Source organism: Marmota monax, unplaced genomic scaffold (genome assembly GCF_021218885.2).
Source record: "Marmota monax isolate L192 unplaced genomic scaffold, Marmota_monax_Labrador192_F-V1.1 WCK01_AAM20220418_F8-fsc00026, whole genome shotgun sequence".
NCBI lineage: Eukaryota > Metazoa > Chordata > Mammalia > Rodentia > Sciuridae > Marmota > Marmota monax.
In genome coordinates this window covers 18,610,140-18,754,318 of record NW_026693108.1, presented here as the reverse complement: position 1 = coordinate 18,754,318, position 144,179 = coordinate 18,610,140, and the positions used below count along the sequence as shown (strand labels likewise).

The 144,179-nt window shown below is 35.3% G+C and overlaps 1 long non-coding RNA gene across 1 annotated transcript; it reads left to right on the top strand.

Annotated features, from left to right (window-relative positions):
* Window positions 1-51,166: 51,166 nt before the first annotated feature.
* On the top strand, window positions 51,167-140,162 carry LOC131424575 (uncharacterized). Its single transcript, XR_009227856.1, has 3 exons — window positions 51,167-51,377; window positions 130,787-132,432; window positions 139,353-140,162. It is a non-coding gene; the product is annotated as an uncharacterized LOC131424575 (long non-coding RNA).
* Window positions 140,163-144,179: the final 4,017 nt, after the last annotated feature.

Here is a 144,179-nt window from a genome sequence, read left to right as displayed (position 1 = left end):
CAAGTATGTTTGAATAGCAAATAGCCTTGGAAGATAGACATATTGTCCCTTCCTCTGGAGCAAAAATCAGGTTTTCTTACTGCCCATAAAAAAAAAAAAGATTCAAAATCCAAATTGAGAGTTTCTCTTTTGTAACAATAATCATTGGGGAGACAATGAACACCTGGCCCTCCTTGTGTCACCCTGTGGGTCAGTGGCTTAAAGAATTGGAGTAAATGCTTATGTGCTGACTACTATTCTTCTGCAGGGAATAAAATTCTTTGTCTCCAGCATGAGTTTCATAGCTTCTGCCAGCACATGACTTCAGCAGGTTGATTGATTAGCTTGCAAGTAGGTAAAATCTCTGACTATAGTTCTTGACACAATTCAGCTGTAAACCTTCCTTATTTTGTTGTCAACTCTATGCCACAAGTAAGAAAGCCTAATTTACTTAGCGAGATACTATTTAACTAAGTTAATAATAGAAATGGAACCTAATAAATTCATACTATAATTTCCTGCTTGCCAAACTGCTTTAGTATCACTTCACAAAAGTTTTTCATAGAACATATTAGTTAATAAAAATGTGTAAATACAAAACATTAAAAACTGAAAAAAGGATATCAATGACATTATAAATCAGTGAAATTATACATATGCTTCTAATGTTTCAATATTTTCTACACTACTGGATTAATTTCTTAATTGCACACTTGAAAATCAAACATACAGTTTTTCTAAAGATCAAGAATATACATTCCAGCCTAAAATCTAGGAAAAAGATAATATTTTTTAAATAATAATTATCCTCATAATGGTACAAATTTAAAAGTTTGTCTAATGAGTATTAAAAATGACAGAATAAAATTACTATAATTTATGTTTTGCAAATTTAAAAAAGCATCATTTTGGTAAGTTGAAATCTTAAGGGATAGTCTTAAGAACAGGTATCAGTGCAGGCACAGCCTACTCATTTGAAGATTGCTGGTTGAGGTACTTAACCATGACATGTACTTAGCAAAGCAGTCATTATTAAATCCAGTTTCTGAGTTGAATCAATAGCCATTGATAAAATGCCTTCAAAAGAACATGTATCATTTTGTGCAATTTTGAAAGTGCTACTTTTGATAATGTAACAGTGTCCTTAACCTTTTTGGAGGAAAAACTAAGTGCATTATTGTCCCTATAATAACAGGAATGGCAATTATTAAATTGTACTTCTAGAACACCAAACCTATTTTTTTCCATTGACACCTCAATATCAACACAATTACTTTGCTTTAGAGAAAATAAAAGGTGACTGTATCAGAGCCTAAACACAGCTAATCTCTGGTAAGGGATTTTTATTTTAGGACTTAAAATTAAGGACTCTAGTTTGGAGCATTTTTAAGAACTCAAGAAATTTTATACACACACATTCATGGATGCTTATTTGTATGATTGGCATATTCACTGGCTAATATATACTGATAATTAAAGATATAAATTACATGGAGAAACACAGCCACAATGGAAGACATTAGGCTTCATATTAAAAAAATTACATGTAACCAATACCTTTCTAAGTTCTCCAATAAGTGTAGAATGAAATAAATAAAAATGATTTTTAAATTCTTGATTGTGTAATAATAGTAATATCACATTTTGTCCTTACTATGTTTTGAATATAATTACAAATTCAATATTATGTATGTTATTATTTTTGTTCTCATCTATGAATTTATGTGCCATGATAGAGATACAAAAATATGAATTTTTCTAAATAATTTAAAATTTTGTGATTTCTGGACTGAAGGTGTTGTGTAATAGCAGAAAACATATATCAAGAAATTTCAATTTTGTCAATCTGTTAATCCCATCATGTATGAATACATGAAAATGTGTGTTCATATGCATGATTGTGACATTGAATATACAAAATCAGCTAGGAAAGGACCTAGAAAATACTAGCCTGAGTTTTATTACAGAAAATTTAACACAAATTATGCTAATGACTCACATAATGTTAATCTTTTCTTTCTCGTGTTATTTTCCATGCTTGAGCACGTTTGGCCTAAATACACAGACACTTGATTTGACTCCTTTGTAGTTTAGATGTCCTAATAGATTTTTTTCTTTATCTCATTTGCCCAAATTTAGTAAAAAGCAAAATGCAGCTGAATTTAATATGAGGTCATATAAAATTAATTGATAAATCAACTATAAACAGCAAAGTTTTACTCAGTTTAACTATTTTTAATTTGAAATTAAATTTATTCAAATAAAACTACCTGTTTGACTAAGAATGTTTCACTCAGTAACTAAGCTAGGAGAGAAAGAACTAGTTGGTTTACTGAGTATAATATGATATTACATTTTTAAATGCACCATGGTACAGTGTTTATATGTTTAGTATGAGGCTTGAGAATTAAACAGATATAAGTGGACCTGAACCCCAGCTCTGCCACTCATTACCTGTCAGTTGGAAGTGACTTAGCTTCTCTGAGATTTGGGGGGAAATAAACGATTTAAAATCAATACTGCTCCTAGGCCCTTCTACCATTAGGAAGTTGTCAGGCTGGGAGTAAGAGGCATCATTCATATTAAAGGGGAAATAAATTTCTAAACTGCTTCGCTCAACTTACTCAGCTGAGAGAGAAGGGGTGAAAGAAGACAAACCTTTCACAATTTTTGCCAGTTCCCTGATGCGCCCAGGTGAGACTTGGGCTGATGACTGTGTCTGCCACAAGAACATAAATACAGTTTTGGAATATGCAAGCAATAGTCCAGATCTTAGCCAGAGGTAGAAAGTTAAATGGTGCTGACTGATAATACAGGTCTTTGGATGTCATAAAGAAGCTGTGATGGAGAGTACTCCCAAGATAACAGGAGACTGAACAGAGTTAAGGGATGAAGCAGCAGCTTGGGAAAAGAAAATTTTGAAGTGTCTGGAGCCTACAAAATAAGATGTTCCATTAAAAAAAAAAACAAACTTGACATCATCAAAACTCTTTTGGAAGTAGAGATGACTAATAGTACTTTATAAATTGATGTCCCAGTTTTCCTGCAATGTAAATCTCCCCTAAAACCAAGGTTGATGCACTGTGTGAAAGTAATCTGCAACTATTGCTTTCCTGACACTTCCCCAGCCCATGTCCAGTTGCAAGCACATGTGTGAAGGACAGTTCTGAAAAAATACAGACATATCTTCTGGAGCCCTTCTGCATGCTTGTACCCACCTCCCTGGGGAATTCTACCCCAGAGCCTTCTCAAATATCACTGGAGCTCATTCATTCTAATATAATCCAACCTGGAACACAGGTGAACATGCAGAGCCACATCAACCTTTAATTAATCACTGTGGGCAGGGCATAGCAAATAGATGGTGGTTCAACCACCTTGAAGGTGGGCCACTCTGGGAAGCATTCTGCATGCTCTGGGCATGGAAATTTTACTGCTCATAGCAACAACATCAGCAGGAATTTTTTTTAATGTGGGTTTTTTTGTTGTTGTTGTTTTGTTTTCTTTTTGTCTCCTCCACCTTACTATTTCCCCCTCCTCATTCTTGCTTCCCAGGAACATCTCCCCAGAAGTCCACCCAAGTTCTGATCATCCATGACTCTCCTCCTTGGTTTGGAGTCTCACACAGGATGCCTTGTGCAAATGGTTTTATAGGGCAAGCAAGGGCAAGGAGGCTGCATTCAATAACAGAGCCAGCATAGAGCTGAGAGGGCCAGCAGGTGGGTAAAAAATCAAGGCCATTCAGAAACAGTCTTCAAGTTGGGATCTCAAAGAGCATCGACATCCCCGTGTGAAGTATGACAGGAGGCTAGAACCACTCCCCTCCCCTTTGTTTCTAGTCAATTTTATTTTTATCTCAAATGTCAGGACAATTTTAATTAATGCATATTTAAACGGTAGGTACACAATCAATAAAAGAAAGTTAATTTATTAAAGATGATAAGATAGTAAGAATTTAACATTGAGCCAGTTTATTATTGTCCATATCTTCAGTTTCAAACTTAGCTGTGATGACTCTCCAAATGACTCTCCAAACTTCAGTTTCCATTGATACCAGGTATAATTTTAATGAGGTATTTACCAATAAGGCAGGTAATGCATTTTGAATCTCAGGGACATTGGGTGAGTTGGTGACAAAGTGGCTTTTAAACTTGATTTCATGAGACTCCCATTCTTTCAGCCAAAGGATTACCTCTGGACACCTTGAATTCTACATTCTCCTCTATTTGGAATATTCTTCATTGTTATCTGTTTCTTTCTGTTTTTTCTTTCCACAATATTTCTTTATTTTGTTTTTCAGGTCTGCATTGAAGACTATATGGTCCATGAAATCACCTTCAACCATACTGTAAATTTCATGGTAATCATTCTTTCTTATCTTTTCATATGCTTATTTATATATTTTTTAATTCATCCCTTATCACAGAATGACATCTATGCTTCATTCTTTTTTTACTTATACATTAGAGATTTCTGCAGAGTTGAAGCCTATATTTGAATAATTTCTCAGTCCCCTTCAGCATATGGAGTATATTTTTATTACCCAGAGTGTTGCAATAAGGCTTCTCATTGACGTCCAAATTTTCCTATGCCCCATTCCATAACCACTAATGTTAAATACTACCTGTGACCACCCATCCTATTTTGAAGCCTAATCCTGACTCTTTTATCTTAAACAAATACCTACCTGTCATCAACATTTGCTTTCTTATAGATTTTCTTATCTCCTCTTATTCACAGGGTACATGTCCACCCACTTCAGCATAAGCCTGTTGTGTAGGAGTAAGTAGCATCCCAATTTATTCTCAAAAATTTCCAGGATTGGAGGATAAATTACAGGCTTCTAATTTATACATCTTGCAATATTTTTTTGCTTTTGCTTCTTATCCATGCTTTACCTATTCTGAGACTGCATTGAATATCATATATCCACTATTTCAGAATATGTAATATTTATAAAGTGAAGGAAATTGTCATGTAAAATGATGTAATGTAATCAGTTTGCTCTGGGCATAGAGAAAGACTTTCTTGTGACCAACATTATAAATGTCTGAGCAGTATGAAGTCTGAAACCAAAATGGGAGAGTAGAGAGATTGCATTTGGCTCAGCTACAAAAACATCATTTCAGGAAGAAAAATCCAATTCAATTTTCAGAATGACTGGTTAAACCAATCCATGACAGGTCTATATAATCAATATCTACTGCCACTTACCTTGGCAGTGTTCCTAGAGAGATCATTTTCCAAAATTGTCCTCTTCTCAGCCACTTTCCATTGTGTTTTATGTAAATTATTTTGGCTTGACTACTGTATTCTTTTTTCTTTCTTTTCTTTTCCTTTTTTTTAATTCTACTACAATAAAGAATTTAACCAATGTATTGCATTATGTATGAAAGAATAGGTATTTTTAATCCCTATATGCATTTCACTTCATTGTGTAGTGAGTTTTATTCTAAGTTACCAGAGATGGGTCAAAATGTTTTCCCATTGTCAAAATCTCTTGTAGATAATTCTTAACCCACAGCTAAAAAACAAGTATTTCTATCTGTAATATACCCAACTTTTCCAAATTGGCATGCAACTTTCTGCCTTGTAACATACAGGAGCAACTCTACATGTCTCCCTTGAAGGTATTAGTGTTTCTGAGTTCCGCAAAGTCTCTGGCAACAGATACAGCAACTGGGTAAAGAATTGTTGGTACCCAAAATATGTGTCTGACAAAAGCACTTTGTCACAGTTTAAGCGCCCAATTAATTTGGCCTGATTAAAAGAAGTGGATCAGGAACCACTTACTTACCCTCTTAAATACCCCCTTGTATCCTCAACAGCTTCTCATTATCATAATAACAAATTCTAAACCTAGAAATGTGAATGACAAGTTCTGGCGTGGTCTGGTTGATGGCCACCTCTCCAACCACATCTCACCCACTACCCATCATTCAACACGTTCCAGTCACACTGGCCTCCTTTCTGTTACTGAAATTACCATCCAATCCCTTCCCTTCTCTGCCTACAGCAAGTCTCTCATTTCTTCATGTAACAAATAGGCTTATCATTCTTATCCTCCAGTTCTCAGCCTGGGCATCACTAGGGGAGGAACTTCCCCTGGTTGTACTACAGAAGTGTTTTTCCAGGGATGGTTGACTTCACTGCCTCCATAGCTCTTTTAACAGTTGATCTTCTTTTTTGTTGTTGATGTTTTATTAAACTGATTGTTTCTGTCTAACCATTAAATATCAAAGTGTCTTTTTCTTTTTACCTTAGCATCCCCAGTGCCTTGCACATAATAGGTGATCAATGAATATCTGTTGTATGAATGACATCTCTAAGCAAGACCAATGTAGGCAATGTCTCCATGTTATCATTTGCTTGCCTCTACTTTTGTGAGCAAAGAGTGCTCTCCAGCTATCTTTCAATTCCCACTACATCACCATATCTCAACCTTGGCTACTAAGAGCACAGAATTAAATCAACTAACCTGTAATCCATGGGGGAGGAGAAAGGAAGGAAGAGAACTCTGGAGTGAAGAAACTAGGTGATATTGTCTAATCCTCATGGGAACTGGACTTCCAGGTATAGAGAACAAAACTATTTAGTAGGAGAAAAAGACTTTAATTCTGATAAGCACTCCGTAGATTATCCCTGGATAACAGTAAAAAGAAACCAAGATCTGTCACCCAAAAGTAATGTTGTATGTGCTATACTATTAGCTGCAGAATAACATGAAATATATTTAATAATTTTGATGCTCTCATCATGGGAGGTAACTCTTCAAACACCTCACATAGATGTCTCATATATAATCCTTAGCAAAATGTTCAAGTTAAATGAAGCAAGACAGGAACTGAGAAGCCTCCATTAATGTCCCATATCTCTCTTTTCTCCATCAGAGCCTATTTTTTTCTTTTTTTAATTTGTTCTTTTTAGATATACTTGATAATAGAGTATATTTTTACATATAATACATACATGGAGTATAACTTATTCAATTAGGATCCCATTCTTGTGGTTGCACGAGATATGAAGTTTCACTGGTAGTATATGTTCATATGAACATAGAAAAGTTATGTCAGATTCATTCTACTTTCTTTCCTATGGCCTATGTCATTGATACCCTTTAGCAAAGATTGATACTGGGTAGATCTCTGATAAGAATTGGATTTAACCATCCAATTATGCCTATTTTTAAGCAATGTCTCAGAATTCCAAAGGGGTTAAAATACTCAGGCCCAAGAATTGAATAGCAGAAGAGAGGGCAAGATGAAGATTCTGCTGAATATTTTCTAATTTCATCCTGGTGCAAAGAAGTCAAAATGTACCAAAGTTAACTGTTGCATAATTCCAACTGTAGTTGTCTGAATAGTGGTCCCCCAGAAAGATGTCCATGCCATAATCCTCATGACTTGTCTCAGTTGATTATGGTTATCACAGAAAAATGCCAAAGACTGAGTGATTTGACCAACAGAAATTGTTTTTTCTCGTGATTCTAAAGCTGGAAGTCTAAAAGAAAGTGCCAGAAGGTTAATTTCTTGGTGAAGACTCTCTTTCTTGTAGATGGTGACTTCTGAATATGTCCTTACATGGGCAAATAGATGGAGGAGAGAGGAGTGAGAGGGGAAGACCTCACAAAGACCCCATCAAATACCAGCACATTGGGAGTTAGGGCTTCAAGTTATGAATTGGAGATGAGCACAACTCAATCCATAACACCAGTGGATATGAACTCATTTAGAAAAAGGATCCTTGTAGATGGTTAGGTAAAGAGGAGCCATCTTCTGAATAATCCAGATGGGCCTTAAATCCAGTGACAGGTGACTTTATAAGAAAAAGGCAGAGGGAGGTTAGACAGAGAAGAAGCCAAGTGAACACAGTGGAGAGACTGAAGTTCTCCATCCAAGCAAAGCAACACCTGAAGCCAACAAATGCTAGCTGAACCAAAAATCAATGCTTCCTCTGAGCCACCAGAGGCTATGTAGGCTTTGATTTTGGACTTTTGATTCTGGTGTCCAGAACAGTAAGACAATGAATTGCAAAATTACTAATGCCCAAGTTCTATCCCAAACCAATTAAATCAGTAGCTTCTGAAAGTGAAGTCCTGGCACTGCTCCCATTAAAAGCCCCTGAGGTAATAACCCAGCCACTGGGTTGGGCCTGAGTAGTTCTATATTACAGAGTTATCCCTTCCAGACACTTTCCCATTTTATTGAGGATTTTTTCATGCTGAAAGTCCAGAAACATTCTTGACCTTCAACAAAAATATAAGGCCTACTTATCAGATATTTATATACTAGAAACTATATTGGAAGCTAGGAGTAGTGGTAATGTATGTTGAGGACTACTGGATCCTTTAAAATCCTTTTATACTTCTATTATGAATGGAAAATAATTTTAAAAAAATATATTTGAAGAATTGACTGATGGGCAGTAGGGAACAGTGGAGCATTTCTATATCTTTGGTTGATATGAAAAGTAATAATTCTAAATGAGCCTGTAGAGTAACATAAAAAGGGTGTTTTCTGTCTTTTATGTTATATTTTATATACTTTTTTCCTTCCTATCCTCCTTCTGATCAATAGTGAATAAATCTAGCTGTACTAAGTGAAATAAAAAAGTAAAATAATCGTAACCTTACAGGGAAATAGAGACAGTTCATCTAACCCCAATCCTTCCTTTTTAACCTGCCATCAGAAGAAAATGCATAAGGTCACCTCTTCATCTCTATTTCTTAAGAAAAGAATTAGTCATACATATTGTTAAATTGGCTTCATCCCCAAAGAATAAATGAGAGATGAACTGCATTGAACAAAGGTACATCACTACACTCAGAAAGCCATTTGCTTGCAACAGGAAATCAATGTAAAGCAGTCTTACAACATTGCATGACATTAAATGTCTATAATCACTTTATTCTACTTAAGTTGTATAGATGTGTTCAGCCGGCATTCTCCTTCTATAATCTCTCCCTAGGAAAACTCATCTGCTATCACAACCACAGGGATCACTTAGAAACTAATAGCTCTCAAATCCCAGGCTCTATCCCTGGCATCCCTTCTAAGCTTCAGAGGCCACAGGGTGCAGTAGCTAAATATGAATATGTAGGTTCTGGATTCTGAATATCTATGTGCAATTCCCAGGCACCACTCAGAATTTTTTTTATCTCAAATAAGCCTCATTTTCATTAAGTTGAAAAAACAAATGCATGCAGCCCAGTGCCTAGTAATAAGTACTTGATAGATATTTTATTTACTTAATTGTTATTATTAGGCTTATCCACACTGATGCCCCAGGAATACCTCAAAGGTATAACTGTCCAAAGCTAAGTTCATTATTTTCTTCAAATACTCGCTTCATCTCCATGAAGCTGTTCCTTCAACACCATCATCTTACCAATTATGTGACCCTTGGGGAGACACATTTATTCCTCCTTCTCCCTAAATTCTTTTCACTAATTTTTCAGTTTTATTGAGGTATAATTGACAAATAAAATTGCATATATTTAAAGTGTACAATGTGATGATTTGATACACATATATGTTGTGAAACGACATAATCTAGTTAATTAACCTATCCATCACCTCTCATAGCTACATTTCCTTTTTTATTTTGTCGTTATTGGAATTTTTGATAATGCTTAATGTCTACACTCCTAGAAAATTGCAGTATTGTTAATTATAGTTGTCATGCTGTGTTAGATCCTCAGAACGATAAGTGAAAGTTTGTACCCTGCGACCAACATCTCTCCATTTTCCCTACCATCAAACTCCTGGCAATGACCATTCTGTTGTTTCTGTGAGTTTGGCCTTTTCTTCTTCCTTTGTTTTTTACTAGCCTAAAAATGTCACACACACACACACACACACACACACACACACACACCACAAAATGGAATATTATTCCATCATAAAAAAGAAGGAAATGTGTCCATTTGTGATAACATGGATGAATTGGGAAAGCATTATGCTACATGGAATCAACCAAACAGCGACAGGCAAACACTGCATGGTCCCACTTTGACTTTTAGTTGCCCCATCCTATTGCTCTGCTTCTGCAGTAACTCAATAATGCTTCTTCATCTGCCCCACCGACATGCCTGGATTCAGGTCATCATCTCTTTGATATTGCAACTTCCCTGTAACTGGTCTTTGGGGCTTTGATCTTATAACCTCTCAGTGCTATCTAATTTCTTCCAGGAACACAGACCTGAACTGGAAATGACTCTCCAACACACTCAAGTGCCTCACTTAATATGTCATTCAAAGACTTTTAAAACTGAACTCCAACCACCCCATTCATAATTTGCTTTAAAAAGATTTCCAAATTTCTATCTGAATCCATCTCCAACTTTTGGGACATAATTTTATTTTTAAAAAGACTTTATTTTTCTTATTTACGTATGACAGCGGAATGTATTACAATTCTTATTACATATATTGAGCACAATTTTTCATATCTCTGGTTGTATACATAGTATATTAATACCAATTCATGTCTTCACATCTGTACTTTGGATAATAATGGTCATCACATTCCACCATCATTAATAACCCCATGCCCCCTCCTGTCCTCTCCAACCCCTCTGCCCTACCTAGAGTTCATCTATTCCTCCCATGCTCCCTTTCCCCATCCCACTATGAATCAGCCTCCTTATATCAGAGAAAACATTCAGCATTTGGTTTGGGGGGAATGGCTAAATTCATTTAGCATTATCTTCTCTAACTCCATCCATTTACCTGCAAATGCCATGATTTTATTCTCTTTTATTGATGAGTAATATTCCATTGTGTATATATGCCACATTTTTTAAATCCATTTATCTATTGAAGGGCATCTAGGTTGGTTCCACAGTTTGCTATTGTTAATTGTGCTGCTGTAAACATTGATGTGGCTGTGTCCCTGTTGTATGCCATTTTTAAGTCTTTTGAGTATAGACCAAGGAGAGGGATAACTAGGTCAAATGGTGGTTCCATTCCCAATTTTGGGACATGATTTTATAAATGAGAAATGCCAACCAAGAACCTGAAATTCAAATTGAGCCTAAAAGGCCACTGTGAGTCATACTAGCACATCTCTCTTTCATCACTCTCTCCAAAATGTCTTGTCTTTTATCCCACTACCTTCCTTTTCTTGAACACCAACACACTTGGTATTCCCTTTGCTTCCTCTGCTGTATTTTTCCAGTTTACCTCGTGGACACTGCTCATCCTTCCACTCTAGGCTTAAATAGTATCCTCTCCTTGAATGTTTTTTGTCTCTTTGGCAGATTTCTCCTTGTGTCTGAACTCAGAACCTGAAGATTGTACTGAAGTTCTAAGGGCAATGTTTACACTCAGGATGAACACCTAAACTGCAAATTGCAGCATCAAGGTAAATATGAGAGGAAGGGTCTCAAAAAGAAACAATTATGGCAAATAAGCATAGCATATGGCAGAATTGATTGCAGAGAGAGGTATAACACACCTGAGTAGAAACGACAATTTCAAATCAGATAAATATTGAACAGTGTACATGTGTGAAGACTGAGCCTGCAGAAATCATCTAATCCTGCATGTGATACTAAAATACGGACAGGATAAATTTGATGTTGATTTCTAGTAACACACTCTTATCATTTAACTTTTTTAATTAATTGTGTTGTTATCTCAGTTGATCCTCCTAATAAAAGAAAATTTGCATTTCTGTTAGATACAATGGTAACACCAGTGTAGTCGGAAATCTCTCCTGTGCTTCTCTAGCCAAGTCAGGTGGTCTAGCTCAGGGCTATATTCTAGAGGAGCTGCATCATTTTCTAATTCACATCAAGGTTAGCTGCAGATTTTATAGTTCTATAAAAACTCAAGTGTCTATATCATTTTATCACATAATACCTGACATTGAGAGGAAATATTCATTCAGGCATGCATGCTTATATGTATGGAACAAATACTGATGAGACACTCCTTATGTTCTACTGTTCTTCTAATGTTGGTGACAGAACTAAAAGAAAAGCAAATAAATCTCTGTTCTTATGGAGCTTACATTCTAATGGGAAAAAAACAGACTCTCAATTAGATAAGTAAGTAAAACATGAACTAACCAGAAAACATAAACAAAACCAACAGAAGAAACAATAAAGAGATGTATAAAGAGACACACATGATAAGGAAAAATAGTTAAGTTGGTAAAGGGGATAAAAAGAATGGGATTTTAGAGTATGGCTAGGGAAAGCCTACAATAAAAAGAGCATTTAGGTAAAGACCTAAAGGAAACAAGGAATGAGTTACCCAGTTAGCTGAGGAAAGAGGGATTCCGGCAGAAAGTAGAATACATGCAAAGTCCTGAGGAAAGTCATGCCTGATGAATTGGACACTCAGGCATCAGAAGTATATAGCACATACAACATGCAAGATAAAGCTGTAATAATTTTACATAGAAAATTAATTTAGTCCTCAGAGCACCCCTCAGATATAGGGCCTTTTCTTATTCCCATTTCACGAATTTGTATACTGAGGCATTGTAGTCAGATAACTTGTTCAAGATTGTACAACTAGATAGTGGAACACTTAAACCTAGTCATTCGTCCCCAGAGATGATGCTTATATTCATTCTCCTGTAGTGTATCTTTAAAAATAAGCAATTTTAATCATCAATGAGCATAGAGTAGGACTACATCTGTATTTACGAAGTAGAAAGGAGAAATTATTTTAATAATCTATTGAAGTTGGTAAACTCAAAGGGACAGCTCAAGAAATCTATATCAAAGTCAATACCCATCCACCTAATCCCACGTAAAAAGCATTTCCACTTGAAGAGTGCTATGCTTAGATATAGTTTAAGATTGTCCCTCAAGACTTCAACTGCTGAAATTTATTCCCTGTATTAATAAGCTTTTTGTTACTTTGACAAAATTACCTGGGAAAATCAACTTAGAATAAGAAAGCATTATTTTGGTTCATGGTTTTAGTCTATAATTGGCTGGCTCTAAAGCGGAAGCATCATGGCACAAGAGCATGTGGTGGACCAAAACTTAGTTCACCCCATGGCAGCCTTGAAATTGAGAGGGAGGAGGAACCTGGGGACTAGATACAGTTCCCAAAGGCATGCCCCCAAAGACTCATTCCCTTCACCTATTTCCACTTCCAAAAGCATCTAATACTCCCAGAAGTCCATTCAGCTAATAATGCGTTAATCCACTAACAAGGTCAAGGCCTTCATTTTCCAATAACTTGTCAAAAACCCTACCACTGGACTTTGCTTCTTGAGAAACAAGCCTTCAACATATAAGCTTTGATGTGGGGGTGGGGGCGGGGGCATTCCTGATCCAAACAATGACAGTTCCCATTGCAACACGTTAATAGATTGGAAAATTAATCTAGGATGTTTAGAGGTAGAATCTTTGGGAGGTGATTAGGATTAGAAATGATTGTTAGGGTACATTCCCAATAATTGAATCCAAGTGGCTGTATCATAGAGAGAGACCAGGAAAAAAAAAAACATAGACACATATAATCCTTGTCAGTTAACATGTATGCCCTGAACTACCCGGGACTCTACTTGTAAAAAGGCCATCACCAAATGTGGTCCCTGAAACTGGTACCTCCTGAACTGTGAGCCAAAAACAAAAAACTCTTTCCTTTATGAATTACCAGTCTGTGGTGTTGTATTATTAGCAATAGAAAATAATTAATGCCTGCAGCTCAAGGTTTTCTCATGCATGCAAGCATTTAAGTGCTGTACAATTTTAAAAGGAGCAACCACAACAAAGCACTCAAATTCAATCATCATGATTCTAAGAAATAGCTAAATTAATTGCCTACTTTGGAAAAATTAGACAGGTAAATAGTAGAATCATTAACAGCAGATTCTATAACCAGATTTTCAGAGTATAAATCACATTATCATCATTTATTAGCTGTGATATATAAACAAGCCACTTAAATTCTCCCAATTTGAGAGATTTCCTCTGAGAAATATGGATAGTAATAGTATCCATATTGTAGGATTTCTATGTAGATGAATTGACCTAAGAATTCATATAGCAACATGATAGTTATGCTATATTTATTATTACTTGAGTGGCAGTATAGTATCAGTATCCCTTGTTATCAAGAAACTCTGATGATAGGCTATAAGGCTTATATATATCATATAATTCACCTTCCAGCTGTGTTTTGAGAAAGTCACTTGAGTCCTCATTTTCCTAGTTTCTCATCTGCAAAATGGGAACAATAATACTACCAACTTCATAGTGTAGTTGGAGATATTAAATGACTTAATATATGTAAAATGCTTAGAACAGTTCCTAACACACAGTGAGTTTTATATTTTTGATGATATTAACATTATAATTATGTGTCATTTAGATTTCTTAAGGAAGTTGTATTCTCTTCCATTTGATTCAAGAAAACATAAACATACTATAATTCTTTTTAATGTGATCAGGCATAAAAGCATTTAAATGTTGCTTTTGTCTCATTAGAATCCAACAAATTGAAAGCATGCACTAAGAGTTCAGATACTGTGCTAAATTATTTCCTGAAATCTAGGTTCATGCAAAAATTTTCCCTCCACTCGCTACTAACATAAAAATTCAGGTATAGACTTAGTTTTATTTTCCCCTCTACAATGACAATCATCTTACCAAGAGGATATTTTCAGTATTCACTCAAGTTTGACAGTAGAACCCTCGTAAACTATGAAGATCTATGACACGTGTAATGGTTTTTCTTATGAGAGTTTGGGGCCTCCATTTAACAACATACAAGGGAAAAGAAACTGAACCATAGCTGTAGTTAGCCATGCTGCTGACGATTAATATTTGCAAAGAACACGTTGTCTATATTGAGATTTCATCCCAGGGTCTCCACTTCTGCACGGCCGAGGCACTGCCATGGAGTGCCTCAGACACATAGTCTAGTATTTTTCAAAGAGATCATTACCTTTACCTTACCTCAAACCTCAGAAGAAGCTGCCAAAAAGCTAAATTGCTGTGTAATCAGTGTGGTTGGCACTCTTAGGAGAGTTGGCAAAATACAGCAAAAATTACAACAGATATCCACCCCCAGTACTACCTATAAAGGAAAGCAGATCTCTAAGCAGTTCTCTACCATGCTTTCCACGAGCCAGCAGGGAAACGGTCCATGCAAAAAGTACCCAATATGTATAACATACCTTGAAATGTCACTATAAGGCTATTACATTAAGGAATTCTGAATATGAAAATTCCACCTCATACTGCATAACAGTTTTAGTTACCATAATCATCTCATTATGAATATTTTAAACCAAAAGGTTATTACTACTATATGACTCCAAATCTGATGTGATTATTTTACCTCATTTTGAAAGTTTCAATAAAGACTAACATTTTCTATCTCCACAGATAACTTTTTAAATCTGAAATTAAACTATTTTAAGTTAAAAAGTGAAGCAGGAATTACCAGTTGACATTATCATTAAAAATAGTGTGGAAAATACATGATAAAGTGGATCAAAGTATAAAATAAATTTCTGGTATTTAAAAGAGAGGTTTATTATAACCAGGAGAGCACCATTTTAATAAGTTCATAACTTGTTTATGATCAACATTTTTAAATGGTTTACAATTCATATGCCCTTCTGGATCTCTTTACCAATTTTCTGCAAAATCTATTTAGAGCAACAGTATTCAATCTTCTTTATCTGTCAATACTTGAAGAATCTTAAAATTATGGATCCAAAGTGTGGATTATATACATAGAGAAAGATCATGCATACGATGATAGGCATTGATGATTCCTGTTATGAGAAAAAGATAACACTCCAGAAGCCATGAAATTTTCCTTCTTCTTTTCAATATTTTAAAAACATTACTATACTCTGAACTTTGTCAGATTATGGCTATGTGTTAACCCACTTTCCAATAATGCAAAAAAAAAATTACCTGAGATAAATTGATTTAAAAACATAAAATGTTGGTTTGGGGTCACAATTTTGGAGCTTTCTGTCCTTGATTGACCCTGTTGCATTGGACCTGTGATGAGGCAGCACATGTGGGTGGGAACAGGTGGCAGCATGGATGCTCCATTCACCTTAGGGCCAGAAATCGAAATAAAAAGAGCCACAGATCTACATCCCACAACCCCCTTCCTGGGTATACTTCAAATGGCCTAAAACCTCCCATTACGTCCCTTCTCTCCCAATAGTTCCAAACTGAGTACCAAGCCTTTAACCCAGGGGCTTCTGGAGAATGTTCCCAATCTCCATAAAAGCAAAGTCCAAAATGTGATGTGTCGAGCACAATTCATGACCAGGACTGAATCACTACAGCATCTCAGAAGTTCCAGAGGTTATAGACATTTGATACTTAATGTGTTTAGGGTTAGAGATTCACTGTGACAATGTTGTCACAGCAAAAGATATGAGGTTTTTAAGATCATTCTATAAAAACTGTTTACAGTCTTCTTTCATCCCCAGACAATTAGCAGCCCTGCATTTTAAAATAAAGGAGCACCAGAACACACCATTTCTGGAACCATAAAAAAAAAAATCCACCAGGATAACTCCAGTTTAGTTCATAGACAGAAACATTTATCTATTTATTTTTTAGAAAAATCTAAAAGTAAATCACTAGCTTTAATTGCAAGAATGAAATACATAAGGACGAGCTGAAAAGATAAAACGTTTTTAGTTTCTGCAGTGTTTTAAGAAATTGTGTAAGGACCCCTCCCAGAAAGCTACATATAAATTGGAATGTGAGATTTTTCTGCTCAGGAATCTTTCAAGTTATTAGAGGAACTGATATTGCCTACTTCACTTGAGATCCAATTTCAGGAGAGTCCAGGGTCAGGTCCCTTTCAGAAATGCTTGCCTGTCTTTAATTCTTATTCCCCCTCCTCCACTTTCCCTTCTGAGCCAATTGCTTAGACCATTGCCTCATTTCAGTCTGAAAACTGCTTTCACATCCATTCCTTCAATCTATCCCAGGATTCTGAGTCCTCTAGATTCTGCTTCTTGACATTTATAGAACTGGCCTTGGAGTTCAGGGAGCCTTTTTCTCTCAAGAGCCTGATCTTTATAAATGAAAGTCTGGCTGATGGTCAAGACTACTCTGTCATCTGCCCTTTATAAACATGGTGATTTTGAAAGTCAAAGTGATGCCTTCGCCATTCCTCATTCTATTACAACTGGACCTCCCTCCCATTCAATGAAGAGAACACTCTGAAGAAACCTGCATTAATCACATCAAGTGGAAAATACACCTGTGGTATGGAATGATCTGGGCCTCCCCGGTTCATGTGTTGAAGTCCTAAATGTCAGTGTAACTATCTTTGGATATAAGGGATATGGGAAGCAATGAGGGCCAAATGAAGCCACGAGGGTAGCGTTCTAATAGAAAAGGGTGTCTCTCCTCTTAACAGAAGACCAGACACGATTCGCTGCTCTCTTTGCATACATGCATAAAGGAAAGGCCATGCAAGGATGCAGGAAGGTGACTATCTGCAAGTCAGGAAGGGGGCCCTCACCAGAGAGCAAATGTGAGGGCACTTGCCTCTAAAACTAAAATATATATATTTCTTTTGATAAAGTTTCCATGTTTGTGGCAATTTGTTATGGCGACCCTAGCCAACAAATACAAGCTGATAAAATTTCACAAATAACAACGTATTGTAGTCAACATCAAAACCTTTTTTAGTATAAAGACCAGCTTTGTTTCTCCAGTTAAAACAGTATTGTCAAATCATGGATGAGAAAGCCTCAGGTATTTCATCTTGAATATGTCTATTAGATGGCTGCTGAAATAATTCCAGAAATTCAAAGTTAGAAATACTGAATGTTTTTACCCTAAGACATTATGACATTAACTAGCATTTGCAACTCAGAATTTAGTTGTTCAATGTATGCAAAGAGGAAAATAGGCTTAGTCCCTGCCATCGAAATGTTTGCAGTTTAATGAGAGAACAGACTTAACCAAATAGACACACAGTTCACAGAGGTTCAAGTGGGTTTGGTAATACCATGTCCTCTGAATTTACTGGTCCCAAGTGGATACATGAAGTCAAGTAGAAGAGTCACATGACAGCTGCATTTTTCAGGAAAGGCACAAAAATATAATTAATATTATCAGACTGCGTCAGAAATGTATTGAGATTATGTTTTTGTAATTAACATTATATTTGAGGATTAAAGGATGAGTAAGAAAAAGCCCAATAGAACTAAAGGATGAATTTATGAAGAAAAATTAAAAAGAGGAATGTCCATTGTTTGACCAAATAAAACTGAAAGGGAATGTGACAATACAAATGAACTCCAAGTGTTTTAAAAAGAAAGAAATTTCACCCTAAGCCAAAAGTAAGGAAATGACTATTTACATTTTAGAAAATGAGAATTAGATTTTTTTATTGAAGATCTGCTTTAAAAGAATTGCACGAGCTAAAAAATTGAGGTAAGAAATCCCCAGCACATTCTATTTGGTTACTAAAAAGGAGGTCACTGCAGGACTATGTGTCCACTCGTGGCTCTCACTACCCAAAGCACTTATGTTGGTAGGGACACCAGGAGAGTTTTCTAAAGATTCAGGAAAGATTTTATCAGAAAAAAAAGGAAAAGCAGGGTAAGTTAGAAAGAGAATTCTCAAGAATAACCCCTATGTATTCCTGCTCTGACCTGTCTACTTTGCTGAGAAAATTCAGGACAGACCAAAGTATTTCTTTCTGCTATGAGAATTAGTCTCTGGACCGTATAAATGATTGGGCCAGAAATATGATGATGCCCTTCTTTTTCATATAATTTGTACTGTCACATTCCCTTTCAGTTTTATTTGGTCAAACTATGGATATTCCTCCACTTAATTTTTGTTCATATATTCATCCTTTAGTTATATTGAGCTTTTTCTTACTCATTCTTGTTACTTGTTACAGGGAAAGTTTAAGACCTATGGATTTTAACAAAGCTCTAGAAATACAAGGAGTCTCAATATCCTTAGCATTCCCCAAATATAAAATAGATTTATCCAGAATTTAAAATATTTATTTAAAATATAATACATAATATTTTCAATTTTAAAAACATTGTGAGTCTGTAAACTATTGAAACAGTTAAGAAAATCAGTCTTCTAAAATTCCATGTAAGAAAATTCCATATAAGAAAAATCTCTAGGGTATAAAGAACTCAAAAAGCTAAGCACAAAAAAAAAAAAAAACAATAATTCAATAAATGGGCCAAGGACCTGAACAGACACTTCTCAGAAGATGATGTACAATCAATCAACAAATATATGAAAAAATGTTCATCATTGATAGCAATTAGAGAAATGCAAATCAAAACTACTCTAAGATTTCATCTCCTTCCAGTCAGAATGACAGCTATTATGAAGACAAACAACAATAAATGTTGGTGAGGACGTGGAGAAAAAGGTACACTCATACACTGCTGGTGGGACTACAAATTGGTATAGCCAATATGGAAAGCACTATGGAGATTTCTTGAAAATCGGGAATGGAACCACCATTTGACCCAGCTATCCCTCTCCTCAGTCTATACCTAAAAGATTTAAAAATAGCATAATACAAGGGCACAGCCACATCAATGTTTACAGCAACACGATTCACAATAGCTAAACTATGGAACCAACCTAGATTCCCTTCAATAGATGAATGGATAAAAAAAATGTGACATATATACACAATTGAATATTACTCAGCAATGAAAGAGAATAAAATCATGGCATTTGCTGGTAAATGGATGGAGTTAGAGAAGATAATGCTAAGTGAAGTTAGCCAATCCTAAAAAACCAAATGCTGAATGTTTTCTCTGATATAAGGAGGCTGATTCATAGTAGGGTAAGGAGGGGGAGGCGTGGGAGGAATAGACAAACTCTAAATAGGGCAGAGGAGTGGGAGGGGAAGGGAGGGATATGGGGTTAGAAATGATGGTGGAATGTGATATACATGAGTATCCAAAGTACATGTATGAAGACAGGAATTGGTGTGAATATACTTCGTATACAACCAGAGATATGAAAAAATGTGCTCTAATGTGTAATATGAATTGTAATGCATCCCACTGTAATATATAAATTAAAAAAATTTTAAAAAGAAAAATATAATAATAATAAATATTTGTCTTTTTTGTGGGGGGAGGGTGCTGGGGATTGAACCCAAGGCCTTGTGCATGTGAGGCAAGCACTCTACCAACTGAGCTATATCCTCAGTCAAATATTTGTCAACATTTCTTTAAATTATTTTCTAACATATATTTTAAGTAGCACTCAAATATGATTAACAGGACAGTGTCATGTTTGCTTCTTCCTTCAATGGGCTCATTTTTAAAGATGCTTCAAAAAGAAAAGAAAATGGATCTAGCTAGCCAAGCACATTACTCTTGCCCCAAGCTAACCCAGGGCCTAATGCATAAAGCATTCTATGCCCAAATGGTAAAATAGTCTACTTCTTAGCTATATTTATAAAAGAAGCCCTTGAGCTCATGAATTAATACATTTAAGCACACTATGTATTATTAGTGCCAAAGTTATTTCCTGGTATCTTGAAATACCAGACAAACAGCATCTTTGAACTCTAAGACACACCTTTCCATCTCCTACTAAAGTTTCTGTTGTAGCTGCATTTGTCAAAATGGGACATCCATGGATTCAAAAACTCTCTCATAACACTGCTCAGCCTCTTAAACAGGAAGACCACCCCAAAGAAGGCTTTGATCTAAAAGTAATGCTGTACTTTAAAAAATTGAAGACTAGGCAACAGCAGTGGTCAATATGAAAGTCTTTGATCCCTTTGAATGAGTCCCTTTGGGATATCCCAAAAAATAGTGAGAAAGATATATGCAAAAATTTAGATTCATAGGCTCTTCAAAGTCTACAATGTAATGATGTTCTTTTCCCCACTTCAAATTTTGAATTTGAGAATTCTTTTAGCTTAGTAAACTCATCTGAATTGCTAAACTAGAAAAAGTTATAATTCAGACAGCAAAATTTCCTCTACCACTGTTCATCATTTACTAGTTTTAAAACAAAAACACTCATTTTAACAAAGGATTACTGAAAATAAGCAACACCTCAGAAAATTCTAAATATTATAAGAAGTAATAGAAACCCAGAATTTTAAAAATGAGGCAAATCTTTCTGATAGATTTTTCTTTAAATGGTTCTAGGAATACATAGATTATTCTTGGCCATTTTTAACTAATAAAAAAAAGTGGTGGTTGAAAGTTTGGACTTTATAATGATTTTTAGGCTGTATTTCAAAAATTCACTGCCTTGAGTTCTACAGATAAAGGTTGGATTTTAATGAGAACTTAAAATATATATTGAATTCTTTTTAAAATAAGTGTGAGCATGCTCCCTCTATACGTATCTACTTCTCTACCCCTCCCACCTTTTCCAAAAGAAATCAGAGGCTATAGACCTGGGTTCAAATTCTGATTCTACTATTTACTAGCTCCTTGATTTGGGTAAGCTCATCCTTTTTCTTCTAGATTTTCCTATCTAGAAAGACAGATCATGGTAGAACATGTCTGAGAGTTGTCCACAGGGTCATACAAGATGCTAGAGAAAGCCAATAAAGCATAGTGCTTCAAAGAATAGGTCCTATAGCAATGGTACTCTACATGATATCACTGGGCCAGCTGTTATCAGCTTCACCTGGGAATTTGTTAGAAATGGAAATTCTTAGACTCCACTCCAAACCTAAGAGTGATCCAAGCCAACTGTGTTTTAACAAGCCACGATCTAGAGTTGAGAGTCACTGACTTAGACCTAGACATCTTGGGTTGTTTGAACCCTGCCTTGCCACTTAATAGCTTTATAACCATGGGATAGTTACTAGATTTCTATAATCCATGTCAAATATCTAAAGCATTCTGATAAATGTTAACTGCTACTAAAGCCCTGAGGATAGTATTAAATACATCTCAGGAAATGTGAGCCAGTTGCATGATAAATATCATTTTATCATCTTTTTTATTGTTGCAACATCTCATTATGAAACACAATCAGGTAATAACATTATGTCACTATGTTCATCTTCAAAGTAAGGAAAAATGGAATTGAAAGCTGGTGGCTACAAATATAAACTTATATATTTTTATAAGTAAGATTCTAGAAATGTCCAATATATACAATGTCCAATATATCCGTTTTATTTTTTTAGCTATAGATGGACACAATACCTTTATTTATTATTATGTGGTACTGGGGATCAAAACCAGTGCCTCACAAGTGCAAGACACATGCTCTACCACTGAGCCACAACCCTAGCCCCCAATATACATATTTTTAATGTCCAAACAACTGATACTTCCTGTCCCTGATACAATAGAACTTGTTGGAGGAAGACCTACTAAAAGTAAAATTGATTCACTATGATCATTCATGTGGTTTTAAAATCCAAAGATTAAAAAGATACGACTTTCCTTCTACTCTGCTGATTTTATTCCTTTTGTAGTCCAAATGTCCATGTATTGCCAGACTTGAGTACTAAGTATGACATGTTCATGTGGGTTTTTTTTTCATCTTCTATATCTTGAAAGGTTCAAAGAAAGGAAAATATGCCAAAATGAATTTGGCCTGACATTCAGTTCTTTAAGACTGTGATAAAAAGAAAAAAAAAAAAGAGAGAGAGAGCGATTGAGGATTAAGATACAGAGGATGGAGATGTTCATGCCGGGTGAGATGGACATGAATTCAACAGCAAGCATCTGCTTCTTTATTGCCCAAGGCCCTGAAACTTCACAGAAATATGATTATACCATCTGTAACCACGAGAAAGTCTTTCTAAGTATCTTAACTTGAAGTTTATTATATGTATTATGCTTTGCCATTATTATCTTTTCTTCTGTTATAATAATAGCTCATTAAAGTCCACAGAGCCTGGAGTTTTCTCTGCTGGAAGATTTTTGAATACTAAGTCTGGCTTGCTCTTCCTTAGATTTATTAAGCTACATTTTTTTTCCAAGACTTTGCCCATTTTATGTGAATTTTCAAAGGAGCTGTTCTCAAGTTTTCATAAAATCTTCCAATTATCTTTTTCCAACATCTGGAATAAGCCATTTTTTCTCACTCCTTCTATCAGTTATTTGTGACCTTCTATTTTATTCGTTTTCAAAAGTATCATTGATCAAACTTTGTTCAATTTGTGACCTTTTCAGAGAACCTTTGTGACCTTTGTCTTTGTTCAAAAAATTTATTGTTTTATTATAATGTAATTCTTTTATCACATTAATATTCTTTTTTGTATTTATTTCCCCTTTTATATAACTTTATTTCATTTATTTATTTTTATATAGTGCTGAGGATCAAACCCAGTGCCTCACATGTGCTAAACAAATGCTCTACCAATGAGCTACAACCCCAGGACGTAATTGGTGTTTAGCCCATTACTAATTGATTACTAAATGATTTTCAACTTAATTTCTAAGTAATGTTGGAACCATTTCCTAATAGTTTAAGACATCATGATTTTTGTATTATCATTTTCTTTGAAATATTTACTGTGCCTAAAAGGACTTATTCTCTTGGGTTTGTTTGTTTTTTTTTTTTTTTTGAGGTTTTAATTTCTAACAATATAAAAATTCTCATATTTCATTGCACATTGAGTTTGAAACTTGCAGTATGATCAAAATTCGTTACATAAACTTTTGAAAGTGAAAAGATGCTCTGAAAAGATGGAGCATTCTGTAATTACATGAAGTGAAGCACTGTATGTGTTCATTAGGTTGTATTTGTAAATCACATGCTAGAGATCTTCTGTTTTACCAATTTGGTCTGCTTTCTATCCATTACTAAGAGATACTCATTAAATTCTACTACTATATTTGTGGATTTGTAAGTGATCCCTCAATTCTGCCTGTTATATATATAATATATATAATATATATTATACATACAAACATATATATGTGTATATATAATTTTTTGAAATTATGTTTTGCTATATATACAAATTTAAATTATTTTGTTTATGGGAATTAAAACTATTAAATCAACCATTTTTATCTCCAGTAACACTGTGGACCTTAAACTCTATTTTGTCTGATATTGAAAGAAATGTGCAATTTTCTTTTGGATAGTACAAACCTGGCTGCCTTTTTCAACATTTTACCTTTATCTTTTATGTACCCTTATCTATAGCTTTATGGTTTAGATGTCTTATACATAATGTCCTTCATTCAGATGGTTTTACTTAACAATCCTTTTGATCCCTTTTGATCCTTTCATTCCTTCTTTGAATTAATGAAATATATATTTCATCCTTCCGTGTTTTCCCTCCAATAGTTTGGAAGTTATATATATTGTTTATTCCTTTTGTCAGTTTGCTTATAAATTATCACATGCATCTTTAATTTTTCTAATACTAATCAATTTTTTAAAATATGTCTTTCCCTGGAAAAAGCAAGTCTTTTATTTTATCTCCATTTATTTCCATCTCAACCTGTAGTCATTCATTGTTGCTGCATGTTTAAGTTATTATTTTAATAAATCATTCTTATTAATTTTGCAGTCAATAATCATTCCAATTTGCCCAAATATTGGTATTGATTATTTTATTTTTTATTGTTGTGCAACACCTCAATGGATAGAAATTTAATATATGGATAAATCAGGGTAGACTGTCAAAGATTAGCAACACTTTCAACCATGGACCAATTGCCTTCAGAAATAATGAGAAGGACATCTTCATTCTCCTGTAAGCTATTTCTCATTTGGTTACCAACTTGGATGGAAAAAAAGATATATGCTTCATAATATGCTTGGTTGGCATGTGTTTTTTTAAATGAGCTGCTCCTTTTGAAGATAACAAGATTTTTATAGATATGAAATATATGAACCCATCTTTTTGTCAGAATATGACTTAATTAGTATTGACACCAAAACAGCTATAACTCACATCATGTCTGACATATAGTAACATATCCGTGCATTTGCTCAATTAATTTTTATTGAGTATAGCTTCCATCATAAGGAGCTTCTTAGAAATTTTGTGAGATTAAATCAGATTTAGAATTTTAAAAAATAGACATTAAAGTGTAATTTCATGTCATGGCAATTATTATTTAAGACTAAAGAATGAAAAAGTATTATCGTCATGCTTGAATTTTGTAGGAAGCTATTTTGAATTCCTTAGATGTTTTTATGTTGTTAAAATATTTTTTGTTTTGAAAAGAAGAAAGTCAAAGCAAAGAAGCTCTAGTCAGAATATCTAAAAATGCTATAGGGTAAGTGAAATCTTCATATTAGTATTTAAAGATGCCATAGTTTTGTGCCTTACTGTCTCAGTATTAGTTTATGTTACAGAAGTAATATCAAGAGTGTTTTAAAAATGTCCCCCAAACTTACTGTTAAAGCATGTGGATCACTTCATAGAAGCTGGATAAATAGAAAACTCAATGAACAAAGGTTATCTAAACATAAATTCTACTGAAACCAACTGTAGGACCCAATTTCAAAGCATTCTATAACATAATTGAAGCAGTAATTACCTGACTTCAGGATGAACAGTTGGAGGTATTCATTTTTTCCCCAGCATATCACATAATTTTTACCTAAGAAAATAATCCCTTTACATTTCCAACAACAGTTTTGATTGATAGGAACAAGAAGCATTTGCACTATAATTTTTCAGTGCATTATAATAAAGTGAATGTTTTCTAAATGTCATAGTTTAAATTTCATGGGGCGTGAAATCTCCTTTGAAATGAAATTTAAAGCCTTTTTCAAATAAGAAGACTAATCTTACAGTCAAAAACACTTTATATTCCCAGACATTATTAACCTTGGAGTACTGCTTGTGAGATGATAATACTTTCTGACACATTAAGATTAAATTTGTCTTGATATAATTATGTTAAAGAATGCATTTAAAATAGATAAGATTGCAAGAGAAGTATGTACAATAGTAGGATTCCCATTTACTAATAATAAATTTAACTACTTATCATTTGTATGCTAATGTTAACATACTTGAGCAGATCTCTTCCAAAGAAAACTATTTTTAGATTAATCATGGTGCTTAATGTCAAAAATGGTAACACTGAAAATAATATAAAAAAAAGTGATGACATTAAATTTCTATACTACTTTTAAATATAAAATTCCTCAGCACCACAAAATAAAGCACATAATTATACTTATTTTTTATTGGTAAAGTGCAAAATCCTTTTCATATAATCAGCTATTTTGGTATGATCCAAAATGTTTTTAAAATGTGGTTTAAAAATACATTAGCTATTCTTTGAACAGTTTATTTTAACAATTTGTTTTTAATTCCAACTAGACATACATGAAAGTTTTTTTTTGCAAAAGAAATCATGGCGATTGGCCATTTTTCTCCCAGCTATTCCAGATACAAAAGGCAAAATGCAATCACATTTTCATCAGCTTTAAGCCTTTTAAAATATAATGACAATTTAAAGTGTTATGTACCTTTTACAATTTTTATTTCTTTGTAATAGACTAATAGTAATTTCCATTTTCATGATCTTAATGTTTTAAAATATGAGCGAAGATAACAAGTTAGACATTTAAAGAATCATAGACTATCTCATCAACCTCATGAGCAAGAAAACTCTCCCATGAGCAAGAAAGCTTAGACTGTTATAGGACAATAAATATTCCATGCTGATTGCTGATTTCTATCTCTTTCCTCAGGCTCCTTCACCCTAAATGCTCTTCTTAATGTCCCAACAACTACCACTTCTTCTGGGGTTTTGGCCCCACCTGGTGGCGGTTTGAGAATGGATGACCAGGTGCTCTTTCTCAGCAATCTCCAAGGAGGAGATTGCTTATATGTAAGCTTCCCTTAGTTTGCTTATATGTTAGTTTCTCTTTGCTTGATATATATCGTCCAAGCTCCAGTTAATTTCAGTACTGTAAATCTTCATTTTATCCTGGAATACAGTCCCTTTAAACTCCCTTTGTTTTTCCTCTCTCTCTCTCTCTGTGCCTAATAGCCTCTTAACCATTGATCTCATTATCAATCCTCCAACCTCTCCAACTTGCACTTGAGGAAAAATTGACATGGCTGATAAAACATAATATACATAATATATTATATATATATAATACAATATATAGTTATACATAATAATATATAGTTATACTTATATATTATAGGCATATTATATATGTATATATATGTTATATATGTATATATAACATGCCTATAATATATATAACTATATCATACATATATATTATATATAAACATAATATCACTAATGAGATAAAAAAAGAAAAACTACATAATACATTTTAAACCCTGCAAGAATCTAACAATTACCAACTCATTCCCAACAAAACTGCCTCTTCCAAAGAAATCAGTATGCCTCAACACCAAAACTCAAGATGCATAGTCACCTTCTTTTCTATCTTTTTCCCCATTTAATAGGCTCAATTTTTCATGTACATTAAGGGAAAATTTGTGTAGGATGTGTGTGTATGTGTGTGTGTGTGTTTATGTGTGTGTGAACTAGCTTTATTCTTTTACTTAATATTCAAAACATAACTTTTATTAGAAAATGGTCTCCAAGTGCCAGTAAACCAACTTAAATAACCTATGTTTAAATTGTATACTGCTTATATTAAAGCTTTTTATCTTTATTCTCAGTTTAATTTCTCCCAGTAATGGAACATTCTGTTTACTATGACAAGCACAAGGACACAAGTTGCAATCTTCAATGAAAACACATATGCTAATTTATTCCTCCCAAGGAGACACTTCTACATTTTTAATATGTATTAAAACACTGATTATTCCCAAGGGGATTAATACTACATCATAGACCACCTTCTTTTCAGGCCAGATAAGATCCATGAACTAGAGGTATTTGTAACCTTTAAAATAAGTTTATATAAATGGCAATTCCATTCAAGGCTGACATTATTACAATATCTCTTTAATCATTTGAAATGCAAAGAACATGTACAATTAAATTTTTGAAAAGATTTGGAAAAAACTTGATTTTAATATCTTCTAAATTTAATTGAGTGTTTTGAATTTTTTCTCTTAGAAATGCCTCATACTGCATTTTTCGTGATGGAATTTCAAATATAGTTCTCTGAAGATTGCCAAAACAACTAGAGATCATGAGCAGGCAAAGAGCCAATCCAGACACTTCCTCTCCTATTTAAGTTTTTGACACAGTGGGAAATATTTTACTAATCATAGGCACAGAACGTTCTGTGTTACAAGTTCTGTTCCAAAGAGTTATTCCTCAGCTAGGACAGAGATGTGAGATGTTTGTAGTTTGTGATGTTGCTTCAGCACTTTACAGTTTAAGAAGTGCTTTCATCTATGTTATTTTATTAAATTTATTTCTGAGTTCAGTTACTCTAATGAACTTGAATACATTAACAAAACCTTTTTTAATGTCAGTATCTAAATCTATAAATCAAGGCAATAAAAATGTTTTTATTTTCAAATAAATACAGACTTGCCCTCTGCTAAGAGCTATTTTTATTGTAGAGTGAGGTTGGTACTATTAATACATATCATCTCCAGTATTGACTGCTGAAGATATGATTATATTATACAAAAATCCTATAACATATTAAATTATAATATATTAAAATCTTCCAACACAAAGGAGTAAATATTCATGAGTCTGAAATTATTACTGTTTTTTTTAATTATGGAACCCTATGTTACATAGAGTTTCAGACAAAAGCCTTTATGTAGGAAGAATTATCATTATATCAAATAATATCTATTCAAAATTATTACACAATTATGTCTTTCTTCATTAACTGTATAGTTATGTAAAACCCATATGGAAGATGCCAATGGAGTACCACAATTTACTTAGAGTGCTATTTACAACTCTCGAAATAACCAGGACAAAGTTAACATTTGACACCATTTAAAAGCATGTCACAGAAACGCAGATGTTTGTCTTAAAATGATAAGCTGATTTTAAAAGTAGCAACATGTTATATGACTCAGATGGAACCCTGTAAATTATTATAGTCACCAGAATGCTGCAGAAAATGTACAAAGACAAGTTCCATTGACTAACTGTTCGAAAACACCTTTGAGACATGACCTACAGTGACATGTTTCCACCACATATTTGTCACATATGCTTTATGCTTAGCAAAATTTAAAAGTGAAATATGTCACTGGAGCATAAAGATTCTGAGTCAGACTTTCAAATTCTGAGCTGTTCAAGGTGAGCTGGTTTTATATCCCACAGTATCTCTCCTACAAAATCAAATCAAAACGTACTCTTTGACTATTCCTGCCTAACAAATGGTTAACAAGTCTTCTGGTAGAATTAGCATGTTGCTGACTTTTTAATCCTAACTAGTTCTTAATTATGAGAAATCAGAGAATTGATCAAATTCACCAATGCTGGTACCAGTCTTTCTACCCTCACCAGCAACCTCCCCAATATACTAAAAATATGTACATTGGATCTTTAGAGCAAATTTTCTTTCTTCATTTCTAGTAAAACCTAAAGAAAAAGGAAGGATTAATAGGGCTCTCATGTGAAGTTGCAGAATGTCTGTAACATATGTTCCTTATCTTATCAGAATAGAGAAGCTGTTCAAGGAAGGCTTAAGCTGTTCTGGCCTACAGTGTAAAAACCAAACAGGATGTCAAGAACACATCTCAAAATCTTCTGCTTAATATTGTGTCTATTTTAGGCTCCTGAAAATATACATACTAATTAATGGAACGAAGTAACAGATCTAGGAGATGTTTAAAAGCTTGTGACAGCCAAATGTGATTGGGACCTCATTAAGATTAAGATTATACATTGATGAGTTTAAGAAATGCTCTCATTGGCAATGGATACGATTTGATTTCTACTGGAAGTAACATACACTTCTAAGGAATTACTTGGGTAACATCTCTTTCCACAAAGTAATTACCTTCTGTGTTTTGACATGGATGACACTTGTTAATGGCAGTCTCAAGGTGTTACAAATGCATAAATCACTGTCAAACACTCTCAATTACATAATGTAGGGTATTTTTGTACCAACATCTCCATCATCAAAAAAGTACTTAACAAGTTACTCTGCTAAGAGAATTACATAAATTCCCTTTAGTAAGGAAGGGTTCCATACTGAAAATAATAAAGCAATTTTCAATGCACAGAGAAAAGATGTTAAAAAATGTTAAAGGATGAGTTTAGTGCATTCAAAACTGAGCATGACACATATTTGTTGATGAGGTGAAATTATGATAAATTCAGTGATAGAGGAAAGGTATATTTAGTCCCACAGATATCTAACTATGATATCTCAAGTGAATGCTATTTATACTTGGTTTACATTTGTATATTGACCTGGACTCCCAATGTATATGATCAGAAAAGAGAACAAATTATACAGTGCAAGTTGAAAAATGTGCATATTGAACTTCAAACGTACTATCATCATGAAGAGAAGATTAATTTCCTAATTACATTTTAATATGAGATGACATTTACAGAACACATACTGCTTATTGAAAAGGAAGACGCTTTAGAAATATGCTAATACCATCCAAATATGAGAATCACAATGAGATTTGGCTGTCATCATGCACACCCACACACATGACTGGAGAATTTGGATCTTGACCCTCCCCTTTTTCACAGAGACTTCATTGCACAGAATACGTGTTTACATTTCCTTTTAGAAAATTTTTTGCTCTGAATTCTAAAGCAATGTATCAGTGTGGTTTGTAGGAATAAGCAGGCAAATCTAGTGGATAACTATTTTCCATATAATTAGGCATCATTTTCTTCTCATATCTCAGAGGAAATAGGTTATCAGTATGATACTTTGTTATTTGGAATTGTATCCTGGCTTCGGAAACTTAATGAGCCTCGTATTATCTGATGAAATGTACCCACAAGTTTGATGGAGCACCAAAATCCCTGGGTGGGCAGAGAGTCTGCACCAGGCAGTCAGAGGTAGAAAACAGATGGAACAAGGGAAAACTTAAAACAGAGATAAAAGAATAGAAAGAAAAAAGAAGCTAAAAGTAGGAACTTAGAGGGGACAGGATAAAAGCAAAAGAAGCAAGGGAAATGTGTACTTTACACATCATGGAACATTTTCTTTTGTGCTTCAAGGGGGAAAAAAGAAGTTTTACAGTCTAGGCAGAGTATTCAGATGGAATGTGCATTGCTGTAAGAATACATACACACACACACACACACATACACAAATGCTTTCACAACAAAATTCTACAGGAAAAACAAATATCAGTGGCTACCACCATCCAAGTTCACACTGTGTGCCAGATACTAGAGGCAGAGTACAGACATGTTTCCTGTTTTCCAGTCTTAAAACTATAATGTAGTTATTTACGCTCATGTCACAGACAAGCCCAGAGAATCAGATGATATAAGTGATTTGCCCAAGGTGACAGTGGTCTTATGAACAAAAGCCCAAGTTGCCCACTCCCTCCACTACACCATTTTGATAGATTTATTTCCAATATTCAGCATTTTCGGTATTTCAGGTAAAGTAAGGCAGCATGTGCTTTTAGGCACAAATCCCCTGTGCAAGTATTTCTGATTGCTACCCAGTGCCTAATCTGCATAACACTGTAGGCTGCATTCTGAATAACTGCATTTCTTTTCCTCCCACCCTAGAGACTGAGCCCAGACATGTGCTCCTGACCAGTTTGTGCCATCACAGAATCTATAAACCACAATGATAGATACAGAGATGGTCGTGAGACCCAGCCCTATAGAACCAGTTATTTGACCTATTATTTTTCTTGTGTTTCTTTTTTGAAAAGTTTATTAGGGAAATGGAAGGGCAAAGACACCATAATTGACAAAAAACAAATTTTGAAATGATCCCTTCAAAACAAATAGAAACCCAGGCTTGACCTCCCCAAAAGGACAAGATACTGGCAGATTAGCAATCGTTTTCTCTGGCAACCCATCAAAAGTGGGGAGGATACAAACTATTTATAGGATTGATACAGAGGCCATTAGAAGGAAAGTCTGAGAACATAAAAAGGAAAGAGAAGGGTAAGACATTTCCAAGGAGACCCAGACTTTGGGCTGTGCTGCACATCTCAAATACTTTTGCGAATAGTTCTATAAACGTTACTGAAAAAGTAACATGCTTAGTATTGCTTCCAAGAATTTCCCTGGATTTCTTCTACATGCCACATCACAACCCCAGGTGAACATGGCAGAACCCAAAGACCACACATCTAAGAAAAAAGAGAAACAAGAAAAGACTCATTCATCTTTAAGGAGAGTAGAAGTTACTGGTGGAATCCAGAGCCCCTTCCACATAAGCCTGAGTTTTGTTAAGCAATGTCCCAGCAAAAGTATGTCACTCTTTAGGTGACCTTTATCACCAATCTTCAATGTAGCCTAGTCTCTATTTCCAGTTTGCAAGACTTGTACACCAAGACATGTTGAACAAGTTGAGAAAATTCATGTTTTTCCTTATGAGCAGGTGATCATGGCAATGTGCTCCCAAATTGCCCAGTCCTTGTGAAACTCTCACTGCCCTAGATTGTTTTGTCCCACCACAGTGGCCTCCTGAGGAAAAGCAACTAGCTCCCTATGAAAACTGGTGGAAGGATCTGTTGATTATGGAACTATCAGGCCTGAAGTTGCCCTTCACTGTATCTCCAGGGTCTAAGTGTTTGAGACACAACCAAGGAGATTTAGGCTATAGGCCCTAGAGGAGAGACAGAAAGAGAGAGGATCCCTACTTCCAAGCATCTCTAAGGCTAAGAGAACTTTCAGAAGAGCTCTTCCATGTCACTTAGCAGCTTCTCTACCTTACAGTGATGTTAGTCATGTAAAATACAATTAAATCCTGACATATGTAAGTGAACTCCTGACCCAGGAAAAAAATACATACAAATTTTTTATATAGCTAAGAAAAAATTCACTTAATTGTGTAGAAAATTGATTTATCTGCCTAGAATATAAGAGATATATTTCTTATAAATTACAAATTATAAAACCAGAGCAAGAAAGGAAAGGAGGAAGAAGAAAGGATGATTCAAATTATGCAAATAAGATAACATTATATGTGAATTCTGTTTTTAAAAGGTTATGAGGAAACATCTGCTGTCAATTTTAAATTTTTGATGGATAGAAATAGGATTAGATAGCCCTGACCCACAAAGTAGGAAAAAGAAAATGTACTCAAATCCGCCATTCTGCTTTGTTCCAGATGAGGGGAAGCTTGTTTAAAGGAATAGCAGAGATTGGCACTCCTCTCAAGCTTGAATTCTGCTCACACTTTTTCTTGGCCCTTAAGTCAATGAGGTCATCTTTGGCTGGATCTCGACATTGACATTGAAAAAGATCAGAAAACCACTTATCATTTAAGTTAGGAGAGGACTCTGTCTGTCTCTATTTGACCTTCCCACCCTGTTATCCACCCTCAGTGTCTACTTTTGAGGTAAATTCAAGGACATGTTGGAAAGGAGTTGAGAATCACTGACAAGGAGGAAGGATGATGATCTTTCCATTGGAACACCATGCACAGAAGAGTGAATCTCTAGTATAAAATATCAAAAAAAAAAAGGAGTAAATAGGGACCAGCTAATTATTCTGCTATATGCAAAGCATAAGGATGTTTCTTTAAAGACGATGTGTAAGCCAAAGAGATGAGAACTCTGGAAAGAAGGTGAGCTATCAAAATACCATGCAATGTAATTCCACCACTATAGTCCACTGATAAAATAAATTTGACAAATTTTTGGAGTATTATAATTAAAATTAGTGAGACACCATATTCCTATTATGTTTTGCCATATTTATTTTTATAAGTCTGGTTTGTTTTGATTATTTAGTGTAACATTTCACTACAATTTCATTTGGTATAACCAATTATATTTTTATGTACAAACAGATTAAAACCTACCCAGAATTTGAGCAGACAATGTTTTGTTTTAGGAAAAATACCAAGATTTGCAAATTGCTAAAAAGGAAAAAAAAACAAGCTGATCTTTCACAGAACATTTTTCTTTCTTACAAGCTTTCTTTTTATAGATTGTGAAGAAATTGAATTATTATCATGAATGAATATTGGTGAAGGAAACAGCTGTATCAATTTAATTTTCATTTTTGCCTTGTTGTTTCTGCTATGATGATCACCAGGATATTATGTTTTTAAGGGGAAATAAGAAAATTTTAAGAAGGTTCCCCCCTCCAAAAAAAGTACAAACTGTCAATAAACATATAGAACTATGCTAAACCTCACAAATGAAGGAATTCACGTTATAAGTAGGTGTTTCTTTCACTGAAACTTTAAGAGAACTTTAGTGAAATGAAACACATCTAAATGGAACAGGGAATAAATTATAAAATTCTCATTTACTCATATATATGTACATATATATATGAAAGAGAAAGAGAGGATATAAAGAGACAGGCATTCTGCATCCTTTGAGGGTAAATAAGAAATCCAAAGTAAGGAAATAGTTCTGTTCAAAGTGATTTTCAGAGATTTTTTGTAGAAAAGGATCCTGTAGGATGGGCAGAATTTGGAATTTCTGCCCAAATTCTTTGCGGGGGAGGTATTATATAGGTTCAGACTCACTTGAGGCTTCATTGCAAATTTTCTATCAGGTTCTTCAAATATAAGAAAGTATTCTTGGTTATTTTATAACATGCCTTTCCGTCACATTTTTATCCTCTCATTTATATGTCAGGGTATCTGAGGGAGTCCTTTAAAAGTCCTCTAGGAGGCAGGTTAAAAGAAGACTTAATCTGATACTGTACTGGAGGCTCACAGTTCTCTTTAAACTCAGTGCCTAGCTGTTCTAAGCCTCTCAGCACCATGGAGAGAGATACAGGTAGAACCTAGAAGCAGCAGAGAGCCCCCAGCCAGTGAGACTTGTGAATGATAAAAGTACACACACACTCAATACGTTCTCAACCACCACAAATCCATGCTTTTAAAGTATAATTTGTCAATGGAAGTTTTATTTTCCAAACACCAAGAGCACCAGAAGAAAACGTGATACAGGAGAAGAAAAAATAAGCACAGATAAAGCCATATATTATAGATAAAAATCTTCTAATGACCAGTGTATTGACAGTGGGATCATATGTGGGGAACAATTTACAGATTTAAATCACAGTTGTCATATTATTTCCTAATTTTGTGTCTAATTTAAAATTCTTATTTTCCCAAACATTTTTTGCACACCATTTTTTATCTTAAACAAGGGGGAGGGGGGAAATGCTCTGAATATACTCAATGGACAAAAATATTTTACTACAAACACTAAACCAAGCACTTAATTGATTGACAGCAACAAAAACAAAACTTTTCATCAAGGCACACTAGAGACCTTGGACCCTGTTGTTATAAATACCATTTATTATATAACAGCATTGGCTATTCATTTTCATGATGTCTGTAGCTACTTTCGTGCTGCAGTGGCAGACTTGAGTTTTTGCAAAAGATACCACCTAGTCCCAGAGTAAAAAAAAAAAAAAAAATTACTTCCTGGACCATTATAGAAAATGTTTACCAACCTCTGTGTCTTAGGAGGTCTCTCAAAACCTATATATTTATATTTTAGCTCTAACAAGTGGCAAGACTCATTCTCCCAAACAGAAAAAGTAAACAGGAAGTGAACAAATATTTGTAAATGAAAGAATTAACCTTCCTTCCTCCTCTTCTCTTTGATAGAAAGTGAGCATAATAATGGCCCTGAGCAAAGATGTAATGGAGTCCTTACTACAACAGTTTCTTCAAACTTTCATTTTGGAAACTAAAGGTACAGCCATAAAAATACATAATTTTTTCTAATTCCCAGAAGGCTCAAAAGAGTACCCATTTCAATTAGGGAAAGAGAAAAGTGGTTGATACCTTGCATAATAATAAGCTTGACTGGCCCTATGGAAAGGCTGGAGCCTTGAAAATATAAAGCATTTTGGAAAATATTCAGTTTCTCCTCAATATAGGTTTAGCCTACTATCTATTTTAATTAGTTTTATTCTTGGCATATTATGTGTAAATGTATCCAATAATTCTGATCTTTATTCTCTGAAAATGTGAGAACAGAAAAGACACACCAAAACTCATATAGATGGGAATGGCTAAGAACAGATCTGCAGAGCACCTATATGTTCAGGCTCAACTGCAAGGCTTAAAGAGGCATAACCCTCGTCCCTGGTCTGTTCTGTAGAACTGGAGTGGGAGTGGTAAAAGTGGAATCAGCATAGAAATTAAGGACATGCCTATGCTTTCTTAAGTAATTCTTCTTTAGAATCTGGAGAAAATCATATTTCATGCACATCATATTTCATGTATTCTCTTTTCTTTGTTCTTTAGAGCTAAGCTGTGAAAGACTTTTAAATTGAACAAAAAAGATTACTGGATTTCCTAGTCTATTTTCTGCTACTATAACAGAATACAAGAGACTTGGTAATTTATAAACAATAGAAATGTGTTTGGCTCATAGTTCTGGAGTCTGGCAAGTCCAACATTGAAGGAGTGCATCTGGTAAAAAGCCTTTGCATTATACAGTAGCATGGCAGAACACCAAGTGAGCATGTGCAAGATAGAAAGAGGAAAATTGGGCTAAACTCTTTCTTCACAGGACTCCACTCCTGAGATAAAGAGCTCACTTCAACAAAGGCATTACTTTATCCATGAGGGCAGAGCCTTCATAACATAGTCTCCTCTTAAAGATCCCAACTCTTAATACTGTTACAAGGGCAATTAAATTTCAACAATACATTCAAACCATAGCACTGGATATCTTCAATGAGAAAGTAAGTATTGTCTAGCACACTCTCCAGATCATCTAAATATATGTCATGGTACCTTTCATTGTCTGCAAACTATTTATAGCTCTGTGAATTGTAGATAACTCAAGTAATTCAAATAGCTTTTATACAGCAAAAAGACTTGATTTCCCTCTTGCCCCTTATTCCCGCCTTCCCATAAAGAAATAAAAATAAAGTTTTGCATGTATTTGTAAATTCATTTCTGCATTCATGATTAATCTTGAATCTTGATATGTGTGATACCATACAGTTCAGTATTAACAGTGAGGGATTTCATAAACCTGAGGGACTAAAGTATGTGGTTCTGGTTAGCAAACTGTTTAAAATAAGGACATGTATAATTTTTTTTCAAACTTTAATTCAAAATGGTGTTAATAAACAAAAGCCTTGGTGGTTAAAATAAAGAGCTTTAGTTATTGGGGAGTCAGTCAAATGGAACACCACTTTTGTTAACTCTGCTGGGTAATAGGGCACAACAGAAAACGGGAAAAGTATCTTTTTTTTTTTCTCAGCACAGACAAGAGCACAATATTTACTGCAAAGGAGAAATTCAATGTTCATTTGATTCCTGAATTTGAACAGAGAATATGAGTTCAATCCAAATAATTGAGGATGAAAAAATAAATATAAGCAACCAATATGTGGCCATGAAAAACCTCTATTTAGGCTATATAGAGAGCATTTAGAATTTATCCCAAGATGAGCAGACCCTAAAATCTGAGGAATATTAAAAAAAAGGAAAACAATTTCATCAACAAATACTACTCCCATATGGGATACCTGTATCTATTTTGTGGACTGTTTCATCAACTATTATAATCCCTTGTGAAAGGACAATGCAAAGATTTAGTTCTGCATCCATGTCCCAAGATCCCAAGATTGATTGCTGCATTGATTGACTTGAGGGGAGAAACTCAAAACCTGACAATGATGATAAAACTTTATTGCATCCTAGATTCGGAACAAAAAAATATATTAGGAAGGAGATTTGCAATCTATGGCCTATGAGCCAAACTCTGTACTGTTTGCTTTTGAAAGGAAAGTTTAATTGGAACACACTGACTTACATATTGCCATAGAGACTGTGTGGTCTGCTACAGAAAATATTGGCTGGTGTCCTTCCTCCAGACATTAAGTGGGAAACCTGCATTCATGAAACTGCTAAGCTAGTCAGAGTTTACAAAGGTAACTTTGTACCGATCTCCACCTCAGAACCAGATAACTGGCCTTTGAGGTAACTAACTCACCAATGATTTAATTCTGTTTCCAAGCTTATCCCATGAGGTGCCACCAAGTTTCCTTGCTCCTCTTCTACAGCAGATCATGTACTTCTTGCTGCATGCTGTTTTCTACTCAGCTCTATCCAGATGGAGGAAGAAGCTTGTTCTCAAACTCTTTCCAGGTGAATATACTGAGGTGCTAACTTGAGTTTTTCCTGCAAAAGACATAACTGTAGAAGTTGAAATGGACAGATAATCTGAAAACAGCACCTTTGAATTGAAACTACCCTTTCTATCACCTTTGTTCCACACTTTCTGATCCTGATATCATAGTTGAGCCTAAACTCCAGGGTAGACATTAAAGTCCCTCCATTGAATATTTAATTTCACAAGTAACATTTTTAAAAATCTTTCATTACATATACTACAATTTTTAATTTTCAAAATATTTTCCCCAGTGGTTTAAAAATATTTTCACCAGTGGTTTTTCACAATGGACTAAATTTTGAGTGGCATTGGCTCTGATACCTGAGAGTCACATCAGAGACTCTTGATCCGGTATGAAGGATCGAGGAGCTAAAAGGATACACTCATCGTGACACAGGGAAAAGGAACAGCTTGAGGGAGTCTAAAGCCTGGTGACAGTTGCAAAAAAGTAACATTGAATAAATGTACATGACTCAGTTTGTTTTTAACACAAAGCTGCAACATACAAAATTCCTTAGTGATTGTATTGCAGCTTGTATTTTACCATAACTTGTTCGTATGCATACTAGTCATGTCATAATATCAAACAATCTGGTTTTGATACAAAGATCAAAAAATATGTTTTTCACAGAATAAATACATTTCAGAAAGGACAGGTGGCCCTTCCACTTGATCTGGTGCCACTTTTCATCCTCCACCTTGCAATTAGGTCTTGCTTTTGCTTCTGGAAACGTCAGTAGGACCAGGACTTCTCTGTCCATGCTCCTCAGGAAACAGGGAGCCAACAACATTTGTCCAATCATTGAATGATTCTAATAAGTCCAATCAGATTTTTTGGACCAGTTACATGATTTAAGCCCTCTTTGCCTTATTCTCCTTCCACAACACTGTTATTTTTGACTTGTTCACAATTCCTTACCAAAGGGAAAACTTTAAACTCCAAAATTTAAAGAAAAAGATTCAAAACACAAACACATAGTTGGATAACAAATAATTATAAATTATGTTAATTCAATTGAGGACCATTCACAAAAATCAATAGCAGATTGCTCCACATTCTGAAGAATGGATAAAGAATGGGAAGTCAAGGGAAGATTGTATCAGGAGAGGTTCATGTCACCCTGACTCCCTTCAAAAACAAGCTTCTGCCTGGAGTCAGTCTTTTTTAATGAGGTGTTCAACATTGTCCATTGAATTTGTACCTTATAAAAAGTTAAGAAAATTGATGTTCAATGCCCCACCATGTATTTTAATATTGTTCTTGCTTTCCTCTGTTTTATTCTCTCCTTGTTATGGGCCAGGCTATATGGGCAATGACCAAACTGACTCCATTTTACCCTGAGACTCCATATCATGTATTAAATGCTTCTCCCGTGGGAAAGCCCCTGTGCTGTACCCATTAATAGTTACCTAGCTTAACATACTTGGCAACACAAAATAGCAATTCTTACACAATGTAAAATTGTTCTCCTTGCTTTCCTTTTTTCTTGGGCAATGTACCTTGTTAGAGATTGATTGTCTAGACATTAGTAACCATCTCTAACTTGTACTCAACTAGGATCATTTTGACCCACTTCCCTTCTACTTGCTTGCTGCTATGCCAATCTGGAAAGTCCTGTGGAAAATACCAATGTACCCATTGCATTGTCTCGCTAACTGCCCAATCCAGTTTCTGTACCTGCTTGCTTACAGCTCTGTCAACCCAGATATACTTTCCACCTTTAAATATCCTAAAATGCTCAGGCTTGGGGCTGTTCCTTGCAGAGACAGTTATGGGTCCTGTGGTAGGCAGTCGCCAGCAAGCTGACTAAATAAAGACTCTTCAATTTGGACAAAACTGGGACTTGGTGTGTTTTCTGAGCAACCTGCCCTACAAAATCCTGAAGTTTCTTTTCTTTTTTTTTTTTGGGGGGGGGGTAAGTAATTTAAGAGATAGCACTAACAAATGTGTACAGAATGTGGCATTTGCAGAATGGTAAGAACATTTTTACAAATCAGATAAAGCTATAGTTCAAGCTTACTTTGAAAAGCATCTGCTACAAAGTTTATTTTCTCCCTTCTCTGAGGTTGTTGATAGTCATTGATCATTATTTTGGTTGACAGATATCTTGCACTAACTTAGGTTTCTGTCATTACGTATTAGCATGCAGATTTCTTCTTAAAGTGAGCATCTGAATGCACTGTAGATATAACAAGGGAGATTGCAATTGTCAATGCATTTTTTGCTGCATATTAAAGATGTGTATTTCTTACCTATTGCAACAAAGGTCTACTTTTCAGATAATTGTAAAAACGATTGGCTTTGAGAAAATGCTTATATGCACAATTTCAGTTTTATTTGTTTCTAAAAGCAGCGTAAGCTAATCTAACCTTTTAGCAAACGTGGTTCTGACAAAATTTTTATGAAATAAATATGGGTCAGAAATCCCTACCCATCTCTTCTGCTTATTCAAAGAGGGGCTGAGCTGAGAAGTCAATGAGCTGTGAGGGACCAAGTGAAAGAGAAAAATCAAGTTAAAATCATGGAGAGTGGATTAGACCTGGCTCATGAATAAAGACTGAAAAGAGACCACTTTGCCCAGGACACTGAAAGAATGGACATGGTTTCAGATGAGAAACCTTGTTTTCAATGACAATTCCCCTATGACCTGACTATATTTATCCAGAACTTTATATTAAACCTCACTGTTGGTTTAAGGAAACTTAAGCAGGTTTCAGTTCCTTAAAAACAATGATTCCTGGCTATAATAGATATTTGTACCAGGACATAATAGAGAAATGTATAAATTTGCCTGTTGCTTTGAGAAGCTGGGAGAGAGAGAAAGCAGAAAGGGCCAGGAAACTCTCTGTAGCATACAGTAGGACTCACCTAATTAATTCATTTACTGTAATCTGGGGAGATCCAAATAAGCCACTGAAAATATTTGGTGAGATTTGGTAACAAAATGAAAGGTATATGCAGATCTTTATGACATTTAATTAGTTTTAGTAGAAAATGATTCACTTTGGTCCATGGTGACACTGATGCATGTGAACAGTAAAAAGTCAGGTGCCCACTGTAGAATAAAGGAATGTCAGGTTGTCATTAACAGAAGGAAAAGGGACCAAGAGGAAGAGCAACTCAATAAGGAGGTAATGAGGTGAGAAGGTTTGGCATTACATCCTATGAGACAAATGCCTTTTAAAGATTCTAGAATATTCAGAAGCTTAGGGAATCAGAATTAAAAGGGTCAGAGTCAGGAAAGGGGAATTTAAAGGACAAATCTGGATCACATTACAAAACCAACAAGGGTCTATAATACACCTTGCAACTCTGTATCATCCTCATCACATTTTAATTTTGTTGATCCATGTTTTTCTTCTCATAATTATTAAAAATAAATGTTTTTTTTAAATAATGAGGATTATTGGTGCTTTTTAAAAATAAAATTAGGGTTAGGGAGCCTATGTTCTATTCCACAGCATTCCAGAGAAAACAGCAAAGTCTTAGGGAAAATTAAATGACATAAAGTTGGGTGTATGGGAGAAAAATAAGGAGACAGGAATAGACCTCACAAGTAGTTCTGAGATGTTAGCAGGCAAGAAACTTCATTTTTCCCCACGACAGTGTACAAAATGTGCAAATAGACAGGAGGGCCTGAAGAAAGAAGTTGAAACTATAAGAGAATTATATCAAGGCAATTCAGAAGTTAGAGATGTGAGGCAAGAGCATTCATTATCTGCTAAAGTATGCTTTTGGACATCTATTCTCTACTTGGGACAATTCTAAATGCCTGACATCTGAGGACAACACCTGAATTTTTTGAAACTGCTCTTCAGTCTCCCTCTAAAGTGAAATTTGAAAGAAATACTTTTTATTTACCCTCTGATGATTCAAGTAAAATGATTACAGAGTATTCACATAGTTTCTTTGTACTAACAAAATCTATCTTCAAAAGTTTAGGGTTTTTTTTTCTCTCTCTCTTTTATTGAATAAAATAATCTCTCAGTTGATATTTTTTAAATTAGGTCAGAAGATAAGTCTTGCCAAAAAAAAAAAAAAAGGACTTTTATTTAGGCTTTGACATAATTCATTATATTTGCAACTATACATAAAAGGAAGAAAGATGAAACCCAAAGTTGTAAAAGCACTTTCATATAACTGTCAGGAAACACAAACACAGCTTCCATTTATCCGATGACACTGGAGAGAAGAGTTGTTCCCAAATGATGTGAGGTTAAATCTACAAAGGTGAGGTGAATTGTGAAAGGAAGCATTCAGCAGATGAAACCAATCAGCGCAGACAAGCAATCAAGAAAACATTGTCATTTCCTCCTCTCTGTAAAAGGTGTATGCTGTTGGGCTTTGGGGACAGAGGACCTTCATAATTGTATCAAATGTTTGCTTCACTTTGCCTGTCTGCACACCACTAAGCCACCACTTGACATAAATCTAGTTGTTGATTATTCTAAGCAATCTTGACTCAAATCTTCACTCCCCTTTGAACTTACTACAGTGTATTGTTATGGCCTGCTTACTGACCAGTCTCCCCGACCTGTCTGTAAACTTATCGAGGACATGGACTACATCTAAAATAGTGGTTCTCAAAGTGTGATTCTGGGAACCATAGCATTACATGGGAAATGAGTAAAAGTTAAAAATTCTTATGTCCCACCCCAGATCTACTGAATCAGAAACTGCAGAGGACTAGGGGTATAGATCGATGGCAGAGCCTTTGCCTTGCATGTGTGATTCCCAGCAATGCAAGAAAAGAAACTCTGGGATGGAACTCAGTACTCTGCTTTAAGGAATCCTCACATGGTCATTCAGATACTCATTAGTGATCATGAAACCCACTGACAATGATTCAAAATCAGGTATCAAACACAATACTTGACACAGTGTAGTACCTCACAGGAAAAATTAAGCTTATGGGGAAAACAGTATTTTAATGCTTTCAGCATATAGGTCAGTCCCCACCCCATTCTCTAGAGCCCAGCTATTATAGAGAAAAGTAAAATACTAACCCATTCTTATTATGAAACCTTGTTACTCCTTTCTAAAATATTTGCAATATTAAAAGGAAAATGCAATAAGAAATAGAAGAAAGAGCAATAAGGTTGTCTTATGCAGAACTCAACTACCATTTAGACCAGCAGCATCAGGGAAAGCTGCTGATTTAGGTAACAGCTCTTAGAACTCTCGTAAGACCATGAATTGCAGTGAGCCATTTTTTAGATTTTTCTACTTTCTTTCAATGTGGGCTCCTTCAGGGTAGATACTGCACTCATAAACCACAGAACTTAGAACTATACTTAGCAGGTAGTGGATATTCAATGTATATTTTAAATGAATGAATTAATTAACTCTATAGAAAATCAACAATCCATTTATGATTATATAGTAGTATAATTTGTAAACACATATTTCAGTAATAAATTCCATGCAGACTGGAAAACATTAAACCTATTGACATTAAATAATGCACATTGCCAACACATTCAGTCACACTTTGCTGAGAAAATACGATGTTCTTAGGTTCCAGTGATTTAAAAGTATCCCACTAATAGGATCATTATTCATAATTATGACCAACCATTCTCTTCAAGATGAACAACTACTTGGAAATAATAGGTCAAGAGTCATAGATAATATATATCAATAGAAGAATAATTTTATTGGCAAGTTCTTAGGGTATGGGTTAGTCAGTTTTCCATCACTATAACAAATATCTAAGATAATCAACATATGAAGAGAAAGATTTGTTCGGCTCACAGTTTTAGAGGTTCCTGTTGACTATATGGTAGAAGATAACTGAACTCATCATTTCCAATTATGGAGACAAAACTGTAAATATAAAAATAGAAGCTGATATTTGGCTACCTATTGGGTACATTGAGTGCTGTAATATTGAGCTCTCCCTAAAAGGTATTGGTAACCTGTAGGGTTATCACTATAAGGCAATATGGCAGAAGCTATAATACCTCAGATCCACACTGCAAGAGAGGAAGACACACAGACATCATGAAAAAACAAGGGAAGAAAGTACCTGAAACAAGCCAAGATACTACAACAATAGAATCCATAGATAGCTCAGTAGGTGAAAAGTCAGAGAAAGAGTTCAGAATATACATAGCTAAAATGATTTTGGAATTAAAGAATGACCTAAGTGAGGAGATACAGGCAAAAATTAACCACACCAACAAAGAGATAAGACAGCAAATACAGGTTGCAAGAGATACAGGTTCAATAAAGAGAGATTCTGGAAAAAACAAAAACAAAAACAGAAATCCTTGAAATGAAAGAAAAAATAAGCCAAATAAAAAACTCAATAGGAAGCATCACCAACAGACTAGATCACTTGTAAGACAGGACTTCAGACAAAGAAGACAAAATATACAATCTTGAAAATAAAGTTGACTCACAGTGAAGATGGTAAGAAACCATGAACAGAATATCCAAGAATTATGCAATACCATCAAAAGACCAAATTTAAGATTTATTGGGATAGAGGAATGTTCAGCGATTCAAACCAAAGGAATGCACAATCTCTTCGATGAAACAATATTAGAATATTTCCCAAGCATGAAGAATGAATTGGAATATCAAATACAAGAGGCCTAAAGGACACTAAATGTACAAAATTAAAACAGATTTATACCAAGACACATTATAATGAAAATGCCTAGCATACAGAATAAGGATAGAATTTTAAAGGCTACAAGAGAGAAAAATCAGATTACCTATAAGGAAAGACCAATTTGGATCTGAGCAAATTTTTCAACCCAGACGCTCAAAGCCAGGAGAACCTACAACAACATATACCAAGCTCTAAAAGATAATGAATGCCAACAAATAATCTTATATCCAGAAAAATTAAGCTTCAGATTTGATGATGAAATAAAAATCTTCCATGATAAACAAAAGCTAAAAGAATTTACAAGAAAGCCTGCACTACAGAACATTCTTGGCAAAATAGTCCATGAGGAGGAAATGAAAAACAACAATGAAAATCTGCAAAGGGAAGAACTACAATAAAGGAAAAGTCAACCAAAGGAGAAACCAAGTCAAGCTAAATACCAAAAATAAACAAAAATGACCAGAAATTCAAATTATGTCCCTCAACGTTAATGGACTAAACTCACTAATCAAAAGACATAGGCTGTAGATGGGATTAAAAAAAAAAAGACCCAACAATATGCTGCCTCACAGAAAAACACATCCACAGACTAAAGGTAAAAGGTTGGGATAAAATAGACCTTTCACATGGTCTGCATAAACAAGCAGGGATTTCCATCCTCATGTCAAATAATGTAGACTTCAAGCCAAAGTTAATCACAGGGACAAAGATGGACATTTCATACTGCTTAAGAGAATCATATATCAACAAGACATAACAGTTATAAATATATATGCTCCAAACAATGGAGTATCTATGTTCATCAATCAACTTAAGAGACACAATACAATAATTTAAGAGACACATACAATACAAAATCAATTTAAGAGACACAATACAATAATTCTGGGTGACTTTAACACACCTCTTTCACAACTGGATAGATCTTCCCAGCAAAAGCTAAACAAAGAAACTATAGAACTCAATAATACAATCAACAAGTTAGACTTAACTGATATATAGAATATATCATCCTTCAACGAGCAAAAGCAGCGCATGGATTCTTCTCTAAAATAGACCATATATTATGACACAAAGTAAAATGTAGTAAATTCAAAAAAGTAGAGATACTACCCTGCATTCTCTCACACCATACGGAATAAAATTAGAAATCAATGATAAAATAAAAAATAAAGCTACTCTAACACCTGGAAACTAAATACTATGCTAATGAATGAACAAGGAGTTGCAAAAGATATTAGGAAGAGATTAAAAATTCTTAGAGGTAAAGAAGAACACAGATAGAGTGTATCAAAATCTCTGAGACATTATGAAGGTAGTTAGTTCTAACAGGAAAGTTCAGTGCATGGATTTCATTCCCTCAAAGAAGAAAAAGTCAACGAATAAATAACCTAACATTGCATCTAAAAACCTTAGAAAAAGAAGAACAAATCAACCCCCAAAGCACTAGAAGATAGAAAATAATTAAAAGCAGAGCTGAAATCAATGAAGTTGAAACAAAAGAAACAATTGAAAAAATTGACAGAATAAAAAGTTGGTTATTTGAAAAAATGAATAAAATTGATAAATCATTGGCTATGCTAATGAAGAAAAGGAGAGAGAAAACTCAAATTACTAACATCCATGATGAAAAAGGAAATATTATGACAGACGCTACAGAAGATAATTAAAAATTATTTTGAAAATTTGCACTCCAATAAAATAGAAAATATCAAAGTCATCAACAAATTTCTAGAGGCATATGATATGCCCAAATTAAATCAGGATGTTATACACAATTTAAACAGATCAATTTCAAGCAAGGAAATAGAGGACGCCGTCAGAAGCCTACCAATCAAGAAAAGCCCAGGACTGGATGGATACATAGCTGAGTTCTACAAGAATTTTTAAAAAGAACTAACACTAATACTTCTATTTCATGAAATAGAAAACGAGGGAGCACTTCCAAACTTATTCTATGAGGCCAATATAACCCTGATTCTAAAACCAAACAAAAACTAGGCTAAATCTATGTAAAACAATGTTTTTCATTTTGATTATAAACATATATATCACTATTGATTCAATATTTTCCAGTTTTGTGTCTATGAATTTTCCTGTGTTCTTTAGGAAAAGGGTACCCGCAATAAGATCCTTAATGTCAAACCATTCCCCAATTTCTACTCCTATTTCTAATTATATTTCAAATTGATCCTGCAAATAAGTAGCCCCTTCTCTGAAGGACTTTAAAACATAAGAAAAGTCTGATTCCTTTTCCCAAGCCACTTTTCTTTTTCTGCCTGATAAAATTTCTTTAATTTTAAGTAACCTAACTTGTGAACCTACTCCCATTTTTACTGATAACCTCTTTTGATCCATTTCATGACTGTAGCTATTACCTATATGTTAATGATTCCCAATGAATACTTACTTCATCCCTCCCAAGCTCCAGACCCATATAAACCACTTAGCATTGGACATCTCAAGATAGTTTTCAAAGCACTTTAAGATCTATATCTCTAAATCTTAACTCATGATCTTCTTCCCCCAAGTGCTATTCCTGCTACTCAAATATTTCCATATGATTTCAAAGCAATATACTTAGACTACGTGTTTAGATATAACTACGTGCTTGATCATTCAGCCAAACAACTGACCAAATCTTGTATATATTAACTAATAATATCTCAAATCCATCTACTTGACTTGATCTCCATCACCACCACCCATTTCCAAGCTACTTTTATCTTCTCCCTGGACCACTAGAATACTCACTTCACTATGTTACTTCCTATGTGGCTGTGCTGAGATCCAGCATCTTGGCATCTATACTCACAAATCTGATCATGTTATTATCAAATATAACCTGTCCGTGGCCTCCTGTTGCTCTTAGATGAAGTTTGTATACCTTTATCACACCCTTTAAGGTCCTGCTTGAAGTCTGAACTATTTACAAGGCCTACCATAACTGATGTCTTCAGTTTTCATCTACCTCTCACTTTTCACTTTCTGTGTCTCAACCAAACTGGCCTTCACATTTCCAGCTAAGTCATTTGTTTTGTTTCATTCTAGGATCTTTACTTTCACTGTTTTTTCTGAGAACAATATATTTTCATATTTATTTCCCTTTAACTAGCTTCAACTTAAATATTAGTTTTTTGAAGTTGCTATGTCAGGCTCTATTTTTCCAAAGATGGCTACAGCACAGGAACATTTGGGGACTTTAAACATTTAGAACATTGCCCTTTAGCAATTGAGCAGTGGAGTTGATTTTCCTTCCACTTGGATCTAGCTGGCTTAGGACTGCTCCAAATAGTAGCGAATGGCAGAAGTAATGCTACATGACTTCTAGGGCTACGTCATAAAAGAGATGCAGCTTTTTTCTTTCTGACTATCTTGGAACACTCACCTTTGGGACCCAATTACAATGCTTAAAGTTAGTTGCAGAGCCCTTATGAGGAGCTCTAGCCAGCAATCCTAGCTAAGATCCTAGTCAACAGCCAGCATCAAGCACCAGACAGTGAGTGAATGACCTCCCAATGATTCCAACTTCTACACTTGGAGTCCTCTCCTGAGTTCCCAGACATCAAGGTCCAGAGGTCAGTCATCCTCTGTGTCCTGTCTGAATCTTTGATCTACTGAGTTTGTGACTATAATAGCTATTGTCTAAAGTCACTAGGTTTAAAGTTGATTTGTTCTGCTTGCCTGGAAGAAATGCCTCATCTTATCCTTGTCTGCACCTAGGTTCTGCTGTTGTAGACAACAATATCTTCCTTATAGTTCTTTCAACAAAGTCTTCAATGTCTGTCTACCTTCCCCTGTACCTTGGAAATTTGATGAGGATGTGGTTTTTAAAAGAATTGTTCACTTCTATGTTCAAAATATAGATATTTAGTAAATATGCTTTAAATTATTGAATAAAATTGTTAGAAATATTTAAAGAAAGGAATGTGATATTGAGAGTCAAAGCAGAAATTATTAGTGACTTTTCAAAAAAATCCTTTAGAAACAAATTAAGAGATGATAATGCTATGCATTGGGAATGCATTTTGGTGGCATTGGGAATGCATTATGAGATGGGAGGAAGCTATGGCTTAAGTAAGATGGATTAACAGCATATATTTTGACATGAAGCACAGCTAAAATCATAAAACCATGGAAATTAGAGAAAAAAATAAAAAATACCTTAGCAAGTTAAAAAAAAAAAACATACAAAAAGTCACCCAGAGCTTTTGGAAAGTCAAATATCTGAGCAATGGTGTCATTAGAGAAATGAAAAAGGAACAAAATGACATAAAAAGTAGGAACCAACATCAGTTGGTTATAAGTAACAGTTGTTATAAGTAACAAAATAAAAATAAGATTGAGGTCAAGACTGAGTACTGTCATATGTTTTTCACTAATTGCAAAGATTTCTTTGTAACTGAAGAGGATAGAGACTGTTGTACCTTCTTCCATACCAAATAAGGTAAATAAAAATTAATACATTTCCAATAACATCAGATATAAAAAACACATAGGTTAAGTTCTCTAACCCCATTTTCTTTGCAAAGCCTTAAATTCTTCAAATCTGATTTTTCCTTTTGCTAAGTTTTTCAAGATTCTAAAATTCTCAAGATATCTATATTGTATGCTCATTTGTTATAAACAATCGTGAAATTTCAAAAATAATTTAACACAGCACTTAAAATGAAGGAAAACATGTATGTAGAAAAGAAATGTAAGGGTATGTAGACCTCATTGATATTATCAATAAATCCTTAAGGAAAGCTATTTCCATTGCTATTTAAAAATTTCTATGGCATTGAAAATTGGGTAAACAAAGATTCAATAAAAAATCTCTGAAAGGAAATCAACATTCTTCTGCACAAAGAAAGAGCAATAATAAGGTACTTCAAGGATATGTGCCAAAATAGATTCAAGTTTTAACGAATATCAAAGAGAAGGTATAATAAATTCTCTAAAACCATGGTTCAAAACCAAGCACTTTGAGATAATAAAATGTCCAGTCAAATGGACTTGTCATGAAAGATTTCTACAGCAGATAGAAAAATGCCAGCAAAGCTTTACTGTAAGCATATGTAAGATAATGTATTAAGCAAGAGGTAATCCAAATCCCATTTACAATCTAATTGGTTCTGAGCTGTCAGCAAAACTCAGGAAACAGTCAGAAAGGACTTTGTAGATTGACACTCCCTAAAGGCATCCATGGAATGTGCTGGTGCCCTTAAACAGAAAGTCCTCCACACAGGAAAAGCACACAGGCATGTAGAGTAGTCAAAAACTGATTCCTGAACTGCCCAAATCAATCTCACAGCTCATGCAGTCTCCTTCTGATTTCCCAGCTACAAAATTCAGTATTCATTTCCTTTTATGCTACTGCTCAGCTCACAGATTTGACAACTTACGCTGTCACAGGCTAAAATTCTGTCCATCTACCCACCACCAAGCATCACCTGCAAACCTTCTAACACTATTCTTACTACACATGGCTCTTTGACCTGGATAGACCCCTTCCAAATACCAGTTGCCTCCCAAGGAAGACTGGGTATAATGTTCTGCTGTGACCAAAATGACTGGAAGTTTGATGGGGATGTGTTCTCACTTTTCTTTTTAAGCAGGAATACAAATCATTTTATGTAATGAAAACATTAAGAAAATTAAGATTTATTTTGCTGAATTTGGTTGTAGAAACCTTTTCCATAGAGCATCAACACAATAAAAGTTACTTCAATTTTGCCTAAATTATGTTGGTTTTGCATGAATATAAATTTCACCTTCCTTGTTTCTCAGTGAGTTGATCATCACTGGATAATGTCCCTTAGTTCAAATTACTGTATTGTCAAATTAGCAAGAGTACAAACAGGAAACAATAGCAATAGAATCATTAAAATGTAGGCTGTTAAAATATGTGTGATAATATGTACATTCTTTGAAAATACCAATGTCACATAACTGAAACACAGCTACTGAATGTAAATGTTCGTCTTTCCATGTCTCTCTAACTCTGTAGAACAGTACTACCTTAATAACTGATCTTCATGGTTTACAATTACCAAATGCCATATGCCTTTCTCTTAATTAGAATGATTTACATAGTACATCCAGTTTGCTTTATTAAAACAGTGCAAAACCAAAAAACCTTAATGAAATAACTAAAAGATTAATCCGTTAAAATATCAATCCAGTTTATGAACTAGTTTTTACTCTAAAGATTACCAGCAAAACTTGTGAGAGTCAGAAGTGGTCTGTGATGGAATTCTACAATTCCATTTACATTTACAGTGCCCCAAACACAACAAAGACAGATTTTTAAAACAGGTTGAGATCAATTTGTTCATGCCTTGAACATACAAGTTTTCACGCATTCCAATTTGCTGTGTAGTGTGCTTCTGCCATCTACTGGAGGAATGACATATTGCAGTTGCTATCACTTTTGCAGCAATTAAAGCGATGGTGGTTAAAGCATATTAACCAGTTTAAAGACGGTTTCTCTGGGTTCTACTGCGTCTAAAAAGAGACTAAATTGACTCTTCAAAGATTTCTAGGATAAGTGGCCTCCAGTGACCCTACCTCCCAGTATCACACCTGGTATAATCTCCTTCAACTGTGGGCTGCAGCTGAAATCTTCCAAGATAAGAGACCTTCAGTAATGCCTGAGAGCCTTTCTTTTATGGTAAGATTACTATTTTTTTTTTCCAAAGGTACATTTAAAATTCTAGGTTACTTGTTAAAAATGTGTGATACCATAGAGAGACAAAAGGAAAAATCTGGATTTCCACAAGCTGAACACCTAGATAACATATAGAAAAATGCATAGTTATATAATATCAATATGGATGGACATTATAAAGGATTTTCAGTAAACATTAAGTTTGGTTGAAGATTTGTTCTGACTTTTTCTATAAACATGATCAATTGGATAATTTCTATTTTATTTCCACAAGAAAAGTTTTCCATATGAATTTATAATAGCATTTAATCTTGCAGTTCTTTGAGTTTAGTAGAAGCAACAATATTACCTCATCCGAAAGGTGAAGACAGTGAAGTATTCAGAATTGGTAGCTGGCAGACTCCATGGTGGCCTCCAGTGACCCTACCTCCCAGGACCCACACCTGGCATAATCTCCTTCAACTGGGGGCTGCAGCTGGAATCTGACAAACAGCCCCTCCTCAACTGAATGTCAGTCAGAGACCCTTTAATTGAAGTCTTCACAACTAGTCCTTTGCATTCCCCAGTTTTAGGAGGAGTCCTACCAAGGTGTTTTAGCCAGAATCCTTCATTCTGAATGTTGCCTGTGTGGGAGACACCCCCTGAAGTTAAGTTTCCTTCTCTCGAGAACATCATGGAATCCCTTACCCCTCCCCCTCCTCTCTTAAGGGCACCAAGCCAAAGAGCACCAAATTCAGAAGTTTTCTTGACCGATCCCGGAAGGACACAGTGTCTGCTCGCGTTCCTGAGCCACCCTGCCAATCAGCACCCGCCACGTCACCTACTCAACCCTTCTTACGCGGAAGCTTGCAAGCTCACACTCTCTGCCTTCCTCCTCTCTTCCTCTCTGCTCTCTACCTCTTCTTTCTCTTCTCTCTCTGCTCTCTGCCTCTCTTCTTCCCCTTCAGGCAGTCCCCCAATAAAATCTCTTGGTTGAATCTCCGACATGGGTGAGTCACTCGCCTTTTACTGAATATGTCTTCACTATTGAAACATGATCAGATCCGAATTCCTCATCATTATATCTAATCACCCTCACCTACGTTCAGCAACAAACCTGGTTTTGCCCAAATCCTGGCCCCCACTGATGTTTCCTCTTAGTAATTTTCCATCTGCCAGTCCCCCACCACTTTCACCTCTACTCTGCTCCAGCTATAATTTCCTCTTTTTCTTCTTATATTTTAGAGTTGAGCCCAATCTCCCTTCATTACTACTGCAAAACTCTAATCCAGGGCTCTCTATTCCTATGAATTAATAATTGTCAAGAACAATTTCTTTCTTTAAAAAAAAAAAAAACACAAATAGAATCTGACATTCCCTGATTTACAATGGCTTGATGAACAATTTTTCTCATTTACAATGGTGAGAAAATACAACCATCCAACCTCTGTGTTTTTCATTTTCACTACATTGTCCAATAAGTTGCGCAAGATATTCAACACTCTATTATAAAACAGGCTTTGTTTTGTCCAACTGTAGGCTAATGTAAGTGTTCTGAGCACATTTAAGGTAGGTTAGGCTAAGCTATTATGTCTGGTATACTGAGGGCACTAAATGCTTTGTTGACTTATTATATTTTCATCTGGGTGGGTTTATCAGAGTGCACCCCATGGTAAGTCAAGGAACATTGGCACCTCAAAAAGGATGGCGTGTCATTTCTGAGGTTTGGTTATAGAAGACTTGGTTTCTGTCTTACTAGCTCTCCCCACCATCCCCTCTCACATTCTGTCTATGTGTGCATGTCTGTCACGTCTCCACCCCCCTTCTTTCTTGCCAACTCTGACAAAGCAAACCTCCTTTTTGCGAATGATCTTTGTGCCCTGTGGGTGACAAGGAACCCAGGAAACCTCTGATCAACAGCTTTGAAAAATAAGGCCCTCAGTATAACAACCCTGAATCATATCCCAGCAGATTAAAAAGAGAAATAAGAGAAGAAACAAATGATGCAGTGCAACCAAAGTGCCAAGCAACTATCTTTGCAAGCATCAATTAGGTAAATAAGGAAGCAGTTCAGTATAGTGATGAATGAAGAGTGTGAAAATATGCACATGAGCACAATGGATATAGATAATAAGCTCAATGTGGAAAATGCTGAAAGAAGAATATCTTCTCTGGAGAAAGACCAGAAAAAAGTTCATGGGACATAAAGCTTTTAATATAGGCCTTGTAAAGAAGTTTAGGATTCCAAAGTGGGGAGAGAATTCTGAGTACTGTTAAAACACGAAAAAATGTACAGAATTTAGCAAGTGTGGCATATTTAAGGGTGGTTAGTATATTGAGAAATATCAGGGACTAAATCCACAACAGTTAAAAGAGGTTAGAAGAGACCTGAATGCCAGATCTGAGAAGACTAGATTTAATTAATTTTGAAAGGATTCCTTGGAGTTCTTAGAGAAGTAGAAAGCTTTAATCAAATTAGTATACTGAAATAATTATTTTGCATCAAGTAAACAATGTTTTCATATAAATTTGGATAAAATTGTAAAATATTTGAAATGGACCAAAAATATTATTGGATGAATTCAGTGGCAAACTACACATGCTGAGAGTTGGGATTTAAGCCTACAATGACCTAGGGGCCAAATCTAGCTGTCAGCCTGTTTTTGTATAGCCTTTGAGCTATTAATGATCTTTATAAAAAGATCGTAAAGCAAACAAGATGAATATGTAATAGATACTCTATGAAGACCACAAAACCTAAAATATAAAATATAAAAAAAAATTTTTTATTGAGTACTTTACCCAAAATGTCTGCAAATCTTTGGTCTAGAGAATACTTTTTCAGGTTCTGTATTAAAGGGTTTTGTACATTTCGTGACCATTTAAAGTATTTTCTCTAAGTTGTAAAAACCAATAGCAGTGTGGATAATTCTTGTTTATAAGCACAAAATCATTTCCATCTAATGAAAAAACATTTTATTACTCTCCCTTACCCCAGGTGTAAGGCATTCCCCAAAGGTAAAAATCTCTTCATGGGCCAAATACCCTCCTCTGTTCTTCTGGACTGCTTGTAAATCTAACTGACTATCTCATTAATTCTCAAGTTACATAAAATCTTTGACCTATGTTCAATATTTGGCCTTTATATATAACTTTAAGCAATATGGGGGTTGGGGGAGAAGATAAATCAAAGCCAATTGAAAGCACCCCTTAGACTTAACAAGTCATAGTTGATAACATTAAACCCCACTGAACTCTGGATTTCTCTAGTTGATCAAATTCAGTAACTCCCAAGTACATATGGGGTGTAGAGGCTAAGCAGTTAACCTAGCATTCTAATGTATTAAATCTTGCAGCTGTTTTGGGGTGTCATGAGATGAAGACTGGGCAAAGTACTTTGATATAGAATAGCATCCTTCCTACTGGTTGTTCATCCAGTAAGGGACAGATAATGAGAGAATCCCCACCAAGTAAACATTTTAGCAAAAATCCTTCACTGAAACACGGGAAAGCAGAGTGCAGGAGGTCAAGCTGTGTAATTAGGTACTTTGGTGAATCTCCTCACAGTGTCCTTTTCCAAATACATTATGTGGTAGATACTGAGGTTTTCTCTTTTCTTGAAAAACAAGTAACTTTTCTCCCTGACCTTTTGATGTCCGTTTTGGACCAAAGTAGGCCTTCCTTCTCAATGTTCTTCCTTCTTTCTCATCTCCACCTTTTAACTTCCATACAAAAATCCTTTTTGATGGTTCTTCAATTGGCTCTTGTGGTTCATTAGAATCAATTCAGCAAATAACTATTTAGTTTTGCTCTACAACAGAAAGGGCTTAAGCCTTGAACCCTGGGTGAGTTGATATTTGGGTGTTTGAGGAACGTACTGGTGAGATATTTAAATTCTGTAAAATAGAGGAAATTTATTATCCCTATTACAAAACTCTAAATTAACTTTTCATGTTTCTTACAGATAATGGAAATGGAATTGGGGGAAAAGGGTGTGGATTGATAGGCTTTTAAGGGAAAGTAAGAATAAGTTGGCATTTTGTGGGATACAGAGGGTAAAACACAACAAGTGGCACACAGGTTCTTCAAATACATCCAGCCTGGGCCATTGGTAATGATATTAACTGACATGAGAATTCACAGGAATTAGTTTGAGGAATCATTTGAGAAATTGTTTTGCCTTTGTCAAAGTGAAGACCAAACATTTGTAGCAGTCATTAAAGAATAATATCCAAGATTGGGCCGGGGTTGTGGCTCAGTGGTAGAGCGCTTGCCTAGCATGTGAGAGGCCCTGGGTTTGATCCTCAGCACCACATAAAACAAATAAAATAAAGGTATTGTGTCCAACTACAACTAAAAAATAAATATATTTAAAAAAGAATAATTTCCAAGATAGTGATTAGGAGTCTTCAAACTCTCCCTCTCTAGTTTTTTTAAAATATATAATTGTTGTAGATTATGGTTGCCCCATTGTGCTATACAGTATTATAACTATGATCCCTATTTCTCTGTTCTCATACATAAATAAGTAAAAATATTATGTTAATTAAAGTAATGATATGATGGAGGAAATATATTATTGTGAAATATTAGAAATTTTTAAACTGGATACCAAATGGAAAACAAAATTCAAAGGTAATGATTAGGTATTGGAGAATAAATAACACATCCCATCCATACTACAGATAAATCGTACGTTTTGGGGTACTTATTTTCCCTTTAACTTAAGTCTAAAGTGAGAATTTTCTATGACCTCATAGAACTTCTCTACAATTTTATTCTTGGACCTGAAGAACAACTAAAACTTTATGTTCACATACCTTTTTATGTTTTGAACATAATTTTGGAAGTTCCTTATTTTTAAACAATTATTCTACATAGCAAAATATCTACTATTAGTCTCTGAAGGCTGTGTATCTTCCCTGATGTTTATTAACTACGCTCATGGGTAATGCATTCCTCAAAGACCAGCCTGCAATCATAGAATATTTTTTATCAGTGGAAGTTGATATCCAGGAATAGACAGAATAAGTCACATTGTATTTACTTTATCAGACCAATGCAGATTTTGAAAAAAAGATAAGATCTCATGATTTTTAATGTGATTGTGTCAATGCTTGATTATTTTGCTTTTCATTGCAAGCATAAAAGGGGTATTTCTGAGTAATAAATAAATAATATTTTCAAATATATTTAAAAATCTGCTTCTCTATTGCTTACTGGGCAAAAAAAAAAAAAAAAGTCAACCTCAGAGTTAAACATTCCCTATTTCCCCTTTTCCCTTTGTTATTTTGTACAAAATACAACTTCATTTGGAAAAGAGCAATGTTAAGGTTTTTTAAGAAAATGGATTGTATCTAACCCTTGGCAAGCCTATGGAAATCAGCACTCAGTCGAATGAATAATATGAATCCTAGTTTCAGGACTTGCTTTAGGCAAAATATGTCAAGCAGGCAATCTCGCCTTGCCTCCCCAGAGACCAGGGTGAGAATCTGACAGGGTAGAAACCAGAAAGCACATTACCCTCAAACTGAAATATTGTTTAGGCCCAGCCATTTCCTATTCTCTTTAAGAAAACGGAGACCCACACACTGTGTGACAGTTAATTCCTTTCAAATAAATTTGTTTTTGTACAGATCCAGTGGTAAAGAAAAGATTAATCTTTAAGCAAAATACCAAGAAAAAGCATAAACATGCTTTTTTTCCCCTACCTGTTGTAATGAATTAAACATTCCTTTCTGAGGTGGAACAAAGTCTTAGCTGCTTTTGAATGGCCTGGAGCTAATACAGTGACATAAACTCAATTTTTTTTTTCCATTTAACTGATTTATTACAGTTCTTCAGCATAACCAGGAGCCCATTTCAAATTAAATCATTTCACTACTGTCAGAACTAGAATTTACCAAACAATATTTGAAATTCAAAAAAAATATTGAGAATGAATCCTTAATGACTTATTATACTTTTTTTTTTAAACAGAAACTTTATATGATGAAGCAAAGGATCTCTTAGGGGCGTTGCATGAAATTAATCATATACACTTGGTTTCTGGGAAAATAAATCTATGTGGTTTTTAAAATTATAGAACTAAGGAGTCTTTTTGAAATCATGTGCCAAGGTAATTAAAATTTAAATTTGCAAGTAGAAAACACAAGACTTTTGCATACTAAATCTGCCTATTTTGCATGTAGTTATATAAGGCAAAGCCTTCAACATTTTTATGCTGGCAAATATCTAATCTTTGAGATTCCCCTTTTATGCAGAAGGATTTTTTATAATCTAAGAATACTATACTATGTCATAGGCATGTGTTAGCTCCAAAATCAAACTGAAATTAAGCCCATGGCTTAATTATTTGTACTTACTTACATAAGTCTTATATTACCAATCATTTAATGAGCATTTTGATTCTACATTTTGTCTTTTTTTAAAATTTTTCTGGTTACTCAGGCAGACAACATTATTGGCTATTAATTACATATTGGCTAATTTACTAAAAAAATAAATATCTATTTAGTATAAGACTTGAACAAATGTAAGTATATTTGAAACTGTAGGGAATGGAGACATTTGGCTTTTGATTGAGGAGTTCTGAGAGAGTAGAAAAAGAATGGAAGTTTACTCAAGCACATACCATTCAAATCTGAGATCTATGCTATTGGCAATTGGCCAGTTTGAGACTTGATTTTCTTATCTGTAAAATGGGGCAATAATATAGACCTTGCAGATTCAACCAGATTGAAAGTCCTTATCAGGTAAAGGAAAAAACACATATGATTAATTGTTCAATGAATTGATAATTTCTTTCTTTTTTGTCTCCTGATGTCTACATAATGGAAGTTTGACAAGAAGTGACTTGGATTCACATGCTTTCTATTTGAGAGAAAATTTTCTTTGGTTGTTGAATAGATACTTGGGAATATTTTATTTTATCAATAGAATACAGAACATCTCAGCTTTATTGGATTCTTTATTTTGGTCTCAAGTAGACTCTAATTACAAAATCCTGGCGCTTTAAATCCAGTAATCTTGCATTGCTTGACACTGAAATTACAAGATCACCACTCTCACAGTTCACTACAATTATTGGAATAAAATCAACTATTTCTCTGCTTTGATGTCAGAATTAAATATCTACAAATTCTCTGACAAACTCAGTCAGTTTATGTTCAGATAAGTACTAGAGAGGCATAGTGGTACCTAAAACAAGTGGAACCAGGCATCCAAAAAGTGGGTTTCCTTCCCATCCTCAAATTGTCTTGGATTTGCAGTTTCTTTATCTACAATAAAGTCCTCCAGCCTGTCTACCTTACACAGTTATTAAGAATATAAAATATGAAAACACTACAATTTTTAAAGAGCTAAACAGAAAGGTAAAAAAGTATTTGATTTCAGCAAATTCAGTATGAAAGTTTACTATTAGAGAATGTGTGCATCTATTCCTATTCCACAAGAGAAACCAGTACCATGTTTGGCCTGTATGGCCAAAATATCCACAAAAACTACACTTTGTAAAAAAAAAAAAAAAAAAAAAAAAACAGAAGGAAATGAATATTTCCTTGTAGAGACACATTTACCTTGCTAAGAAAGTAAGAGTGAAGCAAAATGAAGGAGAAGATTTATGACAAAAGGGTAGGGTACAAAATGAGCCTTGAAGGAGCAAACTGAGACAAATTCGGCTACTTTGTCAAGTACTGACCTTGGTTATTAGAACACCAGATTAGGAAAATTTGATTTTACCACTGAAATGGTCACCACTGGCTTCCTTGCCAGGAGTAAAGAGGTCATTAGTGTCCCTGGGGAGTATAGTGAAACCAATCCTTCACAGACTCTGAGAGATGACTGTGTGTGTGTGTGTGTTGGGGGGGAGGAATCATTCCTGCAATTGATCCTGTTGACTACAAGATCTTAAGGAACAAGAGAGCACATGAGTGAGCACACACACACACACACACACATACAGAGCACATCATCTGCCTACTGATACTATTTGAATTTCTCTTTTCTTTCTTCCTTTTCTCTTCAAGACATATGTTTAATAGATAATAGATAGAAATAATAATTGGCTTCTCTTTATGGAGAATGACTATATGTAAACTTTAACCAAAATAAGGAGATGATGAGCACTGAACTTTCTAAGTAGTGCTAACACAAATTCACAGATATATCCCTGTGGCCAACAAGAGTGATTTTATGTTCCTCTTCCCCATCCAAAATTCTAATTGAAGTGGTCAGATGACTGCAATACGATCAGTTTGACATTTTAAACTGTGTTTACACGAATTAGTTTTAAAAATTCTCAGTTTTTCAACTGACTATATAGTAGATATTTCACATAAGGATGAATATTTTTAAATATCTTTTACAATATTTTAGGGACACTAAATCTGTTTTGAAAATTAACTTGGTCAGAAGTATTCAGGACTATTTAATAAGTAAATGGACAATGACATGTTTTGATACAAAGCCAAACAGCCAAAAGAGTGATTTCTTTCCTCACTTAAAACCACTGCCATATACACTTCATTCTTGTTAAATGTCTATGCCCACCCTCTGCTTTGGTGTATTGACAAGAATGCTAAAAAAAATACAACTAGCATATAGATCAACATCGACCCTCCTAAATGTTCTGAAACTTCTTCCAAAAACATGCACACATTGCAAAACCCTATGCATTTCTAATTTACTACAGTTCAAATGCTGGGCTATATATTCTTGGTTCTGGTCAAACACTATGGAAATATTTAATGGTAAAGATAAACCAAGCATTTCTAGCCTGTCACTTTCAACTGAGATCGATACAGTGTAATGATGATTTAGGATGCTTCTTAGTTTAACTTAAGTAATTTTCCCTTTTCTACTTTGAGATTGTAAATCTGACTAATTGCTTCACACTCTCTAGAACTGCTTCTTCTAGCTAAGTATAATTGCTATGTCTGGATTCTCCTTTGCCTCAAGTCATTTTATGGAGGGCTTACCTACCAATCTCATTATACTTCCAACCCATGCATCTGGCTTTGTGCTGTTATTTACCTACTTCAGTATACTTGATAAATTAAATCCAGGCCTTGTTAAATTTACTCCTTTAAGGCACAAATATCACAACTTAGTATGGATTAAATTAAACTCATAGGCATTTTGCTTCTTCCACAGTGGCAGAGACATTCGTTGACTTCAATTTGACCATGGAAATACCAAGCCAAAGGAAAAGGAATAAGGCAATTTGTGAAATAGACGAATTTGGAGAAAGACTTTTCCAGGATAATTTTGGAAGTGGAAAAGTGAATATATCCTATCATTAGTTAATCATCCCTTAACTATAAAAGTAGAATGCATGGACAATAACAAAGAAAACAAGATAAGAGTGGTAAAGAAGTTAAGAATAATTGCCATTTTATGGGAGCACTCAATTGTAAAGAGTTATTTTGATGGGCACATAGAATTGTCCTTTTTAGTTTTTTTTTTTTTTTTTTTTCCATTTGGACTGAATTATTTTGATCCCCTTAAGAAGAGCACTCCAGTTTGATGAACTTTTCTGTTGTTTTGCTCTTGTTCTCACAGCTGGAAAGAAGGACAATCCCCTGGCTCTCTGTCACATACCTGATTTCTTTGAAGTTCCTTTGGTTGCTGGTTCCCTAGGAAGATTTTATCTCTTGACTGTTTCTCTCAGGTGAAGCCTTTGAGCAAATTCATTTGCATCAGCACTGAGGTGTCACTCACCTGGAACAGTCCAAGGGGTTAAAAAAAAAAAAAAAGTTCTCATCTCTCTTGCTCTATCTTTGGAGCATTTCTCTGTAGAAAATGTGCTGACCTAAGAGCATGTGCTGCAAGAATGCACTCTTTAGAACATGGTGGGAAAGGTTGAAGTCAGCTCTGAGATTTGAATGTTAACTAAAGCACAGCCTTTTGCAGGGAAAACTGTCCCTCCAATCAAAGCTTTGGGACATGATGTAGACATTTTGGTTTTCCTACAAAGAACTCTTAGATGCTAACAAAAATGGATGTTTCTATATGGGTTAGTGTCAATTCAGGGGAAAAAAATAGAACCAAAAAATTTTAAGAATATTTTCAAAAATATAAAATGTGATCTCTCAGAAATACATTTCCCTATAACCTTTAGTTGGGAGGTTCCTTGATGGATGGGAAACCAGAGAACAAACAGTTCTTTGTCCATAGTAATTTCATACTGCTAGCTAAAAAATTAATCCAACAACTTACTTTAAAGTCACTTAAAATGGTAAAACTTGTGGATCTTACTGTTTGGGTGGGTTGATAACTTAGGAGTGGCTTACTTGAGTGGTTTTGGCTCCAGTTTCCTGACAAGGTGACATTGGCCAGAGCTGCAGGTCTGGAGAGGGTTGACTGGAGCTAAAGCATCCCTTTCCAAAATGGCTGACCCACGTGCCTGTTAACAGACGGCTAACACTCACGTAGCCCTTGGCATAAACCCCTTGCTGTTTTGACAGGATCTCTCAGTTTCTTGCCACATGGACTGCTCCACAGGATTTCTTTATGTCCTCATGGCATGGCAGCTGGTTTTTCCCAGAGTAAGAAGAAGGTCACAATGCCTTCTGCCTCAAATGTCACACTCTGTCACTTCTACCACTTTCTATTTGTTAAAAATGAGTCACTAAGTCCAGTCCGGACTCAAAGGAATGAAGTGTAGGGGTCTAATGTTTAAAAGGTCACACTTAATTCACCTACAATGAACGTACTTCTCACCCACTAATATTCTGACAATATTGTACTTGTAATGGACAGATTTTAAGATGCTCTCCATGGTCTGACTTTCTGATGTTCATGCCTTTGTGTAATCCTCTTCCCTTAGAGTGGACAGAACTGTTACTTGTTTCTAACCAATAAAACATGGGCTAGAATGTACACAATTATCTAGGAGTATGGCACCTTTCTTGCTAGGTCCCTCTCTATCTCTGTCTCTGTCTCTGAAGAAGCTAACAGACATAAATCCTACTGCTCCAAGGAAATGGATTCTGCCAAAAACTGAGTAAGCTTGAAAGCAAATCCTTCCCTGGTTGAGCCTCCAGATGAAAATCCAGCTTTGGATGACAGCTTCACTGCAACCTTGCATAGGGTCCATCTAAGCTATTCTTGGCCTTCTGCCCCACACTTTGAGATAATGAAAGTGTATTGGGTTAAGCCACAGACCATGGTAATTGTTATGCAGCATAAAAAAACAAATGCAATATTGAATCCTGAAAAGCCAAGTATGAGTTAGTTGTACTTAGAAATAAGCTTTTTCTCATCCAGAGTATCAATATCCTCATCTATTAATCAAGGGGGTAATATTAATATTATGAAGGGTGCTCGAATTATTTTATGTCATGAAATATTACATGAGAAGTTAATATACAAAACAACTAAAATGATCTCTTCTTATTAAGTAGAGGGAAAGGTCCTCAAATATCTACTCTCCCACCTTAGAAAATAAGAGTTAAAAGAAGTGTGGATTGAGTATTTGGGGACTAGATCGCTTTTAAACTATCCAAATTCTTCTAGCCTAAACTGGTTATAATTTTTTGAGAGACCCAAAAGAGAGAGTAGAATGAGGAATGGTTATACACACTCACTTACAAGGTAGACAAGGAAAAGTCCAGGCAGAGGCTATAGAGTTTCTTTTGTCACTGGATGGCTGGAACATACTGTTGCCCATCTTTTTCCTCTTGGGCATGTCTCTTTGAAGTGTAGGGCAGAGAAAAATAGTAGACTATTTATTCTTCATTATATTGACCTACAAATAAATTGTATATCAAGGTCCTATGGAGTACCATTACCATTAAACACAGATCAATCGAAACCCATCAGTGAGAAGACATGTTGGCTGCATGTGCATATATGTGGGGGCACATGCTTGTTTAAGCAGAGGGATTGATAGTATGGATAACTGGCTTACTAAATTTCACCAATGGCCCAATTTTTTACTCTTCCCTACACCCACACTTTCTGTAAGGGAGTTTGTAATTTCTTTAAAAGTGGAGCATATTCTCTTGCCTCTCAAATTTTGGGTTTGGCCATATGTAACTTACTTTGACTAATATCGATTGGGCAGAAAAAAAGAGTATGCCAGTTTAAACAGCAAAGATAAGATACTTTACACATGTTCTCTTGTTCTCCTTGGGCCTCTGTCAAACTCTCATGTGAAGATTATACTCCTAGTAACCAGTTGGTCCAGGAGGATGAGAGACACAGGGTAGAACCAACCCAGACAACCCAAAGACCTTTGGATGGAAATAAAGATAGTCAAGCTGCCAGCCTGGTCACCTGAGACAGCCTAAATCCACCAAGTCTACCAATTCACACATCCTTTAGAATAACTGATTACTCTTTCAAGTCACAGACAATGCAGCGACAGAAGAAAAGAAGAAAGTCATATGCTGAGGTTGCTAGGTTCTATGGTAAGAACAAAACTTCTTTCCATAAAATTGTGAAGAGGAAAAAAAGAAATTTGTTCTAGTTTTGCTGTCACACCTCAGACTGCAAAAGTTATAGCCATAATGCATGGTAAGTACTTAGTTAAAATGAGAAGGCATTAAATTTGTGTGTGGAAGACATGTACAGAAAACACATTCCAATTGTTATAAATATTCTATTTTATTGTTGTTGTTAATCACTTACTCTGCCGAATTTATAGATTACACTTTATGTATATATAAGGAAAAGCAGTATATATAGTGCTATCAAGGGTTTCAGGAATCTATAGGGGGTCTTGAAATATATCCTTTGCAGATAAGTTGCAACTAGTATATTAGAAATCTTGAAAGGCCAAGAAAAATATAAAATTGATATTATAAATATAATAAAATAAAAACACCAAAGTATTCCACATAGCTAATACATTTATCTTTACAAAAATATTACTATCAAACAGGAGGTTTTAGGATCTGCACTCTGTTGGGGAATACATGTTTATTATTGCTATGTCTTCCAGGTGGATTGACCCTTTGTTATTATGTGTACTACTTTCTATCTTTAGAAATTTTCTTGCTCTGAATGCTATTTACATAATATTAATATAGCCACATTTGCCTTCTTTTAATTAATATTTGTATGGTGTATATTTTTCCATTGTTTTATTTCAATCTACCTACATCAGTGAATTTCTTGTGGACAGACAGAATATAGTTTGGTTTTTTTTGAGTGTTTATTTGGTTTTGTTACTGGAGATTGAACCCAGAGATGCTTTACCTCTATGTGACATTCCTTTTTTTAATGAGACAGGGCCTCACTAAATTGCTTTTGAGTCTCACCAAGTTGCTAAGATTGGCTTTGAACTTGGGAAACTGCCTCAGCTTCCTGAGCCACTACAGGGATTACAGGTATTTGCTATCACTTCCATTAATTTGCTACATTCTTTGCCCGCTCTGTAAAACTCTATTTTTTAATTAATTCTTTCAAATTATTCAGTTATTGAAACAACTGATAAATTAGGGTTTATTTGCCATTTTATCTTTTTTTATTGTTTTGTTTTTCTCTTTGTTTCTGTCTTCTTTTTCCTAACCTTCCTGTGGTTTATTAAAACATATTTTAGAATTCAACTTTGACTTATCTATAGTATCTTTAAATATATCTAAGAGACGCTTTTTACAGCTGCATAGAATCCCATTATGTGGTTGTAGCATAATTTAATCAGCCTATATTTTATTCTTCCCTCCTAAACACAGCCTCACTGAATTTATCTGACATCTCTGACTTCAGACTTTTTCAATTATGATATTCACTATATTAAAGGTTTTCTTTTCCAAAATAGTATTTACAGTTTTCACCAAAAAAAGTGATGATTGTTCTTCAAAAGTCACATCCTCCTTGACCCTTAATTTGCTGCTCATGTTCAATGTAGCTTATACAAATGTACTTGTATTTTGTCAGGTCATATTCATTGTAAAATAAAACCATATTAAAAGCAATGCAGAATTATCTTGCCTCAGACAGCAATCTCTATTATTGCCATGCTTTGGATGTTAGGTATCCTCCAAAAGCTCATGTGCAATGCAAGAATCATTCAGAGGTGGGATGGGTGGATTGTGAGAGTTGTAACATAACAATGGATTAATCTATCGGTTGTGAATTAACTGGGCAGTAATTCCAGGCAGGTGGGAAGTGGTCTGAAGAAAGTTGGTCACTAGGGATGTACCTTTGGGGTTTATATGTTGTCCCTTTTTAGCAATGCTCTCTCTTCTTCCTATTGCCATGTCCTGAGCTGCTTTCCTCCACCATACCCTTCCACCATGATATTCTGACCCACCTCAGGCCCAAAGCAATGGAATTGGCCATCAATAGACTGACACCTCTGAAACCCTGAACCAAAATTAACTTTTCCTCCTCTACATTGTTCTTGTCAGGTTTTTTGGTCACAAAAATGCAAACTTCACCAAAACAATTATGGAATCTCTGAAATGCCTCCAGACATATGCCTCATCTGCCTATTAGCACATTCTCTCAGTGATAATATGGCAGAACAATTTTTCTCTTTGTTTTTAGCTCTAGCTTCCCGAGACAACATGGCAGATATGTCTGATACCCACTGGGCCATTTAAATGATTCTTAATGTTGCTGATACTATTTCTCCTGAAGAGATTTTTCTGTGCAATGTCATCACACTGTGTTTTACTAGAAATAGAACTATTTCTATATAACATACTGGAAATAGAATTACTAATTTCTCATTGAGGAATTAAGGAATTAAGTATGTGGCTATGGAGGGTAAGATTTAGTTTACAATTTTCAGGTTAACTATTCATACTTAACTAATTTGTTAAGCATAGTTTATTTCTGATTAATTAATCGATTTAAATATCATAATTCCTGTATCTTAACCTGTGAGTTGCATGGTCAAAATCTAAATTTTCATATCACTGTTTTCACTCAATATAGCAGACCTATGAGTCGTTCATAACCAGATATGTAATTGGTCAAACCAATTAATCAGCAATCATCTGCTAAGATATTTAGAAAACATAGACTCAGTCTAGGAGAAATAGATTCAATGGTCCTGTATTATAGTTATACTCTATCATCAGAAAGAAGCAGACGCATTATTACATTTCCTTTAAATTGGTGAGAAGTCGGTATTCAAACCATTAAATAAGGTGTTAACACCCTAATTCAAAATTCTTCAGCATAAGGGCATTGAATTGAATCTCCTAAAAGTGTAAAAGATTTTTTTCCAGGTAATTTTCTATTCCATTACCATATGTGATGCACAAGAGTGTAGCTACACATCAAGTCAGCTTTTGGCCTGATAGGTTTTTACTCAGTATTTATAGAGCATATTTTTCTACGTTGTAAGGCACAGCGCATCATGCAGATCTTCTTAAAATTTATTATTATGACTTCCCCACAAGAGTCACATCTTTCTTAACTATGAGAAAACCAGAGCACAATTTGACCTTTTGACCCAGAGAATCAATAGAGGCAAGCTTCTTAACCAAGAAGTGCAATATGCCATGTATTCCCCCCATAAAGCCTCACCGTACCGCCGCCATTGTATCATTCTTCTAGAATAATGAGTCTCCTACAAACTTACATTTTCAGGGTAACTGGCATTAATATGATGCCTGACGAGAAGAAATAGCAGATTTGTAGCAACCTAAATAAGTTTTTATTGGTTTAAAAACAGCCATACAATTTGCATGTGACACTTAACTACAGACATCATTCAAACATGCGGACAATGGTTAAACGTTCAGGCTCCCACCTGCAGTTTCACACCCAGGTTTAACAGCCTGGCTTGGCCAAATGTTAGGTGTTTGAACATAGGCAATTTACTTATTTATTATACCTCAGTTTCCTCATCTGTAAAAATTGGAGCTGTCTTAAATATGAACACTCATATGGTTGTGAGGTTACTAAATAGGATAATTCACATGAAGAGTTTAACAGAATTCCTAGCACAAAATAAATGAGAAGATTAACATTGAATATTATTATTATATCTACAGGCTAATGTACAGTCTGACTAGCTAGCACATGTTCACTATAAGTGTACCAGAACATGTAGGCAAACATTATTTTAGAAACCAGGAAAGGGAAAAGTAGAAATAAATAAACTTCTAAATGCTGAAAGTCATGCAAGATCTGTTCTTGCTTTATTGGCTTTGGAATAGATGTTACAAAAAAATGTAATATTCAAGAGCCCACATCAACTATAAAGGAAGAGAAAATACTCATTCCATCTTTATAAATACACAGATAATTCCAGGGAATGAAACCATGCAATAAACACTAAAGTAAGCTTTAGAAGCAAACATGCAAATCTTCATTTTCAAGTTAACATTTTTCAAAAGTGCATCATTTTATTTTCATCCTTTCAAATAGAATGTACCAAGTAAATTTAAAATGTGCCTCGTTTCTGCCTCTCTAGATGCCATGACATTTGCTTGCTGAGCCACTTCTTGAGTTAAAGAAATAAAACATGCACATGGCTTTGCAGAGCTCCAAATCACATTGTCTCTTTAAATTAACACCCATCTCTCCAGCAGAGGGAGCAAAGAAGTTTTTGTATTTTCACTTCTATAAAAATGAACTTCTCTGACTTACAATGTGCTTTGGAACATTTTGAATAAGAAGCTGTATTAAAGAATAAATTGATACTAAAAATGCATTCAAGCAAACTCAATAGCGTATATTAAGTGTTCATAAAGCACTCGCAGATGTAGCTTCCATAGTTTTCATATTTCTAGAGGTACTCTGTGAGAATTTACATATAAATATCAGCCAAAGCAGAATTCTTTTAATTGTCTGAAATATTAAAATATACACAGTGTATTTTTAACAATTAACTTCTAGAATTTGTGTGGGGGGTGGTCTTTCTGGTTTGTTTTTATCTGATTTTTAGAAAACTAATACTAGAACATGCCAACCAAAGGGTAGGAAAAGATGGTTACCTTATGGGGTGTGCTGTGCTTGTGAATTAATTTGTGGTGTGATTTCTAATTCACTTTAGAACAAATCATGGTTTGACTGTTCAGGCATCCAAATTATTTACCTTACATGTAGCCCCAAATCATTTCAATCATTTTTGAATAGGCTTAAACTTTGCAGTTAATATGATTAAAAAAAAACTCCAGAGTTTTTAATCTTCCCTTATCTAGATTTGCTTTCAGTGTTAGAAATAATGAATTAATAGTCTTAAGAATTAATGACTATTTGTTCTGAGAGATCCCACTAAGACCTGAAAGTTTATTATAGACTTTTTGCATTAATTTCTATTCTCAAAGGAGAGCCTCTTTAATGTGCATTTAGTGCATTTAGCATTTATAAATTCTTAATATGTATCCTGGAATTAGGACTTATTTGCCAAAATTCTAAAGTCAAATATTATACACACCTACACACACACACACACGGAGTCATATGTCACTTAATAACTCAGAAATATCCTGAGAAATGCATCATTGGGTGATTTTTTCATAACATGAACACCATAGGGAGTATTTACAGAAACTAAAGTGGCTGAGATATCACTTGCTCATATCTTATGGGACCACCTTCATATATGCAGTCCATTGTTGATAGAAATGTCTTTCAGTGCACAATTATGTTCATATAAAATTAATTATTATATAATAACAATTTTGTAAGTATAATTTTCAAATATGTCTTTGATTCTAGTATTTTTAACAATATTTGAAGACATTAAGAAAGTTTCCTACTGTTGCTGAGATATGTTTAACCAAAGCAACTCAAAGATGCAAACAGTCTTGAATGCTGATGTGCTTTTTACATCTATTTTTTTTTATTTTTTGCATTACAATTCTTAATACACCTTTATACCACAATTTGTGGGGAAGAGGAAGAACACATAATTAGTTCAATACTCCAGTCTGAGACCATCCTTCAACATGGCAGAAGTATTTAATATAATAGAAAATTGTCTTCAGTTTTACTGGGCCCTAGTTCCTTATTTTTTTTTTATTTTTCAGAGATGACTTCCATTAACTTTTCCCATTATCTGGGCAATTCTTTCCCAATTCCAAATATTTATAGAGAACTCTGGTGATGATGTCAATATTATGTCCCTCGCCTCATGACTGCTGTCTTCTTTATGCTGAAGACAATACACAAAGCAAACAAATGGTTCTTTTCTCCACATCATGCTTCCAGAACAAGCCAGAAATGAGATGAGCCCTGAACCCTCTATCTTTTCACCACTAATGTCAAAATTGTCAAACACTTTGTTTCCACCTCACAAATTTCCAGAATGTTCCATTATATTCTTTTTTTTCTATTCTATTCTATTCTATTATTTTTCTATTAAATTATCTTAGGGCTATGGTCTCTCAATTCAGGCAACTAAAATGGCCTACAGCCGGACTCATTCTAGTCAACTCTGCATACTACAGTCAAATGTAGTTCATTAAAATGCAAATCTCATCATTTGTATCCTGTTTCAATCATTCAATGATTTCTAACTGCCTTGAGTACAAATCTAAACTTTTTCACATGGCTTACAGGAACCTTATTAATTTGGACCTGCCTAATTTTCCAGTTTGTTTTTCTGCCCCTGTTGTATTCTCTAAGCAAAAGGATCATTTATTTCAAACTTTAATCTTCTTTTCAATTTTATTAACACTTAACCCAAGTCAGGGTTCCTCAATCTTGGCATTGATGAAATTTCTGGTGAATATTTTTTCATCTTGGAGAGATTTCCTGGGCATGGTAGGATATTAGCAGCATCCCTAGAGTCTTCCTGACCGAACACCCGTTGTAATAACCAAAAGTGACTCCAGATTTTGCCAAACATCCCCTGGAAGGGAGAGACAACATCATCTCCTATTGAACCAACCCAATTCCTCCAATTCCTGGTTCTATATACCAAATATGACAAGAATTTTAAATGTTTAGACAGAGTCTCTCCCTTCCTTTTTCTCCCTCCCATCAGCAATCCAGCAGTAAATCACTGACAGTATACATCAGCGGCAAGATTATGAAACACCCAGGTTGCTTCTTAGACTTCATGAAACTTTAGACTTTTCCCCTAAGATAATTCACCACCACTATGGATATATTCTAACCAAGAAGATAAAACCCAGAATAGGTAACTGGTTTCCCTTCTTTTAGGGCATAACCGTGACCATATACACTTTTCATGAGCTGCAAAGAATTCTGGGAAATATAAACTTTAGATTTTATTATAAAAATATAACATTAATAAAAATAAATAAATGAACAAATAAACAACATGGGGAAAATGCAAATCAGGAACTACTAGCATTTTTTTGCCCACAACCTGTCCCTTTGGCCACCAAACTATCTGTTGTTTACCTTTCTTTACATATTGAAAATATATTTACAACTTACCCACAGGAAAATAAAAACAAGATCCCAGACAGCTACTGTAGGCAAATTAAAGCCTTGGCTCTCTGGAACACGCCCTCTCCATATTTTTTATGTACTGCTTCTCTTGACCAGGTAATTGAAACAAGAGGAGAGTTACCTGGTCGCATCACCATTTATACACACATGCTCATGAATTCCACACCAGACAATGTTGTCTGGATAGACTCTAGTTTGTAGGAATAATCAATTCAGAAAGACTTCTGTCCTGCCCTGACAGGGCTTACTTCTTGGCTGGGTAAATCCAGCTATCAGGCCCTGCTGGAAGTAAAACTAGACCCTTAATTTTATTTCCAGAAGCTACTTCTTTGTCCTTATTCTCTGACATTACATCATAATGGCAAAGAGAAAGAAAAGTGTTATTCCTAGGGGCTACACTTTTGCAGCCTTTTACCTGCTATGGTGCTTTAGGTTTCTGAGTTGCAATTATCATTGGATTTTCTAGGTCAGGTATGTGGTTTCTTAGTTGATAGTAAATTTCTTGTGTTGGCATCTATTAGTAATATTTCTTGAAGCTTCAAGCATGTAAATTTTTACTTATTAGTCACTTTACTGTTCCAATCCCTTTCTCTCAGTTCAATTGTGGTTTCCTTCAACATCTGAAGGGATCAATTCACGAGGAGGGCATCCTACTGAAGCTATTTCCTCAGAGTCACCCTTTCTAACTGTTTCAACGGAGGCTAAGAGGCAGATGTTAATAGTTAATTTTTTCCTTCATCTCTGCAAAGTGCTAATTACTAGACTCCTCACTCAACATAGAAGATGAAATCATTGTGGAATTTTTTTTGTCTCCACCAGTGTTTTAGTCCATTTTCCACTGGTATAATGAAATACTGAAGGTTGGGTAATTTGTAGAGAAAAAAAGGTTTATTTGCCTCATGGTTGTGGAGGATCTAGAGCAATGCACTAGCAGCTACCTGTATCTGGTGAGGATTTCATGGAAGATGGCATCACAGGCAGGAACCTGTACAGGAGGGAGAGAGCACATAGGGAGACAGTAAGCCAAAAAGAAGGGAGAGGCCAATGTTCACTTCCTACTAGGTTCAGCTGCTTGATGGTTCACCACCTCTCAACATCACTACACTGAGGACCCAGCTCCCAATGGATAAATTTTCATGGGGACAAGTTCAAACCATATTTGAACCATAGCAACCAGCATCTAACATTGAGGATGACTCTTACCAAGTGTTCAGTAAATGGTTTTCATGTACTTTAAGCTAATTATACAAGATTTGAGGAAAGGACCACATGGGTTGCAGGCTTGGTGTAAGATATTCAAAGAAGAGATCACCATGGCTGCAACTGCTAAGAAAACAATCCTATAGGGAAGGTAGGATTAATGCAGACCTTTCCATGTTCAGAATTTTCTTTTAAACTCCAGTTGCATTATTTAATCTTCAGATTAATCAACTGCCAGTGTTTACAAATGACAAAACAGAACTTCAATAAGAAGTAGAGGCTGGATTCAAATCCATCTCTTCCATCTGTCAATATCTTGGTTCTTCCCATTCTCTATAACTGTCTCTTATCACTTACACAGGCCAAGAAAAGTAAAGGAATATATTCTCATCACAGGAAGAAAGCCATGGGCATATAGTGCAGAGAAAGAAAGAAGAATGTTTGGAAGAGAATTATGCATTTAGGTAAGCTTGCATAGAGAGAATGGGGAGGGGGTTATATAGAAAAAGATAATACTGAGATGTTAAACTGAAAGAACCTTCACATCAAAAGATATTTTGAGTAGTTTGATAACTAATGAGGCTCCATTGTGTTGAATTCCAATACAGAGCAAGTCTTCATTTTACAGAAAGAAATTTTAATGTGTACTTTCTCCCTTTTATGAGAGAGTTATTGTTTGAATTTCTAGAATAATAGTTTGCTATTATTTTTTACTACATTGGAGGAAAAAGTTGAAATTCCCTTCTTTTACAAATATGATTCATAGTGTTTAATGTTTATTTTTTATTCATTTATTGTTTCTGCCCCAAGTAACAATGAAGTAAATAATATTTTGATTTTCCTTGAGAATTGTTTAGGAAAATTTATTTTATTCAATCTTAAAGGATGGAATGTGGCTTGTGTTTTCTTTGAACGTCTTTATCTAACATAGGAAACACAAATGAGTTGATTGCTTGGGTACCCATTTTAACAAGCTGGCTTCATTGTTAGTGATTCATTATCATTGAGGAGTTTCAAAAGAAAAAAAAAGGGGTATTTGAGGGTCACTTAATTAGATAAATGGATCTTGGTAATTAGGCTTTTTTGGAAAGATAATGTATTTGTCAAATGAATTTAGGCAAGTTTATTTAATAAATATCCTCTGGAGATCTTGGTTCCTCTTGTATTTAATTGTGATGGGTTTCTATACATATCCTGAGGATATTAGGGAATTTCCTGTTCTGTTAATGGGCTGCTCCAAATTCTCTCTTAGTTTCAGAAATGACAGAGATCTCATCCCAGCTTTAATGACTATTTAAAGAATACTGACTGAAGTAGGTGATTAGCAACAGGAAATAGGGTTTATGTAATTGAAATTTATCTTGGGCCAAAAAAGACAGCAAAAGGAGACAAAAAAAAAAAGGTTGTAAGGCCTAACAGTTTTTTACTGGCTGTTGGATATTGAAGACTAAAGAGTTATCTCTGCTCTTAAATCAGTGCTACTCTGACTTCAATTGAATCTCCATTTCAACTTACAGCTTTTGGTACTTGTTCATATAGAAAAGATAATCACTAATCTTGCATCCCAAGTAGACTAGTAAAAGATAATTTTATCATGCATCCCAAACTTAACCAGTAAAATTATTAACCAATATATAAACCTTACATATAACCTAAATATAAACCTAACATATAAGCCAATTTATAAAATATATCAAAAGGATGTATTGGTATTTTTCATGAGTCAAGCAATCAAATGATAGCACATATTCACATACAGCACTTCTCCAAGGAATACCAATTATTTAAAAATATATACAACTAACAAATGTGATTTATTTTTATATGCACAGTTATAAGTCAAATTGCAGAGCTAAATTTTGGCCAATAGTAGGACGATGAAAATTTTTATGATCTAAAAATGGAAAATAAAACACAATAAAGTAGCAAGGTTTATTATGTGGATAATAGCATGAGAATAATTTCAGACTTGATTCAAATCAAATCCAACTCAGAAAAAGACAATGCATGTAAAACCAATTGATGCACTTTACAGCCTTCACAAACTTGAATTAAATGTCTTAAATCTTGTTCAGGTTCAAGCAGGCACGTATAAATAGACAAAACAATATATGAAGTAATATATGAGGAGCTATCATTACTTTTATTTCTCAAATTCAATCAGACAGATCCTTTGATGATCGTTCTGGCAAAGATGAAAAGTAGGACACAACTTCTCTAGCAATTGATGTAATAAAAATAGCGATTCAAGAATTTTTCTCGTGTGATGTCACTGAGCTCCTTTGAAGGAAAAGTGAAGGCTAAAGGAACTAGCTCGGATTCTCCCAGCAAAATGCAGAAATGGAGATGGCAGATGTCAGGCAGACAGGCAGGCAAGCAGCCTGCAGTAATGGGGGAAGGAGAGCTGGAGCATGTGTCAGGCCTGAGTCCTCCACTCTAGTTTATAGGTCATGACTTTGGATAAATTATTAAATTTCTCACAGCCTCAACTTCTTAATCTTCACCAAATTAAAGGGACATGCAAAGAACATAAGTTAACATGGCCTCCTTAGCTAAGCCTGCCCTGTATGCCACAAAGTAGCACCAAGAAAACAAAAATCTTGTTAGTGAAGCTAAACTATTTATTCAACTCAAGATTCTTAGCCGTATCTCAAAAAGGGAAGCAAGAAAGAGATATTTATAGGGTCCTGGGACCCTTGCTGAGTGACATCAAGGCACAGAGGTGCTAAGAACGGGTAGTTTATTTGGATTGTTCAAACCTATCAGTGAGATGATCTTGAAGGGAGTCCTGTGGGGCAAACTGTTAGTTTTGATAAGTTAGCTGTGCAGCTCTTTTGCCGTCTTATCTTCCAGGAGGGAATATTTCAGGAGTATGCAAGTAAATTATTATTGCTTGGTCCCAGTACTATTTAGTATAGAGACAGAGAATTATGTTGGTTTCAATTATTAGGTCTCACTTGCTGTTTCCCCCTCAGGAATAAAGATAGTATCTTTAAAAGAAAATTGCCATCCTCATGCATTAAATAGTAACTCCATAGAAAATTAACTTAAGAGTATATAACAATGGTGTCTTGCTTTGAAAGCAAGGCTTCCTGTAATTCTCTAATATACTCTTGAAATTGTGGAAGAGTTCTACATTTTTTGTTTCCTATTTTATTATGTTTTATCTTAATATATTCTTTCTAATGTCCTTTTCCTTATTTTTTTTAATTTCTTGTGCTAAATGATTAATTTCATAGGCATGGATTCCTTTTTGTTTATTATTGTAAGTATTTTCAACAATAGATTTTTTTCCTGTGGATACTGATTTAGCTGTATATAAGTCATCATATACAGCATCTTTATTAATTGTATTTTTCAGATTGTATACATTTAGATTTCTTATGACTCAAAATTTGTTTAAAAGAGTTGTTCAATTATCCCATGGCATGGTTGCATTTAAAACACACACACAAAAAAAACTCTTGTTGACCATATTTTACTATTTTACATTTATTATTGTTATTTTTAGTATAAAGCATATTGTGATCAGATGATGGGGAGGTGGATTTAAAATTGTTAAATCTTGGTGAATTTAGCAAGGTTTCTTTGGAACCTAATATATGGGCAATTTGTATTAAGGTTTCAAGAATACCAATATTTCCATTGCCTACATTCTTGTTATTCGTAATTTTACTTGTATCTTTTCAGACTTATTTATCTGTGATGGAAAGATAGCATCAACTAAAGACTCCTAACAACACTGTTTCTGGCTCTTCTACCTTAAAGTTCTACAAGGTGTAGCTACATAAGTGTTGCTGCTATTCGTCACACACCTACCACATGTTCATTTTGGATATTACCCTTCATTATGATGAAAGGGACTTTCTTTTTTGTTGTTTATATTGTGTCCTATTCTTTGTAATCCTTTTCATTTCTTCTTTTGTTGTTTCTCTGTGTTCAGCCTCTGGAAAAGTCTCTCCCACTCTCTGATGGCATGTCTAGGTAAACTATACCCACACGTGCCTTAAGGACAGATTGTCAATAGTGCTCCAGGGAGATGGTGAACCCTAAGTCAGACCAGGGAGCAAGACCAGGATATTGATCAATGGGAAACAGTTTCTCTCTACCTGTTGCTAAACTGGTGATAATAAACCTAGAAATTCTGTGGACTTCTTTGCCACCACTTGGAGACGACCTGCTTGAGAATGAAACCAACATAGGTTAAATTGAATTGAGATGTAGAGATTCCTGACAATATCTATGATCAAGTTAGAGCATCAGTTATCTGCACCTTTCTATAATCCAATAATTGGCCCTCTCTCCTGAGGGAGATTTAAACTAATTTGAGTCGAATTTCTAATAGTGCACCCTTACCCACACAAATCCCTTTTGTGATAAGTAAAAAATGTTCTGCTATCCACCTTTGTTCCCTCAATATTTTAGGTCAGAGTTAATTCAAAAAGATTAAAACTATGAGAATCATATGTATATGTATAAAGAGCTCTTGTGAAAGATGTTTAACTCCTTAATGAAAGGACAAGAGGAGGGGATCATAAAGCTGCTTAAAAGGGTAATATCATACACTCTTATTATATTCAGTAAAAGAACAAACACAGAGATTTATTTTAATGTTTTAAACAAAATTATGTTTAGTAACTTTCAGTTAATGTAAAACAGTGAAATTGTTAATCAGTCTTTTCTTTCTTTGTTGATATATAGATTAATTGTTCCATCAATTGTTTTTGTGTTTGTTTATTTGGTACCAGTGATTGAACCTAAAGATCCTTAACCACTGAGCCACATTCCCAGTCTTTTTTTTTTTTTTTTTTTTTTGAGACAGGGTCTCCCTAAGTAACTTAGAGCTTCACTAAGTTTCTGAGGCTGGCTTCAAACCTACAATCCTCCTGCCTCAGTCTCCTGAACAGCTGCAGTCCTAGGCCTGTGCCACTATACCTGACTCCATCTGCTATTGAAAGATGGCTACTGATATCTCCACAACAAGTGTTGACTTTTGGCCTGGCTTCTCATCCTGTAGTATCATAATATATGTTCCATTTTTACTTATACTAGTATCAAATGGTTTCTACTAATTTCAACCAAAATAGACCATAATTATTCAGGGGAAATATTCCTTAAAGTCATTAATAGTCAAGTAGACAAAATAAAATTTGGGCCAAACTGAAGATATCACTTAGAAATGGCATTCAAAAAAGTAGTTCAGGGTTTTAAGAAATCAAAGAATTTCCATTAGTAAAATACTTTCATCAAGACATTTAAATCTAAACAATTAGCCCAAGAAGATCAAGGATAAATAAAAACACATTATTTATATTAGCAAAGAATGCCAAAAAAACTTGGAAATCATCTGCATGCTCAGTACTGTGGAATTCATCAAATATTATGAATTGCTTGAAAACTTGACAGTCTTTGGATTTAAAGAATTGACAGTGGTTAAAGTGTTATGCAGTTCTACCTACTTAAATATGAAAGAAATTCAGTAAACCGTTAAAAGAACAAATAACAATCATTTTACAATTTCTTCCCTTTTTAAAATAAGGCTTTGTTTTTATGTGTGTATATGAAAAATGCTAGATGGATATACAGCAATGTGATAATTATGATTTTCTGGTTGGTGGACTGAAGGTAATTTTATTAACAAAATTGGTATAGTTTGCATTATTTATAGTAAGCATATATTATTTGATAGACAGAAATTATTTCATTTTGAGAAAAAAAAGAAAGGCATGTATGTGACTGAAGAAAATAATTTTATTCTGAGAGAAGAAGCACAGAAACTCAAGCATTGGGAGATCAACATGAAATGGATCTACTAAGAATTAGGTTATTTTTTAGTATTTCCAGAAAAGTCAGACAGTCTGGTAAGAGATTTAAATAGAAGTTGAAGTTTGACAAATAGGTTATTTTATTGAAGATTCTGAAGAAATGTTTTAGACTCTCTTCCTGAGGAGGAAGTTGGAAATGGCTTGCAGTGTGGTCTTGGGCAATTTAACTTGCTCTAAGTTAATTTAATAATCCATCTTTTACCCTGTGCCACACTTTCATTGGCCCCCATATGCCTCTGTCCTTTCCTTGACCCTGCTCTGTGCTGTGAAGTTTCTATTAGGAAGTTAAGTGGGAGCCTCCTGGGTCCTCCAGCCTCTTGCTCAACTCATCAGAGCCCTGGGAGGAAAGATGAGGAAGGTGGAGGGAGAGAACAGAGTGTTCATTCCAAGGCCAGCCGGTTCTGTCTGCTGGGGAAGGACTCCACTTCTCTTCAGAGGCCTGCCCCTACTCCTTACTCCCTCAACCTACAGAATGGGAGTGCACACCACCACTAGTGCCCACAGATCACCAAGAGTCGACTTTGCCCTCACGTTTACTAAATTTCACAGATTAGCCAATGTAGTGTGCCATCTGTTTCCTGCAGGGCCCTAACTAATACAAATATTTACCTCTATCAGATTAGGTGGATCTATACCCTGTTTTTTTCTAAGAAACTCTTTTATTAAATACTATTCCATCAGCTCTACAGTTGATCATGGGATGCAGTTGCAAATGGCCTGCAGCAGATCTGGTCAGTATTCTGTCTGTAACTCATACATCTCTCTATTCATTTCTTTTTCTTTTTTAATGCTTGTATTAGTGTTTTATAGTAATTCATAATAGTTGGGTTCATTTTGACACAATCATACATGCATAGACTTCAATTTCCTTCCCTTTTCCCTCCCTCTTCTCTTCCCAAAGTCCCTTTCCTCCATTCCACTGACCTCCCATCAATTTTCATAAGCCCATTTCCCAACGTTCCTTTCCTTTTTCCTATCTAGGTTCCACATAGCAGGAAAAAAAACAAATCTGAGTTTGGTTTATTTAACTTAACATAATATTTCAAATTCTATCCATTTTCCCTCAAATGACTAATTTAACTTTTCTTTATGACAGAATAAAACTCCATTTCATATATATATATGTGTGTATATATATATATATATATATATATATATATATATATATATATATACATACCACATTTTCTTTATTCATTCATCCACTGATGGACATCTAGTCTGGCTTCATAGTTTGGCTATTTTGAATTTTGCTGCTATAAACATGGATATGTACCTATCACTATATTGTGAAGAGTTCCATCCCTTTATATTTCATGGAAATATTTGAGGAACATTGGTATTAGTGCATTTTTAAATGTCTGGTAGAATTCAGAATGGGAGAATCCATCTTCTGTGCTTTTCTTTGGTGGAAGGCTTTTTAACACTACTTCTACCTCTTTCCGGTTATTGGTCTGTATTAGTTTTCTATGTCTTCTTGATTCAATTTCAGCAGGTCATATATGGAGTTTTCCTCTGAATTTCTGTAATGTCTGTGGTGATTTCTCATTTTTCATCTCTACTTTTGCTAATTTGGATCTTTCTTTTTCTTTTGGTGACATTGGTTAAGGCCATATCAATCTTGTTTATCTTTTTAAAGAACCAACTCTTCATTTCATTGATTCTTTTTATTTATTTTAATTCTCTATGTCATTGATTGCATCTCTGACCTTAATTAATTCCTTTCTTCTACTGATTTGGGCCTTGGTTTTTCAAGGACTTTGAGATGCATCATTAGGTTGCTTATTTGTGATTTTTCTCATTTTCTTATGTAGGCACTTTTATCTATAAACTTTCCCTTTAGAACTCCCTTCAAAGTGTCCCAGAAATTCTGATATGATACATTACTATTTTTTGCTTGATTCTAAGAATTTTTTAAAATTTCTCTCCTGATTTCTTCCTTCACCCGGTTATCACTAAGAGTGCATTGTTCAGTCTCCATGTTTATATTACATAACATGGAATATTATGTAATTCGGTAGGATTTTTCAGTGCTGATTTCTAATTTCATTCTATTATGATCTGAGAAGATGTAAGAAATTATATCTTTTTTTTTTTTTTGTATTTGCTAAGATCTGACTTATGGCCTAAACTATGATCTAGTTTAGAGAAGTTTCCATGAGTCAGTGAAAAGAAAGCATATTCAGCTGTTTGGGGATGAAATATTCTAGAGATGTCTGTTAAGACCATTTGACTTACAATATTTTTCAGATGCAAAGACTCATTACAGAGTTTATGTATGGATGACCTATTGATAAGAAATATGTGTTGAAATCACCCAGTATTATTGTACTGGTCTGTATCAGAGGTTTTAATTTGAGTAGTGTTTCTTTAGTGTAATTTGGTGCATCCATGTTTGGGACATAAATAAATATTTACAATCTTTTTATCTTTTGTTGAATTTTTTTCCTTTACCAGGATGAAGTGATTTTATTTTCTGATTAATTTTGGCTTGAAGTCTGCTTTGTCAGATATGAGAGTAAGCTATTCCTCCTTGTTTGGGGGCTCCATTTATATAGTATATCCTTTCACTATTAGCCTATGGCTGTTTTTGCCTGTGTGGTGAGTCTCTCGCAAACAACATATATTTGGGTCTTGTTTTTTTAAATCTATTCTGCCAGTCTATGTCTTTTATTTGAAGAGTTGAGACCATTTACATTCAATGTTATTATGGAGAGGTGTTTATTCCTGCCATTTTAAATAATTTCTAATGTTTAATTTGATCCTGTTATCAATTGTTAGATACTCTTCAATGATATTTGTTCATTTTTAAGCTCAGGGATTCATTTTTTGTTTCTTCTGTGTAAAGCATTTCTAAGTATTTTCTGTAGTTCCACCTTAGTAGTCATGAGTTATTTTTCTCTGCTTATCTTGGAAGGGTTTTATTTCTTATTCAATTTTTAAAAGATAGCATAACTGGGTATAGCCATCTTGGTTGACAGTTATTCTCTTTCAGGACTTTGAACACATTATTTCAAGCCCTCCTGGCTTTGTTTGTATTAATAAATGGAAATTCTGATTGGTTTAGCTCCAAATATGACTTGATGTGTTTTCTTTGAATCCCAAGCCACAAAGCAACTGGAAATACAGCCTTCCTCTTATCTGATATCCTGAGTCCTGCACATTTTTTTCATATATTTGTTGGCCATTTATATTTCTTCTTTTGAGAAATGTCTATTTAGTTATTTTACCAATTCATTAATCAGGTTATTTTTTTCTTGTTGTTGAGATTTTTAAGTTCTTTACATATTCTGAATATTAATCCCCTGTCAGAGGAGATGCTGGCAAAGATCTTCTGCCATTCTATAGGCTCTCACTTCATGTTCTTAATCATGTCTTTACTTGCATAAACTTTTTAATTTAATGTCATTCCACTTATTGATCCTTGATTTTATTTCTTTGGCTTTAGAGGTCTTGGTAAGGAAGTTTGTGCTTACATCAATATGTTTTCTTTTACCAGCTGCAAAATTCCTGGTCTAATTCCTAGGTCTTTCATCCTTTCTGATTTTACTTTGGTGCAGAGTGAGAGATAATGATCTAGTTTAATTCTTTTATGTATGAATATCCAGTTTTCCTAGTGAATTTGTTTAAAAGGCTATCTTTTCTCCAACATATTTTTTGGTATTCAGCTAAGTTTTTCTTGGATATATTTTCTAATAAATCACTTTTATCCAAGTCCTCATCTTAGGATCTGGTTCAGAGCAACCCAAGTGACTGTAAGCATGTGGATTTGGCTCTGTTTCTTCTATTCTATTCTATTCTATTGGTCTTCATATTTATTTTTATGCCAATACCATGCTGGTTTTGTTACAATGCTGTATAGTTTTATTATTATACAAAAGTAGTATAATTAGAGGTTAGGTATTGTGATGCCTACAGTATCACTCTTCTTCCTCAAGATTACTTTGGCTATTCGGGACCCTTTTGTTTTTTTCCAAATGAATTTTTTCTAATTCTGTGAAGAATGTCATTATTATTTTGATGATAACTGCAATGAATCTGTATAATGCTTTAGTAACATGGCCATTTTGACAATACTAATTCTGCCTATCAATGAACATGCTTTTTTGGGGGGGGTTTCTCTGAACCAGCACCTACTCTCTTTGTTGGATGTTTACCTCCATCTGCCAGAATCCCTTTATCTATAAACAGGAAAAGACAAAAGTGCCTGACACATTACATACTCCCATCCTGACCAAACATCCTAACAGTAGTTAATCAATGACTAATGGGGTCAATGTATAGGTAATTTATCTCCCTTATATTTTATGCAGACAAATCTAAGGTATGACACAACCTGTCTCCAAACATTCCCTGCTGGATTGAGCCACAGATGTCCTCAATGGGATTTAACTTTACAGCAATCTCCCTTGAATTTTTCCCTGTCATCCCCTCTCTTTTTCTTCCCCATTTCATGTTCCCATTCAGCAAAGTTTTTCCTGGATATATTTTCTAACAAATCACTTTTAACCAAGTCCTCATCTGAGAATCTGGTTCAGAGCAACCCAACCTAAGAAAGGAACCACACATCAGGTATTAGAAAATAATTTTTTAAAAATATAAAATGATATAAAAACAAAAAGTATTTTATAACTATTATAAGCAAATATACATCTAAAAGAAATCCATATCAGATAAATATTTTATTATCAATTGTTTGATAAAATTTATTTTTAGCCTTGTCAGGATTTTCTAAAAATCAATGCTCTACAAAGAATTCATTCACTTTCTTTGACATCTTTCCAGTTCTGAGATATGAAAACCTAGGCTCAGATGAGATCGCATTGTTCATTACATGTAAGTATGGCACTACAAAGTGCAAGGAGCTAACATTCTTCTGGTCTTCCACAGAACTGCAAAAGCAGTAGGTACTCAACAAGGTAGTTACAATTGGAGAGATCTCCTGGTAACCCCTTGGCCAACTCTGGGGTGGGGGGAATTCAGACCCTGTTCATCCCTCACCTCTCCGAAGGAGAACAGGCATCTCTGTAAAATCAGAATAGTGACTGGATAAGAGACCAAAAAGACCTAGCTCATCTTCTTCCTATTTCAACCTTTCACCAAGGTCCAAGAGTTTATGTGATTTATACAAACCATTCAGCTGATTAGTGGAAGAACCATACCCCACACCCGGGTACCTCAAGTTTTACTTAAGTGAGTTTGCACAATTGAAGTTATTTATTCCACTTTTTAAATTACTTAAATATTCTAAACATTCTAAAACAGATGCAAATTTATTCTTTCATCATCTTTTTTTGCAGATAATTGTTGCCATTATATCAGAAAGCTAAATGATGACTTTGTTAATTTAATTACCAAAGTTGAATGAAGTAAATTATTTGTAAAGTCATTAGAATATTTAGTTTATCCATTATAAGCTTGATACTAAAATGAGAAGTGGGATATATGGATCTTCCTTCTGTTCCTCCAGCCCTCAAGAATGAAGCCTGTGTCACCAACAAACTAAACATTTTTGGAGAATTTACCATAACGATATGTCTTAGGGCTGGGTTGTGGCTCAGTGGTAGAGCGCTTGCCTCTCATGTGTGAGGCTCTGGCTTCAAACCTCAGCACCACATAAAATAAATGAATAAAATAAAGCTAAAAATAATCTTATAACAAAACATAGGACATGTATTAAAGTCAACAAAAACAACAAAATATTGAAACAATTAATGTCTTCCATAGACTCTCCTTTTTGTTTACAGAGTAGAATAGATGATTGTCCCCACTTTGATTTCTGAACAATTTCTCAATTTAGAATATATTAACCAAAAAATAATTATATTTTGTCTACATCGACAGAACACAAAAAATATTTTTCAAAAATGTTATAGTATGCTGTGATAAACCTACACATTCAATTTTTTCTAATATCTGTCTCTCTACTTACATAGAAAACTAATATTATTTGTCAGAAGAGATGTTCATATAAGGAATAATTAATTTGGGGAAAAACATAAATATGAATAAAGTAATACTACTTAGAGAGACATTGTCTCATAATTAAAGCCATTCTGAAAAAGAGAAAATAGTTTGCATGCTTTTTGTTTTAGTTATATGCAAATACAAAACTATCTTTGAAATGAAACTCTTCCCTTCTAGCATTAACCCTATCAGCAGACTTGAGCCAACTGTGAGAGTTCCATCCCAAACCAACACTCACCAGCTGAATAACCTAAAGCAGTTTATATATTCCCTCTGAGCCTCATTTTTCTTATATGTAGAATTGAAATATTAACAACAATAATCATGTCATAGCATTACTGTGAGGATTTAAATGAATCAATGTACATAAATATATAGAAGAATACTTAGCACAGAGTTTCACTATATGTTTTCACTATTTTATTATTCCCAGTGCACAGTAGGTACTCAGTTAATGTCTATTGAATTAAATTCCCCTCCAAACTAAAACAATACACAGTAGCCCCAATCCGATCATATAACTTAAAATAGTCTCATATTTAATGAATATGTAATTTCGAAGATAGTAGGAAATTCAGAAACTCCGTTCAGAAGCCAGTGGTTACAAAGAGGAATTATTTATGAGTGTTACCTGAAGGGCTCTGAGAAGTCCATATCCCTCCTACCATAACTGTTCAAGTGCCTGAAGCCCACTCAATACTACCTTGGCTAACCCTTTGAAGGTCTTTTTATAGGTAATCATTAAGAAGCAAAATGCATTGATGTTGCATATTGAAAATAGTCAGCCACTTTGAACAAAGTGAGGAGTTGACATACTACCGATACTTTAGCTTCACAGGTTTATTTATTTATTTATTTATTTTAGGTAAGCCAGCTAGTTGTAGAAACAGTTTGTGGTACTATAACAAAGAACAAACATGCCAACAGGAAAGTGCTAGAAGGGCTTTATGATAAGGTGAGAGGAATGAATTGCCTATTTTTTTTTTCCAGAGGCTAGGACACCTCTGTCATATCATAATGCCATCAATACTATTTTAAAACAAGAATTTTCAACCTCAGGATGTATGGGGTAGTGTATCTAGCTTTTGAAGTCACTGACAAAAAGATCTGATAATGTTCTGTGTTATGACACTTCCATTATCCCACAAAATAAAGGCTTTCTTCCTTAGGGGGAAAAAAAAGAGTGGTCCCATGCTTCAAAGAAAAAGCTTGTCTCTACCTAACACTGAAGGTTTCATTTATACCATGTGCAGAGTACAAATTGCAGTGCACGAGTGAGTCCCGATCTATCAGTGATACAATTAGAGAGGCTGACACGAGGTTACCAGGGCAGAGACTGCTGCTATGTCACCTTGACCTGCTACATTCAAAGGTGAAAGAAGAACGCAGAAACCGCTGGTGTGCTGTAAGAAGCAAATGGCGCTGGGTTTTGTACATACCTACTGAACTAATTTCAGAAAGTTCCAGTGCTATAGTATTACTTTGAGTTCCTGGGTCTGGGTTAACTTGCTCAGGGTGTATATTATGACAGGGAATGAAGTTTAGAAGATATGTAGTAACTCAGATCTGATATTTCTATTGGTTACTGTTATGTAAATTTGAGGTAGAGGATCTATAAGCAGCATTGCTTTCCTTCCCTCCAAAGATCAGATAACACAGACATAGGAGTCAGAGTGATGGAGGCTAACGTGCCAGCAATTCTACTGGTAAAATTAGCTTGGAGGACACAGGGCACATGTGCTGAGATGGCTTGCTAACACTGGTGTGACCATAATTTCTACTCCACAGCCCCAAGATGGGGTGCAATAGCAAAGTTAACTCCACTACTCTCCAGGAGCACAGATCAGAATGGATTTTCTCAACAGATGAGCAATCTTCCCCCTCCAAAAAAGAAAAGAGTGGGCCAACATTCCTGTTTTTTTCTTCTTCTCTGATGAATCAGGGAACCCACTCCTTTTCATTTTCAGAGAGTCCAGGATGTCACTCTAATGTGATTTTCAGCTGAGATTTGGATGTATTCTTTCAGAGACTTTGGAATATGAATGGGGATGTGCCTGCAATTTAGTTAGTATTCACGAGAGTTGACACAAATCCTCCAAAGCACACTCCAGTCCCGGACAATGAAGAATTATCCTGCCTAAAATTTATGGGTGCCTGCATTGAGAAGCCCTGCTAGCTACCTTTCCACAGGGGAGCAAAGAATGAGTCACCGTAGCAGTATTATAGGTGGGCATGTGTATGTGCACAGGGTTTTCTGCACCTATGAAGTACTAAATCTATGGGAATAACTCTTTCCTTTTTTAAAATGAAGGTATAATTTACACTAAAAAAAATAGTTTACCCTTTTTCTGTGAACCATTATAAAATTTGGCCGCCACCAAAATATAGAATAATTCTATCACCTACAAATTCAGCCATGACTTTTGAAGTCAACCTCTCTGATGCCAAGCCCCTTTGATCAAGCCCTTTGATCTATTTCAGGTCCTCATAATTGTGACCTTTCCAGAATATCATAAATGCAGACATACTTTTATATCTGACTTCTTTCACCTAGCAGAGTACATTTGAGATTCATGCATATTGTTGTATATATTATTAAGTTGGTTCCTTTTTACTGCTGAGCAGTATCTCATTGGGGAAATATGCCAAAATTGGCTTATCTATTCCCCAGTTAAGGGGCCTGTCCCATAAACTTTTAACTCTTAGAGATTCAGATTATAGGTAGGATAAAGAGCATTAAAATACTCAAGTACAAATCTTCTCACATGCTCTAACTCCTAGCTCCTTTAGAAACCATTCTGATTCAGGTGAACATACTGAATCTAGCTTTCTCATACATGATACTCTAACATCATTTCCTACTTTGTAATTATCAATTTCTTCCATTAGACTTTGAACTATTGGGGTTAGATATGGTGTCTCAGTTAGCATATTTTATCCAAGGCAAAAGTATGAGGCCTGGCACATATAAGGTACTAATTAATATTGAACAAAACACTCTTGTTTGTGAATATTGTTTGTGCATTATTAAATTAAAGATATGTACATTTTTGTCCTAGATTCAGTTTTGTAGAATAATTAAATAAGAATCAAGTATCAAAATAAAAAGTTACCCAATCAACTTTATTCATCACAGTCAAACTTTTCTAAAGTACTCAGTGAAAGAGAAAGGTATTATATACTGTTAATACAAACCCGTTCATGAGCTAGAATATGATTTTTGGCTTTGTCAATAGGTGGTAGATAATGATAAATATTTAATAAGATGAAATAAGATGAAGCTATAACTGGAATAAATATTTCACAATATGATTATTTTTAACCTGGAGGAAATCACAATAAAGTTCTAACCTTGGGCTTCAAGCCAGAGTATCTAAAACTTAGTAGCCCTTGAAAAAATTAGGGTCAAAAAGTCAAAGTGAATAATCTATTTTGCTTTTGGAAATTACTTTTTAAAAGATCTAGCAAGATGAATATTGAGAATAAGGGGAAATAATTGCTTATTACATACATGAGAGGAAGATTTTTATCACTCAGAATTTTTCATTAATACTGATATAGATGTGCATCAATATCCTTCAAAAGTAGTACATTTTTCACAATAGGGCAATTGAGGATGGAAAAATGCCTAAATATTTGCAGCCATTGATCCCACAGCATAAATATACCAGATACCTGAGTTCAGAAGATCCCATGCAAACCAAAATGCTCTGCTTTTGAATGTCATTTTGTATACTTAAAAGAGTTTTATGAAAAGAAAGATGAAAATCTCCAAAGGTATGCTGTGCTATAGTCACAGTCATTCCTTCTCTGCTACCTCCATAGAGGTACCCCAGGGGGTCTAAACCTCCATGAAACTTGGGATGAGGACTGACTTGCTTTCATAAAATGGAAGACACATTGTTGGAAAAGTAGTCACAGATTAATTTAAGGAAATAGTCACAAGAAGGTGCAGAATCTAAGAAATGCACCTTAAAACATCCAGGATCTTGTATTAGTACATTTTCTATTGCCATTACAAAATTCCTGAAGCTAGATGCTCATTTATTTTTAAAAAGGGGGATTTATATAGCTCACAATTTTGGTCTAAGTTGATGAGGTCTCATCTGTTCAGGCCATTTGTGAGGGCCCTTTGGCTGGATCACAACATGGAGAATGAATGAAAGGAAATTGTATGCAAAAAGGCACCAAGTGCACAGGGTGGTCTCAGTTTGTAACAACCTACACTTTGAGAACTAAATCTCTCCCCTAGACCAGCATTAATCCCTTCCAAGGATAACAACCCTAACGACCCCTTCGATGACCTAATTACCTTTCACTAGGCCCACTTCTTAGAGATATTCCATCACCTCCCAAATTCACCACACTTAGGACCTAACTTCCGGCACATGAAACTTTGGGGTCCAAACCATATCCAAATCATAGCAATTCTATTATCCTTTAGTACATTATTTTATACACCCAGGACTACATGTGTCCCAGTTTGAAGAATATTCGTGATAAGAATTATTTCTAAAATATTGCTAGGATTTCTTCTTGACTTAAATCTCACATTCAATTGCAAGTGAAAACATTTTGATGATACTACCTGCAATGAGTAAAACAGGATAAACTTGGAAACTTAGGCTTTCGCCTAACTTATTCACTAGGCTTTCTATCTACCCCTGCTTTCTGTGGTTCTTCTTTGTAGGATTCCACACCATACTAGCCCCACTGTGTCAGTTATTTTTGACTATTCGATCAGCCTAGGTGGCAGTTCTATAGACATAGATGACAGTGATGTGATTCACCCTATCTATAAGAGATATACTACTATTAGGGATTAACCTCTAATGACAAAAACATACATCCCCAATATTAATAGAGTAAATTATGTCTCTAATGTTATTGTGAATGATATTAAGCAATGCATCCACATACGTGCATTTTTAACTTGGAAAGTGTGAGATTTTGTGTCTATAATATTAAAACCTGGGCTGATTTATAGAATTCATGAAACTTAAGAGATAAAAAGTTGAGAACTACTAGTTTAGACAACAGAAAGCCAATTTGGCAATAACCAGTTATTGGGACAGGCCCAAAATGGCTATAGTTGGCTCTCTTGCCAAGGCTTTTAGCAAGTTATGTTATGTTTTTGGTGTATAGCCAGGTCTGAGAATCAGCTATGTTATACTTAGTTAAGGCCAGAAACACTCATTCAGCATTTATACTCAAGGTCATAAACATTAACTTGTGAGCATGTACTCCCTTATGTAACCTGTTGGCTGTGCACCTTCTTTGGTTGGCCTACATATAAAGAGGTCCTAAGGAAAAGATCCAGGGGTTAATGGGAGTGAAAGGTGGGCAAAATGGAACTGGCTGGGGGCTGAGGCAGAATTTGGAGGCTGGGGGCTGTAGTCACCACTGAATAAAGCATGTTTACTATCTACTTGCATCTTCTACCTGCTGAGGCCTGAACCTTGTTTCCTGGATTAGAGCCCCACACCACACCTGTCACTCCACTTTGTTCCCTTTCTTAAAATCTCTGGCCAGTAATTGCTGAATTTTGAAGAACAACTTTCTATAATTTAGTCAATAGTTTGCACAAACTAGAAATGAAGTACTTTATTTTAATATATCTTTAATAAAGCTTTTCTATATGTGCAATAATAAGGTTATACTCTCATGTGACATCCTGAATTAGCAATGATCATTCTGTAACGTGGTTGAAATAATAAAATGACTTATGAACACTGAGATTGCACAGAAATACTACTGGTGTGTCTAGAGATAAAATGTTATGACAAATTTTGGTTTAGTAACTTTTTTATCCTACCTATCCACATCTTCTAAATTTAATTTTTCCCCCTCACTTATGTTGCTTATGTTCTTTTGAACCATCAGTACTTCAAAGTGATATATTGAAAATATATTTCAATAATTCACTTTGTTCTTTGTATGTGATATTTTGGCATCTCTAGCAATGGAAATGAAGACTTACAAAACCCTCAAGGAAAAGGGGAGGTCAGGAATCTGATCTGTCACAATCTCCCTTATCTGTCCACCAAAAGTAAGCCTTCTAAAGCTAAATGTTATAAAACTCAGATCTTTGTAGTAACCATTGCCATTTTCCTTCTTGAAAATGTGCTCCTCCACTGCTTAAGAAAGCATTGCTGCTTCATTGAGTATATCTCCATTTCTTTTTCTTTCTCTTTCATTTGGTGCTAAAACCTGAGATGGGATTCTGAACTCTCTACCTCTCTCTGTTCTAACAAACCTCTACATTTCTCTTCTCCACCTCTCCACTTCATTTCTTCTTTTATCTTTTATATATTGAGGCCCTTCAAACTCTCTGAATCCACTAGAGCACAATGGCCACTGGTATGTGACCTGAAATGAACACTAATCTTGGGCTAGATTTTTACTGCCTTATTTCCATGTGGATGGAGCAATAACCTATATGAGGTCCTTTATTGGTGTTGGAGGGATCCTCCCTCTAACCCCGTCCTCTCCATTTCCTTCCTTTTGGTATATATTCAGACCTCCAGATCAGAAGCTGCTTTCTGCCATTTTGTTCCCACCTGCAACACTAAGCCTTCTCATTCTTCAGAGAATTAAGATTCCTTCCAGTCTCTTGAAGAGGCACACTGCCTGAGACCCTCACATTTGGCTTATTCTGGATCCTGGGGGTCCTCCACCATTGTGATTGCAGGAGGGGACACCCTCTCATTCTCCAGTAGAATTCTGTCCAGTGACGGGAGACATCAATGGATGCTTTGTCTCTAATATCACCTCAGTCAAATCTATCTAACATAAGGGCTAACTAGTCCATCCCACAGGACTCCCCATTAAGTAATCTCATTAAAAGCAAATGTCTTATTAGGATGAGTACTCAGATATGGCCACAATCTAATAGACAACATAAGTCAAGGCCCAACTTCAGAATTTGGGACCTTTGACCAAAAATCCTCCAAGACGTTGACAATTTCCTCCAAAAAAAATGGCATATGGGCCGAGATTCCTTAACTCCAAGCTTTCTTTTACCTTCACTCAAGGCCCTCATATGCCAAACTTTCTCTACTCCACAATTAATTCTCGCTGACTTACCCACTCCATAAGCCTCCTAGATTAGGCCCTGACCCACAGTCCTCTTCCTCATTTACTGCCCTTGAAATAGCAGATGAACACCCACCAAAAGTAAGTAAAGCTGGAGGCTATGAAGGAAAGTTTCATAGACAAGAGTGTGTGGTAACTATCAAAGAGACTATCAGAATCACCAGGTCTTTTCTGAATCAATTTGAGACCTACAAATCTTCTTTACCTCCAAATGGTCAGGCTTGATCTGTGTTTCTGTGTTTGCTAGTGTGATTATCTAGCCCCATTATTTATCCCTCATATTGGTCTAAAAGATGTAATGTGGCACATAAAAGTCTTAACTAACTTTTCCAAGAAACCCCAACTGACACAGATAATAGGATCTCTACTAAACACAGAGGTAATGCCAAAAGAAAGGTATTTTGCAAAAATCAAAGGGCATTAGACATCTTAACATTAGCTCATAAGGAGATCTGTGACATTATAAAAGCTAAGTGTTGTGTATAATTCTAACAAATGGGCCCACTGTGCTGACCCCAGCATGCTTTCTTTTCCAAGAAGCAATTTACCTGCAGCCCTGCCTGGCCTCTGTGGACAGCATACTATCTGTTCACTGTAGGAAAAATGCAGGCCCAAACTAATGTTGTTAAGAGTTTTCCTGAAGGAGGAGACTTTTGTGACCAGAACCTGAAACTCTTGGAGATGAGGACAGTTCTTCCTAGCCATTAAATGTGTAAGAATATATGGTTAGGAATCCAATTAGAACTGGTCGACTTGGGTCAAGGTGACCTAGAGTTGCCATGACAGTGAGGACACAAAAAGTATGATGTCACCCTGTTCTTTATCAAAAGTCAAGAGGTGTTTTGGATCCCCCTTCACCCAGGTGTTGGGAATTTCAGTCAGTTTCTTTTCTGTGGGGGAAATTTGATGCATGGGACAGAGGAAGGCTTGAGACAACTGAAGGCAGCTGGCTGGGGCCACTCCCCAGTGCTGCATGAAGGTCTCATGTCCCAAATCTGACCCTGACAGCCCTAAGGGGTATTAAATATTGACCACTACCTCTCTCTATTTCTGATTCACTTGGACTTATGATGGAGGGCACCCTCACCCAATGAATCTTAGATCCTGAGGTAAAATCTTGGTCTGATCTGAGGTCTTTGGAAAGAGGTGACCTGTTAATCCCCAAAGCATGAGCCAAGCATTTCTTCTTTTTCAGAAATGCTTCTACCTCAATTCTGTCCATACTATATGTCTCTTAATCAGGGACCCATTATGAGAGATTCTCAAAATAAAGCTCTCCTTGCTTTAAAATTAGACTACCTTCCCTAGACTCTCGTAAGACACATTTTCCTCTGTCCTTTCTCATCTGGCAGAAAAAAAGACCAGAAAATCTGTCTCTCTTAATTAGAGCAACACTGCCTCTTATCTGTCCTAGTTCAGGAATCCAGATTATTTATTTTCTTTAGTGGAAATATCACCCAGAGCACTAACAGGCTTGACTACCATTTCAAATTGAGGAACATCGTATGGAATCATGGTCCTGTTAATATCAGGACAAAGAGAAAAAAATGTAAGAAATTTTAAAGGCACAAATAGCTAGCAAATATCCTTCCCTAAATTAAAGTAGTTTTCAAGAATTTAGTATCCTCCACTCGAGTGAGACCCCAGAAAGAGGTCATGGAAGGAAAGGCAGAAACTGCTGATCCATAGAGGCTACAGGGTCAGGGAGATGTCCCCTAGCCAAAGAGACAGTTTTCTGGGCACAGGCGCCCATGTTTTATGTGTTCTCTCTCTCTCTCTCTCTCTCTCTCTCTCTCTCTCTCTCTCTCTCTCTCTCTCTCTCTCTCTCTCTCTCTTTTCCAGAGTGGATGACCTCCTCAAAAGTAATTGCAGGAGATGACATAATCACAGTTGACATAAAGGAGATGCCTAATAACTTTCTGCATCCAACCTGGCCTGATTACCAAGGGAAATGAAAAAGGGTCTCATGAGGAAACACACTATAGGACCACACCTTAAGAGACTGATTTTACAAAAGAAAAAAGTGGTTAAAGTGCCCTCTGTCTGAAGTTTTGCCTCTCAAGCTCAAAACAGCAGCTTCCCTTTCTTTATAGATTCTGCCAGATCTCTATTTCTCCAAAGCTAAAAGAGCTTGCAGAGCTTGCAAGATTTACAAGGCTTTCAGAGAACCAGTTGAGACCAATGGAGGAAAAAAAGTGTCACTTTTAAATTTAAGCCTAAATGGCTGGCTATCTTATCTGCTCTTGCACTGTACCACCCTGCTTTCTTAATGAGTTCCTCCTTAAATACTACAGCAGAGGGAGGAAAGATGGAATGATCTTAGGTATACAAGTCTTCTTTACCTTGAGTATCTTTACCTAAGGAATTCAAGGTTCTCTCATTCTTTCAATATCTGAACTGACTCTAATCTGACCTGAAAATGCACTCTGATCTGATAAAGATGTTCTGCATGTTTCTTTACTAATTACAGCCATACCACTTTTTTAGATTGCGTGTTTTTAAAAATTCTATATTTTTGAACTCTCAGTTTTACGGTGAATTCACAATTGATCCTGCATGCATAAATTAAAATATTTTTCTGATCAATCATTTTTTATCCAACTATAGAGTTTTTTATACTCTATCTTTGTTCAGAGGACAAATTTTCAAGGGTTAACTCTCAAACATCTCAGTGTCCACCATGGCTGTTAGATTTAACTCCTAGAATTTCCAACTGCACAGGCTCTGTATTTAAGTCATAAAGTGAAAGTCTGATAAATAAGCTCTATTTTAGTTTCTAATAGCTAAAATATAACAGAGGCTTTAATAAACATCTGTAGCACTGTCTTCTACCTGTGAAAATCTACCTACAACAGCTATAATTCCTGAATCCTGTCTGTTTTACGTATGTGTGTACACCTGTGTCCTATATTATTGTGCCTACATATGTGCTTTGGCCATGTACCATAATCAAAATTGGCATATAGATAAGTGAGTGCTCATAAATTAAAATTTAAAAAAGAAATGGGTTTAAATACCTTTCAGTTCATGTGACTTTAAAAAGTTCAATTTAAATTAAGTAAACAGATGAGAATAAATGTGACTTTAAAATTACTAACTCACAAGTTTTTCTAGGTGGTCAGACAATTAACAGAGTGTTGGTTTCTACAAAATGTCTAGAATGTAATATGAATTGTTTCTAGGATTTTTCTTCAACAGAGATAGCTGGTGATGTTAATCACATTTGTCTGATAGCTTGGATTTTACAGTTAAAAATGAGTAGATTACATTTAACATCAACATCAGTGGGATTAATCATAATGTGTTAGAGAAGACATCTGATTAATTTACAAAGTTCAAGTGCTAACACATCAACTGCTAAATATAAAATCAAGTACTCTTGACTTCCTAAATTCCATAAGATAATATATTTGAACAGTAAATATGTTGTATAAATTGGGAAATAAAAAAAAAGTTTAAGTTTGCTTTTTTTTCTGGATCTTCACTAAAGCAAGTTACTAAGAGTTAAAGTTCTAACAGGTATAATTCTATATTCAAAGGGTCCAAAAATTTTCAGCCCTGTTTCAATTAAAGTACTGTAAATAACAAAGTATTTCATCTTATTAAGGGGAGTAATTGGAAAAACTCAGAAATTTCATGGTTGTTTCAGAATGTGAATTTAAAAAGGAATTAACAGCTAGGAGAGAGATATAAAAAGGTCCTAGGTATGAAAATATGTTTTAGTAGAAAATTAGAAGGAAAAATAAATCTTTCTGGATGTGAAAGTCTTTTGTGTGATAAAGTAAAAAAATATAGAATATCTAAGTATGTTGCAGAAGATTTGTGGAGGGGAAATTTCAAAAAGTATCTGTGTAACTAAATTGGTCATATATAAGTAGCACAATCAGTTAAAGTTGTTCAAGATTTTTCCCTGAGGTCAAATATTAATGTACTGATATAAACCAAAGTGTAATATTCTATGGGTTGAAGGAACAAGGATTTCTTAAAACATTAATCTGCTCTTATCTATCAAGCTAATTTCTTGTGTCTGTTAAGTTTTATTCTTTAGAGACACTAGTCTTAAAGGAATTAGGGTTTGTACAGTTTTGGCTGTAATTTTAGAGTATTACACTAAATTACAGGTTCTGAACTTTTCTTTGAAAGCTAAACTTGGTTAGTATAAAAACAACAGTGTAATCATGGGACTGTTACTATCTTCTTTGTCATATCTTCCAAGTATATAAGACTTTGAAGTATAAACTTAATATGTTTTTACTCCTCTTAATTTCATTGTGTATTTTCCTTATAAACCTTATAACTAGTATCTGTTAGTGCCTTACAGAAGTATAACTTCTAATATAACAAACTGAATTAATAATCCATCACCTAAAGGACAGACAAGATGTAAAGCTGACCTCCAGTACTAATATTGACCCCAATTAAATAGGCGGGGTAAAATAATGCCTTATGAATATTAAAGTTAAAGAGCTCAGTACTCTTATTTTAAGACTGGTGAAACTGGCTTTTACAACAATGTAAAATGTTTACAACAATGCTTAGAGACTAAGCTTAAGGAAATAAAAGGACCAAGAAAGAAAAACTAAGCCAGTATTTTGCTCTTGCCCTCTGAATCCTGTCAACCAAGGAATGACAGGACTTCTCTAAGGACTTTGCAACTCTGGGCCATATCACCTCTCCATCGGGGGACCAATGAGACCCTGGAGAACAGGAAGCCCCCAGAAAAGAGCAGGGTCATTGGAGAGGTAGATGTCCCTGATGCTTCTAAGGGAAGCCATGTGGTCAACGAGACACTGACCCATCCTGGCAGATGGCATGAGGAGAAGAAGGCTTCTCTCAAGTTCCCAAGAGTGATCCCCTGAGGGAACTCAGCTGACTCTTAAAAATAGATAGAAACAAGGTCAATTTGACCAGCTTGGTCTTAAATACCTAGAAAAAAAAAAAACAGTTATAACCAAAGAAAGCCATACATGGGCATTTAAAAGAAAATATAATAGTTCTTTTAATGGAATTTAAGATGTACACTTGTGTCAGTCACACCCCTGTTGCCCCCCACAAATTCTGAGGAATTTTTTCTTTGTGAAGCTCATATGTACCCCTGGCTACCAAAAATTAGACTGGTACCTTGGTCTTTCTTACTCCTTGAATTGATGTTTTACCTAACAACCAAAGTTTGTCTATCCCTATAATGGTGCACACCAGACAAAAGAGGGCCATTCAGTTTATTCTCTTATTCACAGGGCTAGAGACATCCACCGGGATTGGCACAGGAGCAGTGTGATGAAGAACTTCTATTCACTAGTATAAAAAGTTGTCAGAACAAGTTATTGAAGATACCCAACAGGTCACCTATTTGGAACTGACTTTACAAAATCAATTGGATTCCCTGGTGTCTGTCCTCATGCAAAATTGTCAAGGTCCAGATCTTCTTATTGCAGAACAAGGTGGCCTCTGCCTCTACTTCAGGGAAGAATGTTGCTTCTATGTTAATAAGTCAGGAATAATAAGGAGTAAGAAAGCTAAAGAAACAAGCTGCTAATCTAGCAACCATCTCTTTCTTCCCTAGATGGTGGGAAGGACCCCCGACCTGGATTTGGCCTATAAAGATTCCCATTCTCCTGATTATCTTCTTTCTCTCCCTTCTTCCATGTTTATTAATCTTTTCAGAGGTTTCTAACCATTCATATCTCTGTCATCTCCAGGGCTACCACCCAAGAACATGTGAAAGCTAAGTTCCTCCTTCAGACTCTAGAAGATAGCCCAGTGGTGCCCCTTCTCAGAAGGAAGTAGCCAGATATGATGACATTTCCCCCAACTCATTATACCTCTTTTGGAGTCTGGAATAAAGGAATGGAAACTTACAAAACCCTCAAGGAAAAAATGAGCTCAGAAATCTGACCTGTCACAATCTTCCTTATCTGCCCAAATCCCCCTGCCTGTCAAAAGTAAGCCCACCAAAAGTAACTGACCAAGTCCTCCAATGACCTGGCCCTGAAAAACCTTATAAAACTCAGACCCTTGTTGAAGCCTGTGGCCATTCTCCCTCTTGAATGTGTGCCCCTCTGCAGCTCACTAAAGCATAGCTGAACCATTCAGGTCTATCTTTTTCTTTTTCTTTCTTTTTTTTTTTCGTTTCTTTTTCTTTCCCTCTCATTTACTTTCAGAAGAGAAGAAAGGAAGGGAATCAGGAAGAAGAGTGAGAGAGAAAAGTTATAGTGACAGTCTAGATGCAGAAGACTATGATGTTAGATAGATTACTACATGTAAGAACAATTCATGGGCTGGGGTTGTGGCTCAGTGGTAGAGCACTCACCTGGTGCATGTGAGGCCCTGGGTTCGATCCTCAGCACCACACATAAATAAATAAATAAAAAGAAAGGTATTGTGTCCAACTACAGCTAAAAATAAAAATATTTTTAAAAAGAACGATTCATTATGTCTTCCAAGAAAGAAAAATAGAATCATTATTGCCTACTACCTCTTAATGTTAAGTCATAATATTTCTGCTACAAAAGAAAATTTCAACATACTAACCAGGGCATTCACATAAAGCAACAAAGTCAGCAGCAACAGACAAATAGAAATGAGAATAAATGAAACTCTGATAGATTGCTTCAAAATATTGGAAAAAAAAAAACCCACAATGGTATAAATTTATATTTATAATTTGTTAGTTATCCATTTTAGCCTATTCAAAAGAAATATTATGTGTTTCCAATGAGTATCTATAATTCAACTATAAAGCAAAATAAACTAGTGAGAACTATGCATTCTATTGTCAGCTTATTTCATTTCTTTTGCTTTATTAAGCACATCTTTATCTGGCTCTTTGGAAACCAATTCTTTAACCAGGATAGCAGTTTCAGGAATGATGTATAAAGTGTCTGCATATCTCTTATTAAAAATTCTAACTGGACTATTTTACAATTTCTAAAGGATAATTCAGACCAATCTTATACACTATAATGTGCAATTTTTTTTTCCAAAGGAACTAATATTAATGGGCTTTGCCAATTTCTCAGAAATCACAGCTACTCCAATCTCTGTAAAATGAATAGAAAGAAATTATGAAACCATCTGTATTCTATCCATAAGGTCAAATGGAAATATTAAGGAAAACTGGGGATGTATGAGAAAGCTGAGAAATGTGTAAAAAGAAAAGTTGGTCAATTTACTTGAACTTCCCTTTCTTGCAAATATCCAGTGAAGCCAACACATAGTGGTTATGCGGATATTTACTAAGCTAAGAAAACTTCCAAATTTGCAATTCACATTTTCCTCATCCCTAAGTTCCTTTAAGAATTTCACTCACTGAGAAATAAATGCTGGGGAATGCAGTCCCTAATTCCCCTCCCTTACTCCAAGAGAGGTTTCTTTCCATTTTGATTTTCTCAGCCACAAACTAATCAGTCTTAATTGCTCCCAGCTGTGAATCCTTCTCCCAGGGGTTGCTTCCTGCTGGCACCCAAGTAGTAGAGAATCATGCAATTTTGTTAAACTCCAATAAATACATGGGAGCTTTATAGAACCTAATTCACTACACAAGATTTCAAGCACTGTAACTATCAAGTAAACTTTCACTCAACTTTGAAAACAGAGCACATAATAAAGACCACTTTTTTTTCCAAAAAGGTAACAAAATATCCAGCAATTGAAAGTTATATTTTCTACTATTAGGGATTTTAATGGAGTAGTGTAATTACAAATAAAAATATAAACACTATTCCATTAACACATATAAACATTAAAATATTTTTGGTACATTCATGTATTTTTCATGCTTATTTGGAAATTTTATTTAAACTATGGTTAGAAAAAGATAAAATAAGAGTTCTCAATCATATGATGCTGTTGAAACAAAGCCTTTTATAACAAGATATGAATCATTAATAGGATGTTTGGAGTATCGAGGTTTTCAAAAAAAATTACCCAATTGGATCCTCCTTACATTTTTACTATTGAATCTCAAAAACTGAGATCTTTTTAAATTTTTTTAATCCTGGCTATCAGAAAAGCATCTTCAAGTTATATGTCCAGAAAAGAATATTAGAATTTTATCTTTTTTCACTTAGTAATGATATACACTCAACCATTTCATTGGTATTAATGAATCAAAACTCTGTTAATTATTTCCCTACAAAGATAGAAAAGGAAGCAACAACAACAAAAACAACAAAACATGACCTGAAAAAAAATTAACTACATCTGAAAGTGATTTAAGATGTGAACATGGGCTTTTTATTAAAACCAGTGAATCTGAAGTTTCAATTAATGAACCGAAATTCAGGGCTATTAGCTTAACTAATAAACTTTGTTACTGGGCAGAAAACGGAAGATAATAAAGACTAAGTATCGAAGCTTGAGAACAGTTTGCCATTGATGGAAATTGAGTAAGTTCAAAAGCCTAAAAAAGAAAGTTTCCAAACAACATTAGGAAAAATGACCAAAAGTCCATTTTTTTTTTCTTTCTTACACCTAGAATCTTTATAAACTCATAACAAGTTACCAAGATATAGATGTGCTCAAAGTAATACAAACATGGATGGCATCAGTGTACATAGCAATAGAGGTACAAAGCTAGGTAAGGCACTACAGAATTCCTTCCCCCCAAAAAAATAAGAAAAAAATTATTAAAATATTTAAACATTATCAGGATCACATAAAGGATTTCTTGGTGTTATTTTTGTTTCTGAACAGAATTTTGTACATAGTAATTCACCACCACCTTGCTCAAAAATGTGGCATATTTACACTAATCTCCATGATGTGAAAACCCAGTGTTCACATGGAAATAAAATTTAGAAAGACTAAATTGAAAGACAATTGTGTACCTCATGCCATACCAATGGCCCCACGAAGAACAAATAGAAAAGGAAAGTATAAAAGTTGTTTATTTAAAGGCTCAGATTGCTACAGAAGCAACAAAAAAAAATACCAACTAATAAATCAGATATGGGAAGACCATGGAGAAGTGAGCTAATAATCCACAGCTATTATTTTCCTTGGAACATTTGTCAATTTGTAGCACCAGGAAGAGAAGAATCTGCTTTAGCCTAGGCAGAAAGCCACTAGGGGAAGACTAAAACCAGTGGAAGGTTCAGTGGTTATAAGGAGCTATAAAAAGAGAAAGAGAGAGATTGAAAAGTTGAGTGGTCTCAGTGGTCTTTGTGGGAAATATGATTTCCCACAAGGATACATGCTGAATTTTAGACCATAATGGGAAAGAAGCAAAAAAAAAAAAATGAGCTAAGCTGTGAACCTCTGTAAAGGAAAGCACATCAAAGAAGATTTAAAGACGACAAATGAGCATGTGAAAAGATCCTCTGTGTCATATGCCGTCAGTGAATTATAAATTAAAACCACAATGGGATACCACCACACACCTATTACAATGGTCAAAGTCCAGAACATAGGATCAAGTGCAGAAGAGGAAATAGAGCAACAGGAACCTTCCTTCTTTGCTGCTGGGGATGCGTAATGATACAGCCACTTTAGAAGAAAGTTTGGTAATTTACAAAGCTCAACACACTATTTTCTTATGACCCAGGAATTATACTCCTTGGCATTTACTAGAAGGAGATGGAAACTTACATCCACACAAAACCTGCACACATATTTATAGCAGCTTCATTTATAATTATCAACATGTGGAAGCAACCAAGATGAATGGATAGATAACCTATGGTACATCCAGATAATGGAATATTACTCAGAACCTAGAAGAATTAGCTACCAAGATATGAAAATACATAAAGGAGAGTTAAATGCATATTACTAAATTAGAGAAATCAATGTATAAAGATTCCAACTACATGACTTTCTTAGGAAAGATAAAACTCTAGAGACAATAAAAGATCTGTGGTTGTTAGGTGTTCATGAAAGGGAGGAATGAGATGAGTAGGTAGAGCACAAAGGATTTTTAGGGGCGTGAAAATATTCTGTATGATGCTATAATGGCAGATGTGTTTCATTGTACATTTTTCCAAACCCAAAGAACGTAAAACACTAACAGTGAACCCTAATGTTAAAATATGGATTTGGGGTGGTAATGAGGAATCAATGTAGGTTCATCAAGCGTGATAAACATACCACTATAATGGAGGATATTGACAGTGTGAGAGGCTACACATGTGGGAGAGAAGACAGAATGTGGGAAATATCTCTGTGTCAGTCTTTTTATTGCTTTGAGAAAAATAACTTAGAAGAAAAAAACGTTTGTTTGGGGCTGACAGTTTTAGCGGTTTATGGTGGCCTGACTCCACTGTGTGGGCCTGATGTGAGGCAGAGCATCATGGTAGAAGGGCATGGAGGAGGAAAGCTGCTCAGACAAAGGCAGTCTGACAGCAGGGAGAGAGGGAGAGAGAGAGAGAGAGAGAGAGAGAGAGAGAGAGAGAGAGAGAGAGAGAGAGAGAGGAGCCAGCAACAAGATAAAGTGTCCAAGGACATGTCCCCACTGAACTACTTCCTACAACAATATCTTACCTGCCTATAATCATCACTTAATAGTCCATTGCTGGGAGCCATTAGCCAAGTAGGTATGACAATTTCCTTGCCAGCGTACCCCATGTCGCAGTGACATTGAATGTAGGTGACCTTGCTCAAGGACCAAGGCGGATTAGGACGTTCCGGTTTAGGTTCCAGGTTTAAGGTTTAAGATTATTCCTGCTGGGAATAGGGCGTATCCTGCTGCCTGAGTTCCCCTTGAGTTCTCACGGGATTCAGACAGTGTATTTTGGAGATAGAAGCCCAGTGGAGGTGGATTTGGGCAGAGAACGTGGATTTCCCCAGAACGTGATTGTAGACGGCTGGTGTGAGTTCGGGAATAAAGAGTTGCTGTTTGAATCTACAAGCTGTGTGGTGGCTCGTGATTGTGTGCCCAGCCAGACTGCAGCATTTGTGCCCAGCCAGACTGTGACAGTCCATGATGAGGTCACAATGTTTATGATCCAATCATTACCAAAAACCCCACATCTGAACCTTACTGCCTTGGGGACGATGCTTTAAACACATGAGCTTTTGGGACATTCCACACCCAAACCACAAGGCTCTGGACTTTCCACTCAATTTGTCTGTGAGCCTAAAACCACTCTAAAAAAATAGTCTGCTTTTTAAAAGTCATCAAAACTGTAAGAAGAAGAAGAAAGAGGAAGAGAAGTAGAAAGCAGACTATTTCTCAACATCTTTCAAGATGAAGTTATCCCAGTGAATACAGTATTTTCAGCTAAAAATCTTTGAAAGAGCAGTGTGTTGGTGGTTCACAGATATATTTTCTTTCTTTTTGTAATTGTGGAAAGGAAGGATTTGAGAAGATATTTTTATTCTTGGCAAAGGACTGAGGTCTAGGAAAACAGAGATGTTAGTAGTGTAACAGGTTTAGCATAACAAAATTAAGGCTTGAGAATTTCCCCTTGAAGATATTTGCTAAATTTTGAAGAAGCCCCCAAAAGAAAACTAAAAAGTAATGTTACAGAAGTTTCCTCATCAACTCTCATTGCAAAGAATAACACTCTCCAAGGATAAGGATTCTATTGAACAAAATACATTTTCAATTGAAAACTTTGAATGTCTAGGGTCAAAGATAAGGAACAAACCAGAAATAAATGAAATTTTTCTAAAAGCAACACAGCTTAGAAATGGAACATTGAGATGTCATGTCTCATTCTCTGTCTGTCCAATACAGGCAACTGTAATGCTGCTCAGAAGAGAACTTCATCTGGTGTATCTGTTGTTTTATTATTAACAATATATGGCATTAACTCAAAACCATTATGTACCAATCAACTGATTACCATGGGATAGAACTTCAGAAGGTAATCCATTTATTGGAGTTAGCAGATATGTTCCTTGAAATAATAATGATTAATATGTCGGTGAAAATACAAGAAGAGAGGGAGTGAGAGAGCTGGAGAGAATATTGAGATAATTGAAAATAAACAATCAAATTGTTAATTTTAGAACTAGAAAATATATCTAAACTTAAGAAATCTTTGGTTTGGTATACCAGGAGATTGGACACAATAAAAGACAGTATCAATAAACTGGAAAACAAGTCAAAAGAAAATATAAGTTAAGGGGAAAAATAGATTGTAAAATAAAAAAGAATAAGAACTATGAAGGGCATAGTGGAAAGGTCTAAAATATTTTAAATTGGACTTTACATAGAAAAAGAAAGAGATGGAATAAATATCTGAAGAAACAATGGATGGTTAACTGACAAAAGTCAAAGAGACAAACTGATAAGCATCTTCAGGGAACACTACAATTTTGAAAAAGATATTTACACAGAGAGTCAACAATAGGCATATTGTATTAAACTATTGAAAATAATAGAAAAGGGGAAAGTCTTCATCAGCTATAGAAAAAAGATATATTACCTTTAAAAGAACAACTTAAAGGATGACAGAGATTTTTAAACAGATTCCATGGAAGCTAGGACAAAGAAATTGCATATTTAAAATTACTGCTATCCTAAATTTCTGTGCTCAATAAAAATGGTTTCTACAAATAGATATTAAATACAGTCATTTTCAGATGAACAAAAGCTAATATATATATTAGCTTTTGTGTGTGTGTGTGTGTGTATATATATATATATATATATATATAGAGAGAGAGAGAGAGAGAGAGAGAGAGAGAGAGAGACTTCACTGAATGCAGTATTTAAAAAAACAAGTTTTTATGAAAAAAGAAAATGACCTAACAGGGAAAAAAATTGGAAAGAAGCAAGTAGTAACAAAATAGTAAAAAAGAACTCAGAAAGGTATTAAAAAGCAGATGAATACAGTAAATATTAGTGGTATAAAATAATAGTAAATACCATGCTGTAAGGAGGAATATTTTGAAAGGTGAAAGGAATAAATTAGCAGAAACATACCACAATCTAAGTCTCTATGAATCCAAAAATATAATTTCAAAAAATATAAAGAAAATTTTATCAAAGTAAAAGGCCAAAGAGGAAAATAATTACACATGAATTTTTAAACACTGACAAACATTTTTTTATCCTAGAAATCTGCAGACATTTTATCCTAGACATCTAGCAGACAAAAAAATTGGCAAAGTTATAAAATATATGACAATTAACAAAATCTACCTAGATAAAACATGTAAATTATTGTGCTAAAAATGACAGAATTAACATACTTTGCAAATACCTATAGACTATTTTATTAGTCCATTTTCTGTTGCTATAGTAAAATAACTGAGGCTCAGTACATTATAAAGAAAAGAGGTTTATTGAGCTCACAATTTTGTAAGCCAAAAATCCCAAATTGGGCAGGTCCCTCTGTTTGGGCTCTAGTGAAGACTTCATGGTGGATCACTTCTCAATGGCAGTAATGCATACGGAAAAGCTCACATAGTAAGAAAAGAAACCAGGGTCAGTCATATACCAGGCTCACTCTTTTTACCACAGTCCACTTGCCTGGAAAATAACAAGGTTCTCCTGAACACTACCTTAATGCCTTCCAAGGGCAGCACCTTAAATTACCTAATTACCTTTCACTAAGCCCCATCTCTAAAAGGTTCCAACACCTCAGTACTGCCAGGCCACCATAAAGGAAATAAGCTTCCAGCACATGAACCCTGGGGGACAAACCACATCCAAACCGTAAGAAGTAGTCACCCAAATGGACCTAACCTGGGCCATCATGAAAGACAACAAACTCTAAAAGACGGCAATAATTCAGAGTATGCTGTAACAACAGAAAAAAATTTCAAAAACTCATCAATAAGGAAAAGTCAAACAAAACAACAGGAAAGTAGCCAAACAAAGTTTTGAACAAAAGAATCATAAATGATAATATCCAAAGGTCCAATAAATATGAAAAAAAAGTACTCAACATTATTCATTCCAAGAGAAATTCAAATTAAAACTACAATGGGATGATATCCTAAAAACACTAGGATAGATAAAACAAAGAAAAAAGAAAGGATCAAGTGTTACCAGTTTACATAGAACAAGTAGAACTCTCACCCCCTATTGAGGGAAATGGGTGTCATAAGCTGTACATATGCATATTTTATGGCCCTACAATTTCACTCTTAATTGTACAACAAACAGAAATTTTCACAAAGGTTCATCAAAATTCAATGCTTTCACCAGCAATATTTCTAATAGCCCTACCTAGGAAAAAAAAAGATCCGTCCTTATTAAAATGGATGAATACATTGTGCTGTGTTTATGCTGTGGGATACTAGAAGGCAATAGGAAATTAATAAATTATGACGACATGCAGGAATGAATTGCATATATTAAATGTTGAGTAAAAGAAGTCAGATACAAAAAAAGTGCATACTATATGTTTCCGTGCATATAAAGCTCAAAATCAGGCAAAACTAAGCTACATGAACAATAAACCTCAGAGTATATAGATAAGAAGCGGGTAAGAGAGGTTTCTGGCATGCAGATAATGCTCTATCCTTGACCTGGATCATAGTGCCACAAATGTGTACATTTCTTGGGAATTCTTTGAGTTCTACACTTATAAGCCCCATTTTCTGTAAGCATACATATTTTACTAAAATGTTTGCATAAAAAATAGAATAAAAAATATAGAATTCTAGTTTATCCTCAAGATATCATTCTAAATATTTCAAAGCATTCCCCAAAGATAGTTACATAGTTATTTTACTTTTATGTCAGCTCTTCTCTTTCCAAAGCCCATAGGCATGCATTTGGAAAATCAAAGCACATCCTTGTTCTATAACTAGAACTTCTGCTTCCACGGACATCCATCCCACCTACTCACCCTGGGGCAGCCTTCCACACTCCTCTCCCATTCATCATCATTTGCCATCAAGAATGCTGTGGTGTTGTGCTACCCTTGGCACCTGTCTGCAGGTACAGGTCTGTCAGTCCATCAGTCCTCTGTATAGGTCTGAATCCTAAACATACACAGCATTCAAGTACTTTCTCAAGGAGATAACGCTTCCCATACAAATCAAGAAATGTTGCTGACTGGTCCTAACTTAAGAAATTTCCCAATACTTTATGAATTAGGACACCTCTCTGCTCAAAGCCCAAGGATCTCTACCCACAATTACAATCTGTCTCAACTTTGTATTTTCCAAGATACCAAAATAAGGGACAAAAATCAATTTTGCAGGGCAGGCAAGGAATAAATCAATGCAGAGAGCTGTAAGAGCAGCATCTTAAATTTCAGCCCAAGGTTAGTCTGATGTAAAACAAAGGCAGAATAGATAAACTCCTCCGAAGACACCTTCCCAATCAATACTTCCATATTCAAACCTCAGCTCAGACAGGTGGGAGTGACAGCACAGAAGGAAAGTTTGCTAAGGGCGTCCCCTTTTCCTGGCATTTTGAACCACTTCTTTTCACACTTACTGTCATTTTCTCCTACTTGTCCAGATATAGTGACCAGCGTGGGAACTCTTCTAAAGGCCAACAATTTGAATTGCAAATAGCTATTAAAAAAAAAAAAGATTGAAGGACTTTTAAAAATCACTCTCATTTTCCTACCTATATCTTCCTTTTGTGGCTCTGTAAGGTTGTGCTATTCTCAGGATGTTGAATTGTATTTATTTATATATTTTTTTTGCCTCAAGTTCTAGTTTATTCTCAATAAACAAGTTTTGGAAAATACAGTTTTTTCATAATAGGTTAAGATTGAGGATAACAGAAAATTCCCAAATCTCAGTGAGTTAAAGAATGTTTTATTCCTTGCTCAAGTAACTTGGCTGTGGTTTGGGGCTGTGGTACAGGGGATCTGTCTTCTGTGTGATGGTTTATCACGGAGCCTCCATATCAGTGGAGGCCACAGGGCCATGATGAATGTGTTGAAGAATCTCACAATTAAAGCTTTTTTTTCCTAGAAGATACTTAGGTTACTTCTGCTCATATTTCTTCAGAAACATAAATAAATAACCTTATGTAATCTCAAGAGGATAGAGAGGTAAGAGTTATTCCTCCCTTGCAATTTTGTTCTAAGATACAAAAGATCCACTGGCCAAAAGAAGTGTGTGTGTGTGTGTGTGTGACTTTAAACCAACAGCCCAAGTTGTATTAACCTTTAACTTGAAATAATGTGAAGGAGAAAGAAATAATTAAGCATGAAGAAAGTGGAAATAAGATAAAGAAGGGAAAACAGAGTCTGTTCCCTTAGTGAAGCAACTTGGCACTGCTTTATAGAGGAACACTATAGGAGCCATAGACATTTGAGGTTGATCCACTCAGTGGAAAAGAGTGATTTAAGAGGTCAGTAATCTTGGCTATGAGTGCATAAAATGACTGTCTGTTTCATGTAACAGACTGACTCATTGGTCAGAATTCCAACAGGCTCCCGCATCCACACCTATGCAGGACCTCAAGGGAATGCAAAGTGTACTTCTCCCTCCCTGAACTCGTGCTTAATCCTGTAACTTGCTTTGGCCAACGGCACATGAATAGAAGGGGGCAATTTCTGAGCCAAGACTTTCATGCCCTGTGTTTCCATTTGCTCTTTTGTACCTCTGTCATCCTCAACAGAAAGCACAACCCAGGTGGCCTTCTGCTCCCAGGAGAAACACATGAAAGGTGACCACCCTGTCCACAGTCTGAAACAGCCACCCTGGGCATTCTATAGACCCATGTGGAATGCCAAGCAAAGCCACAGAGTTGAGTCCAGCTGAACTTCAGTTAACCTTCAGGAGACTCAAGAACAGTTAGAAAGGTATTTTTTTTTTAAGCCACAGAATTTCTGGGCAATTTGTTATACAGCAAGAGCTGATCAATATATAGTACACGGGCCAGACACTGGCCATTTATAAATTGCAATGGATGGAAAAAGAGAAATCCAATAAAACCTACCAAAGGGATGGGAGACTGTCACACAAGGAAAAACAAAAAGATAAGCACTCCCAAGGATTTGGGAATAAAATTATGAGCAAATAAATTGAACGTGAGCATTTTGTAACAAATCAGGATATGTGAACTAACAGTATACGTTCTGGTTTGTGACTCTGTCTTTGTGAAAGTTTTCAAAGGTACAAGAATCTAACTTTTTAAAATATATTTAATACTTGATCTTATTTTTCTATATGAAATGGAAATCATACCAGATACATAAATAACCATTAATAAGTAGTCTATAAAATTATAAAGTTGAACGTGATGTTTACTACAAAATCTTATTATATTGGAATAAAGGGATTTCTGGGTTTTGAAGGGGGTGGCTTTTGGAGAACAAAATGAAAGTACTATGTCAACAGTCAAACCACAGATCTCAGTAACCTGATTTAAAAAAAACAAATACATAACACTGTAGACATTTCAAGATAAATTTCAGGATGACAATTTTAAAATGGGGTGAGACGTTTAAGAAAGGTAATTTGAAAAATCTTTTGTAGTGGAAACATGTCCTGAAATTTTCCAGGCCCTGGCTTATATGGGAACAAATGTTGGTTTGGCAGGATTGTGAGTCCAACTCAAAATTTAATATTTTCGTGTATAGGCAAGGGGAAAGCAAATAAAAACAGCAGAGAGGAGGTGAGGAGTAGGTGGCGGAATGGGGAGTAGGTGGGGGAATCAGGAGCTGATGACTTGTTCAAAGCTGTCATTCTTTCATTTATGTAGAGACTCCACCACAGGATTCTCAACTTTCACTCATCTCACTAGCTTATTATCACTGAAGAAAGGGGGGGACAGTAAGGAACTAGGTCCCTGAATGCCACATTTCTAGGTTCCCAAAACCTAGTGAAGTTAAGAGAACAACAAGACCAAGCCTGGGCTGCAAAGTCCAGATTTACGGTATCTTGAAGGACAGTGGCTTTCTCTTGTGCACACTGGGAAATAAGGCAAGTTGGTGTGACCTGTAGAAAGTGTGCGGAGACAGCTGCTCCCTGATGCTGGTCATACAAGCAAACCAAGCTAGTTAATGCTGATGATGTCACTGCTGCTGCTGAGTCTTCTTATAACTCCACCTCCACCCCCACCCCCGCATGGGGACAGACACAAACTGAGGGCACTACGGAAAGGATGCTTGTCACTTGTGCAGCCAGCCACGGCTAGACAAAACACCATGAGGGAGAGCTGACGCTGCTTGACAAAGCACTGTGAGGGATGGTGGTGCTATCTGTCAGCCTGTTGCCACTAAACTATTCTTGGAGCCGTCACTGATCTCTTGTAAGCTATCCTCAATAAACCATATGTCTCCCTTGCTGTCCCTGGGCACTTTTCTTGGCCTGGCACAACTGGGCTGTAGACTAAACAGATGCTTTTGAAAATACAGGTGCCTAATCCCCATCTCAGAGCTTTCCATTCACTTAGTCTGGTTGTAATTAATTATTGGTACCTTGTAAAAGTTGTCTATGGGATTTAAAAAGGCACCCATGGTTAATTCAAAGGAAGACTTCAGTTTATTCAAAATATACATAGGTAAATTATTTCATAATGACCATTTACCATAACCAACTCCCCAGATCTTGAGCTATTTCCTTGGTCATTGCATTTATCCCTATTGGGTGAGATATTACTTATAACCTGGTTCTGATACTTCTCGATCTTCGGGTCTCATTTGGATTCTGATAATCCAAACCTGTAGGAAATGCTGTGTTATAAAATATTTACAAAGAGCACAATAGGTTTTTGTTGTTGTTGTTGTTTTGATTTTTTTTGTTTGTTTGTTTGTTTTGTTTTTGGTACCAGGGATTGAGCCCAGGAGCATTAAAGCACTAAGCCATATCCCAGCCCTTTTTTATATATTTTTTTGGAGATAGGGTCTCAGAAAGTTGCTTAGGGCCTCCATCAATTGCTCTTGAACTCTCAATCATCCTGCCCCACTCAGCCTCCTGAGCCGCTCAATTACAGGTATGTGCCACCATGCCTGGCCAACATGAATTCCAATGTTTTAATGTCATAAATTAAGTTATTAATTATGCAATTAAAAACTTAATGATGTCTACTGTCTTCTGCTGGTCTTCTTCCTGTAATACTTTTAAGGATAAATTGAGTAGAGTCTCTGTCTCTGGGAGAGATCTTGTACTAATTGTTTATTGTAGTTTTTCCTTATTTGATTTGAGGTCTACAAATTGGAAGGACTACACTCTTGAAATCAACCTCTTGTCAACTGTGTCTGGCAGTAGTCAAATTGAATTACATAATAAATAGTGGCAAACTATTGCCAGTTAGCCCCCCAAAGAATATCTACAGAGACAATTATCTACACAAAAAGTGCCAGTTTCAAGTATACAAGGAAAAGCAAATTTTTAGTTTTAGTGTTATGCTAGGAGACTGAACACAGGAAGAACACCGAAGTCACAAATTCAATATTTGAAGAATAAATTTTCAAAAACAAATGAAATGATAATTGAAGCTCTATTTACAAGTGATTTAGAAAACAGTTACAGAAAAAAAAAACATAGCTGAATATCTACTAAAATCCAGGTATGGTATGAACTGCAAAAGAGTACAAGACAAGAAACAGGACGAAAGGAAGGGAGGGAGGGAGGGAGGGATGAAGGAAGGAAGGGAGGGTAGGAGGAAGGGATGAGGGGAGGGAAAGACAGAGAGGAGAGGACAGGGGAGGTAGGTAGGTATAGAACTGGGGAAATTTTTCCCTTTGCAATTTTGAGTAAAATTTAGCAAATCAAAACAGTGAAATACTTTGAAACTTAGTACTAGCCAACCTTACTACTTAATTAAAGTGATTGCATTAGAAAATTCCATTTGGAGGGTTTTTGCTTGTTTGTTAATAAACTGATGCACTTGCAACTTAGAGCATCTTTAATACTCTCACAGTTGAGAGGAAGTATATAGCCTACAAAGCAGCAGGAAAAAATAAATAGGTATCTGCTTTAGCAAACAAGTGAGCAGATTCGGCAAGAAAATAAAATGAAATATTTAACAATAAGAACAGAGCTGTGCATCTCTCTGTTCCAAAAGGCAATCTGATTATAACTCTCGCCCAGATCTGGAAACTATTCATCCAATTAAAGTGGAGACATTTGTCAGCGTCCTCCAGCCACAGCTGGGCAGATTCTGGAACAAAACTGTGGCGGGCAGCAGAGGGAGGGAGCCAGGGAGTTCCATGCCCAGGCAAACAGACTGGCTGGGGAGGGAGGAATGGGAGAGAGGGAAATATTGACAGCTTTTTATTCCAGTGGTGCAAGAGGTCCTTTGCTATTAAACACAGGCTTTAATTTCTTCTTTCTATAACTCGTGATTGGCCAGTTACTTTTCTATTTACCGTAATGAGGTTACACCCTACTCAGAGATTTCTGAGGCCATTTTCCTGCCTGTGGAACACAATATTCTTCTCTCTGGTTTCATGTTTTTGTTGACCTTGGGAAAGCTGAAAAAGAGAGCAGTCTTGGCTACACATTAACCTGTGTGTCTAAGGCCGTGTGGGGAGGAGCATGGTTCACCTGGGATGCTTGATTCAGTGTTATTTGCTGACTTTTATTTGTACCTTGAAATGTTACAAATACAGAGTATGAAAGTAAATGGTGGGAGGAAAGTTCTCCGAAAATGGAAAGATGTATTTGGCCATGAACAATGCATCTGAAATCAATTCTGACAAAAAATCCATTTTTGTGGGTGAATAAAAATTAATGGAACATGATTCATTAAGAGCATCAAATATTCAAATTAATAAAGAACACAGCCAAGTAGACATAATTATCGTATTTGGTTATTACCTGCATGCTGCAGTGAATGGAGGAATTTGGAATGTGTCCTTTATTGCTGCCATGCTCCTTCGGGCGCTGGCTTGGGAATTAAGGATTCATGCCTCTACATAATGATATATGATTAGTGCTGTGAAAGTAATTGAACTCTTCATTCTAGACAATCCCTTGCAGTGTCAGCAAGAAGCTGGAACAAACTGTGTCATTTAGCAGAGTTATGCTGTAAGTGAGAAAAACCTCTGATCCCTGCACAATTAACTTCCTAATAATTTTTAGGTCCTCAAGATTAAATGAGAGAATTAATATAATAGACCATGTAAATGTGCATCAGAGGTATAAAGCAATGTGAAGGCACTAAAAGGGATGGGAAATTTAAAGAAATTAACTATTGCTCTCAAATATAATAAGAGACAGGTGTCAAGCTGTTAAAAGGATGATTGTTGTCACTGGAACAGCTGAGGATGGTAAAAGCCCAGCTGTTGCAGAGATCAGTTATAGGGTAACAGAGAATCCTTGTTCCATGAGCACTCCACTAATCTAAATTATATTACAAGGAGCTCATATAATACCCTGGAAAGTGAAGTAATGATAATATTGACACCTATTTTACATAACAAATACCAGAACTAAAAACATTTACCATAATTTTATGCCTTCAGAATTTCACCAAATTGCCTTTATTACTTGTGAAGTCTCTTAATTTTCTTCATCAAGTGTATAAAATATCTCAATAATCACTTTCAGATACAATAATGAGATTTCATTTTATTGTATTAAATTCAAAATTGTCACATTTTGAAAGTACTATGTTTTCCTGGATCTTCACTAGTACCAAAAACCCTTAAATTCTGGGAATTTAACTTTATCAAAATGTTATTATATTAAATGCAAAGGAATGAAGTATATTTCAAGTAATTCTGTAAAATTTTATAAGTCCTCCCCCTACATAAGAATTGGATGATATTTAGTTCAATCTCTGACTCATGCTGATTTTTAGGAGGAAAAAAATGAAATGAAAGGGAGATTGTTTCCTAATTATTCTCAAATTTTTTATTTGTTACAAACTAAAGGATATCTAATATCTTCTTATACAGCTAGAACATGCAAAAAAAAAAAAGAAAGAAGCCATCAAAATAGGGAAGTGACTCTATTTATGGCTGCCAGTGGTATTTCTTATTTTTTCAAAGAGCCTGTAAATGAAAGTAGATTCCAGTTTTTTATATACAACTTCCTGAAAAGTATTTTTTTTCCCTTGGTGGCACAGGGATTATTCAGTAAAATTTCTGCTTCTAGAGTTTTGTTTTAGTAAATTATAAAATTTCTCTTTTCTGCCAGTCTTATCAACACCATCTTTTTGAGTTATATTCGCACTGGCAGTTGGATGCTAATTCTACCAAATGTGAATTAAAAATCTAACTACAAATATGCTGATAAATTGCTTCGAGACCTCAAACACCATTTTTATGCAACTTTGAGAACTTTTCTATATGTTAATATGTCTGATGGATGACTAAATAAACATTTTTCACCTTGACCAGACAGGACATATTAACCACTTTTGTTAGTGATCAGAAGAGTGTTTACTTCTGCTTGAGTAGATTTAAGTAAATCAGGCATCTCTTATTTATTAAAGATAATTTGATACTGCAGAATTTGAATACTTAAGAGTTACTCTCTGTGTTAGTTCTGCTTTGTTTTGGTGTGTGTGCTTTTGTTTTGCAGGAGTGAGGTTGCTATGCAATTGAGATTCTTCTAGTCTTTAATTACCACTGGCTCTTTGAATTTGGATCCAAGATGTTTAGTAGGCATCCTTGGATGGTTGCCTAATCAGATTCATATTTGAATAATCAAAGGCCAGTGCTTAGTGATAAATTTTGTTAACATTGAACTATTCTCTTTTAAAAGAAAGAAAAATCAAAAAGCCTCATGTTCACTATGAAGGAGGTGGATTTGCTTGAATATTTTTTAAAACATACTATCTATCCTATTCTTTCAGGAACAGTGACATTTCACTTGTAGATTCTAAAACCTGAGCAAATCTTACTTATATGACAATGAATAATTTAATTGAAAATTGTATTGTTGCTGTGGATGTGAATGATTGTCAAGGATATATTATATTCTGGGCAACATCAGAATTTTAAGATGGTGAATCTGGTCATGGCATAGTAACATACTGCAACTATTCTACTTTTCCATTACCACTACGATTGAAATGATAGACCAAGTCTCTAGAGACTTTGTTTTTCATCAAAGTAAGTACCAATTGAAAAAGGAGGAGGCATGAACTTAGGAAGCCAGAGAATTCAGGATTTAGACTATGTGGTACATCCTCAAGGAGGAACATGGAAAAAGCATTTTGAAATCTGCAGAGCTCTTTAGATTTCCTGTGTTCCTTACCTCATTGTAAAATATTAGTTGTTTGTTTGATTTCCGTTTTTCCTTATTCTCTGGCCCATACTTATTCCAAAATGTGCCAATGGCATTAGGATAGGCTTTTTGTATTTCTCATAATTCTATGAGCTGCAGTGTCCAATAAATTGCCTTTCATTTAAAAGACTAACAGATAAGCTTCTAAATGAGCCTACGAACATCCATGGAATCAAAGCTGGTGAACAGAAGTCCAAGAAGATTCATAGAGATCATAAAAGGAAAGTATTCAGAGTGTAGTAGGGATAATAAATGAGAAACAGAAGAAAACCTAGAAAATAAAAAGAGCCAAATGCACAGGCTTTTCAGCAATTAGAGAATCAAGAACTAGATTTTTTTTCTTTCACTAGCCAATATTAATCAAGAGCCAGCTAGCATGAGGAGCACTGGGTGACAACAAAGAATAAGACAAACATCTTCCTGACCTCCTGCAGTTTGTTGCCTAGTGAAAAGCACAGGGAAGGAAATGAGCATTCTTCTTGGGTGGACAGTACGGGTGGACCAGGCATGGGGTGGTTAGCCAGGACTTCTTGAGTAGATCACCTTTATTCTGAGATCTAAAAGTTGAGGGGAAAGAACATCCATTCAAAAAGTGACAAGAAATACATTCCAAGTAGAGTGAACGTTTGCCAAGCTCCTGAGATGAGAGAAAGCTTAGGATGTCCAAAGAACAGGAAATGAAAGGATTGAGGGAGAGTGGGTTTGGCAGAAGTTGAAGTTGGAGAAAAAGGTAGTGGTAAGCTAATGCAGATCCTTGGAAGCCAAGGTGCAGATTCTGTTCCAAGTACAATGAGAGAATTTCACATCTCCTCCAGGGGTCATGATCTAACTTAACTTATAAGGAAAAAATAATAACACCCCCTCTGGTTGCCATGAGAAGATTATTAGATTTTAGGGAAATGAGAGTGGAAGTGAGAAGACCAATGAGAGCCTGCAGTAGCTTCCCAGATGTGCCGCAGTCCGGCTGGGCAAATAACCAGGAGGTGACAAGCAACTTGAAGGTTGAAGCGGGAACTACTTTATTGCAAGTGAACTCAGCGGGAACTGAGCGAGAACTCAAAGTAGCGAGCTTCTAAGGTAGCGGAACCACTTCTCTGGGGGACAGCAGAGGTATATATACCTAACCGATTACACACAGCTTGACTCAATTAACATCATCTAGACACAGCAGTCAGCCAATAAGGAATCCTCACCATCTTAATGGCTCCATGGCATTGCCTCACAAATCACTCCTCCTGGCAAACTGCCAGGCGCCATCTTGACTTGATTTGCCTCCCCAACACAGATGTGAGATGTGGCAGCCTCTGTTTGGGCAATGTCAGCAAAGACAGTGAGGAACAAAGGTCCTTGTGTTGCACTTGCTGAAGAACTGGACAGTGGAAATGGGTGTAAGAAACATAAGGAGTTAGGTCCAAATTTAGGATCCTGGAATGAGAAAATGGGTGATGCTAATGCATTGACTGAGATGGGGAACCCAACCAAAAGGAAGGACAACCAAATTTGACTGGAAGCACCAATAAAACAATATTCCAATTTTAGATATGCTCATGTAGAGATGACTATTAGATGTCGAAGTGAGTATCTCTGTATGTATGAATATGTAGATCATAGGAGATGTCTTGCTGAGATATTAATTTGGAAATCATATGCACAGTATACTATTTAAAGGAATAAAAATATATGAGATCATTCAGAGAGAGAAAATCAAGGTAGAATATAAATTCTACCAGAAATCAGAAAAGTCATGGCCATTTCCTGGATGTCCGGTTTCTGTCCTAAGCAAAACTTCCTAAGATGCTGCCAACTACATTAACTACAGGTAAGATCATCACAGGATCTTCCAGTGGAAACAAAAGATTTATTGCTAATTGGCAAGGAACACATGTTACTAGAAAATAATACTAGCTACTAATATGTTGAAATTTCTGTCTTAGTAATGCCAACAAAACTTTTGATTAAGAAAGATCGTGCCCTCTTACTCTAAATCTGAAGCCCAATATGAAACATGGGCAAGAGAAAAACTTTTCTCTGTGTATGTATTTATGCTATATGACATTCCTATGAAAGTCTTAGGATTCTTGGTCACCGTTGCCTAAAATTATTAATGAAATGTTGGTCTTTAGAGCCCCAGGTCACATACTCTATCTTTCCCCTTTTCCCCTTAGCATGTTTCTCCTTTGATCACCAACAAATCTCAGCAATGGACCCAAAGCTATTCTGACATAGTTAAAAATGGCAGATAGCTCTTCAAATATTGCCTTCTCTCTGAAGAATTTTCTTTTCAACAAACATTTGGAAAACTATTATGGCATTGAAAACATGAAAGTTGATAATAAAGTTTCAGTGGTAGAGTTTCGGATGAGCATGTTCAGGAAAGATTAGCCAGGCTGCAGGAGGGAGAAAGGATTTTATACCTTTGTGGACAACATTAACATTTTCCATGAAATACACACTTTGGAAGCAGAGAATACTGAATTAGCTGAAATGCCTTTTAGATATTATGTCATTTTCACTGATTAAAAACACATGGTTCTCTGCCAGGCTTGGGGGCACATGCCTATAATCCCACTGTAGAGGGAGGCTGAGGCAGGAGGATCGTGTCTTCAAAGCCAGCCTCAGCAATTTAGCAAGGTCCTGAAAATTCAGTGAGACCCCATCTCTAAATAAAATACATAAAAGGGCTGAGGATGTGGCTTGGTAGTTAAGTGTCCCTGAGTTCAATCCCGAGTACCAAAACAAACAAGCAAAAAACATGGAGTCTGAATCAACAGACTCAATTCAATTCTAAATAAAGATAAAAATGAATTGTCAAGTGTCTACCTGACAAAATTAATTATTTTTCTTAAACTGGAAAGTGACCTCTCATAACATAAAAATAATATGACATAAAGTTTGTTCTATATTTATCTATCTATTTTTCTCTCTCAGAAAAACAATTTGAGATTACTTTTAAAATTGCCTTCAACACTCTTTCTCTTAAGAAGCACAAAGGCAACCCACACTAGAAAGTACCAGATTTGAAAGTATAGTAGAAGCTCTATTATTTGAAACACTTCAAGTCAACACAGACAATAAAGCCATTGGCTGGGATAAAATTTAACTGACCCTTTCAAGACTGAAAAAGATCTTCAATCAAAATGCTTCTCTTTCAATGGAGGAAGAGTTCTGCATTGAACTGATTTCATAGTAAAACCTGCAAAAATAGCTCTCAATGGGGAAACATAAGCTAAAACACTAACAACAGCAATAAAAATCAGCTAAAATTGTGGTCAAGTCATTAAGTCTTTTTGAGATATCTTCTCTACTTTAAAGGATATTAGAGATGAGAAGATTTTATTTAAAAGAGTAAAACAAATCAGTTGAACAAAACTAGTAATTTGTTAAAGAATAATGTTTGTCACTCCTGCTGTGAATGCATTAAGTTTTCTCACTTGTATTAGACCTAAGATTTTAGACTTCTCTTACATGACATAAAAAGGTTGTATACATACATAAGAGACGCAAATAGAATGTACAACAAAAAGGGATTTTTTTAACAAAAAAATGAAATTCATAGTTTAATCTACTCACTGTCATTGTCACGGCCCTATCCTCAGGGTTAAATACACAGGTAAGTGTTTTGTAGGAAATAAGTGATGGTAAATATGGTGTTAACTTATGCTCCCTGGGAAATGGAAATATATATATATATTCTCCAGAAACTGAGAATATGATTGTTCATCACATGAGGCATCTTTCAATGGCTTTATTTTACTTTCTAAGTTTTTTTTTCCTACTTTGGCCACAATCTTATCCAGTACAATGTGTCAAGCTGGACACATTAAAACAATGGGCAGTTTGAAATAATCCAACAAAGTGAGACTGAATATCTTCTCTATTTCAAAATGAAATACAACAAAAATTATTACTTCTACAGATTCAGGCTGGGAGCAGATCTGATTGGTGTACATATCCCTCACAAAGGAATGTTAATAGAAGCCATAATTCTGACACCTTCTCAAATTGTGGGAAGCAAGTCAGAGGCCACAACAAACCCAGCTCCATTATTAATTTCACACTTGACTAGAACCACACAGTTGGGCGTTCATGGCATGAATTCAAAACACAGCAGACCACTGGTTTCAGTGATAATTAGAAAGGAAAGTTGAATTAAAAAAAAAAAGACGGAAACTGTAGAATTCAAAGCTTTCTATCACAAAAAGTCACTTTTCATGTATTTCTATGTACTTATTTGATTTAGTCATAATTCACATGTACATATTAGAACTATCAAAGAAACCAAAGCCCATAGCATCTGAATGAGTTAAAGTATAAAAGTAATTGTCCAGATACTTTTATAAGTGACTTATAAAAGTATTCTCTTGCTTAATTCTGAATTGGGATAAAAAGTATTCTCCTCTGTTTCTTTTTCTGTACCTAATTGCCATAATTGTATTTATAGTTTCCTCAGTTCGTCACTTTGATAAAGCAGATCTTTCCCAATTATCAAGTTTTCTCAAAAAAATGTAATCCCTAGAAAGTTCACATACATCATTATATACATAAGCCAGAAGATCATTAAAATGGAAGCATGTGGTCGATATCAAATCATAAGTAAGTAAATATGTGTCTACTGACCAAACTGTTAAACAAACAGTTTCAGTTTAGAGGTAGTTGTACTAGCTTAGGGAAATGTGGAGTGAATGGGAGAAAAGTAAAAAAGAGATTAAGGGACTTGTTCATTGCTGGAAAACTGATAGGTTTTTAAAGAAATGTTTAAGAAATTTTAATGTAAGAGTTCCAAATGACTTCTAGCTGTTTTAAACATCAAACATAACAATTTATATAAGGACATACACGCACACAAACATACACATGTATGTGCAAGCACACCTTCATGCATTTATCTTTTGTTTTTGTCTTTGTCTTAAGCCCTGAATCTGTTTAGGCCCATCAATGAGATCCTGCACGGTGTTAACTTTCAAGCCATCAAGTTTGAGTAATGGTCTTACGTGCCTACAGCATTTTCCCTTTTTTGTACAAGGGGGAAAAAAATCTAGTTTAGATCAATGTCCTCTTTTCTAAGCTAATACCTACAGCTGTGCCCTATCCATCAGATGAGAGGATATTGTTAACACAGATGTTAACAACAAAAACAATGATACAGTGAAAATACTGATTATAAAATGTTGCATGTCCCTCAAAGCTAACTGTTACTGACTTGAGCACATTTAAAGTTTGTTTCAAGCAAAACTATTTACCAAGGGAGTAACTGGAACCATGATAACACAAACACAAATACTAAGGAAACACTTTCATTAGTATTTTTTGCTAAAAGCAAAAATCAAAAACATTTGAGCTTAAAATTCTCAGATTGTTTACTTCAATTTATGTGTATATACATCATTTCTAAGAATGTAGATTTCCCCAAGAGATAAGCACATTTTATTTGAAAAAAAAAATCTCAAAGAAATTTGAGCAATAAGTAGGGAAAACTATATCCAGGCAAGAATAGCCACAAAAAGAAGTATTGTTTGAAATAGATACATATATATTTTTTTTTAAAAAAAAGAGAGAATTTTTAAATATTTATTTTTTAGTTTTTCAGTGGACACAACATTTTTATTTTATTTTTATGTGGTGCTGAGGATCGAACCCAGTGCCCCGCACGTGCCAGGCAAGCATGTTACCGTTTGAGCCACATCCCCAGCCCTAGATATATATTTTTAAAAACTTCAGTGGGCTGGTAAAGTTTCTGAGATAACTTTTTTAAACAGATTTACAGTGGTTCTACTTCCTACCTGCCTCACACTGAAAAGTTACCCAGCTCTCACCAAGTGTCACCTCTTCCGAACATTTCGAAGATTTACCGATATATTTTGAACTGTCATGATTGACTCATGATCTGTGTAGTGAATATTCTAGCCACATGTAAGCATTCAAAAGTAAAGAACATTATTTTCAAATAATTTTCCATCAAAATACAAAAAGATATGAGATAGGATTGAAAGAATATTCCTTTACATGCCTACCATTCCCTGGCTTGTCTCTCCTCCCCTGCACACGCCAAACTCCCCTCTGCCCATGTTAGAGTCCGATTGGCAGGCATTTTACACTTTTCCTGTAGCTTTCTGCAATGTCTGATCTATGGGCCCATTGTGTTTATAGTCCACATATTTTCAAGAGAAATCAGTGACACTGAATTTTTAACATGATCTGGGGAGGATGAGAGTTTAAGAGAAGCTGTCATCCAATCTGCAAATAGACAAGTTTAAAAGTATTGCAAGATGCCATATTCCAACCTAATAACATAATTTTTAGATTTATAGTGAAGACAATTTGATAGAATATTTATGTAATAAGAAAAAGAATATTGGGCAAATAGCATCCATGCATTCCCTTCCACATGCAGCTACTCCAGTCCTTTTTCAGTAAAATCATGGAACTGCCATTTATATCTTGTTTAAACTAACAGAAAGCCTCAGATCCCTTTCTGACAGTACAAAGATCTGTGAAGATTGAATCAAATAGTTCTGTAAGAGATATTCAAAATGAAATCATATCCTACTATTGCCCTTGCAAAAGACGTTGGAGAAAGAAAAATAATATGACCTTGAAGAGAATAATATGAGTGATACAGAATCCCCCCAAATCTTGAAGGTGTTTATCATTTGCAAAGAGGGCCATTCAAATCCAAGAGCAAAAGAAATACAGAGTCTAATCAAATAACATGGGATCTTGTGTTAAAGTTTTAAATTTCCATGACTAGAATTCTGAGGCTGATAAGGATATGCTTTCTTTTCTTTTCTTTTCTTTTCTTTTTTTAAATTATACATGGACACAATCCCTTTATTCAATTTATTTATCTTATATGGTGCTAAGTATAAAACCCAGTGCTTCACATGTGCAAGGCAAGTGCTCTACCACTGAGCCACAACCCCAGCCCAGGATATGCTTTTCAATGTGACTGATTTTAAATATGTCTGAGAGTATTCCAACAATGTTATAAAAAATATTTCTGTGAGTATTCTGCCACATGTATCTGATAATTGTACTATCATAAGCAACTGAAAAGGTATCCCCCAGATTCCTTAGGATAATACAATTACTTAACAATAATATTCTTTTAATTCAAGGGAAATGTAAAATTAAGTACAGAAAAGCCTAAGAGAATCAAATCACTGGTGTTAATATTTTTGGTACAATATATGGGCAATTGGTTTCTGTGATTCTTTATGTTCTAGAGAGAGAATTCTACAAAGTAACAGATAATCTTATGATTCCAATCTAATACTGTATCAGTAAATAATTGATTTCAAATAGTAATTTAAAGTATAAAAGTGAAACACTAATGAAAAGTATTGGAACATTTAATGAAACTTACAAATAACCATTTCATTAGATTTAATTTATTTGCTATATATTACTTGAGTACTTGAAAGTTGGTCTGAAAATTGTATTTCTAATAAAAAGAATATTTAAATATAATAAATTTGTGAATTTGGTTTGAAATATTTACTAGTTTTTATGTTTTAAAAAGCACATCATTAAATATGTTTTCAGGGTATTTCAATGTTTTCCTAAAATAGAGCCATACAAAGTAAGATTTATACACATAACAATTAAACTTAAAAATTTATTTTATGGGGGCTTGTGTTGTGGCTCAGTGATAGCATACTCATCTGGCATGTGTGAGGCACTGGGTTCAATCCTCAGCACCACATAAAAATAAATACATAAATAAAATGAAGGTATTGTGTCCATCTACAATTAAAACAATTTTTAAATTTATTTAATGGTTTTTAAGGAGAAAATTCTGAATAATTATTTTGTGTGAACACACAGTTGTAGATGCTTAAAAGTATATACAAAATCACTTTCAAGACAATGACTTTTAGGATAAAAAAAGAGTTTGGATTTTTTTTTTCCTTAAATATATCTAATATGCCAGGGTTACATAACAAAATGTGAACAAGATTTGTTTATACTTAGCAATTTGATTTTAAAATAAATAATTTGTATCATCATTTCAACAAGATAGATCCCCTGACTACTTTCATATTTTTCTCTTGAATTCAGTCAAACTTAATTATATGGCATGGGCATGGAGGTGCACTCCTGTAATTCCAGTGGCTTAGGAAGCTGAGGCAGGAGGATCTCGAGTTCAAAGCCAGCCTCAGCCATGGCAAGGCACTAAGCAACTCAGTGAGATCCTGTCTCTAAATAAAATACAAAATAGGAATGAGGATGTGGCTCAGTAGTTGAGTGTCCCTGAGTTCAATCCCTGGTACCCTCCCCCGCTCAAAAAATTATTAATTATCTGGTTTGCCTTACTATGTTCTTACTCTGCATTTCACTTAGAATTAGTAAGTGTAAATTTTGGAAATGGTAAGTATACATACAGTTGAAGACCTACTATCCACTGTGTTTGGGACAGTTGTTCTTCAGTTAGTGGCAAAATAAAAGAAAAAAGACTCAAATAATTATCCAAAGTAATTAAATGATATGTTAACATAAGTATACACATTTACTTGTTTTCCATTATATATCGATATTGTCTTTTATTATAAAGCCCCAGATTAGTATTCTCCATAAATTCATTATCTAAAATTTCTAGTTTTATTTCTTTAAATTGGTCCAAGAACGTTAAAGACACCAGCAAGGCAACCAGATCACAGGAAGCTATCAGCTGCTATTCCTTATCATAGTCTTTCACCTTCTTGTCAGAGAGCCTTGCCTTTTTTTAAGTTACTCATCTTCATCTAATTTTTACGTAGCATTCAACATGTTCTTCATAGACACAAAATCAGATCTTCTGCATCTACATTCATAAACGTGTGTGTGTGTTTGTGTGTGTGTGTGTGTGTGCATATATCACAGCACAAAATGAAAGAGTTTAGAATCCTATGGAAATATAACCTTCTTATTTCTGTCCCCATATCAACACTGTAGAGCGTAACTGTCTAATTTAATTTATCCAAAATGATGGCTAACTATTTCAGTTCTTTGATATGTCCCAAAAATCTTTCAGAACCAAAGAAAGAAAGGGTGAAGGGAGGGAGAGATTATTACATGTGAGTTCAAGCATCACTATTTTTAACCTATGTTATAAGAAATATCAGATATCCAGGAGAGACTGGCCAAAACCTGCCAATTCACACTCATTACTTTCTTAAATCTCTAGAAAGTTTGAAAACCAGTTATTAAGTGCAACCATTATCAAAATTTTAATTATGTAAACTTGCAAGGAATTACTATAAAAGCAAAAGACAGCAAATACTCAAAAGTCGTAACTCCCTAACTATTTAATGAATTTTACTATTATTACCTGTCTTCTTGAGGTTCATTATATTTATTGTGTCTTTGTGATAGAAATGCTCTGTAATGCTATCCTGCTAAGCAAGTTTTCCCCACCTTAAAATTGGTAAGCTTGCAAGTCTTTATGCCATGGAAATCCACAAATACAACAAAGCAAGTTGTGGCTTATTTGGCAGGGAGTGGGGAGACACAGCTATAAATCATTCCCAGCTCACCATTACATATACAGCATAATATGTTGCTAAAATATATACCACAGTACAGTTTTATCAGGTTCTTACATATTGAAAATAATTTTAGGAAAGTGAACTTTCAAAATGTTTCAAAAAGGTCATTTCTAAATGTGTTACTCCGCTGGACTCCAGAAGAAAGAAGAGTACTTTGCAGGGTCAATGAGAAATCAATAAAACACTCTGCTTTCCAGTCCAGACTCAACCCATTAAATTACATTCCATTAATTGTTAAGAATGACTGTCAGCATATATTTTCAAGTATTGGAAGAAAAACTAAGTGAATTCAGGCATGCACATGCGTGTACACACACACACAAACACACACACACACACACACCTCATACAAATACAACTGAGAAAATTCTAAGAATATACCAAAATATACATGTTATAAAATGTAAGAAATAGCAGCACAGCCTGATATTCCTAAGCCAGTCACTTTTTGTTTTGGGAAAGACACTTTATTTACCTGCTCTAGACTTGCACAGACTCCAGACATTTATTGGGCTGACTAGGACAATGGGTAGAGAATTTTGCCTATAAAATCTAAATTGGTTTATATAAAAAAAGAAAAGAGCTGAATTTAGGAGAAAATAAGAAAACCAATGATCTGGTAACATAAGCTAGAGTTTTGAGAGACACACAGGCAAGAAATTTGTGAAAAAACTGCTACTATAAGTGGGGCATAAGAAAGGGAAAGTTCTTGTATATTTTTAAGTTAATAATAATGATACACATTTACTGATTATTGATTATGTGTCAGATATTATTCTACGTGGCTTGCATATATGAATTCAATTTAATACTGGTGATACCTCTATATATAGTAACACAATCTTAGCACCCTTCACTTTACACATGAAAATCTCTGGAACACATTAGATAAATAATTCATTGCACAGTGGAAGAGTTGGTTCATTCTCTGGCAGTCTGGCTCTTAATTCATTCATTTAATCATTATTCTGCACATAGTTTACTTATGAAATATGCCTTATAGCAATGTCAAAAATACATAAAATATCAACAGAGAAATTTTGCTTTCTAAAACTTAAGATTTATGTTCACTTTAGTCATGTCAGCATGTTGGAAGTGGCCTAGTGGAATAATTATGTTCAGATTATATAAACAAAATGAAAAGACCCTGAAATGAATGACCAACTCTCTGTGTCTTTCAGATAAAATTAAATATAAAATTAATTGTGCTACTTAATGTGCTGTGGCTAAGAGCTGAACATTCAGAAAATTTTCTATTTAAATGTGCATTTTTGCAAACTACAGATATGCAGTTTTGCACCTCAAAAATTTTTACAAATGATCTAATACTCCTATTTTAATAAGGGTTGTTATAAGAGAAAAATCTTGTACTTTGGATATGACTCAAGAAATATAAATTTGGAGTTTATTTGGCATTATCTAAGAACTCATGTAAAATAGAGCCTAACCTTTCTAGACTTGTGCTACACTGGAAAACCATCTACTTTAGTGGCATCCAAAAGTCTATAGTCTTCAACATGTGCCCAAAGGTTTATGTCCTGTAAATGTTATGATTTAATGAACATATTCCAGTTAAACATTAGCAGCAAAATACCTACGTGACCCTAAGAGGGGGCATGTTTTCAGCAAGAAATTCAAATATTCTTCTATAATAAATATACAAATATTACCTTCTTAAATTGAAGGAAATCCAGATTATGTTTCAAGAACAAACAATTTTATGTAATTTGGATAAAATTATAAGAAGACCGTTGCAACCACTGATTTTAGGCAGGACACCTGAATAGGCCAATGGGTGACCAAGATGCTTTCTTATGGATTCTGTATGTACCTACTAAAAGACTCCTGCTATATTGGGTTAAATAATATTTTCTTTGGTCTATCTTCTCATTTATTTATTGTTACAATAAAGTGATGCTCTTCAAAAATGACATCCGCAAACACAAATAGAATTTTCAATCAAAAAGTTGTCTTGAGGTTTTATTTTCAACTCTTCTTGTCAACACTTTTCATTAATACTGACTATATTTAGTGAAATTTCCCTCATAACTGTGTAAGGAACTTTTAGCTATAACTGTCCCTGTTAATAATGTTAGCAGCTAATGCCTGAGATGTGATTATAAATGACTTTTCATATGCCAAAACTATTTCATATTTCAAAGTGTCAAATCTTTCTTTTTTAATTGACAAATAAAAATGTGTATATTATTGTATATGATAGGTTATAAAATATATATACATTATGGAAGAGCTAAATTGAGGTAATTAACATATATACATTCCCTCATATATTTATTTTTTGTGAACAACTAAAATCTACTCTCTTCAGGATATTCAAGAACACGACATATGACTATTAGCTATAGTCATGGATTGTACAATAGATCCCTCGAATTTATTTCTACTCAATAATACTTTATGTCCTTTTTGCTAACCTCTCCCTTCTACAGCCCCTGGTAAGTACCAGTCTAACTCTGTCCTTCTAAATCTTTCTCTAACTGTGGCTTTACACAATGGCAACAATCATATCAAGAGGCCAATTAAAAGAAGCCATTTCGAAAAAAGTTATCTAAAAGAATTTTAAAATATTTTTTTAATTATACAAAAATACATGCGAAGCATAGACAAATTAGGACTGCTGAAAAATTATCCAAAACCTTTTTATCTTGTTTCAGATTTTTAAAAATAATCTTATAATGCCAAAAATATAGATTATTTTTTGAAAAACACAAAAGACAGAAATCTAAGCAATCTAGACTGGCCTGTTGCCATGTAAAAATCACTGCATCTATGGTCATAATCTTTATAACCATACATGCCTTAAACTATACATAGCCTTTATAACCATACATACCATAACCATACATACCTTTAAATTCTTCTAGTGATTGTACTGACTTTATGGTGTAATGATGACACCACACACCTCCTGCTCTATGACTTCAGTGACTTCTGGGAACTGGATTTAACTAGATCTTCAGTTTCCCTACTTTCTATCACCCTCAAGGCCACTATACGTTGGAAGCATAGCTATCAGTGAAGAGGTGCAATCTCTGACTGAGCGTTCAAGTGAGCCTAAGTGGGGCTGGGAATTAACCAGCACCTCACACTTGGACTTGGACTTTCACCAGGATCTTAGGAACAGGCTTGGAGGAGGACCACCTCCTACACTTCCTCCACAAGCTGGGCACCTTTGACGGTCCTTATTGTGTTTCATGCTATGATAACCCAGTCTGTCAGAGTCGGCTAGAGTCTTCATAAGACATCCAGGCAGCAGTGGGCAAAGGTGAGAACCAAAGGGCTCTTGGGTTGCAGGCTCATTCTGTTATCACACTTCTTTCCAAACATAGAACTGAAAGCTTTATAAAGTGGGGTAAAAAGGGCTGGGGTAATGATTTGTACGTGTTTTATAAATGAAAAAGTGGAATGTGTGTGTGGACACAGAGAAAGGAAGAGAGAGATGGGGGGGATGAATATATGTTGATAGACATGATTTCGGTAGAAAATACTGATTTAAGTTTTAAGATAAATGTAAAAAAAATGTAAATATAAAGATTAAAAACCAGAGGATATGCCAGGATTTCTTACTCAGAAGATTTCTTTCCCTGTAATTTTCCTTACTCAAGAATATTTTTTCACAAACATTTTAACTATCTTTTATTCATATTAGTATAAATGAATTGGTTTCCATTTCAATTTTTTTTAATTTTTATTTATCAGATTTTTCTCCCCTGGTAATGATAGACTCATGCTTCATACACATTATAAATGTTTTTTTAAACATAAGTAAATGACAGGGAGTGAATCAAAGAATTAAAGGGTTGAACTTATTCCTTGAATTGTCTGGATTCAAATGAACTGTACCTCAAGTATTTCTCCAATAAAATAGAAGTTAGGGAGCATTCAAGTGTCTTAGATAAAAAAGCTATTTTAATTATCAATAATTGTTACTCGATGTGCATTAGATTGTTGAATTGGTTCTCCAGTAAATAAAGGATTGACTTCCAATTTCCTTCAATTTTTAAATGATCAAGATTTAATAGAGGTGAATAATATTCTAGGCTACAAATGCTTCTTGCTTCTTGATCTTAAACCCACACTCCAAACCACTTATGAAATTACTTGATTTATTCATTTAGAAAGGTCAAAGCAGCATACCACAGTCTAACACTCTCCCTAATGTTATATCAAAAACAATCCACTCACAAATAGACAACATAGAATCAGGATATGAATCATGAAGTGGACTTATTCGGAAAATCTGAGAATGATACATCAAATATTTTGCTACTGAAGTTCCTGGTTGAGTGAGTGTTACATTAAGGACAATATGATTGAATTAGTGTCCAGGATTTTTAGAGTAAAGCTATATTGCCCTGAGTTTCAGTCCCAAAGCAGAAGCTAGCAATGATTCAGAGCAAGGGGTCCTTTGAGTGCTTCCTAAGTTCTTGCTGTTATTGCCTGAAGGAGTCCAAAGCAGCTGATGATTGGGCACATAAAGTCAGAATGAACTTACTGCAGAGTCCAGACTGCCTCAGGCCCATGGAATGAGGGGAATTTTGGATTGCCCACATTGGCTAACTGGTTTTGTTTTACATGCAAACTAGAATTTTATTATATGATTTGATGGACTTCCATCTATAATTTAAGTGTTATAATAAATATGTGTGTGTTCATTTCTCTCTATGATCGGATCAACCCAGAAGAAAGTGAGGCCTGTTCTTCGTTAAGGTGCCAGCAATAAAAGAGTTACTTTAAGTGCCTAAAGGAATTTCAGGGATCACTATATGGGGACACAATTATATCTATGAGGTCAGACACTTCAGCTTGATTATCAATACCCAGAATGGGGCATAGCCAAGGGCTCAGTAAATATTTGTTGATTGACACAGAAAAAAAAGAATCAGAAAGGTGGAAAGGAAGAAAAAAACAGGTACTTATTAGGTGAGTGTAACAATGTAGTATCAAAGGGTATACATAGGAAATTAAATACCTGACTCCTTCAACACAGTCATAGTCACCTTTGTGTGCTAGTTCACCATTTTGTACACTTCGGTCACTTGTTTAGAACTTTCACACTTTTTCCGTATCTAGGCAACTCCTGTGTGTTATTTTTTTCTGCAAATGAATCATAAATAAGCCATCTAACCCTTATTAATGTGATCCACTCTTCATGATGTTATGTGCCAGATACTGAGTCAAACCCTCTCTTGAACTTTCTCAAACTTTCATGGGCACCCAAGTCACTTGGGGATAAAGCCAAAAGGAAGATTCCAATACTATCAAGTCTAGGGGAGGTGCCCATGTCTGCATTTCTCACAAGCTCCCAAATGAGGCTGAGAAACACACTTTGAATACCAGGCTTCCACATATATATTCTGATATACACTTAAATTTTTACCCAGCACTGTTTTAAAGCTTATTTTTATATCATGTAAATCATTCATATATTCCATGAGTGGTAAATCTAATGATATGAATACAGACGCTCTGCTGAGATTGAAAATACAATTAAATGTCCTTTGCTTTCAGGGAGTCACTGCCAAGAAGATTATGTAAGAAACCGAGCTAACTTGTGCTATGGGGTATTCCAGAATTCTGTACAGAACAATTTGAGAAACACCTAGGAATCTGTAGAGGGCCATAGAAGAAGCCAGTTTCTAAGCATGACAGAGGGGGAGAAGAAATTTCTCAAGATACCCCAGAACACAGGCCATCTCCCACCTGCCCCATCACTGTGCCCCATAAAACCAAACCCAGCCAAGAGTTATGTGGCTACTCCACTTGCCGATGCATGCCATCTTCCAGAGGACTGGATAAGGAGCATCTTTTGGGAATCACCAGCCTCAGTTGTAAGAAGGCTATATATATTTTTTTTTCAAGTTTATCTTTCTAATACAGCCTCTTCTGATCCTTTTTCCTGGAGGACCATCTTTATTCTGATTAGCATGGGCTTCATAGAGCAGATGCCTGAACAATTCCCTACCTACCCAAAGGCATTCCACCCTTATTTAGAGTCACATCCTTGCCCGCATAATTTCTTGCCAAATGAATTTCAGTTTCCTTCTCTTTCCCAACTTCCTTTCCCATTATCATCAGGTAAGAGGACGATGCACACAGTAGGTCGGGGGAGGGGAGGATGAAGAAGCTCCAGTTCTGTCTGTCACCGACATATGATGTCTTCAGTATCCTTCCTGCTTCCTCTCTGTCTTAGGAGGAGTAGCTCCCCATCAAGGAACCCCTATTCTAATCTCCTCAATCTGAGACTATCCCATGACAGGAGCACTCAGGTTGCCTGTGGAATTAATGTTTCTAACTCATTGACCTTAAAACAAAGTGAACATCCTGGAAGATCCAGGTGGGTTCAATGTAATCAGTCTCCTAAAAAGTGGAAGAGGGAGATTGGAGGAGGTCAGGGTGATGCCATAGAGAAGAGCTACACACACCTTGGGGTGGAGACAGGCACCACAGGCCAAGGACTGCAGGAAGCCTATAGACACCAGGAAAGGGTAGGAAGTGCATTCTTTCCCAGAGCCTGCTTCAGAAGCAAGGCAGCCCTGCTGACCCCTTGATTTTAACCAGCCACAACCGCTGCAGACTTCTAGACACAGAAGTTTTACCTCTTTCTGCTTTGAAGATGCAGCTCTTTCCTTCGTGATCTCTTCATCCGGTTTCTCTCTTTTATCTCTAAAAAATGAATCTTCCCAGATTGCATATTTAGTTCATAGTTCATAGTTGGTTCCCTTTTCCCACTCTACAGGCCCACGCAGAAGTCAGATGTGTCTTCTCTGGCACAGTGTTTCTTCAGAAGCCAAATTGAAATGCATTTCTGAGGTCCATGTCCTCTCCTTCTCCACAGTTCACTCTGCCCCCCACTCTGTTTTACCTGACTCACTTCCCTGATTCACGTTATTTACTTTGTCCTTAAAGGTTTTGAGTGAAGGATCCCTCTGCCAAAACACAAATGTATAATGAGATGTTAGGGTGTAATATTAAAAAGGATTCTTGGGTCACATGGTTTTAGGTTATGCCAAGTTACGCAAAGTTAGATAGGTTGTTATATATCAAGATTTAATAGCCTCTTTTATGCTAATTAACATATATATGTACATAGATCATACACCTCTATACAGTGTATAGCTACATGTAGCATGAGGCATTTCACAAGCTTATATTCCCATAGAACCTTAACTAGTGGAGTATTCTATAGGTTGGGTGTTTCTAGTACACATGTTGAAACATCTTGTTCAATAAACTTTTTCATCTGTTCCCATTCCTGTAACCAGCACCCTGTTGAAATGACCTCCCAAAACTATAAGTGCGGCAAATATTTATAAGGCACTAACTACATGTTTCACACTGTTGTAAGTACTTTCATATGTATAAGGTGATTTACAACCATTACATGATAGTAAGCACTATATTTATCCTTATTTTACAGATGAAGAATGAGCCAGAAAAACTATGTGCTCAAGGCTGCACAGTTAGAAAACTACAGATTTGGACTTTGAACCCCCACCTACCTCTAGCACTCACCTTGCTCTCCAACTGAAGGTGAAAGCACTTTCTCCCAGTGATTGCTGATAATATAACTCAGATGAGATTGAATGCACTGCCCCAGAGATGTAGGAAAAGGTGGAGGATTTCTCAAAAGGGAATTTTATGAGAGACACAAACACTGGAGACATCAAAGCCAACCTCCATGTGCTTCCAAACAGGACGTTGTAAAATGAGAGAACAGTCTAATCTTATCTGGATAGGAAGATAACGTGATCAAGGGTGATGAACATTTCTGAGAAGCAGACCAGACCAGCTGTTACGAAAAAAATCATGGAGAAGAGAAGTTTCAAGAAACCCTGCACAGGCAGGCTGGACTCAAAGGAGGCCAGGGTATGGGCAAAATAGGTCTTTGGTCTTAATTCTTCAACTAATAGGAAATCCTTGAAAGTTTCTCCTCAGTAAAGTGATAAAAATTTTGATGATTTTGTTGTGGCTGTTTGTTTTTGTTTTCTTTTGTTTTAATGAAAAGATTTGAAGAAAATTAATCAGATAAAAGTCTTCACTGAAGGAGGACCCAAGCCAGTTTGCTCTTCATCTTCTCTTCCCCTGCCTTCCCACTAGGTGGCACCAGAACTCAAAATCAGAACCCCCTAAAACCTTCACTCTTCCAATCTTACTGTAGGATGACTCCTGTAATATTGTGATGTGATGGGAACATATCAAAACATGGTTTCTATTGCCAATTGCTAACCTGACTCTTCATTTACCCTGGGGTATTTTTCAAGCAGTTAACAGTTTTCAGCTTAACTGACTGCAAAGTTCTGAAGACCTTTGGGATCCATGCCCGCTTAGAGAACTGTTCTAGGCCAACATAATGAGCAACCATCCTGCAGAAAATGCTAAAGGCCTGCTGGAAGTTGATACAGTGGAATTCATTCAACCCTTGATGGCTTCAATCACGGAGAGTCTTCTAGTTTTCAAGAGAGGGAGGATTTGCAGATGACTGTTAAATTACCTCCTTGACATGAAACTCCAGTTGGAATGTGGAAGGGGAAGAAAGCCTGAGCCAACTTATTACCTAATTCTTCAGGAAAGAAATGTGAGAACCAAGCAGTCTGGCCCCTCCTTCCTTTCTGAATGCCCTTTTCACTAGTTTATACCACAGAGGACTCCCTCCCTTACGTATTTCTTAAAGAAACTTCTTTTCTACTTTTCTCTTCCTATCACTGCCCCATTATTGTTTATTTTTATTTTTTACTTATCTATTTATTTGACAGTAGGAAGAATGATGCTTTCAATTTGTTGTAAAATTAGTGTCACAAATCTACATTTAAAACAAAAAAAGATCATTCCTGGTCACTTGTAAATATGTATGTAGTGACTAAAATACCAATCAATCAAGATTCTTTTTGTAAACATCTAAGCTTAAGTCCATATGATTCCAAGGCTCAAAAGGCAAATGGAATATCGCCCAAATCTCAGGCAAGCAAGGCACATGGCATTTTTCCCTGAATACTTCAAACTGAAATTCGAGGAGGAAACACAAAGTTAGTTGAAACTATCCCACAAAGGAAGTATTGTTTAAAGGTAAGTAGACTTTTGTCTAAGTACCAAAGTTTCAACTTTCCTAATACGAGATAAAGAAAAAAAAATGCATTCTACTTAATTTTGTGTTCTTAAAATTTCTGTTACAATTTAATCCAAATTGCTGCTTCTAAAATAGACAGTAGGAAAAAAAAAGAGGTTAATATAGATGATAGACTTATGGATTGGATAAATAATTAATGGCCTGGAGTAATTAGCTGGAAGATGCTTAATCATTAATTTATCTGAGTCATTGAAAGTAGTCAAGCCTATCCACAAAATGTTACACTAATTATGAGTATATATATTTTTGTCAAGATGGAAATTAATATATGATAAAAACTAGCACTTCAAAAAATTAAAATATGGAACAAGTCTATTTTGTCTACTTTTTGTTTATTAAAGATAAACAAGATTTCACTTTCCTTTGTTTTACCTATTAAGATAAAAGTTGTATAAATTCCATTATTATATATAACCAAGAAGCCAAATTAGGAAGGCAAAGTAGTTGACTCATTTTGTCTTTCTTTAGGAACTTCTTCTATGTAAGGGGAAAAAAAACGCAAAACTCAAAACACTTCATTATTAAAGTATCTGGTGGACAATTAGTGTTCTCTCGGAGGATTTAAGTGGGGGGGAAAGATCCTTTAACATAATGCTAAGTTTTGCAATTTGTGGCTGTATTCTTCAATGTGGTATTTTCCAATACGATTTTATTACAGGCTCTAAATTATACTTTCACAGGAAAGGTCTGTCTTTAAACTTTTAGGTCAGAATTGTTCAGATCTTTTCACACTGAATCAATCAGGTTTAAAGCTGGCAAAATCCTTGGTAGCCTTGTAAATCTTTCAAAAGATGTTTTCCAATTACCCTTCATGGGCCACAGGATTCTACACTGTGGCTCTTTCCTTCTCTGGGAGGAATTAAGTGCTCATGAGAGGTTAGAAACCAATGGAGTTGAAAAGCAAGGCCCTGTATCTTCCCTCCAGTTCACATGCTGTAGATCTATCTGCAGCTACTAATACATCCTAAGATCTGCGCAGACATTCTGACCTAGATAGTGGTCCCGGCATCATTGAAGTATTAGTTGTTTTAAATTAGTGAAAGATATTAAGATAGCAGTAGAATGGTTCCTATAGCAAAAACTTATTTTGGACTTGTATTAAAAATTTTGCATAAACATAATTTCCAAATGGAAAACAAAGAGACCACTATTACTTCATTATTTTTTCAAGAAAAACAAATTTTTAGGAAAGGTCAGTAAACACACAGGAGACTAAAAAAGGAAATAACGAAGAAGATAAATATACTTCTTGGTCTGGATTTTAATCTTCTAAAAATTGTGCTTATTTTCCATTTATAAAATATATTAATATCTGTTACTTCTTCCTCCTCTAGGTTACAGATATAGAATACTAATAAAAGACTAAGGAGATATTCAATTTATAAATGAGCCTATTTCATACCACTTGATTTCAAGAGGAAAAATAATCATGGGCAGAATCATTTTGAAATAATTTTTCAAGGGAAAATGTGAACATGTATATAGATTTCTTCACAGAAGTTTGGAAAGTACTGCTGTCCTTTGTGATGCAAAAGTGGAGTGAAGGTTATGGGATTCCAGTTGCACCTTTGACCTCTGGGCCTCTTGAGTCATTCATGGGTTATGACCTTTGACCTTTGGCAAATCATGACCCTGTCTGTTTTGCTTGATTTTTACTACCTACAGTGAAAGGTTTTTTTTTTCTCCTCTGGAACACATAAGCAGAAGTCACATAAATGTTTGAATAGTTTGTAGGCCAACACTCAGACCTAGGGAAGATAAGAATAAAAAGTAAATAAATAAACATGAAGGAAAATATTCTAACATTTAAAGTTTCCTGTAGTAGAATAGACTGATTTCAAAGCCTATATTGTGAACACTTGGCCACATGTTCCTTCTTTTAAAACTTTGCTTTCATTGATCTAAAATGTGTCATAGCGAGAGAAGGGACAGTCGGTCCTTTATAAACTGGACTTCCAATACTTTACACTCTAATCATTAAAAATTGCAGACCTTTCACAGCTGCATGTTCATAAGCATCTCCTGGTAGCCACTGTCTAGATTGCTTCCATCTCTAAGAAATGCAATTCCTCTTATCAGAATTGTGAGTTAAAGGGGAATATGTGTAAACAGTGGGCATTAAAATGTCCTGTTAGAGCCAAATCAAGTACAGATAAGGAAGCCAGCAAATTCATAATTGTACAGCTGCACGTAGAAGCCCTCTGGATTCACTGCTCAGATGCTTAATACACACAGTTCCAAGCTCCAAATCTCATTATGATATCAACTGGGAAGAACTGTCTTTATACACACTGCTGATCAGTAACAAATGACTTTGAGTTTTCACAAGTTTTCCTTTCTAATACTCAAGTTGACTTGTTTGCTTGCTTAGTTGAAGCAAATACTAAGTGGAAAAATGAAGTTGAAAAATATAGATTAAATAGAAGTGTCCAGAAGGTATGATATAGCAAAAAATGATATATATTTTTCCACCAGCATGAGAATGAATAGAGTCTTTGGAATTGTGATACTCCAGGATTTAGTTAAGAAATACTTTTGTTTCTGAGCCAGCATAGAGAGTCACTCTTTTTTCCATCAAGATAGAAGTATTTTTAATGCTTGTTTTGGGCACAATTTTATCTTAGATATTTCCATTGGCATTTTAACATTCATTTATTATTCCTGATGATTTTTCTTTCTCTGAGGTTTAAAAAAGTATTTGATAATTTGAAAATGTAGAGAAAATTGGCACATTGATGAAGTTAGTTCTAGGGGAGCCAACATACCTTGTTCAATCAGAATTTAGAAAGAGAATTAAGAGCTTGCCAAACTCTCAAGTCTAGTTAAATCCTTTGCAACAGAGATTTTTCAGTGTTTTTTTATTTGTTCTAAAGAGATATTTTTAAAATATCTTTTAAAAATATTATACAAATCTGATTATAGAAGTATATCTATAATTTATAATTTCTATAATAGAAAGAATGAGATTTTGAAAAAAGTTCAACAGTTAAAACCTTACCTTTCTTGAGTTAAAGGTAGGTGCGTTGCCTTGGCTGAAAAACTATTGATAAGAAGAGTACAAGAGAGTTCCTGGCCCATCTGGATGTACTTTTTCTTAATTTTCATATCCACCACCACAATATCAAAATCTTTCCACGGTAGTCAAAATTGTCTCCCTCAGATGAGCTAAAGTGTCCTGTGACTTCAAATTAGAACTCTCAGAATTTACCTTTCATTACTTTTTTGATGGAATATTCATGACATCATATAGAGCTAGGCTTTACTAATATCTAGCCATATGAAAATTTGGGGGAATTTGTTGCATTGTTACCTGAAAGTATTTTTAGATCTGAAAGTTGAAATGCTAGAAAATATCAGACCCTTAATTCCATGGAAAGCTGTAACATATCATTTGAATGAGATAACTGAACAATGAACATTATCCATGTTTTGATTTTTTTCCCCAATGTTAAATCATTTGAATGATGTCCTTGACTTTCTCCTTCACCTGAGGGATGGAGTTCACAGTTTTAATAGCCATGATTTGAAAAAAAAATAGTGTGAAAGATAGCAAACACATTTTACTTGGTTTTACAACTAACATTAACAGTCATTTTAAGATCCCTTTGATCTCAATGCATCTACTCTGGGGCTTCCTCCAGAGCAAGATAGTTTAGAAATAACATTACTCACTCTCACTGCCTGCCCTTCCCTTTACCCCACCCAACCCCAGTCCTGCTTGACATATCTCTATGGATGTCCATTCCCATGGACTAGAGGTTCTCAACTATGGGGTAATACTCAGTTGCAGGACTGTCTTTTTGCATCTGAAGAGACTTAGCCTATGCCAGTGACATCATCCCCAGTGATGGCAACCTAAAATGTCTAGAGACATTGCCAAGCATACCCAGGAAGGAGAAATTGCCCCGAGGGAAAACTACCAAAGCATAGATTAAATCCTCAGGAAGGATTTAATGTGTTTTTGTACCTATAAAAATCTGTATGGGGGTGTGGGCTGGGTAGAGCACTCGCTTTGAGTGTGCAAGCCCCTGGGTTCGATCCTCAGCACCACATAAAAATAAATAAATAAATAAATAAAGGTATTGTATCCAACTACAACTACAAAAAATAAGTATCATTTTTTTAAAAAAAAATCTGTATTAGGGTTCTCCAGAGAAACTGAACCATTGGACGTTCATATAGAGAGAGAGGAAGGAATTTAGTATAAAAGATTGGCTTATGCAATCAGGGTGGCTGGTGAGTCCAAATCTGCAGTGGAGGCAGCAAGCTAGAGGCCAAGCTAGAGGACAGCTTATGGTGAAGAGAAAGTCGGCTGAGGAATCCACCTTCCTCCATGGTTCCTTCTTGCCTTCCTTAAGTTCCTTGAATGTACCCTCTTTCCCTCCATAGGTCACATGATCTTCCCAAAGCCCTGTGATTTTCCCATCACACCCTGTTGTTAGTCAACTAACTTCTCCTTTCATTTCATTTTTGCAATCAGGAATTCTTCCCAACCTCCCCTATTGGAGTAGCTGAAGTCTCCCTATTATTTGCTTTTATAGTACTTTCTCGTCTTCTTCAAAGCACTATCACTATAAAGTCCTTGGGTCTATTAATTTTATAATATTCTGTGCCCCCAGTACCTAGCTTATAGTAAGCATTCATCTAATATTTATTGACTGACTGAAAAAAATGAATTAACATTTAGCCAAAATATAGTCTCCTTGCTTAGAGGAATGCTGACTTACTGACAAAGGTTTTGATGTCTAAATCACAACTTCCATGCCATGAATATTAGAAAGTCAATGCTGAAGAGTTGGCAAGTTTTGTCAACTGTTGATGGACTGTGGGAAAAATTACTGATGCCCTGGACCATTGCCATTATTTCTTATCCAAGCTTCTTGAATACCACAGAAAGCATCACATCACCTATTGACACATAAAATGCCTAACAGTATGTAATCTAAAGATTTACGGAAAGGTAAGTAGGTTATCTATTCCATTTATTGCCTGTGAGCTCTAAATTCGCCCTCCCATGTCTTCTTTTGTAAGACTGGAGTTGAAACCCTGAAGGATGTATCCTGTGCCAACTGGTACCATGTTAAGCTTTGTCAGTAGAAGGTATCAAAGGAGGATCAGCGCCAGAGGAAAAGACTTCTCCTGAGTTGGGTGTTTGATCTCTTCTTGCACCTGGAGTGTGGCTGTTGTGAACAGTCCAGGGATGCATGCCCTCCAGAAAGCTTTGCTGGGACCCCAGTAGAAAGATTTCTGCATGCCAGTTCCTCTCTCCAGCCTCAGGCAATGGAGGCAGTGGGCCAGATTTATCCTGGGGCACAGTGAACTTCCCTGCTAGCCAGAAGGTTCAGCAGCAACTTCTCTGCTGAAGTCTACATCTCAGCATTGCCAGGGATGCCCCTTTCCAAGTGTCTCCCTTCCTTGGGTACTGTCCTTCAGAACCCTTTTATCTCATAGTGGCTACTCCCTGCTGTTAGTTAATAATTATTTCTATTAAATATTCCCTGTTATATCAATGGTGTGAATTCTGTTTCCTTCCTGGACTCCGTCTGGTACTGTAGATCAATGAGTAAGAAGTTTGAATACATACACCCAAACACACCTACACAGTCTTATTTCAAGAATATTCTGCCTTTCTAAGCTGAAAAATGTTAGCAAACAGTTTAAAAAAAAAAAAAAAAAAAACCTACTGTAATGATCAGAATCCAAGAAATAGAATTTTACCACTGGATGGAGCCCAAGAGGTCAGCCAGCCCTGGTTTTCCAGGGGAAGCATCTCAGTGGCTAAGAGGTTAAGTGACTTCCTTTACTGAGGACAGAATGGACTTAGGTCCCCAGAGGCATGCTGTGAGGCATCTCCTTGATGAAATACCCTGCCCCCACCCCAAAAGGACCCTATGCAGGAGTTTTACCAGATGACTCACTGGCTTTTTTATGAGGCCCCCCGGGAGGGAGAAATTTTTCCCAAGTACACGTTTCAGGAATAATTGTGCTTTTATCTGAACTACTGCTCTGGATTTATCTCATGGACACTGCGAAACGTTTCCCACATATGGTGGCTAGAAAGCGCTGAGGCTGTCTCCCAGCAAGGAGCAGTGCACTGTGACATTCACGCCTTCTGCACCCCTGTGCCTCTGGTTTAGTTCATCTCAGTTGCTTTCTATGCTGCTTTTTCCCTTTGCCTCAACTGTCTCACATGTTTATTATCATGCTATAGTGCATCAGACACGTTAAAACATCCATTTAGGAAGATACTGACTATACACCAACTATCAAGGTACAAAGCTTTAAATCTTGTGCCCACTTTAGGATTTTCTCAGTAGTGTTTGCTTTCAATGACAAAGAATTTAAGGGGGTGGGGTCTAACTCAGTGGTAGAGTGCATGCCAGGTCCTGAGTTCAATTTCTAGCACACACACACACATACACACACACACACAAATAACTTAAATACTCTTGAGAATGAGTGAACCTCAGAAACTGAAGAACAGTTTGATAAATATTTCAAAATTTCCCTGCTGCTTGAGTACCTAAATAATATATTTAATAAATTTCTAACTTTATATCCATATCGTAAACATTCTTAGCCTGGGCTTTATTGACTTTTAAATATTTTTTTAATGAAAAAGTCATCCAAATTAATAAAGTTTGACTGTAACAAAGCTGGCCAGAGGCTCAAAAATGAGAAACTTGGTTTTCTTACTACTTTACTGAATTATAGTGTCAAAATTTGGCTTTTTCCAAAGATAGCCATTTCACAATATTCCTCAAAAAGTAGGGGGAAAAAATCTGTCCTTTCTCATTACTTCTGCACTCCTAACATTTTTGCTTGCTGAATAAGCAGTTTCTTTTCTGTGTCTCTCTAGGATGGCAAGAGATGGTTGTTCCAAACCATATTCACACCTGGATTCCCTCATGTTTCCACGCATCTGCAGTTGGACTTCTGCAGTTATCATTTATCATGCCAGTGACTCATGTTTCACAGGGGCAAAATAAATATTTGCTGAATAAATCCTTCGAGCTGCTACCAAAAATAGGAGATATTGGAAACAAAGATGCAAACATAGAAAATAAACTAACAGCAGCTGTGGAAATAAATAAACTGTATGATATTCCCACTTTTCTTTTCATAATTCCAAGTAAGATTGTTTTTGTTTCTCTGTACTAAAGCTGAAAAACAATATATTCTGACTTCCTCTGATTTCAAAGAATCAATACTTTTGTTTTGCTTCGTATTCTTGCTTCAGAGGAAATGTGACACTTTTTATCAGTGGTAAGTATTTGTTCTTTTCTTAAGCACCTATCTGAGAATTTGGCAAAGTATTTAAGCAAATAGACCTGAAAGCCATAGTTCAGAACCCAGGAAGCCTTGGGTGAGATGAAGTCACGCAAACACACCTATCTAATGGGGGTAAATTCTGAAAAATGAGCCCCAGAAACAAATAAGGAAGAGGCTAAAAGGAAACCCCCCGGAGCCAAGGCCTCTGCTCTCCTACTCCTGTGATAAGATGCAGTCTTTCCTTAGTCTCTTATTTAACACTGAGCATGATTCATGGACAAGAAGCCATTGTCCTTTAAACCACCACATTTTCCATCTATTACAGAAAATCTAAGATCAATTTTCTATCTAATTCAATTGGATTATTGAGTTATTGCCCTTCACGCCTTCAACATATTCTTGTGCCTGTTTCTATCACGCAGGTCTTTGATCTTCAGTCATAAAGTCTGTGTTTCTTTTAGGTCCCTTCTGGGATGACTAGTTCAACTGAATCAATGAGTAACGGACCCTTGTCTTTGGACACCCTTAGTTTCTTTCTTTTTTTTTTTTCATGCAACTGAGCATACAGAAATCAAAACAGAGGAATTACCAAAGACATATTTCAAATACCCATGTCCTATTGGTTGATATTTATTAAAACAGGCGACATGATTTTCAAATACATATACAAATCTTAAGAGTGAACTGTTATTTAAAGTCTTAACAGGAAAATAGGTTTATGTTTTCTGGCATCATCCAATCGTGAAAATTTCTGAAGAGTACTTTGAAAGACATTCTAATAAAAACAGTCTCTGCCTGAAGTTTGTAAATCTTTGATTAAGGAAAGCATAGACATTGTTAAGTGTCCATCTGCCTGACATTCTGATGGGACACCGGGTCTTAACAGGCTGTAGTACAGTAAACACAGGGCTATCCGGGTACCGAGCACTGACAGGATCCCTGGGCACCAAGGGGATCTTATATTGGAATGCACTGCAGTGACATCTGCTCTTGCCCTGTGCAGTCAGCTCACTTATGATAAGATATGGAGTCTTTGGGTAATTACATCAGACCCTAATCTAACCACGAGAGATTTGCTGCTGGCACTAGCAGTGGCACCCAGCAGTACGCCATAGCTGAGCTTCCTCTGGACAACCACAAAATTTCCTCAAAGGCTGTTTGCAGGACAATGTGAGCAAGTAAATAGGAAGAGAAGCATGGCTTGCACAGTACTTAGTAGCATAAATATGGCAATTCCTGTTGCTATTTTCGACTTTCAGAATTACAACGGCAGTAAGGCAGCATGGGGAAGACTATGGCTTTAGCATGCTTAGTTTTGGGGTGAAGGTAGAGATAAGGGTTGGTGCAGCTAAAAATAAGTGATTTGGTTGCCATGGTTTCCTTCTTTATAAATTCTTTTCAACATGAATTGCTGTTGTTGTGTTTAATTTTAGATTCATGCAGATTTTCGACAAATAAAAATTCCTATACATCTGAGAAATGGTTTTTTAAAAGCTGTGGGGAAAGGTTTTTGGCAGTCTGGTTCAAACATTTCTGAGCAAAATAACCTGCAGGGTGCTGGCTTTTAGACAACTACCAAAGGAGAGTGCGTAAAGAGAAAGGGAACGTAAGAACATGTAAGACTGCATTTAACCTTCTGATTAAAACACAAGTCCTTATTATCACAACATTTAAGAGCATGTTAGGTGTCAAAGACTGCCTCTCAGAAGCAGAGCAAGACAGGTGTCCCTCCTACATAGGAACTCTCTTGACAACCACCCTTAAAGGATTTTAGGTACCAAACATTAATTTAGATAAATATGCATTTGCTAATATCAAAGGCTTTAATTGTGTTCTCAAAACCTGTCATGTTCCCTCAAATACAATTCAATTTTCTTGACTAGGGTGTCAGGATGACTAATTTACACCTACTCTAAAATATGTATGTTTCACTTCTTAAAATTCAATAAAGGATATTTCAAATAGGGAAAGCACAAATGGAAAACAGGAGTTGACTTTACTAAAGGAATTCTTTTTCCTTATGCACTTATTATAGGATTGTTTAAATGGTAAACTCCCCTACCACAATGAAAATATTTGTGTTTTTTTTAAAGAAAGAATTAAATTGCTCATGAAGAAATGCATCATAGACCGTCACTATGTCAACAACAGACACACAGAACTGTTAGGAAATGCTTCTTCCTAAGTATATTAAATGGTTAAAATGTTCCTAATATTTTAAATTTTGTTTGTTGCTGTTTGTTTTCTTTTCCTAAGGAATTTGAGGTTAATCTTAACCCATTAAGTCCCAAGTTTTCAACTCTGCAAATATTTCAGTGAAACTGATGCAGAGGCATTAAAATAAGATGGAAATCATGATCTAGAGCTCAGATATCATTTATATATTTTCATATATCCTTATGTATGAAATATATTTTTCAAATGGCCAAATCATTCACCTATTTTCTCAAAACAACAGACTTCTAAAGACAAAATATGTCAAAGTTACCCTAAGTAGTATATTTGTTGCTCAACTCAAGTTTTTATAGGTATTTCTCATTTTGGATGATGGGACATAATGGGTTAAGAATATAGGGAAATGAAAAAGATAAAAAGTTAAAATGCCTGAATTTAAGACAGAAAGAGATGTAATTGTTTATAAATGAAAGGAAATGAGTGAGCCATATTTGTCTTTATAAGCTTATTTTCTAATTCTGTTACTCTGATTGATCATACTAATTAATCAATTATTTATTAATTGTGCATTTAGTGTTTTAGTTATACTAATTCTATTTTTACTAACAAAAAACTCTGAAAGCTTAGGAAGTAAAAAGGGATTCTCTCACTATTTTAGTTTAATTAAAATTGAATCAGAAGTTAGTAATGTTTCTTTTCATGCATCCTAAATTTAAATTGACACATAAAAATTTTGGAGGATTTTCTGTGTATGTGTGTTTGCGTATACACGGATATGTGCTTTGAGGGGGAGCAGGAGATTTAATTAAAATATTTCAACTAATTCCACAGACATTGCCCAAGTTGATGAGATAATTATGTCTATCAATTTCCACTTCTATCTGTGGGTGAAAGGGGATTGCATCATGCTCTATAATATTTCCATTATAATTGTTTCTATTATAATTCTTGTAATATTTTTTTTATTTATTTATTTATTTTAATTTCTTTTTTTTATTGGTTGTTCAAAACATTACAAAGCTCATGACATATCATATTTCATACATTTGATTCAAGTGGGTTATGAACTCCCATTTTTTACCCGTATATAAAAATCAGACAAATAATTGTGCGAATTCAGGTAGTTTGAAATATTCATGAATGGACCAGGAATGCTCCTGAGAATGGGCTTTATCAACTGTCTGCTCTTTCTACAGGTGTGTCTGAGGCCAGGGACATTCTTTCCTGATTTATTCTCAGATTTGCTGCTGGCTGACTTGGAAGAACAGCTGGCCTAATTTTCCTTGACGCAACTTGATTCTGCCTTGAAGCTAAAAATTTCATGGGCCTCTGGACTGAGGCACAACCCCAGAGATTCTGTGGCTATTAAATCATTTGGCTTTGCTATGAAAACATAAGATGCATACTTTTGACCATGACAGACTAGCATAGACCATGTTTCCAACCAAGAACAACTAGAAAACCTTGACAGAACACTAAGAATCCACTTAAAAGTTTTGAAGAGCTATTAGGGCAACCCAGACTTAAAGGAGCCAGGATTCCAAATAGTAGGAAAATTCATTGAGATGAGCTTCACATTTGATGCCACGTTTCTCCTTCTACTCTCTGCCCTTCGTAAACAGCATAGAAATGTAGGTTGAGAAGTTTAGGATTATGTGGACATGAGGAATCAGACTGGGAAGAAGTTTCTGCAAACTCATAAAACTGAAGTTTAGGCCCTAAGGGGCCACTTTCCTAAAAAGTAGGCAAGCATGGAGGAGAACTAATCTGAGACCGGACCTGGAGACAAAATAGATGACAGAAGCAGATACAGAGGTGTTAGAGATAATGGATGCGGTCCTGATGCACAGACTGTACAGTAGCTCAAGAAAATATTGGGCAAATGCAAAATATCATTTAAAAGCTGGAATCTGTTCTAAGAGGGAATCAAATAAAATCTGTAGGACTAAAAAAATATAATAAGCTGAAATGAAGAATGCAATAGATAGGCATAGTAACACACAGAGGAAAAGATAAGGATCTGACAAACGGGTCCAAAGCGGGAAGGGGAAATGCTCAGCTTAAAGTTTAGAGAAAACAAAACTTGAAGATAGAGAAAAGAGACTAAGAGAAGGTGGGAGGAGCTACCATAGTCTAATAAATGTGCGAGGAGAGTCCCACAGGGGAGAAAACAGCAAGACAGAAAGAAGCAATATTTGAAAAGATAATATCAAGGCAATCTTCAAACACAGAGAAGACA